The 132507-nt window shown below is 41.4% G+C and overlaps 2 protein-coding genes across 8 annotated transcripts in view; one reads left to right on the forward strand and one right to left on the reverse strand.

The window, feature by feature from the left end:
• Window positions 1-46854: 46854 nt before the first annotated feature.
• FBXL4 (F-box and leucine rich repeat protein 4) lies at window positions 46855-117448 on the forward strand. Of its 7 annotated transcripts, none has more exons than XR_010372258.1 (11): window positions 46855-46930; window positions 47751-47863; window positions 52877-53039; window positions 53832-54421; window positions 63539-63884; window positions 71468-71712; window positions 81690-81903; window positions 98154-98225; window positions 99445-99757; window positions 107795-108715; window positions 109103-117448. XR_010372258.1 is itself a non-coding variant. In XM_064447581.1 (11 exons), the coding sequence occupies exons 5-11, from the start codon at window positions 53913-53915 to the stop codon at window positions 107956-107958; spliced, it is 1863 nt and encodes a 620-aa protein (XP_064303651.1). In that variant the 5' UTR covers window positions 47061-47370; window positions 47751-47863; window positions 48204-48371; window positions 52877-53039; window positions 53832-53912; the 3' UTR covers window positions 107959-117448. The 7 variants fall into 7 exon arrangements, 4 of the variants coding, with proteins under 4 accessions (XP_064303648.1, XP_064303651.1, XP_064303649.1 ...); XR_010372257.1 differs by having other exon boundaries at window positions 107795-108078; window positions 108582-117448; XR_010372259.1 differs by having other exon boundaries at window positions 107795-108078.
• An 11928-nt stretch (window positions 117449-129376) lies between these two features.
• The window catches only part of POU3F2 (POU class 3 homeobox 2), a 4683-nt gene continuing 1552 nt past the window's right edge, over window positions 129377-132507 (reverse strand). Inside the window, exon 1 of the mRNA XM_064447588.1 lies at window positions 129377-132507. This exon is cut by the window's right edge and continues 1552 nt beyond it. The gene's annotated coding sequence lies outside the window, so the exon portion shown is untranslated.

Consider the following 132507-nt stretch of genomic DNA (forward strand, 5'->3'; position numbering starts at 1 on the left):
CTGTGTCCTACCAGTAAGTGAATGAGTGTATCTGCTGGCCACGTGGGTTGAAATGAAGCTTCTTCATTCATACTTCTTTTTCAGATCAGTGATTATGGTTTGGAAACTCTCTTTTGTTGTCAGATGCGGTCCTAATATCTATCTTACTAGCTGGTTTTCCTCTGCAAAGGTAGCAGCGAACATACTTAGATGGTATAAAATGGCATACCTGTCCTGACTTGAAAAGTAGTTGCTTTACACGAGCTGAAGATTTACTGAAGAACAGCTTCTCTGCCGGTTTGGGGGAGGCCGGATGGCTGATAACAACCAGAAAAAGAAATGTCATTACTCATTTTGCTCTCCATTTTATCAGCATAATAATGCTTGTACTGTTCAAGGCTTCTCTTTCAGTCCTTTGCTGTCAATACATTTCAAACCCAGCATCTAGTGGTACAAGCCAATTAAATCCCAAATTCACTTGTCAGAGCATTCCCTCTATGTGTCTGCCATGTTTGGGAGCCAAGTTCTTCAGTTTCTTGGTTTTAGTCCAAGAGGAAACATTAACAATAAATAACTATGAAGATCTGTATGCTGGGAATTAAAACAATATCTATTAAAGGCACTCCATGAAAATGATCTTGAAATGCATGATGTGAAATTTAAATAAAACCTGTAAGAACATTAAAGCTCCAAAGAAATAAATGGAATGACTGCTGAGAAAAACTGAAAATGAGGTGCCCAGTGTTTTTAAACTGTTCAGATTTTTGGCAACTTGCACACTAAGTAAATGCTTTGAATCAGAAAAATTCCAAACAACTTTCAATTGCCTTTAAGCATATTTTGGACTCAGTTCTCAGTGTGGACAAATGTCATGGAGGAGAAGAAATCTGGCTCAAAACGATGAAGTATGAGTATTGAAAAAAACTTAAATATGCACAATATGTGACTTTCTATTATATTTTTAACAACATTTCAAGGTTGGATACATAATTCATGGCATTTTGGATATCTTGAGAGAAAGCACAGTGTTGTAAAATTTCTGGATCAGCATCTCTTGGCTTGGGACCCATAGCTCTGAAAATTTTTCAGTTCCCTTAAAACTGTTCTGAATGCAAAAACTCCGGTGCTATGATCCAAAGCCCTCTGAAAAAAATTAAAATTTCCTTATTCCAAAATATGCTCTGAATCTGCCTGCATTGTGTAAGGCAAGGGATTCATTCCTTATGTGGCACAGGCTATTTAGAAATACAAGGCAACAAAGCAGCACGCATTTCAGTAGTTTCCTCCTTCAGAAAGGAGCAATCCTCTCCTTGCAGAAGGGACCACACTCTTTAGGGGGGTTATTTGTTGTTGGGTTTTTCATCTCAGCAGCAGTCACCACAACTGGCAGACACCTTCGGTTCGGCATCGTGCCAAGCCCTGTTTCTCAGGTGAGGTTTGGACAACTGCGTCCCGAAGCTGCGGGCAGGTTCGGTGCTGCACTCGCATGTGGCTAGTATGGCATTCATGGTGCTCATACCTCTACCTAAGGCTCCTTCTCGAAGCTTCTAGAAGGAAATAAATCTCAGTGCTAGTAAAAAAACCCCGTGGGTGTTTTTTTCCCTCCCTTGGGTGGTTTGAATGTGTTAGTTTTTGCTGTTGCAAATGAAACCTGAGTTGTACAATTGTATACAGCTCCCAGTCGCCACAGCGCTGAGGTCAATCCAAGCTAAAACAGGAGTTGCCTCTCCAGGCTCACCCGGCCAACAATCATCCTGAAGCCAACTGAAAACGAAGCCCCGCGCAAACACTTGAGCTGCAATTCCTTTCATCCATGCTGAAAGGCTTTCAGCGTGGTGTCAGCCGGCGTCTCCCAGATCCACCAGTGCCAGGCGGGTCTGCTGTTGTGCTGGGGTTGGCCGGCTTGCTGGGGCACTTCACCCCTCTCCCCTGCAGCCTCCAAAAGCGTGGCATCCTTGTGGCTGGGTCACCCGCCGCTCGCCTCCCCACAGGGGTCGCCAGGGTTGCTCTTCATCACGGTCTGCTCGACAGTTGTCTCTCAACTGGAGATACTCAGGGAAGCCCTTCAGCGTGAGACCTGGCCATAGGATAAAAGCCTCACGGTAAATAATAGCTGTTATTCTCAATCCTCTACACACAGAATTTAAGGCAGAAAAGAAAAGAAGAAAGGGAGAGCGAGTGCTGTGAAATTAAGTAGTGTACCACATGCTTAAGACTTTAAAAAAAATGCAGCTCAAAATGAAAATAAGGCCTAGGAAATGTCCTTACCCTCAGCAATGAAATATTCCTTTAATAACTATTGTCCCCTGCTATTCTTACAGCAGTTTCAGACCCTTGTGGTCTTGCTGTTTTTCATATATTGCCAGTGGATTATGGTGAAACGGGGTCAGTTGAGTCCACCCAGAGCCTGTTCCCTCCATGTAACACCAGAACCAAGTCAGGATTTTGGAGGACTTCTGGGCCACCACATCCTTCCCTTTGCGCTCCCTGTTCTCCCTGACAGACTGATTTACAGTTGGGCAATATTATAAACATCCACCCCAGAGGTTCTTTAATATGGACCGTGAGGGCAGCTGAAGGCCCCAGATCTACAGTTCCTCACAATGTGCCTTGCTTCTTCCTTGGATCATGATGATGAGTAACCACAACCTCCTCCAGTCCTGCACATCATCCCCTTACAAAGGAGGTCACCAAGAGAACAAGCCTGTCTGGGGCAAGAAGGAGACTGCCCGTACCAAGATGGCTTGTGTGACTGTCTTCTAAATAACCTTCTACCATACGTACTATTAGTGCTAGGGAGTGCCAAATTAAGAGCAATGTTAAACCTTTGCAAATGGTGACTAAATGATGGAGACAATAACAATGTAAATAACTTGGTAATTTAAATAGCTGGTTTATAAATAAACCAGAGTCAATATATATTCCTGCTGGTCTCTAAAGAAATTAGACCAGTAAATTCCTCTGAATCACAATAAGGAACATATTTTCAGCATTTAAAATAAATCTCAAAGCTGCATGATGAAGTACTTTTAATTATTGTAGAGTGGTACAGGCAGCAGCTTTATATATTATATCCTTCTAATCAATAACAAAAGAAGTGCTTTGCAGGAACTGATGCTGTACTTTTGCAAGAAAATAAGTTGTACTTCAAAAGAAAAAGTCGAATGCTAACCTTAATTTGTCCTTGCTAGTCATTTTGTTTGACATGTGTCTTAAAATTCAGTTGGTTACTTCATGAAGGATCACACTGCTTAGAAGAATGCAGTGTACCTTAAACTGAGTAAAAGTTTGGTGGGTTTTGTATTTTAGTTGTAGCTGATAAGGAAAAAAAATGTAGAAATACTTTTCTTTGAATTTATAAGCAACATGTATGAAAGCAGGGATAATTTCTCTAAACATTCTTTTTATTTTAAAAAAATAATGAAAGGAACTCTGCAAGGTGGGCACTTGAGAATGATATTTTATTTTAAAAGAAATGAAAAAATGCTCACAGTAGGCAAAATCCCCAAATGGAGCCTGTAGCTGTTGCATTCAGCGGGTAGCCTGGGTTGTTAGCATAATAGTACAACTCCAACAGTGATACTTGAAGCAAAACTTTATGCATTTTTAAAGAGAGCTAAAAAAAACCCAAACCCTGAATTTGATTCTCGCATTCTTGTTTTCAAACATGCCACTGGAAAAAATAAGCCAATATATAGTCTTAGTAACTAATGTTAGCAGCCCACACTTATCTCTGTACGACTCTGCAGCACAAACACTTGAGAGATATTGGTCCTGTCCAAGGTCATGGGGGATCCGTTTTTCAGAAAAACCACCTTGCTTCTAACTGGCTTCATATTTAGGAAACCACATCTGTCCTTCTGTGACCCTTTAGGACCCCTTAGGATCATTCTTTCATTTTGCAGTCATTCCTAAAACAAGCTTCGTACTCTTCCTTACCTGAGCAAGTGGTGATTACGCTCTCAGAAAGGAATTGCGTCCTCAGAAAACTGCTTAGTGGCTGAGATACTCACAGGAGCACTTAGTTAACGTTACTGCTGACCGCACTTGGGGGAACTGGACATACACTTGGGGCTGCTACCAGAGTTTGATCCAGACACATGGGAGGGTGGCTTATCTCCACACCTGGAGCTACAGTGTGAAACTGCGTTAGCTTTCCTTTTCTTAGTGATACGGGGTTTTTTTCTCAAGAGAGCCTACAGCTGCTTGTGGCCAGTAGCAGAGCCCACAGCCATGAGTGCTCGCTTAGGTCCTAATACTGGCATGTATTTTGGCCTGGAAATGGCCACTATTAGCTATTCATTGTGCCATTTCACACCTTGGGTCTCTCTCAACCTCCAGCTGCATTGTGGATTATCTGAAACCCATGGGAAATGGGCATCGGCTCAAGCTGGCTTCAAAGACATTTTTCCGTAGAATATTTCGGTACCTACTTTCTTTGTTTTGTCATATTTGGCACATCTGGCAGAATCGTTGCCCAGCTGACGTTTCAACGGCACCTCTGCCCCAAGGCACCCAGCAGACTTTGTGGAGAGTGTCCAGCTGCCCCCAGGGCAGCAGTTATTAGCGGTTCCTCGCCAGCACCAAGAAGCACCCAGACTGCGCTGCAGGAAGGATGGGGATGGGCATAATGAACTACACAATTTTAAACTGATCTCAGGGCTAACATTATCCTGGGAGGAAGTCCCTGATAATGTTAATGACCATAGTGATTCAGGAAAAAACCTCTCTATTAGATCTCATTCCAATGTAACATCTTCTCAACCCTGCACTGCATAGCAAATGGTGGTGAGGAGGTGTCCTCTGCCCAGCCTCTCTATTCCAACTCTGTCCCTGCTGCCCCTCTCCTCCCACAGTGCTCTGTGTGCCCTGGCACAGTCTTCCTGGGGATGGGAGAGGGGTCACCCATGGAAAAAGGGTAATAGGTAGCCCAAATGTTCATAACCTTGCTCTGAATTTTTCTCTGTCACCCACATCTATATTAAAATGCCCTGCCTGGATAGCTCTGCCAGTCAGGGGGGTATGATTTCTCATCAGAGGGACAGCATCAAGGCAGCATTTTCACCTACAGCTAGGGTTTTTGACTGTGGGAGGGAAGGGCACTTATTTCAGAAGACATGTAGGGATGTCCACAGGAGCACCTTCCCAGCCTGGTGCATCAGTCCTCGCTGTCTGGTAGAGAGGGATGCACTGCTTCCAAGCAAAAGAGAATTATCTCCTGAACAACTGTGCTTGCTGCAGCTCTCTTCCTTTGCCTACACAGCCAGCCAGCCAAACTCCTTGCAGAATGACTGGTTGGTTGACAAGAGTCACTGTGACCACAGTCCAAGGCAACATGTTTGCCATTCAAAGGAAGCTGTGGGTTAAAGTACAATTGACCTTCAAAACCCACCAGCACAGGCAGTGCTTCAGTGAAGTGAAATACAAGGTTAACTTATGAATGGGGCAACTCGTCATCAGCATTTTAATGAATAAACGATGTGCCCATTCATTATCTTTCCATTTCCAAGTGTAAATAAACAGCGCAGTGATAATTAACAGAAATTCTATCTTTATAGGAAAGTGGCACTTCAAAAATATCAAATTGTGCTCTTATCGTACATATCTACTGGGTTTCCATGAATATATCAATTTGGCAATTACCTTTGGAACTGTTTGCTAGAACGCAAAAGCAGGTTAGTGAAGAAGGGGAAAGTCATACAGCAATTAAAATTTGAGAACAAGCACAACGTCCTCCTGATTCAAAAATTCAGTGAGAGTAAACAGGGCAATGCAATCAGGAAGGAAACCCCTGCCTTAATCAGCAAAGGTGATTTCTCACATAACTCGAGACGCGGCTGAGCAAGCAGTGGTGAAACCTGCCTTCAGTCAGCCAAACGAATCTTTAACACACTGAACATCCGAAATTCCTGCCCAAGGAAGCGGAGCCTGGAGTCACACAACTATATCAGAAGGTCAGCTTTTTTTTAAAGCACAAAGAGAACCCCCAAATTTTCAAGCCTTCCTAGGAAATTACCCTGAAAAAAAAAAAAAGAACTGACCTTTACCAGGGCTGGGCTTTGCACCTCGCTGGGAGAGGTGTGAGCTGCTTCTTTCATCTCAATGAGATGCTAATTCCCATACTCTCTTTCTGCGGGGAAATGCCAGGTCCTGCTGGAGCAGGAGGCTGTGGGAGAGGGGCATCCTTGAGTGACTGGGAAAAAGGAGGAGGTGACTTTTTCTCTGAATTTTGATAAGTTGCAGCGCAGAAGGGAAGAGCTCAGGTCTCATCGGATCGTGACTGCCATCCTGGTCTTTAGTCTCTTGAAAACTAAGCAAGAGTAGATTCTTGGAACAAGATTTCAGAAGAAAATGGAGCATACAGAAAGTGGTGCTGGCTACCAGAAAGACAAGTACAGCTGCCTGTACTTTTTAGCCCGCGTTGAACCGGAGCTGTGTTTGGGCTAGAGCTCACCAGTGGTTCTGGATCTGGAGCTCCCCTGCGGTGGCCTCAGCTGCACTGGCGGAGGCTGTGGCAGCACAGACTTGGTTCAGCTGAGCCCACTGCATGGTGCCTAGCTAACTGGTTGGGTGTGACACCGAGACGTCACGCCCAGGTCCTTGGTTTGGTTGGTTCAGTATCTCCATCATCAATCCATCATCAAGTGGGGTGGTGGGGGATACCTACATAATGGGCTAGCAACACTGGGGCGTGGGTGCAACAGACATGTTGGACCAGAGGGTTAGGGCTAGAATTTAATATGTGTTGCTCCTTCACATTGCAAATTGGTGCCATGCCCTCCCTGGGGACACTGCTCCTTTATGGAGTGAAAAACCTGGACTTTCCCACTCCTGGATGAGCAGAGGTGCCCAAAGGATGAGGAATAGCACTGAGACAGGAAAGGGCGGAAGATGGATTTCTGGGTTTTGGGACATGCTGCATGGCTTACTTTGCTGTTTCAGCTGCAAACCCAAATTCTGACTCTGAGGCTCGGAGTGGTGAGCGCAGGGTCTCCCTCCTGCTTCGCGCTTATGTGCATAAACTGAGCAGCACCATGCTCCGGTCAGACAGCTACTACTGAGCACTCGCCCTTGTACAGCAGTTTTCCACCGGCCTGGGCAATGAGGAGATTATCTTGCCCACAGCAGGTGACAGTGTTGTTTCATGTCTCAGCCAGACGCGGTTGCTTAGCTATGCAGCTGCCATCCCCCAGCTTCCCACATCTCCATACAGTTCCTGAAGCCAAGACCACTCCAGCAAGGGAATGCACTGGGCCTAGAAAGGCAACTTCCTTTGATGAGGACCTTTCAAACCTCTTTGACCTGACCTCACTGACAAAAGAGCCCTTCAAAGAAGATGAACTGTTTCATGTGGCAGCAATTTCTCATGTCAATCAAAAAGATTTTTTTCTTACAGCAACAACTCTCTATCCTTTCCCCACAAAATTATTCATTTTAATACAGCTATCCTCCTCTCTACAGAGAACACCCTTGGGTAGCATCTTCCAGTGTCTCACAGACACACTCTTCAATTCACATTTCCATATTTTATTTTCTTTAAAAAGGGAGGAGAAAGGGAATGAATTGAACTTTCTTTGATTAAGATTCTCCTTTTGCATTTTTAAAACACACATCTTCTAAAGAGCAAATTCCTGCAAGAGATCTGGTGGTTTTCTGAATATCTTTTAAGAAATAGATGCTCAACTTCCTTTTTTTTTTTTTCTTTAAATGATAGAATGTTTGACCTGTTGGCCTCAAATTTTTAACTCAGTTTTCTGCCTTAAAATATTGCTGCAGCAGTATTTGAACTTTTGTGACATTGGGACATACAAGTCAAACAAATATTTCTGATGTTGAAGGAACTACTAAACTTCAATGTGGATCCATGACCTTGAACCGTATTTTAGCCAGGAAGCAAATAATATGGATGCACCACTCAGAGGAAACCATAAAAGCTACTTAAAATGGCCTACAATAGATTTTCAGCACATAAAATTGTCCTGCATTGAAAGTCCATTCTCCCACATTCTTCCCAGGTTCAGAGGGAGCCTCGGCCTCCTCAGTGACTCTGGTAACCTCTACATTTTTGGGAAGGAGAGGTTTCCTTCCCAATGATATAAAGCATCTGTCCTGATTCTTGTGCAGGAAATACAAAAGAAATGCTTGAGTGGGTTAGTTTAGATGAAAAGCCTTAATCTGTTTAGAGGTTTGGAACATCTCAAGAGCTTCAGCAAAGATGGATGGATGGTCAGGGAGTCAATGAGGTGGTCAAATATACACGCATGATTTAGTCATATTGTCATTGCTCCAGGACTTTCCTCACAGTTCCACGCTCCGCCATATGGCCATCATTACTGTGAACGTGTGATATGCCTAAGTGTTGAACATGTTCATAAACAAAACTGTATGTAATGCCTGCAGTTAGGGCTATATAGCCATTTCCACCTTTTCACCTGTTTCTAATTACGTTACTCTTTACCTCCTCCTTTGTAACTGTCAATGTTTTCTCGGTTCTGCAATTGCTTATTTATCCATTTATTTCAAAAATTAGTTGGCTTAGGCATTTCTTAAACTTTAAAAAAACCCAACACTTTTTAAAACAAGACCTAACTTGTCAAAACAAACAGAACCTGGACATTTTTGAGAAAGAGGATGTGTAGGAGAGCAAAATGTGCTTCCTGTCAGCTGGTGGAAATTAACTGTGATTTGAAAAAATAGTAAGAATTTTTTTAAAATGTCCTTTTTTTTTGCATGCTCTCTGCATTTAATAATGTGTTGTGATCACAGCCTAGCGGTTCTGTGGGAATGCCTCGTGTAGGAGTATGTAAATCACACTCCGCTTTTCTCAATGGTTATTGGATTTGCATGGAAAGCTTTCCACTAAGCTGCCAGAGAGATGCTTGTCACTGCCAGTGTCCAAGTTTTATGCCTATAAATCAGGAAATTTTACATTACATGAGGCAGAAAGTTCGATCTCTGGTTGTACCTCCTGAACAACCCCAGGTGCCCTGGTGCTAACAGATGTAGGTACATGGCAGAATAGGTTTATTCCTGTAATTTTGAAGAAATACAAAAAATTGCATGGGAATTCTCTTAGAAGATTATTAATGCAGCAAAATTAAAGGTTCAAAGGCAGGGAAAAAGCTGAACTTTAATTCTGGTCTCTGAAATAGGCTCTTAATTACACCATTCTGCAGGGCTGCACAGAATCCCAGGTCGCTGTGAACGCTGAAACCTGCTGATTATTTGTTGCACCATATCTGCCCCAGTTATGCCTGGATGCCATGGGATGAAAGAGTGAGAGTCTCCTCACTCTTTAACAAGTCACAGCTAAACCAAGGAATACTGCTATGAGCCAAGGCTTGGACTGAGCTGCACATGCAGCTGCAGTTTTTATAGAGAGCAGCATTACTTTTTTCCTTTTGTACCAATGGCTGAGGGAAACCGAGGCTGAGTTTTAGTTGTTGGTCTTTATTTATGTGGTCTTTATATGATAACATACCTAACCTAAACATTTCTTTAAAGGAAAAATGAGCATTTGAAAGAGGCTGTCCCTGAGACCTTTGCTCAGAGCTGTTTATTGTAGCTCTTCTTTGAAAAAGTAGATACAGGACAGGAATACTGATCCAGTTCTTCAGTTTTGCAAGGAAAAAAAAAAAGACTTAAACCTGTAGTGCCTGAGATTCCACCCATCCCATCCCTCATCATTTCTTTAATCCACTGATGATTGATGTAAACAAGTTTTACCGACTGCAGCTCTCAGATATGTGAGTTTATTTGAAACTGTGAAAAGCAGCATCTGCAAAGGAAAGACGGATCCAAGGAAATGCTGTGCTGGAGATTTCCTCGGGGAGGAGCTCAGTGGCAGGAGCCTGAGCCCAGCTGGGGTTTGGTTGCCAAGCAGGAGGTGCTCACTGGCCAGCTGGTCAGCACCCTCATCCCTGGGGACCAGCCGGGGTGCAGGCTGCTGCTCGGGCGGCATGGGGGATGGTGGAGAGATGACAGTGCTGGGGGAGGTGAAGGACAAGGGGAGGATGCTGTGGGAGGGTACCAAGGCGATAGGGAACACGATGAAGATTTGGGATGGTCTGGGGGGAGGAGGAGGAGGGGAATAGAAATATAGGACGGTTTCATAGTAAACTAGGCTTCGTTAATGATGCGGCTCTCAGAACTGCGTGTTTTCTAACTTGCAAAGAGTCTGTCAAGTGCTGCCTTTTTTTCCTCTATCAGACTTTTCTCCTCATTACTGTGTTCTTTTCTTTATTGCCATCCCATGCTGTGACTTTGATTCTCTGCTCTGAGTCACAACATACCCACTGCAACTTTATACTTTGAAATGCCTTTACATCAGCATTAATGTATTTTGGCATAATAATTGTATCCAGTTATTGACCACATAATCAATAGTGCGGAGTTAGTAGAACCTTTGCTGCCATTTAAATCAAATCATTAACCAGAGCAATAAAAACCTAAATGTATGGGTCTGTAAATGGTCCTAACAGTTGCTTTATATTAAAGGGAAAAAAGGAACTCAACTTTGGGGTTTTTTTCCTCCCAGTCATATATAAAGCTGCCAAATAAGATGATTTCATCCTTTTGTTCATCTCTCAAGCAACGCCAGGATTAGGCAAAAATTACCGCAAGTGTCAGGCGAGGCTCCCAGGAAGCTGCAGGCAGCAGCGGAGGGGACTGCAGGCCATGTCACGCCTGGATTGCACTGGCAGAGTGATCTGGGAGCTGCAGTCACACGTTACATCCTGCAGATGTTTCCGGAAGCCTTGTGCTCACTCTCAAAGCAAAAATCAAGTTGTCAAAGGCTATGTCTGTGCTGCTAAATAAAGCAGGGCTATGGAGTAAGCTTGACTGCTGGCCATCCAGGCTACTTAGCTATTAGCTGTTAGCTCACACCTTGGTGCAGTCTCGATACATGCCAGCTTCCCTCCCTCGGGGAGTGCCCGGACGCGGCTGGCCCGTGCGCTTGGCTGGCGCTGTCAGTGAGGGTGCACCGGGTCTGGCTCCCTGTGCCCTGCGGCGGCCAGGATGCTCGCTCCAACGCCCCGCCTGTCCCCATGCACAGAGCCTGGCGTCTCTGCTAGGAAAACATCACCGTCACGGCCTGCAGACCCTCGTGACTCGGTGCCAAATACAGCAATGACAAAACCAGAATGCCACATTTGCATCTAGTCCTGTAGGCGCATCCCACAGGGCCTGAGGGAGGGCCAGAGCCCAGTGCCATGCAGCTGGTAAGCCTGAACCTTTCTGAGCTGCAGAGCCAGAGAACAGCTCCCGGACCTGTTTAATTTAGCAGTACAGATACAGTTGCTGAGATTAGGAGTGCAGACATCTCAGGTGGAGAATACTTCTGCAAGGGCACCTGAACTGGTGCGAGGTGATGCAATGAGGCCTCTTACCCCATTTGCAAAGGTGTCTGAGCTTTACTATATTTTTTTCAGCTAGATCAGCCTTTCAGTATTGAATTTTGAGGTCTTAAATGAACGTGATTTTCAGACACTCTTAATGCTTAGCATTATGGAAACTAAGACCTTTTATAGACCCTTATGCCAGGCATCTAGAAACTGAGGAGCCTCAACTCATTGGTTACTGTTGAAACTCCTGGCCTGAATTTCTGGCTAGCTTGCTCCCTTCTCTTCCTATATGATACATCATTATGATATGTGAGAATTTCTTACCACTGTACTTTCTCCAAGAGTTCTTGCTCATTCCAGTGTAAAGGAGAATTACTCCCACTAATGGTAAAGGAGTTTCATCGACGTAAAGTTTCAGTACCAATGCACATGAAGTTAGAAGCAGACGGCCAGAGTTTCAGGGGTCGAGAAGAAATCACACTGCAGCTGGTACTCACCTCCCTGTACTCGCTGTCAAACTGACGGCAAGACAGCGCAATGTTGTCTTGCCCTCTTCACGGGGTGTATTGGCTATGACAGACATGCACACATCCTTAAAACACCTCCGTGCTTCTGAGACTACTTGTTTGTGTGGAGTGCTTTAGGAAGGCTGTGCTTATAAAAGGCTGATTAGAGATACTTGAGAAAAGAGAAGACAATGCACTGCTTTGGTCCATTTAAGTCTTCTTGCTATATAACAGAGACAAAATGGTTTCTGTTTACAAAAGCCAGCCTTGCAATGTGAGCACCCCACCCACCATTCAGGCTTTGTGGTCTCACCCTCTTAACTGAGATCTTGTCCTGATTATGGGCTTTCCCTCCTCCTCCCCTCCTTTCCCACCTCTAGGATCAGGTGAGCAAAAGTTACACCACAGCCCAGAAGGAAGGAAAAGAGGAGGAGAAGTTCTCAGAGATCAGCTGCATTGGTGGAGTTCATAGCTGCATCCCAGGCAGGGCAGCTCCCAAACCCCTCTCTCAGGTGTCTCTCTCACCTATTGTCTCTTGGCCTCTCACCCTGGGGCCTCACGAGTTTTTCAGGATTCATCTGGGGCTTTTATAGTCAAAGGGTCAAATCTATAACTCAGATGTTAGTTTAATGTACAATGTAAATGCAACCTGCAAGTACAACAACAAAGCTCAAAGTCTGGACCCTGACCTGAAATATTTCATACGTGTGTTTTTCAAACCATGAGTAGACCATTAGCGGTCCTCCCCTACTGGGTTCACAGATATTTTTGAAATCTGACTGCAGCATCTGCTGACAATGTTGTCTACATGTATGTAAGCTCTGTTTTTCATGCATATTCATGTAGTAGGTCATTTATACACAGCCTAAACAATAACAAACCAAGGATGGACCCCAACAGGACCAGGCTGAAAAGAAGATTTAGTGCTTCTAGTAACAATATTTTGTTGGCAATTTGACAGCTTTGACCTAAGCCAAGTGACAGCGTTAGGTGATACACAGTATGCTGACAACTTATTACATAAAGTATCATGGTTGGCTGTCAAAAGCTTTCTTGGAATCCAGAAATATAGCTCTGGCCAATTTTTATGGCAGTGAAAATGTGTTCAGTAATTTCTACCAAGGCAGTTGTTGAGTGGGGAGGCTGAAAGACAGGACTGATGGAGAGTTATTTGATGACAACAGCAACTTGTCCACCTGCAATTGGACAGGTTTATCCACATGGTTTTGTAACCTTCTTGGCAGTGACTCAGACATTATGATACAGTCTGGACAATTCCCCTTTTTCTCTGGGGAAAAACATAATCCCAGCAAAAATAACATGATACCTATTTTCTTTGTAATCTAAAAATGAATTAGGAAGGAGGAGCAGTGCATGGGAATAATAAATCAATGTCAGTTGGATTCTGCACCTCTGAAATACAGGGCACCTCATTTTATGCCTTGAAACTGTGAGGAGTCTGAGGACCAGTGGGCATTGCTCACCCTTTTATGGCCCTGGAAATCTTTAAGGGCATTAGCAGGGCCAAGGATTTGGCTCCACTGATCTCCTTTTCCAGTAATGATTTGGAAATACAAAATCACAGTTCTTCCTATTCTTGATCTGAAGCTTTGTTTGCAATAAAAAAGGGATGATTATTAGACTATGTCATGCATTTTTGTGAGGACAAGGATCAATATGACAGGAATGGTCACTTTTGGGCAGCAAAAGCCCTCAGTCCTGAGCAACCCTTCCTTTATCCCTGTAAGGGGAGGGGATCAGCACGTATCCAAGTAGCTGAAAGGACACGTAGTGCTTTCAGAGGGGCAGATAGCTGCACTGCAGAGTGTAAGTCAGCAGGCACATGACTCACATACTCATCAGCTGAGGTATCCTACCAGGTCTGTGCCGATCTGGGCTTCTTTTTCCTCTGGCTTTTGCTACAGTGGTTGCATTCTCTGAGTTACAGAGGCTCACATATATTTTTTAAATGCAAATCAAGTATAGCATAAGAGACACACACTCTTGTTTAGAAAGCTTAATCTTGTCTTGACCAACACAAAGAGCTATTGCTTTTGTGAGAACATTAACCTAGGAAGTTAATTTAAATTAGTGCAATTTAGGCTGGGGAAAAAACCAAGGAGGTTCCACTACCCAGGGATGCATCAATAGGCAGCTGGTCCCAGCTTTGGACCCTTGAGTTTGATAACTCTGCTTTGACCTCTCTTGCAGGATGCAGTGGGGAAGTAAAGCGACATGAGCCCTGACTTAAGCGAAGGCACTGCAGCTATCAGTGTCGGCCTTTCCTTTCTACTGCAATGCCAACCCATACCAGCATAGCTTTATAAAATGAACCGGTATGATGAGTGAAGCAACCGCAGGCAACAGTTTTTAACTGCCTGCACATGATCAGACACACAGACCCCTTCTTCTGGCATGTCTAGCACAGTCTTAATTAAGAAAGTCAGGAGCTGGAGTTGAAAATACGGTATCACATTTCCCATAATGTGCGAATGGATGGTTTCCTCCAGTCAGCGCCGACAAAAATCTTCCCTTCCTCCCAGTTCAAAGTAACTGTCGAATATACAGATGGGCCGTATCTACACCTTTCCCCTCACAGCGAAAAGTGCTTTAGATGATTAAGAATTTAAACTGTATTGTGAGCGAGAATCTTGGCGGTTTTAAGGAATAAGGGTTTCCTTAGAAACCGGGAAAAGTAGTTTAGGAGCAGACGTTTATGAGGGCGAATATGTACACCATCAATTAACACCTTGTTTCTTTCACAAGTTCAGTTATATTTACAACACTGCTATGAAGCAGTGAAAGCAGACAGTTTTGTATGTGCATCAGGGCTGTGAAAGATAGACTCTGCGCTACCAGACAAACAGGGATTCACACCATATGGCTGGTTCAGGAGTTTTGACCGATTTAGAGCAAACGCATAGTAATTTCCCACCGGGGCCGGGTTAGGATGAATATTAATACAGATCAGAAATGACAAACAGAGAAATGGACAAAGATTGTCCCCAGATTACACCCCCTCACCAGCCTGACACTAGTTTTTGAAGCTGTTTTCTTGGCAAAGTCAGCTGTTTGCACCTGACTTCCACAGTACTTTACTTACGTCGGGTCTCCGTAAAATCCCACTAAATGTTTCCAGCTCCAAGCAGCAGATCATCGCCTGCAATTTGGTATCCAGAAGAGTTCATAGGCTGAACATGTTTAAAAAGCAGACAAACAAGCCAAGAGCGCAACAGCTAACAATGTTGAGGAGGCTGTAGACACCGAGCCTGGCATTGACAAACACTGCTGTCATTCCTACCTTTAGTGCCGGTTTTATCCAGAGCCGGTTTTATATCAAATACCAGCACATTGCACATACACATCCTGAGAGGCTGCAGTACTAATACATTACAAATAACATAGCAGTTCAGCTGACAAGCAGAAGAGTAAACTATTGTTGACCCAGCTGGCATAAAATTAACCCTGGTTTTATCTTGCTTTCACTGAAGGAGATTTATTCCCCTTCTTTGAAAGAAGATAATTTAGAAGATAGTTTATAATTGCCTATGAGAGTCTCCTCAATTCAATTTCTGATCAGCTTGTGTAGTGGAAATAATTAATAATTAAGTTTGAGCCAAATTTGAGTCATTTGGGTGCTAAAATTGACATTTTGAGTCATAGTCCTCCACCCTTCTTGTTCCAGAGAAGCAGCACTGCATTCAGCTCCACGGAAAGCAAAGGTGCCGTCATTTAAAGCACTGTTCCTCAGCTTCTGGAAAAAAGCCCATTTGGAGATGACGGCTGAATGAGGTTGTATCCCAACAGCCGCATGGAGCCAATCTAAGTACTCACCACCTGCAGAAACACAACAGTGTAAGCCTCAGTTACGCTTAGGGTATGTTGTTCCTCCGTATGGACAGATTCTCTTTTCAGCTGACAAACTGTAACTGTGTGAGTGGAAATTTTTCATTCAGTGGCTTATTTCAGGATGGCTGAGCTGAAAGAATTCAATTAAAATGACTCAGCTAATTCTGAGGACAGGTTGTAGAATGACTGTTTTCCTATGTTAAAAAAAAAATTCATTTGAGGAACTCTCTCACACAAATGCTCTGAAGTGGTGCCTTCAAATTTGGCGGGATGCATGACTTTTCTATACAAGATTTGTTTTTTGTGGTTATTCTGAATATTCTCGCGCATAGGTCTTTTAAAATCTTCAATTAACACATGCCCTCTAATAGGCGAGTTTGGGGTTTTTTTAAATGAATTATTAAGCATGTTGACATGGGGATTTTTTGTGACTTCTTAATTTTATTTTTTATTAATCCTCTATTTGAATCTTGGGTACTGCTGAGCTAGAGTATTCATGTTGTATGTGTTTTACTTCCAAAGAGAATATATGAAGGAACATTAAGTTATGAATTCAAAACTTAGCCAGTACCAAGACAAGCTTAATTTTCCCTTGCCTACTCAACGTACATTAAAAATTGTGTGAAGACCAACTATCTCAGCAACTACGTGCAGTTTAATTTCCTCTCCCTTGTTCAGCATGCTTTATTTTCTCTATGGTGTTGTATTTTCTAAATGTTGTTCACATTTTGGCCCAAAGGTAAATTTTCTGATTTTCTCATGGCTTGCAAGATGCACCTCAGGAGTATATCTTCCTGTTCCAAACACAAACTGAATTTTTGCAACAGTACTGGCATCAGAGAGGACTGAAAGGACTACCACAGCCTGGAAACCATATCTTTTTTTGAGATCCACTGCATCATAAATACTCACTACTTTCACAGCAGAAGAGGCAGAAGTCATCCAGATGCTTGCCTTTTTTTTTTTTACACAAGCTTGTTTCAAAATCTTCTGGCTGATTGTAGCACCAGTCTCGTGGTAAAAAAATGCAGCCATGTAAGTAATGCTTACTGCAGACAACTACCAGGAGTTCAAATTCAGGGTTTTTCAAAGAATCTCAGCTGCTACATAACTTTAGAACCCACCTTTGAAAAAATCTCATTCAATGGTTGTGCAACAAGTAGACCCTTTATCCATTAACAGAAGAAGAAAACATAACAGACATCCATGTCATCAGAAAAAATGTCTGCACCAGCTTTAGATGACAAAATGAAAGGCAATTCTGAGAGACTTATATTTAGAATAACATGTGGGAGAGTAAAAAAAAAATGACCAGACTATGGTTTCTTTTGAGCTAGTGCAAAATTGTTCCTTAAGAATAAATGCTCATAAAGGACCTCATTCTGAATGGGACCTATGCAACTGCATCTTCTGACTCTTTGCAAACATAAGACCTCAGCTTGCAAAAAACACAGTGTTCTTCAAAATCTGAGCGGCCTATCACGGTCCAGCTGAGACAGACTTGGTGAACCGCAGGACTTGCTTTTCATCAGCGAGGCCGTTGTTCACCTCCTGAACGTTTCAATCAGCCCACTGGCAGATGCTCTCCCGTACATGCCTTCATGCTCAGCCCCGCCGTGGCTTCCAGCATTGTTTGGCAGCGCTGCGGCAGAAGCGAGACAAAGATAAATGGAAGTGCAAAAGCTATATTTACACAGCATTTAAACATACTGTATACTGGAGATTGAAGGGCTTGCTGATAGGTGACACTGCAGGTTTCAATAGAGAGCACATCTAGTAGAGCCCTTTTGCCTTCTTCAGGTCGTGCGGCTCCCATGACTTTACCTAAGGGTTGTTGTTTTGCTTGAAAAACAGGTTTTTTGCAGCTAAAATCCAGACAATAGTGAAGTTTGATCCCTGATCTCAGCAAAGCAAGAACACTGCTCTCCCAGACATATTCTTCAACTATTCAAAGATCATTCAAATCTAAATAGGAAATAAGTCAAGTATGAAAGGGAACATGTATGGAAAGCAGAGTTCCAGCAAAAAAGTTAATTCAAAAATATGATCATTTTGCTTCATAAGCTAAAAACACAAAGCAAGAATTACATTAATTTTTCATTGTTTGCCATTCAGACAACACTTCCATTTGGCGTACCTTTAGACATTAGTCTTAAACTCCATAGAGAGTTGATATTAAAGCTGGAAGAACGTGAAGCTGGAAGAACATGAAGCTGGAAGAAGTATGTGTAACAAAGCACACTTTCACTGTTCTCTGAAAACAGCCAGTTTTCAAATTCACATAACACTGACAAAACTGGGGTAAATTTATGACATTTTGAAGACTGTCAATCTATTTTTATCAGAGGATGACTTTGGAAATTTATGTTGAAGACTGGCATAAAGGAGATATCATGAGATATTACAAGATATGTCTTTAATGAACAATATTTTACTAGATACACATAAAGAAATCATCACACTTACCACGTGTCTCCTTTTAAGAAATCCCTTTTGATTCTGTTGTGAGCCACTGATGGAGAACACAGAGCATGAATGGCAGTAAATAAATTTTCTTTGTAAAAGGCTAATTTAACCGGGTCTTCTGGGCTGATGAATAGAACATTTATGGCACCAAGGCAGTCAAAATCTTGATGTTACTACTCCATGAGTGCAGGGGATGAAGGGCTGTTAATGACACCAGCATCTCTGTTAGACATTAAATATAGAAAGGGATGTGGGTCATGCATGTTCATTGTACAAGTAGTGCCTGAGCACCCTGAAGAGTTGTATCAGTTGTTCCACCACAGCAAATGAGATGGGATTCAGCTGCCTGGCTGTTACCTGCGGGCAGGTCTGTCGAGGTTTGTGGGAACTCTGGCCATCGTTGTGGGGTATTACTTTTTCTCAAAAACTGGTTCTGATCCTCGGAGGACGCAGTCTTGATGAGGCTGCATCCCTGGAGAGATGGGGGTGACTACAGAGAGGTATAGCTGCTCCCCTATCATTTGCTTGGGGTTACAGCCTGTTCAGCTCCTGCTATTCCTCCCTGCCTGTGGAACTGTGCCTGTCTTATTGTAGTGCAAAATAATTCAGCAGAAATAAAAGTAAAATACTTCAACCAGATGAAATTTAAATAGTATAAAATTGTGATTTGTGGAGCAAAACTGCTGAATGAGTAAAAAGAAAAAGAAGCATGAAAGATTTCTTATCAGTTTTTCCATTTCAAAAGGCTCGCCTGTGGACTGACCCATCCAGCATTCTTCAGGCTTTAATTAATTAAAAGCAGGGACAAAGTTAGGATTTTGGTGCAGGATAAATATTCCAGACTTGAAGAGATGTTGCTTTAATGACCTGGACACTATCCAGGAAGTATGCAAAGGCTAGCAGGCACTTCTGACAGCTAATATATCTGATAAAAAAGAGCATTCTGGCCAATTAAAGAACTGGGGTAGAAATAATGGTTTGTCACCAAGTGTGTAACTGAGGCCAATTGGTCCAGATTAACCAATGGGTTATCCTTTGTAAGTGAATTTAAAGGTCACGATGAGCTGTCTTGGTGGGTAAAAGATAAAAATGTTAAATTAATATGGTGGCAAAAGATTTTCAAATGTGAGACGTGGAGATAAAAATTAGATTTGCAAATCATGCAAAATCACCTGGAGTGGACTAAGCAAATTGCTCTTATGGCAGAAGGTCATTAAGAAAAAAGTGTGAATAAAAGTATGAATTTCCATCCACCGTAGAGCGCAAAAGCCTTCTTTAAGTATTCATAGGCAAAGGTTCTCCTGAAGGACTTTATTATACACTAACAGCTGAGAGCCTATACATCTGTATATGGGGAGAGGTAGGGCTGTTTTCACCTTCTGCAGTAAAACAACTGGTTATGATATTGATAGCTGACCTATGCAATACTACACGACCACGAAGAGATTTTCTCTAATCTAGCTGTAAATTTCCATCGTGCTGACTGTCCTGGGGACAAATCCTATCAAGGTGGATTTTTCCAACATGCTTTTCTCTACAACCTTCCATTGCACAGAGATGTAAAGTTTGACACTGACTCCGGACAAAGAAGATGGTCACAGACTTCAGGATCCCCACAAGACCTCTGGGGATCTCTAGGATGTCTTTGGTGTCCCTGTTTTGGCTATGGCAGCCTGTGACAGAGCAGTCACTAAGGTCACGTTGCCTGAGTATCCTGAGCTACAACAACATGCCTCAGGAGAGAGAACTGAACCCAAAAGTTTGCAGTCAGTGCTGCGAGGTGATACCTGTTCCTCCCAGGTATCTTGGAATCACTTGAACAATGACATCAGAGATATGGTGTAAATTTGGGGTTCTTGTGTGCAGGGACAGGATTTGGACTTGATGATCCTTGTGGGTCCCTTCCAACTCAGGACGTTCTATGACTCTGTGATTCTCCCAGCCATGCTCTTGGCCTTCTCCTTGCTCAGCCGTGCTCTCTGCCCACAGACTGATGTAGACGGATATGTGAGTGGCCACCAATGGGACAAAAGGATGTTTACACTGTAAATGACTGTCTGGCTTCCCAAATGCAAGACAGCCTATTTAGACACAGTGCAATATCTAGCTGAGAGCCAAGGCCTCTCCAAACTTGACTCTCCCCATGGGGGCAAGGTAAGATGGCCTGACCCCATGCCTACCCCATGCACGAGGAATGTGGAGGCAGCCTCATGGCTCTGCCTCTCACCTACCAGCACTGAGGACACCCATCAGACCACCGAACTAGATAGCTGCTGCTCGCCGTGGGCCAGCCGCTCCTCATGAGCACCTCTGCCCCATCCCTCTCCAGAAAGTCCTGTTGTGCTATTAACATTAGAGAGAGCCTGTCCACCACACACTTCTGATTTCATGTGCATCACAGCCAGCCACTGTATTCAAATGGCTCTGCTTGCTGCTACTTGAGAGATAAGATTCTCCAAATAAGGCAATAAATATCCACAGTAGCTGTTGCTTACTTTTATAAGCACCTGCAATATGGAGGCACCACATCATCACTGCAGTGCATAAAAATGTAGATGTTTACAACAGGCAAAGTCTAGCCAGCCCCGTAGGGAGGTCTTTTGGTGTTCACAGCCTCCCGCTGTGGCTGTGCTTAGCACCTCCTTCCCACCTACAGGGTGTCACCCCCACCCCTCAACCGGGAGGGGGAGGGGGGAGGGATGCCACTATCTTCTGTGTCCCTCTTTCAAGCAGGTGAATAGTTTGGGAGGGAGCCTGCCTGCCACCCACCCTGCCCAGTCTGCTGTGTGCATACTGCTGCTCTGGCAGGATTTGGGTGGCTTTGAAGCCACAGAAAACAGCAACAGCTCTGAGGGAGCTCAAGCGGTGTTAAAAAGCATAGAGCTCCATTCCTGTACTGAGATACTGGTGCCAGGCCATGAGATTTTGGGAATTCAGAAATGGGTTATTACAAGTACATAACCAGTGATCATAAACGGTATTTATTTTTCTTTATGTGAGTACCTAAAATACCCAAAACACACATAAAGCAGCTGTTTATTTCTCTGAGGAGCATTTAAAATGCATGTTCTTCCATGGATTACCCGTGTGAGTGAATGAACTTAAACCACTAAACAGCTGATTCTGAGCCAAGTTTTCAATGGATATTAAAAAAGATGTACACATACCTACGAAACCGTGCTTTGCCACATGAGGTAAATGCATGCAAATGAAGATATCCAAACACAATGGCCATAAAGCGTTGATGAAAGGTATTTTATTGACACTGAGGTAACCTTGTTGAATTGCAGATTTTGGCTTCATTTCCTTTTCTGTAACCAGTGCAAAAGCAAAGAAAGGATCTGATTTCCTGGAAGCAGGTTTGCTTTATCTGTTAATATATAGTCCCACCTTTCGCATTGGGTGAATATATTTTTATGTCCTTGGTTGGCATAATTTGGGACAAAAAGGTGAAAATACCTTGATTTTTCAGAGAGAAGCAGCTATTCTGAGGACTAATTCTAGGGAAGTATTCTGACATTTCTTTAAAGAAAGTGTAGAAACAAATCATGCCTAGTCAAAGCATTAGCAAATTGCCCTTCTAGTAGAAGGAATTACAATACCGAAACTTTTAGTACATGGTTTCCTATAGGCAGACTGCCTTATAGGGTTTTGTAGGAAGCAAGACAGTCAAGTTGAAGTTAGCTTGTACGTGAGATTCCTTGGGATGGGAACTTCAGAAATACTAAGCGGAGCATGAACTTAATTCCCATTTTTGAAAGCAACTGAGCGTAGGAAGACCAGGGTGCGTGGCCGTACATGCTGGTGATGGTGTAGAGAATCCTGACGGCTGGTCCAGCTCAGGCTGTGACAGCATCTGCTTGGGTCTGCCTCTGCCTGGTGCTGTCTGTCCAGCTGTGGCAGAGCTAGCCAGCTCTTCTGATACTTGCTGGTGAGGATGGTTTCAAGGTTGTGCTTATGTGGTGCCGTTTCAGGGCTTTCTACATCTTTCTTAGGTGCACTAAGGTCCCATTCATTCTCAGTTCAATGCAGGCTCCCCACTCCCTTACTCGCTTCTGAAGACTCACTTAGGAAGCTTCTGAAACTTTTACCTTAAGTCTCTGCTGACACCATGAGAAAGTGAGGGAGCAGATGCAAGTACTCATGTAAAATAAAAATGTATCTGTTTAATATTTGAAATTTCAGTGGATGTGCCATTCTGTTTAGAGACTGTCCATTCAAGTGCTAGAGTGAGAAGCATCTCATCTTAAACCCACAGCCAGCAAAATCTCCTTTTGAAATCACAGTATCTTTCACGAGAGGCAAAATGTGGGGAAATAAAGCTCAGCTGAACTTTTTCTCCACTCTTGGTAAGTGACATGTAAAATAATAATAAAAAAAAAAAAAAGAAAGAATCCCCCAACCAAACAACAAGCAGAGCCTTCTTGACCCAGCTGACTTCACTAGTTGGTGCCTTGTTTTCTTCCCTCTCCTTAGCTGTCATTGCATCTCGCCCCCTGCAAGCAGCTCAGTCTCATTAAAAGCAATGTGGTGAAACTAGCCACATCATTATGCTCACTTAGACGGAGTTCTTGTAGCCAGCACGTACCGTTCGTGGTAACTGCCACTTAGGATTTGTGAACCCCCTATTGGCACCTTCCTGGTGGTTTGTTGGAGGTTTTTTTGTGTGTGTGTGTCTTACTTTGAAATTTACATGTCTACAGAACAACTAAAATTCACAAGAACAAACTAATTAATGGATTCCAGTTTTGACAGCTACAAGAAGACAGATGAGAAAGTAACATGCTTCTGGCAGCGTGTTATCAATTGGGAGGCACCAGTGCATCGCCTCTATGTGGTACAGTGAGCTGGAACCGACACTGACAGATGACACAGCCCTTGACAGTGAAGCCTGTACGAGCTGACAGCTCCACTTGCACTCAGGCAGGTCCACGCTCGGCGCTGGAACTGAACCAGCTTGATGTGCAGAATATGTTTGCTTTTATCTCCCCCCCGGCTGTACAGTGGGCAGGCTGAACAGCACTGTCAGGTGGATCCCAGGACCTACCTTAGAAAGTTACAGCTGTAACAAATGCTAAAACCAGTAAAAATAAATTTAAACAATTAACAAGTATGTAATGATGCTTGTCTTCTGACCAGTGCTTTGCTCTCCCTTTCGGAAGCAGGGTGGCTCCCTGGTGGTGGGACCAAGGAAGCCTGGCTTCCTACAGAACAGTGGGTGTCTCTCTGTTGGATTCTCAGGTGTCTACTAAGAGGCTTGCTCTGAGATCCTCTGCCACAGCTGGGCACCCCGAGCCTCCCTCTGCTGCGTGGATTCGCCAGTGTCAAAGGGCTGAATGCACACGCCTGCCTTTCTTTCAGGTGGATCTCCCTTCTCTGGGCAGCTGCCTGCTTTCACAGAACTGCAGGTGTTTGTGCCTTTGGGCCTGCTACCCCTGTGTCAAATTTGGTCAAAACTGGCCAAACGTTTAAGTTCAGATGGCTCTGCGGGGTGGAGAGAGAGTGCAGATGCACATGCAAATGTAGAGTGTGACAACATAGACTTAATTTCCTTTGAAAACAAGAGTAATACAGAAAGGCAAGAGTTTCTTCACACTAGACTTTCAAGACATATATCTACAATCTTGAGATTAAATAGAGCCTGAGTGTAGAGGCGCTGGCAGCCTTATCTAATTCTTCCCTAAGGGGACAGGGATGCTAGAGGCACCTGTGTAACTGCTCCATGCATGGTGAATTACAACCCCGCAGCAAGTATCCTTTCACAGATTATTATGATAGATCTTTGTTCTAGTCCTCCTCTCTTAGCGTACATAGATGAGCTCAGAAAGAGACCATATGGTTTTAAAAGCAACAGAATACTGGAATCAATATTCTCTCATAGATTTAAGAGAATATTGTCTTAATGAAGAAACAGCCTGGTCAAATTAGTTTGAATCAGCCTAGATCTTCAAGAAGCTTCCTTTCCTTCATCTCTAATGCTGTAATTTTTTTCAGATCACATTACAGAGGAACTGAGAGCCTTATTAAGGGGAAAATCCAAGTTTTATGGCTCCAGCGAGGGGATTTATTGCAGCCAGCACATCTCTCTCCCTTGCTCCTTACAGCTCCATGTGGCCCCTCTGCCTGCCTCCCTCCTGTTCATTACAGTCTCCTTTGCCCCCCAGAGCAGCTGCCAGTGCTCCCTTGGCCTAACGCCGGGGTGACACAAGCAATAATACCGGCAGAAGCCAGAATGGCATTGGGCATACTTGTCCACATTCAGCAGCTGTCAACAGGAGCTATTTGAAAGATAGATGGGGGTTTCTATAGCTTTGTTTGTGCACATGTGCCCCAGAATACGGCGCTTAACTAGAAGGAACATAATTCCACTAGCTTCACTGGGACTATTTGTATCCTTAATATTATGCTCGTGTTTTAGGGACTTTGCTGAATCGGGACCTAAATTTGTGAAATCTGTATTGTGTGCACATTTGCTTGGATTTCTCTGTGCTGTGGCTACCCATACATGCTGTCGTTTCAGCTGCTCGAGAGCTTGGTAGTACTATGTAACAGGAGGCACTTTTCACACAGTCTGTTTTTGACTGTTTTAAAGTGTAAAAGGAGAAAAAAGTTCATTCAAAATTGGTCTATAGAAAGAAAATCAGGCAATTTTTTGAAGTGCTTTTCTCTGTGAAGCTCTATGAGGACAAAATGAAGGTTTTTTCCAGATATACATTTGCTTACTGTTACATACCTACATGATGTATAAATAATAAAACCTGCCAGAAGCCTTCAGAAAAGTTTAATGAGGATCAAGATTAACAGGCCTTCTCTTTATGTCAACAAGAACAAATTTGTATTCCTTTTCCCAGGTAGCCTTTGTGCATCACATCCCCTTTCCCCAGAAACCGAACAAAATCCACAACCTGTGTGGCTCAGGCGGACCATATCTTTGAGAAAAGCATGTAAGTATGGTCATTATTTGCCTTATGCTAATTTTTCGACACTCTTATTCCAACTTCACAGTCAAGGAACAGGGAGGCAAAGAGAAGCAATTGCCTAAGGCAACATTATGGTCCCATGTTGAGCCATGAAGCCCCTATTTCCTCTTTAGCAATGGCATCACTCACCCTGGAGAGTCACATTCTCATCTCGCTTGGTCCTTCCTTCTCCTGTTGAAGCAATCCGCCTGGGTAACAGCGTGACAGTTCGCAGGCACCAGCTCAGCCAAGGCAGCGCATTAGAGGGCAGCATTGCAGGCACTGCCTGTCTGAGTCGGGCTGGTCGTGCAGGGGTGAAAGGCTTTTTTTTTAACATTGCAGCAGCATTCTATAATTGTGTTTGGTCAGACGGTTATCACTAAGTTCTTGCTTTCAATATCTTACACCCACCTGAAAAGTTACCATTTAGAAAGAAATTCAAATATCTCTTCTTAGCCTAAACCAGTTTGGAATTAATAGAATATAGAAAACCAGTGATTTTCACCATAAAATTATTTTCCCAGGCAAAACCATTGTATTTCCTGCACTCAGATGTTTGACCACATATGTCGCATCAGATAATTTTTTAAAGGAAAAGCTTCTATAAAACATGAGCTAAGGATACGTGGACAGAGCTCTTTCTCTCTTCTTTCATACCGATGAAAACTAATTTTATATAAGCAAATAGAAAAACGTCACTGGCGTTCTTAATTTTTAGGTGTTAGAAAAAAAAACAAACCCTGGGGATAAAAATATCTTATGGATACTGCTCCTAATTTAAGAAAAGTCTTCCCAAGCACAGAACAAACATGCCGTGGGAGGTGCCCAGTGGCATTATAACTGAGTGCCCTGGATGGACTTCTGCAAAGGTCAATAGAAATAGCTATTTAGAAACCAGGCCCTCACTTCAGTCCCTCTAATATGAAATTGAGCAGTGAATTGACTACCCTTCATAATCCATCTTGCAGCAAGAATCTAGGGTGTTTGACTGTTCAGAGCTGAAGGTAGTGTCCTTCAGGTTTCTTTTTTTATTTTGGGGTTTTTGCTTCTATACTGGTTGTGAGAGTCACATCCTTACACACTTACAAAACAAAGCAGGATCACGGAACAGGCAATTTGTGAACTCTGCCTATCTAGGTTAGGAGCTGAATCCAAATTCAGACTAGATCCAGATGAAATATTTATGAGCATGCACAGATATATATTTACACAGAGAGACATGGACATAGACAAATTCAGATTATCTGTTTTCCTCTTCCATGACCAGATTGTTCCCGGATTCCTCGCTTAGATATATTTGAAATGGCTTGCATTCATACTCGTGGTGTTACACATATCTCTGTTCTTGCTGTGTTAGATGGATTTTACAATATCATACTGAAATTTTATAGACAGCGATAAAGTTGGATAGCAAACTTTCTTAAACAGAACGACGTTGTACTGTCTAACATGGCACAAGGCTATCCAAGATATTCTTTAACTTCTTTAAATATAACACTGAGCATGCAGTTCTTTTTGTTTGCCATTTTTTGAGCAAGTTATCTCCAAAAACCTCCATAATTTTTATCTGTAACCCAGGAATACTTGCAATATTTCTTTACAGCCTCGTTTATCAGAGAATCTGAAGTAGAGGAAGCTATGGTGAGCCAAATTTTCTGGTGGTATAAGTGGGGAAGCTCACTGACCTCATGAAGGCTCTGGCAATTTATACTAGTAGAGCCTGACTTTTCTAGTGCATCCACATTATGGTGATTAACAAAACATAATTAAAATGTCAGCTGAGTGCACACTGTGAAACTGTCAGCATGAAAAAAATGCATATTCCACACAACGAAAAACGAGCTTAAATTTTTTATTTACATTTTCACTCCATTGACTCCATCCTACATTCAGACAGGTAAATATAGTGTCTCTAACTGTTTCTTGTTTCTGTTTTGGAGCCATCCTCGGAAGAGAAATCCACTAAGAGCTGTGAAAAACAAAACAGTCTCTCTGGCTCAGAAAGCCCCTGAGGTGCAAATCTGTGATTGCTGGGAGAGTGTTTTGGGGAAACATGACTATGTGCTTTCTCTATTCTCATACTCTTCTCTAGCCACCTGCCCTCGGACACTGCTGGAAACAGGGTCTTGGGCTAGATGGACCTTATACTGGTTAAAGTCAAAGAGGCCGGGAGCAGACGTAAATCTTCACTGGTTTAAACTCTCAAAGTTGTTCTAGAAGTAGAAATGTTTTCTGATACTCAGAGTGCATTAGAGCGTGATAATGACATTTTGGTTTTTTCTAGAAGGCACTGGGTCTTTTCCTCAGAGGTACGTGTTTGTGTTTCTTTCTCAGAATTTACGAGTAATCAGACAAAACGTATTCAAAATATCCTACTCGGAATGTCCTCACAGTGTCCCTTGTCCCTGCCTCTTATATCTAGGAAGGACTAGCACTTTGGTTTTTGTCACAAAATCATACCTAGCATATGAAAAATGGGGTTCTATTCTGTGCATGCATTTTCTGCTGTAACTCTGGAACACAGAAATGGGGAGCTGAAAGTGGTGAGGGCAGCAAGGGGGAAAGAATTTTGCTCCTTTGAGAGCATCAAACACTAAGACAATAGAACTTTTTGGTGTTTTTTTTAATGGTGTTTTTTTTCACAGTAGATGAAGTAAGGAAGAGATTATCCAGTGGGTGAGTAACAGGGCTGAGATTCAGGAGGTGCCCTATCCCAGCAACTTCTTGCATGTCTATCGGAGTTTGTGCTCCTAAACGAATGAGGACCAAAGAAGATTTCACTCCAGGCCCCAGTTAAGTACCCTGCTAACTGCTTTCCCACCCATGGCTTTGATTTGGATCGCTGCAGACAACCCACGCAAAGACAAGGCACAGGCACTTTCCCTGTTGAATCTGCTCCCAGGTCTGTTTCTGAAAGGCAGTATGGAGGAGACCACATTAGGTCTGGCCTCTCCTGCCTGGCACAGTTCCCAGCACTATCTCACCCACTTTGCATCCTCACATCACTCTCCAGGACATGTTATGTGAAGTCCTCATTTTTGTAAAAACACTGCTCTAGTGGGTTGCAGCACACGTTTCATACTATTCCAGCAGTTCAAATTGAAGAAATACATGGAGGGAGTCAGGACTATATCTAAAATCTACAGAGGCACCGCTTGGCCCAGAAGAGGCCCAGGTGTTGTGTGGATGATTTGGAGAGAACTGAAAGGAGCATCTCTTTCTGCTTTCCTCCCTGAGAAATCTGAGTCAGCACCTGCCTTTAACATTGTTTTTTTCAGCAGTTAGATTAACAGCTGGAAACTCTAAGCACGACTACAAGCTTGGTAAATAATACAAGTGAAGCTAGAGCTAGCTTTTTGGTAAAGCAGTTCTGGTAGGAAAGAGCAAGAGTTTCCATTACTCTTCCTGAATGCGATGCCTTTTAAGGCCTGCTCATCGGAAATGTTCATAAGAATTCTGTTTCAAGACATTCTCAGGAATTTCCTTAATTAGCCATCCATGTTTACTGTACTTGTCCCTTATAATATGTGCAGTGTTATATTTGCTATCTGTAATCTCTTTGTTGATTTTGATTCTCCTGAAATGCATTTTTCCCTCCAATGAAAAGTACCAAAAGGGCTTTCATTCAAGAAAATATGCTTGGCATCTGAAAGTTTGGGATATGTGGGAGTCACATCCTTCTCATACAGTTTCCTTTAATACAGTGGGAGTTTAACTCCTTCTGTCTCCTGCAAAATGAAGTCAAACTTGCAGAGCTTGCAGCTCAGGGGGAGGGGAAGGTTTCAAGGGAAAGCCCAGCAGCTCCTGCTCCCCCGGGAGGGGGGCAGGTGGAAGGGACGAAGGGGCTTTACCTGTGCTCACAGTGCTGTGTCCTGGAAAGGCTCCTGCTACTGCACAGCAGCTAGTGCAGCTGTACATCAGCTGTAACTTCAGTAAAACAGCACCTGTAACTTTGGTGTTGGATAGGTAGGACTCCCTGGAAGCACATACCTTTCCGAGCCTGAGGACCTCTGCAGGCTTAATAGACTGCATTTTCAGTTGTTACAGATCACGTTTTTGTACTATTAAGGATCAGGCATAATATCTCCATGTGAAGCTTTTTACATAGCTCCCCTTTTATTTTCCACTACTGTTCTGACTCCAGAGTCAGGTTAAAAGCTCTAGAAGCTGGTGAGAAAGTACCAGGTGCTGGACTGGAAGGAAAATATACAATATTCTGATTTTGTCACCTTCTTAATTCTGATTGATCTGCAGGCCACAGGGGTTCCTCCACTCCCTGCTGACTGTAGCTGTTCTGCTTTGACAGCCTTGCACACTGGTTATGGTTTGTGCCACTATGCACACTTTGCACATTAAGTATGTTTTCTGCCACCCATGGGCCACCCACCATCTTCCTCTCTTGCCTACATTTGTTCATCTGAGGCTATATGGCACAGGCATAAGTGCAGTATAAATGTAGGAAATGTTAGGGCTGCAGCACCAGAGAGTGCTTCCCAGGTCCTGAGCTGGCTTAGTAGCCAACCAAGGTCTGGACTGCATGGAAGCAAGGGAGCTATGATGCTCTCCAGCAGGGCTCCTGAGGGCATCTTCCCTGCCGTACAGGCACAGCCATGGGGCTGATTTACTCTTTCTGCACCTGAGGAATTGCCAGAGATCATTACAGACATTTTACTCTGCAGGAGGAATACAAAAGAAGGCAGGCACCAGTATCTGGCTCACTCACAAAAAGATTTCAGGCCAAATGACTCACCTCTGTAGGAGTCAGACAAAGCTTTTCAGAGGACATGACTTAAAAGAGAATTCAGTAGCTGAGATTTATTTATTTTCAGGGTTTGTTGAGCTTTTTTTAGCTCTTAAACAGTAAATCTGCATACAGAAAGAACATAAGACTTCAGACTCATGAAGTTTGAGGACAGACTTCATAAATGGTCACTTGTTGTTGTGACTTATCCACAGAGGAAGAAAAAGCAGGTTTTTAGAATCTTATTGTTGCCCAGATCATAAGACCCTGATGCTTGTTTACATGAAGATGGCAAGCTGAGCGTCTGCTTCTGGTTATAAACACATCATTTGTGAAAGCATCCACCCTGAAAGAGAGAAGTTTGCTTCTTATGAGAACTGTCTCCTTTTTCCCTCGGTTCTTCAGCTGAAGCTTTGCAAAAGAGGTCAAGCAGACAGTGGTCTCACAAAACTGAGAGTCACCTAATGTACTTAGTGTATTCATAACTCTGACAGTTTCTAAATATACTGCTAGACAAGGACCAGAGTGTTCAGGAAAAGACTACACTGATAAAAACCTGAACATCCAGTGCAAATAGCCAGACACAGAGTAAGGCGTAATATAATGGACTACTTGGAGCATGACTCCAAAGTTGCATTATCTTGAAATTCTTCACATTCTGTGCAATAGTTTATACCTTAAGACCTTAAAGAATTTCCTGCAGCATCGACCATGTTTCACAACTTACTCTGGATGTCACTGAAAATTACCTGGTGTGTTTACCTAAATTGGGGATATTATCATATGTGGTAATTCTAATGAAACGTTTACTTTTGCCATAATAACTAGAAGTGATCGTACTACACAATGTTCAAGAAGAACTTCCCCAGTGAATTAAAAGGATAGGAAATTGCTTAACATATATTGATATTTTTTGCCTTTGAGAAGTCATATAACAGTTTTGTTTGGTGGTTTGTTCCATAGCACTTTGCATCTTCAGAACAACCCCTTTTAAATGGGACAGAGAATTATTTGATATCTGCTTGTGATATCGAGGCTGCATATCATTGCTGCTTCACTGAAATATGACTTGAAACAGTCTGACTTAAATTCTAAAAACAACAGTTCCAGACTGACAGTTTTCAGGGACTTTGCAAGTCCATTTTTAATTAACCAGTTTTGCTATGTTTAGTATAACTGCAAGCAAAATAACACATGTACAGAAAGCTTTTGTGTTTAGAGTTTTAAATCTACCAGTAGAAACTTTGCCAGAGCATTGGATTTTAAAAAAAAAAAAAGGTTGCATTTTTCTATTCTGTGAGTGTTAATTGGGATTTCCTTGTCACAATGAAGGGTAATACAGCAGGTGATCTAAAGCAACTTCTTATAACCCACCATAGCGGTACTTACAGATGGTACTTTCACTACTACTACAGGCGTATTTTACTCATTTCACTAGGTTTTCTCATTAATTCTATGTTTATCTGTTACAGAAGTGAAGAATAGTCATAAATAATGTAGGAAGCCTCCTAATTATATAGAAAAACATACATAGGAAATTAAGAAAATATTTTAACAATGGACTACAGCTGCATGTTACAATTACAGGGAATTGTAATGGTTTGATGAGCTAAATCTTATAGCTTGTCTATGCACAACAAGGTGAGCTGGAAAAATAAAATAAAACTTCTGTAAATGGTTCTTGTACTGGCACCATGTCTCATAGTCTACTACAAGGTAGAAATGGCAGCAGCAGAAGAGGGTGAGTGAGGAGATGTGAGGAAGGTGCTAGATGCCCAAGAAGCTGAGGTGTACACTAAATGGTCCTTTGCACACTACTCTCCTGCCAGCAGCAGTGTGCAGCATTAGGCAGACACCTATTCTCCCTACATCTAAAGACGACCCTGCTCAGGGTGGCCCAGTTTTGTTAGGGCTGGTATTTGCAGCATTTCTGAGCTTGCAGACCTGCAGAAGGATTCAAATCAATATTAAGATAGCTCTGTTTAGGGTTGCAGGCATGGGTTTTAGTGATATCTTGCTTGCACTAAGCCTCCAGTTGGTGGTCCAGAGGGGTGCAAGTTGCTCAGAACCCTGTGAAGATGCCTTAGATATCACAGAACATCTCAAATAACACCAAGTGCCTATATATAGGTAACTAAACTGAGACTTAGTTGTCTACATCAAGATTTCTACAGGTGATCAAGGTATCTAATCTTCCTTTGTAACATGTGGAGACCTACCCTTTACAGTCAATGGAGACCTGAGCTCATTCTCCATGTTCCATTGACAGTATTGACAGGGCCTCTACTTACTGAAACAAGAGCTTAGATACCTGCCTCCTATGTAGACATCTAAATATAAGTACCTATATCCAAGGCTGAATCCCACTCCAAATTTTGATTTAAATTCTGTTTTGTTTTATTCTCATTGAAACCAGACTTTTTTATTGCTGTCTAAATTGTGGTGATGTCTAAAATGTATGCAGCTTGAGATTAAATAACTCATTAATTAAGTAAACTTTAAAGTCTAGCTTGATGGTAGCAGAAACACCACATTCACCTGTAGCACGCTGGCACCATGGCAACAATATGGTGTGGTTTAACCCCAACTGGTGACAAAGCCCCACACAGCTGCTCGCTTACTCCCCTCTTGGTGGGATGGAGGAGAGAACTGGAAGAGTAAAAGCACGAAAACTCGTGGGTTGAGATAAAGACAGTTTAACAGGTAAAGCAAAGGCTGCACATGCAAGCAAAACAAAACAGGAATTCATTCACTCCTTCCCATGGGCAGGCAGGTGCTCAGCCATCTCCAGGAAACCAGGGCTCCATCACGTGTCATGGTTACTTGGAAAGACAAACATCACTCCGAACATCATGTCCCCCCTTCCTTCTTCTTCCCCCAGCTTTATATGCTGAGCATGACATCATTTGGTATGGAAGATCCCTCGGGTCAGTTGGGGTCAGCTGTCCCAGCCGTGTCCCCTCCCAGCTTCTTGTGCACCCCCAGCCTGCTCGCTGGTGGGGTGGGGTGAGAGGCAGAAAAGGCCTTGACTCCGTGCAAGGCCTGACTCTTGACTGCTCAGCAATAACAAAAGCATCCCTGTATTATCAACACTGTTTTCAGCACAAATCCAAAACATCACCCCATACTAACTACTATGAAGAAAATTAACTATCCCAGCCAAAACCAGCACACAATGTGATTAACTTACGACAGAAGACTGCAGAGAGCAAACTATGAATTAAAAGTTAGTGTGCAGGTTCTCCTCCTGCTGACATGTAAAACGGACTTCTCTGGAAAGCAGTATTACTTTTAACAGAGCTTTTACTGATCTTCATTGCAAGATAGCAAGCTCCTCTCAGTCTATCAGAATACAGGACTACCAGGAGGTGTGGAAAATGTTCTTCGCACTTGGTCATCTGTACATGGCTCTGGCCAATTCTGTTTGTTCCTTAGCTCTGTCAACACCAAATTGGATTAGAGATTTAAGAAAAATATATCTGTCAAAAGTGAATTATTAAGGCATTTCTTAATTTCCTTCTGATGTTGCACCTGAGAAGCCAAAAAGGAAAATGAGAAACAGTCTATTTCATCTAGGTACTAAGTACAGATTAGAGAAACAGCAGGAAGAAACAAAAAAAATACTGGTCTAGGCTGGATTTGAATGGTCCTGGCTGGGTGAAGAAGAAATGCCCGTGGACAAACTTGGAAAGCTCAAAGACAGTGTACAATGTATCTAAGTAACTATTCACTTGGATTCAGCTTGCAAAACTTGGTGCTTAAATAGGATATACAGTCCCAAATTCAGGTGTTGTAATGGGCAATTATCCTTGGGTGAATAAAAATGCGGCAGAATTTGTGCTTCCTATTGCAAATACCTAGGTATGAAAAGTTGGGTTCTAAATATTTGCCTTCCTGGCTCAGAACAATTATCAGACATTATATTTTAAGGAGTAGACTTTATAGCTTGCAAATACCAGTCATGGGTTTTAATGCATTTAATTTTACCGGCCTGACTTTCACATATTTTAAGAGCTCTCTACCTCTCCTTGGCAGCATAAGAAATTTATCTTGCCAGAGGGATATAAAGGGTCTGTAAATGAAAATCAGGGCTCAGTTATTCTATTTCTGAACATCAAGGTCTCAGGTATTAGGCTGTTTGAGATTATTGTTACCTACCCTACCTTAATGTGGAAGTGAAATCATGCAATGAAGAATGTGCTCGGATGAATGAAATATTCCCCCCTTCTGTTGCTGTGTTTTGTTTCCTTACAGGTAAGAGAAGCATAAAATGTGCAATTGAATCCTGTTTGGTTGATATTAAGATAATAATTTCACGTGTGTACCCATACAAACAATGCTGCAATGAAAACTGAACACATTGCTGCAGCCCATCAACACCCATAGCAAATAGCCCTACTCTAAATTAACTAATAAAACTTTTCTAATTACGCATGGTAGAAAGGGTAAAGGAGAGTGATAGCAGGAAATTCCTTTTGCCTCATGCTACCGGTTTGGAAATGCAGCGACATCATTCCTACTGCCAGGCACTAGAGGAGATCATAATAGGATATAATTGTTGCTTGCTCATTTGATTGAACTCCAAAACCATATCAAATAACACTTAATTATACACATAGAATATCATTACAGAAGAGAACTCAGAACTGAGAGCTCAGTGTAAGCAGAAGCATTTAATAATTATACAACTCCTGTAGATGCAAATGGATAACTTGCTGCTAATTAGTCTGGAATTTTATGCTCACAATATTCTAAGTAAATCTAGTGAAAATTAGTTGGGAGCCTGAACATACAGTTTTACTATAGCTCCATCTGGTACGTGCCCTCCGATTACCCAGCACGTTGGCTAGCTGTTTGAGGGACACGTTTGATATCTGGCCAAGTTTAAAGGTCTACTGGAGGTAAAACAATGCCCACCCTTTTACAAGGGGACCACTGTTGCTCAACAATAAAGCTCTCTGGCTTATTTGAATGTCAACAATTCAGAAAAGTTGATGTTTGGAGCCATCAAATAAAATGTTTTTGTGAAACAGTTTATTATTTCAGTGGTAATTATTTGAATCATTCATGGTAAAGGATGTTTGCTAATGAGAGCTTGGCTGCTGTAAATTCCAGGGAGACTGAATGCTCTTTGTGCTGACAAAAAGGCCCAAATCACTGGAGAGCAACTGACTGGACAAATCATTCATCTATGCAAATGCCAGCTGAAATGGTCAGATGCATTTATTACCCTCCTCATTATAGTAAACAAGGCAGAAATCGTGACTGGCAGTTATCAACTTGCCCTGAAGTGTGATTTGTTCTCCTACCACTATTTAAATGAGAGGAAGAAAGGCATGCCACCAGGGACTTTGTCGGTTTATAAAAGAGTAAATGTCACATAGCCCAGTGCTTAAAGACTTTTGATTGACAAATGTTTTATTTGACATATCAAACAATAATGGTTTTCATATCAAATAGTCCATATTTGTTAGCAGAAATTTAACCCCTGGAAGAGTGAGAAGTGATTTTTCAGAACGCTCTGAATCCAGATGGAAAGTTACAAGTAAAAAGAAACTCTCTAACTGGGTGGACTGGAAAGACTCACACAGTACTGTATTAATGGAGGCTTCAAATGAACTACTGTCTTAGTTGCTTCGAGAAAGCATCTCACATCAGGAAGGCTAATAGCATGTAACAGAAGGAAATAAAACAGTGTTTGTTTTTTTTTCTAAAGGAAATACAATAGCAGTTTGAGAGATCTAAACTATGTTCCTATGACATTTATGCTTGTATTAGGGCAGGATGTAGCCAAATTTGTTTGAGGAATGTATGGGTTTGATAACCAGAAATATTACTGAAAAAAAACCCCAAGCAAAAAAGAAGCAAAGAAGAACACAAATCAAAATTCTTATTTGTATTAGGAGCGTGCATTTGTTGCTACCTTTCATTTTAACAAGCACAGGCTTTTGTGTTGGTGATCTGTCATTATTGAATATGAACTATTATTATATAGGTGGGTCTAAGACCCTGTATAAATATTTACAAAATCATATGTCCTCTGGTATTAAACAAGAAAGAAATGACATGTAATTAAATGATGCTTCACATCATTTGCTGATGACGTCTTTTCACCTCTGTCAGTTGGTGCAAGAACCAGATGGAAAAAGCACGTATGCTCCATCCAAATGTGAACGTACACTTTGATTGTTAGAGCATGATCTCTTTCGGCTTTATAAAAGTGGGAGGACAATCTCTGAGTCAGATCCTTTAAAACTCTTCCATCCAGAACAGTAAACTGGGTCTCAAGAATGAGATGCTGAAGCTGAAGAAAAAGGGAAGATCATTAGGTATTGTAAGAGGAGAATAAAGGTCTTTGAGCATAACTTTTGGGAGGGCAGGGGGAACAATCCTACCTGCCTACATTTTCTAACCTATGCATTCTGTTGAACTGAGATTCTACAATCCAAGTAGCCTCGAAGAGAAATACTAAGTGGAAAAGGAGCTAGAAAAGCATTTTAGAAAGATGCTTTGGGTTATCTGGGAAATATAATGTGATTTTAATAATAATACAAACATGAATAATACTGCTTGTTAGCTAGCATGATAGAGGGAGGAATTAAAAACAAACAATGTCTATATAATGCTTTATGGCTTTTGTGAATCAAACATTAACTGATTCGTTTTCTCATTAGCCCTGTGAAGTAGCATCATTAATCCTCCTTCATGATGGGAGAGCATCTGCATACACGGATAGGTGACAGATATTTAAGGTCACTCAGCTGGCTGCAGCAGACCTAGGTGTTACTACCTAGAGCATCTGATTTCCAGTTGCGTGCATAGCTATTACTGTATGCTAGGACTATGTACAGAGACACTTCCTACATGCTGAAAAGGGATCACCACAGTGTTTACTTGTACCGCACGCCTCTGCTATCAACATTTAAAGGTCCCTGCCTTTTAAAATCATAAAAAAGTACTTGTCATTGTGGCTATCACTACTGTCTTTTAGAAACCAGAATTTTATATTCCAACCTGAAATAATGATTCTTAATTCCAGTATGTGGAGGCAGGTCGGCCTGGCACTTCAGAGGAATATCCTTGGCCAGTCAGGCTGTACTGCCTTGCATACAGAAGGAAAAATCCTCCACAGATATCCTGGAACCACAAGGACATCTGGCAAGATATATACCTTGCAGACAGAAGACTCAACCATTCTTCCTGATCACAAAATAATCCAACAGCAGCATTTGGTTTTGTGACATTATGCAAAGATATCAGAAGATAATTATTGCAAATACAGGAGGGAAAATATTCCCATTTTTTTCTAACATAGTGTCTATTATTAGATCTAAGTACCCCTTTGCATTCTGTTCCCAATGTAGTCTGCATACACATAAAAAAATAAAAAGTCATTTGTTACCAGCGTCCTCTTTATAGGCATTTTGAGACTACCCTTCTGTCTTGGGATGTGGCCAGCTCTTATTTATGGGAGTTCCCGCTTCTCCTCCCTCCTATGTCCCCATATTCCCCTTTTATCGTCCTCACGCTCCTAATTTCTTTCTCAGTCTCTCTGAAGCTGGTATGTTTAAATGCTCCCATCGGTCGACCATTCTGGCTGCCATCAATCTCCTTCAGACCTACCACGCCATTCCAAAGCCATTGCTTCTGCAGGTCTTGAGGGTGCTGTCACAAGAGGCTGATTTAACACAGTGGAAGCGGCAGGCAAATGGTTAGCTGCAGACACAGGACAGGTCAACGGAGCTTTGTAAAGGCTATAAATAGTGTTCTTGATTTTGAGGATTTTGGAGCTGAAGAAGAAAGGCAAGGTGCTAATGAAGCAGGGAGGAGCACCTGCTCTTCGATGACATTCCTGGCCTCCACTTTCTCCAATGGAGAAAAAGTTAAAGGAGTTGATTAATATAGTTCAGGAAGGTTTCAGGATTAATTTTCAGGAATGTGAAGTAATCAACATTTTCTCAAGCAGTTAGTATGCTCAGTCAATAACAATACCACCTTCAGGACTAACTATGTGCCCAGAATAAGTGATCATCAGGAAGCCAGGGACAGGACAATGCTCAGTCTAAAGGGTTATAATAATAGAAGAGGGAAAAATCTCACTAATAACTCCGAATACCTTTCATTAATGCATACTGGAAGCTAACAGCAGGCAGCAAAAAAAAAAACCTGTTTCATTTTGCCAGTTATTCCAAGCAACTTCATGTCCCCTGTGTGGAGGTGAGTGGGCTGTACGCACATAAGCAGCTTTCTGTGCACCTCAAGTCTCCTTAATCTGTGCAGGAGCTGCAGATGTCACTGCAGCTTCAGGCTTGGACTGATGATCCCTAGCTATGTCCTCCAAACAGTAAGGAAAGCTTTTGCTGCCAGGAAGCAGAGAAATCAATAGATTAAAAAAAAAAAACCAGATTCAAACCAAACATCACTCTTCTGGTGAAACTGCTGTATTTAAAAGCTAAGAATGAAATCGCTCTGCCATGAAAAACATATTCCAGTGATCTTAGCAACTTCACACTGTTACCTTGTTTTAGGATGATCTAATTAATTACAGTACCCGCAACTCACTGGCAAATCTCAGGCATGATATGCTGGAGGAAAAAGGTCCAGGAAGTACTGACCTACCTACGATCTTCCTTAAGTGACTTTATAATGGGATAATTCCAGCTACTTCAAAGGAGCTACCCTCACTCAGAAGTGTACGAATCAGTACAGAAGTATGCCAAATATTTTATATATATTTGCAGTCAAAACCTATTTAACAGCCATAATTGTGAAAAATCACTGGCAGATGTGCTGAATAGCCTGAAACTGAAGGGAGAATGGGACAAATAAAACAAACTCTGAAGGCATTTCTACATTAAAAAAAAAAGTTCCTTACACAGTCTGATCCATATCCGATACAAAGATATTAATACCGGTCTTTTTATTATTCAGAACTCTTTCAGCAACCGCATCCAAATTAACATAACCATCTATTTCCATGTGAGCAGGAATTCATGCTAATTGTACATTAATTCCCAGGATGAATAATTGAGGTATCAGATACAACCACTCAAAAACCTAAATCTTGTTCAGTGGTAAAGCAACAAGTTCTAAACCTTAAGTTAATAAAGAAAACTACACCTAGGTCTTCATTAACATACCTGGAATCAATCCACAGCTGATAAAATCACAGACCATGCAGGTTTAAGAGTGTGCGCCTCATTCATACTTAGCTCAGCCTGAACAAATCTGTGTCTTTAAAGTTTCGCAGCGCTGGTAATTTTACAGCTAGGAACCATCACCTCCCATTACGCTACAAGTCCTCTTTCCAAAGCAATAATGATGTGTGGATGTGGAAAAGGAATTATTTTAAAATGATGCCTAGTTTTTCTTGTTTGGGATCAGCTAGCATTTACTCCCTCTTCCCTGTATTTCTCCCTGGCAATGCTGCACTGAGAACTTACATGCCCATTACGATTCCTCTGTGTACTAGTATGACACTATGTTGTTTCACATTGCTGCCCATTCACCCTCTCTCTGTAAATATTACCTAGACCACAAACCCACTTCATCAACTATGGAAACCAGCAAGAAAATACAGCAATTTCAAAAGCTAAAACATGCAAAACAGAAGGGAGCTAGCTAAATAAACTGAGACCCAAGGGTTGGGGAACTACTTGTAACTAACAGCTTGCGTGTTTCTAACTAGCTGTAAGACGGAAATCCAGCATCCAGCTCACTAAGGTGGAATATTCTGGTGTAATTAGTAGACAAGAATAAAAAAACCCAGATTCTTGCGTTTTATATTCTGATCGTTTGAATGCCGACGTGGTATCCATGCATACTTCAGAAGTGACTTAGTCCAGTTGTTTCTATTGCTGCAGCAAATTAATTCCTAAACAAAGAATGCTTGGGTCAGACATCCGGCTGTGTTATTTTGTACTTGTACGGTATCCATACTTCAGGGACTTTCACAAATTAAGGAGAACAAGCGCGTTTCCTGTGATGGGGGCAGGGTGTATGTGGGGGTGCGTGGGGGGTTGGTGGGGGTGCGTGTGTATTACACACACGTGTATTACAAGCACGCATACCGTGTAACTTTTAGCTGTCGGAATAGCAGGGAAAGGAAGGTGGCTGTGAGCTTTTAGTCAGAAGCTGAAGCTCATTAATTCTTTCCTGAAACTGCTAAATGCTAATATACTAAATACTAAATGCCTATATATTTAGGGAAGCGACAGTCTCTTTTCTCACACATTATCTGATGGAAATAAAAAGCAGAAAGAACACAACTAGAAACTTCTCGCCAGTTTTACACACCCGCCCCAGCAGTATGAGCCCTCTTTCCCAACTCATTCTCCTGGTTTGCTCTATATTCTGGAAAAATACTTGAGTGACAAACTCAGCTGAATGACCTGAAGTTGTTTATCCTCAACTCTGGGAGGACTGAACTTCTGCTGATGAATAGACCTTACCTCTTTGAGAAGATAGGTTCGTTTTTTGTGCCCTTGCTTGCTGAAGAGGACTCATTAGGTTAACCAAGAGGTCATTAGGTCATTAACTGCCCAAGTTGTGGTAGATTTCCCATGACTTTTTAGGGCTTGTATACATTTAGAGCTCCCAGACTTTCCTTCACTGAAATTCAGGAATATTTTTTATGAAGAAGGCAACAAAATAAGATCCTGAATTATGATACATGTTCTGAACTGTTCCATCACAAAATAAACTTCGCAATGTGCTTTGTATATTTCCTCTCCCCGCACCCCCTTTTTTTTTTTTAAATAAAACACAGCAAGCAGTAAAGCCTCCTTAATTTTTTATGGGTAGATCTTCTTATACTGTCTTTTAATACATCACTTTTACTTTTTATACTTATATGATATCTTTAGCAGGGGAAAAAGGTACTAAATAAGCATATGGTTTTACTGTTGGCTTATTTACATGGCTGAAAGCAGCTTTCCTGCATGCAGTGGATGCAAACGCTATTTCTGAAAGAAAACTTTTGCACATCTGATCCATCATGTTGGTAGAAGCCTAAAACATCAGCTGCAAAGCACCACCAACTTCTCTATTCATTGCCATTGATAACAATGCTCACATCGATCTGATTGGAATAGCGATATGAACTTCACAGTACTTCCCCAAGTTCTCCAGGTTTCTAAACCTTGGGTGGAATCATCTTACTGTTTAGCATCTGTAACTCTTCAGCTCTGCTGAGCTCTGATTGAAGTGATCATGCCATTGTGAAATGTGGCAGCAGTGGATGAGCCACAGGCAGCTTTGTAGCCATGGAACACAACTGACCTATAAAAATACGTATGGTCAAATGAAGATATTATAAAAGGTTTAAAATTGTTATGTGATGCTTGATGAGAGGCTAACAATGTCTCATTGTGAGGCTACATTACATGTCTCTATTAAAATCAATATGGCTCAGATCTGCAAACACTGAAGTACTGCACTGCAGCTGTATCTGTTCCCTTGGTTTTTGTGTTAAAAAACCACACAGTGTGGACATTACACATGTCTATCTAAAACCTACCAGTCATCGGCTCCTTGCTGCCAGTCAGTTCATACAGCCGTTATGCAAGAAAATATGAAATGTCTGACACATTTCTGAAGAAAAAGTACTGGCATCATAAAGGAGATTTGAGCTGATTAACAATTACCACCAATCAATATCATAAACCTGATAAAACACAGAGTCCTGCTAATTATTAGAACTTTCCTTTCATCATGAAATTACGGTAAGACCTCGTTCAAGTATACCTTGCAGCTCTCTAGCTGTTATGAGGAAGGAATCAATTGCCCCTGTTCCTTGAGCGTACATGCCTGTGATACTCTTCTGCACTCCTAGCAGGCTGCGAGGAAAGCCTAGAGACTAGAAGCAGCCGACAGTGCACCAGAAGCACTTAGCTTTAGAAACTTGACATTCAGAAGGTTAAAGCAACGGGTCCGGTTTGAAGAAAGTAGGTGTTTTGCCAGAATTGCCTCTGGGAAAGTTTTTATGGCACAGACACCTAGAGCATTTACTTGTCTGCTGGAATAGAAGAATGGTGGTAGCCCAAGGGCTAAGGGAATTTCCTACTTACTCTTTCAGTTGTTATTCAGGTTTCAATGTTACTGTATATCTTGCTAAAATGTTATACAGGTTTTACATTCCCACTCTTAAATTTCAATCAAATGCAGTAACAAGCTGTGCGGTGTCAACACAGAAGCTTAATAAGATTGTATCTATCTCTGTCTCTTTAGATCCCTATATGAAGCCTATTGCTGGTTAAAATTAGCATATTATCCTTACTGGATCCTACTGCTGCCGACAAAGGGTTCTGATTTAAAGCTTGTCTGAAGACTCTTGCACAACAACCTCCTTGTATACAGTAGATTTTACTATCTCAGATTCCCTAATCCTTATTAAAAACCTCACGAAGACTTCAGTCAGCACACCCTTCCAGGCTTTAGGATTATTGCTCATGAGTATACTTCTGCAGAAAGATAAAAAGGAAAAAGGAAAGATTTTTAACTGTCATGTATCCAAGTAATACCGCATTTTGAGAAATTAGGAATTGCTCATTCTTTATGTGTTTTTTCTTAAAGCTTAAACACATACCATGCAGAGTGCTTCCATTGTAAGGGCAGTGCTTAGCCACTGGAATGCTGAAACTGTTATTTTTATATAATTTGATAATATATACTAGGTACCTCATAGAAGGAAGACATAGCAAGACATCGCCCTTGCCCCAGTGAGTCTATAATCTAAATTCTGTGTGATCTACCGAGAAACAGTGCCAAGCAGCAGAGAGACAGATGAAATACTGCAGCAGTTTAACTGTGTATAAAATTTAAGCACGTACTTGTACTCTGGTACATTCTTCTCTTCATTTTTTAATAAAAACACAGGAAAATAAAGATAAAATGCAACAAATATGATTAACTATGCAATATGGTGTATTCACAGAGCATAGCAGAGAGAGGATGCTACACAAAGTATTGTTACATGACAAAAAAAAACCCCACAGGGAATACAAAATTTCCTCTGGAAAAAAAAAAGAATTCAAGCTGACACAGAAACCAATGACTTGTTAGGCCTGGCTCACGGATACACCTACAAACATGTTTAAATTTACCCAGTGAGGAGTCTCATTGACTTGGTACACTTTCTTTTCCACTTCAAAGAATATATGTAATTTCACATATCAAAAAGCAGTAATGCCGGTCCAAGAGGCGGTGAGATGTTTCCCACGCTGGGTTAATATCCCGGGATGCAGAGGAAGCCAGAGAGAACAGCTCACACCAGTGGCAATGGTGTTATGCATAGGCACTCAGTGCTGCTTGGTGGTTAACACCTGGCTAAGTTGGTTGTATTAAAAATAACTCACTGATTAAAATGATTTCATTATTTTTAGGGTTCAGTTTAACACTTTAAAATACAAAGCCTTGCAAAGTGATAACAAAATTCAGGTGAGTTTCCTGCTGGGAGTGGGAGATGGTGACTTGCAAGCCAGGTAGTGTTTTGCATGATTTTTTATTTACAAAACGTTTTCTCAACCAATATGTTGGAAATAGCAACTCAGGCCTCTCTGTTTTTTGCAAATTTAAATAAAGGGTTACCCTGTTTTCAGGAGGAGCTGCCTCCTAACTTTTTTCCCAAGGCTCAGGTAAGCTTCATTGCTTAATAAGCAGGTTCTTCATTCTCACTAAAAATCCCTTTGCTGCATGTGCTTTTTCAAAGACCACCTTTTCTGGAAAAGTGGATCTGGATATCTTCTGGGAGTGCAGAACATTAAAGAACCTTGGAGTTCCAACCGCCAGGCACAACAGCTGACGTGGTGGGATCTTTACGTCCTCCTATGGAAAGCTTCCTTCTGGACATTTTTTATCACAATGGTGGCTTGTGGTGACAAGTGAAATAAAGGGTCTGACCATGGATCCAAGACTCAGCCACATGTCTTGGGAATCAAAGCAACTGAAATGTCACTAGCCATACTACTCCCGTACATGCCTATGATATAGACACAGCCATAACTTCATCACATTTAACCATGCCAGTGATATGGCCTTTCCATTCTCTATACCTAATTTTTAAATAACAATATTCCTACAGACTTCAGTAAGATTTCCCCCTAATGAGCAAGCCATAGTACTGCTTATTGTAATGAGCAAAAGCTGAAGGAGAAGGAGGATGCTGTTAAGGTATAAATTTGGTGATTACAAGGTTTGATTAACAGCCAGAAGATAAGTCTCACTGTTATTTTACAAGCGGAAGGTTTCCAGTATATTTCCTTTCAACACAGAGGACCGTTTCTGGAGCGTATTCTATGATTAGTTTTATTGCTGATGAGTACGTGGAAATATGTACAAAGTGTTTATGTGGCATAGCTCACTGGAAATTATGTCATCTCCATATGTGGACGACTGTTGAATAAAAACAGATCATCAGCTGATTTTTACAAAGGCTATGGAATGACAATTTGACAGTAATTTGGAGCACATCTTGAAGGCACATAGCTTGAATCTGAGACAGCAGCCTAGATAAAGAGGATACGATCACCCAATGTCCTCTGTCCCCTTCAATAAATAGAATCACAGAATCACAGGATCACAGAATCACAGGTTGGAAGGGACCTCAGGGATCATCTAGTCCAACCTTTCTAGGAAGAGCACAGTCTTGACAAGATGGCCCAGCACCCTGTCCAGACGACTCTTGGAAGTGTGCAAGTCAACCACTACCCTGGGGTGATTATTCCAATGGTTCACTGTCCTCACTGTGGAAGATTTCCCTCTGGTGTCCAAATAGAATCTTCCCAAGAGCAACTTGTGTCCATTCCCCCTTGTCCTCTCCATGTGACTCCTTGTAAAAAGGGAGTCTCCATCTTCTTTGTAGCTACCCCTTAAGTACTGGTACATGGTGATGAGACCCCCTCTGAGCCTCCTTTTCTCAAGGCTGAACAAACCCAGTTCTCCCAGCCTATCCTCATATGGCAGCTTCCCAGGCCTTTGGTCATCTTGGTGGCCCTTCTCTGGACCCCTTCCAGCCTGTTCACATCCTTTTTGTACAGCAGGCACCAGAACTGCACACAGTACTCCAGGTGTGGCCTGACAAGCGCTGAGTAGAGTGGGATAATGACTTCTTTACCTCTGCTGGTGATGCTCTTTTTGATGCAACCCAGCATCCTGTTGGCCTTGGCCGCAGCAGCACACTGTTCGCTTGTGTTGAGCTTTCTGTCCACCAGGACCCCCAGGTCTCTTTCCACAGAGCTGCTCCCCAGCCAGGTGGATCCCAGTCTGGGCTGCACTCCTGGATTATGTTTATGTTTTACAAAGCTAAATTTAAGTGATAATTCCAGCATTTGTGAGCTGGAGGGTGAGTGGACTGAGAGAAAAACTTTTCATATCCTTCTACCTTCTGCACTGACACAGAACTCAATCTCGGTACAGTCTTTAGATAAACATGGGATGGGAATGATTTGGTCAGACATAGACCTCTGCATAGATACTTGAACTAGTTGTCTGCTTTTTCTTTGTAGCCAGTAGACAGTCTTACATGAGTTAGATAAATTGTGCCTTCAAAGTGATCCCTTTCTCTTAATTTAATTCAGGAAGGGAGGATAGCATGATACGAACAAAAAACCAAAATGAAAGCAAAAAAAAAAAAAACCCACAGAAATTCAGCTTCCTGTCTAACCTATTTTCTGATTCATCCAATTTATTTGTAGTCTTATTTCCTTTTTTAAAATATATTTTTATGAATTCAAATTTTAAGGTGGCCACTGTCTGGGAAGGCGGGCATTGAGAGCACCTTCATAAGTACTCTGTAGCTAGCACCTGACCATAGGGTAGGAGTGAGGGAGTCAGGCCAAGTCATGCCGAGAGGCACAATACACCGCTGGCACTGGAACCTGAAGAGCCTACCTCTCTCTTCTGTGAAAGTAATGCCTTAAAAGTTGGGGTTTAAAATATTATTTTTAAAATATTGTGTATGGTACAGTGGGATCTTATGCATATAAAATACGTATGCACGTATGCGTGTGTATTTCTGTATGTGCACACACATGTGCGCGCAGGTACGTGAACCGCCTAGAAGGCGGTCACCCTGGCACGTGTGCTTGTGGAAAGCAGGGTTGTGTAGCGGCCTGTCTGCCACCACAGTCAGCAGCAGGGAAGCACTCTATCCTAAAGGTATAGATTTCTATATATGGGATTTATAGTAAATGTATAGAACTTATAGTAAAGCATTACACAAAAAGTACCGTGGATATCAAGTATTTTTAACCTTTTCTGGATTTTTAGAATTATTTTTTGACCAGAGTTGAAGTCAGCATCACTATTTTCTGCTGTAACTGAACGGCCCAGGTACCACCTCAGGGGGAGCATGGCCAGAGGCGTGAGGAGACGAGACGGACCGACAGCAATTTTGGCGATAGTCACAGGAGCTGGAATGGGGAGCGGCGGTTGAGAGGGAAAGCACAAGTGCTTGGGCATGCGTATCGAATTAGAGGATATGGAAGCAAGACGTGACACTTCCTTTGCAATACGCCGGTCGGGGGCCCAAGAGGCACTACAGTTCGCTGGAGCAAGTACTCATTAAGATCAATTAAAATCAGAACTGCCCTTATGACATGCCAGGGACTCAAGGCACCATGTTAAATGCATGATCCGGTTGGGCTGGGGCTGGGGCGAGACTTTTAAGCCGCCTGTTCAGAAGCTTTCGGAGAAACCAGGTTGCCAAGGGCCAGCGGGCTTCCAGGGGGCCCGGCCGTAGCCTTACGCGGCGGCGGAGATAGAACGGCACCAAGCGGGTCCGGCCGGAGCCACACACAGCAGCAAAACAATAACCCCCCGCCGCCTTCCGCTTGACTTTGCCAGCAAAATAAAGCGGGGGGGACCCTGACCGGCGCCGACCGCTCCCGCCGCTCCCCTCAGCCCTCACGGCCCGCCCCGCCCTGAGGCGCGGGCACGCGCAGCTGGAGCCCCGCCCCCGCGGCCCCGCCCCCGCCTCGCCTCTTCCTCCGCCGCCCCGCCCCCGCCGCTGTGTGGGGCTTCCGGCGGCGCTGGGCGCGGCGGTGGCGGCGGCGCGCGCGGCCTGGGCTGCTCCGCCCTCCGGACGGGGTAGGGTGGCGGCTTCGCGCGGGCGCGGGCACGGGCACGGGCACGGGCACGGGCGCGGGGGGTGGGGGGGGCGCGCTGCTCTACCGGGGCCCCGCCCCTCCCCTCCTCTCTCCTCCCCTCCCCTCCCCTCCCTCTCCTACCTCCCCTCCCTCCCGTCGGGACGCGGCCCTGCCGAGGCGGCTCCTCCGCGCCCCCGGCCCGGCAGCGCCGCCAGCCCGCCGCTTAGCGCGGCGCCGGGCCCGGGAGCAGCCTGGTGCGGGGCCGTTCCTGCGCGGCGGGCGCGGCCGGCCGCAGGTGTGTGCCCGCCTGGCCTCCCGCCTGCCTGGCCGGTGGAGGCGGGGATCGGGCCGCAGGGCCGGAGCCCCGGCGGGGTTGGTGGGGCCGCGTCGGGCCCCTCAGGGAGGGGAGCCGGGGAGCGGCGGCGGTCCCTCCTGCTTCAGGTGGGGGTGCCTCACCGGTGCCCGCCAGTGGGCCGCGGCCAGATCTGCCCCTGGGGAAGGGCCCTGTCGGCGAAGAGTGGGGCTGCCCGCGGGGTGAGGGGGCGGAGGGGCAGGCACCGGGGCAGGGCCGGTGCGGCTCGGGCATCCTCTCCCGTGCAGACCCCGGCCCGCTCCGGGGCCCGGGGCTCCCCGCCGGAGCCACCCGCTGCGGGGTCCCTGTTGTGCCTACCGGAGTTCTGCCTTACTACCCCAGTTGCCCAGTCACACCACAACAGAAGCAGGGGGGGAGCTTCAGGGGCAATATTTAGGGTTTTTTTTTTTTTAAGTGTGTACTTTGGGGAGCTTTGCTTCATGTGAATTGTTATTTATTATCGGTGCAGGCTGACACATGGACAGTGGGAGATAACTGCGTGGCCTGATAGCTGCTGTCAGTGCAGTGAGGAGGCAGGGGACCAGCAAGTAAATACTGAACAGGACACGACTGCATGGAGAGGTAGGACAACACTGTGAAGAGAAAAGCGAGGGGACAAGTGCACTTCAGTTGCTTGTTGAAAGTAGTTTTGAATGGGGTGGGGTTTTTGGCGTGGGGGTTTTTTTGACACGAGGAGAGTTTCGCTATAGCTGGGAGGGCAGTTGTTCATAATGAAGTGCTATAATGCTGGTAACTTTAGGCTTTGTTTAGAAAGAGTCATTTTTAAAAGGGACTGCCTGAATTATTTGCACATATCGAGGAACAATTTCTGTTCTACGTGAAGACATTCTCCAGAAGGCAGGGTGGTTATCTGGACAATGTAATAGATGCCTAAAGAACATTTGTCTCTGTTATACTGCAGTGCTAAACCACGCAATGAGTTCTGGTCCTAGCAGGAAGGAACAGTCAATCAGTGAAATCAGTGATCTGAAATTCTTGGATTTTGCATGTTTTGGTGCCCATGACAGCAACACAAGCAAGACTTTAAATAGAATTGTCATAATGTTTCTTCTTTCTTTTTTTTCAAACTGTAAGTTTATAAGTTGCAAGTATGTAAAATGGCTACGGTTTTAGTGTCAGAACTCATTACAGGAAGAAACACAGCAAGTGGGGCCCGAGTTTAAAGTATGCTGTAAGAGCTTATTAATTTTTAATTAATATTAGCTTCCAGTTTCAACAAGTTGAGTGTAGATGTTGGTATAATCTAGGTAATTAACGGGGAGAGATGCAAGCCTGTGGTAGAAATAGTCTGGTTTAGCCTGTAATGTAAGGTTCCAGGGTTCCCTCTGTGCAATAACATGCAGAGATGATTAAGAGTTTTCCCACTGACCATCTAAGATGCATATATTAAATTGTATTAATCTTCAGAAATAATACAGTCTATTGTTTTTGTCATTTATACATTCTTTGTAATTTGTTAGTGTTGCTGTTTCTTTTATAGTCAAATGAAAGACAACTCTGCGCAGCACTCACAAGTGTGAGATCAGGAAACTTGGTGTAAAGACAAATTATTACCTCTGTGGCTTAAAAAATCAAACCTGGTGTATACATGACTTGTATATACAACATTTGCTTCGCTTGAAATAGTATGAACTCTTGTCTAACACATGCATTGCCAGGGATGGCTCAGGGACGAAATATGCCATCTTTATTTTTTTCCTGGGTCTAATATCTGCTATTTGTTATGTTTTTACACACATCCTTCACTTTGCAGCCCCTCCGAATTTCCCACCTGTTCTCAGCAGTCTGGTTGGTGAATGCATATGTAACTGTGTCCTGTTTCTGGTCTCATGGGATGAAATTGTGAATACTGGGGAGTTGCATTTGCAAAAACAACCAAAATGAATAGGTGCAATAATCATTAACAGGAGGGATTGCTTGAAAGCTGGACAATAGATCTGTGTACGTAAACTCCCTGTAAAGAGGCAAAATAGACTGAAGAGATCTAGTGCTTTTGAATGGTTTAATGAGTGCCTGTTCCCATGAAATCTGTACAGAAACCATAAGACATTTTCCTTTATTGAGGTTTGTTGTGTTTGAAAGAAGGAAATAGTGAATTACAGTCTTAGGAGGCTTTCTGTAGGTATAGCATGAAGGGAATAAGGGATATTTGTAATAGGAAAAGGGAATTTGCCCATATAATTGAAATAGTTGTCAATTAAATAATGATCTGAATAGGAGAGATTGTAAATAATGGGATGGGCTCTGATGTATTTTGAAAGAAGGTAGCATCTCTCTCTCTTTGGAAAGTTTTATTCCAGGTCTAGTCCAATCTCATTGTCTGGAGTCCTGTCTGTCTTCTAAAACTAGAGGTAACATCTCCATGGCCCTTGGAGCTGGTCTGACTTGGGCCTCTTGCAGCCTTCCTGCCCCTTGAGCCAGTGCTGACGTCATGTTAACTGGCAACGGGTTGGTTCGGGATGATGAACAGACTGAAAACTACAGTTGCTTGCAGGGGTGGTTGGTGTCTGGCTGGATGAGCCCCAGGACTCACCTGGCTCCCCAGTGGTGCTGGCTAGAGAGCTGGTGGCTCTGTGGCTGTGAAGCAGAGAGGGATGGGTCTGTGTAGGGCCTGAGATAGGAGGGCAGAGTGCAGGCAGCCCCGAGATAGGCGGGCCACGGGGTCCGGTCTGGAAGTGCAAAACAGGCACGTAGGCATAGGGCAGCACCTCTTAATGTCACTGTGCATTCATAGCATATTGCTTTTTGTTTCTAACCAAACCATTAACGGCTCTGTGCTAGTCTGTGGTGACTGCTGAAGGTACCGGTATTTAATAGCGCCATTTCAGTCCGTTTAATGGTATCTTGACTGAAAAACATTATGCTATGAAAGAAACAATATAAAAGAAAAGAAGGCTGCTGCCTGGGAGAAGGAGAATAAGATACATTTAAAAGAAACCTTTATTAAGCTTTGGTTTGGCAGAATTATGCCTGTATGAGAGAAAATGAATAATATACAACAGGCCAAAGACACTGCTGGAGACTGGAAGGTATAGTTGCATAAGCCCAAATGGATCTCTTAAAAATAGTCAAGCAGTTTGGGGAAGGGGGGAGTTTTCCACATAAACTTTGCATGTACATGAACTACTCTGCTCCAGAGCTGTTTATCTCGATGCTTCGCATAGGCTTGAGTCTGCATTTTTATCTTTTTTTTGCGCAGTTAAATCCCTTTAATTGGGAATCAGCTTGACCTGTGGTAGTTCCTGAAAAAAAAAATCTTTATATCATCTGGCCCTACTGATCTGTATTTAATGTAATTCTTTCACTAGCTTATTATCCTTTAACCTCCAGAGCAGTTTTTCATTGGTCTTTTAACTCCACACTCTCCAAAAGAAGAGTTCCTATTTGTATTGTATGCTTATTTATCCTTCTTTTGTAATAGTTTTCTGTTTTCTCTTACTTGTTATAAACTACTGAATCCTACGTTGCTTTAACTCCACTTGTGTTGTTTAGACTGATACATTTTTATGAAAGCTGTCTGCTCTTCCCTGTTTCTTTCTGCTTGCTTTTGAGCTTGTTGACCAATGTCAGCCAAAATTGACAAAGTGGTGTCAGTGTCAAGTACATAAAATTTTTACAAGGTTTACAAAAATCATCAAGTTGGTAGAGGGGGAATGACCCAAATGAATGTTTCTGCTAATGGAAAACCGGCAGCATTATTTCAAGTTATCTGCTCTGTTAGACCTGACTTAAACTGGCCAGTTAGTTGATGTACAGCTTTGAACCACCCGGTGGTTATGCTACTCTTTGACAAGCTGGTAAGGAGCACAGCTGGGTTTTACAACAGCGCTACAAGACCTCTGGGCTGTTGCCAGAGGAAGCCTGGAGTTTGCAGTGCAGACGTGAAGTTATGTGGGATGTATTTGTGAGATAGGTGATTCACACCTGATCTTGAAGTACCCTGGCTGAATGATTCTTAAAACTGAGCTCTGTAAAGCTGTAATTTCCATGGAGCAGCCTTCAAACCATTTTAATTAGTGAAATTTTGGGTTAGAAGCTCATGTATATGTGGGTCTACACATGATTCCAGGGCTTGACAGCAGTAAGTTTGTTGAAGTTTAATGTCTGTTGGCGTATTCTGTAAATAGGTTTTTCTTTTTAAGAGGGAAGAATCCAGAAGGAGAATGCATTTGTAATCTTCACTTACATCTTGCAGCAGCTCCACGCTGAAAAGATAAAATAACAATTTTCAGTTGGTTTTTTTTAAGGAGGAGAGATTGGGGGTTGTGCTGCTTTTTCCCCAGTGCCTTTTCTAAAAGGTGGCTCAACAGGATGTTTGGGGGAAATGTGACATTATTGGGTTTTGGCATACCAGGAGAGCTTGAAGTGGATCCAGCATATCATCTTATGCATTCCCTTCTGCACAGAATGTCAGGAGTAATTCATGTTGTTGACAGCTATGTCAACATGTGAAACTGAATGAAGGACAGGAACTAAACAAAAAGCTAATAATAGAAGAGGCAAGAAAGTGAGAAGTGAACACTTCGTTAGTAAACTTTCTCACTGTCACAAGTAAGAGGGTCAAATAGTACAGCCTGTCCTTATCTGTTACCACAGGAGCCTTCTTGTTGGCAACGTTCAAGCGAAAGAGAGCTGTTTGTACATCTATGTGCGTTTTGCTAGTATGGGAAACAAGCAGTTTACCCAAAAAACAGGCGCAGTGAATTTGTATAGAGGCATAAAAAGTCACTTTGATTCGTCGCTACTTGTTTACTTATTTACCCTACTTTAAGGTTATGTTTCGAAAAACTCTGTAAAGTATGGTCTCACTTGTACCCATTGCAAACATTAAACATGTGGTTTGTCTGCCAGGCAACATGAGGCTTCATGTTAGTTGTTGTTTGATGTGTCTTCTGCAATAGAAGAGTCACCTCTGTTGGTTCAGTGATTACCACAGTATATATCTTGTGGTAGACTAACCAGCAATTCCAGTACAGGCTGCTGAAGAAACATTTATTCTATTTTGAGAGATGCTTACTCATCCCTGTTTTGGCCTCTTAACAGGTTACAGGCATTACTCCTTATTCTTTCCTAGTAAAGCTGATGAACAAGTTAATAGGAAGGCCAGTTTGTGGTACTGGAGGCTGTGAATTCTGGAGTGCTGTGTTACTGCCCAAGTGTGGTGTGTACTGCTAGCAGAAATCAGAGAATGTATTCCGTGTTTTGTTTTGTGTTGGTAAATCTAACAGTTTACATCACACAGGTATGGAGCGGCTGCTAAATATGGGACAAGCATATGTAAGAGGATCTTTATTAGTAGGCAATATGATACAGCCCCTCTGTGTCCTAAAGACAACATTCAGCTATAAAAATTTCTTCACCATTGTAAATAGGAAACTTTACTAAAGAGACTTAACCTTTAATTTAGCTTTTTCTAATTGTTAAACCTGCTTGTTTGTTGTTTTTACAATTATTAATTATTGGTATTATTGGTATGTTTTGTGTTGATTTTTAGGTGGCCTGGCAGTATGCAGATGTAGTATGGTTTGTGTTTAACTGAATTGTTACATAAATGAAAATATTTTCTTTTGTCAGAAGTAAAATGCTTTCTGTGGGGACTTCTGCTTCTGATGCCAGGACTCTTTTGAAGACTTACTCTGTCGCTTGGCTTAAAGGAAGATGATAAATTCTGAGCATCCTTCAAGAGGCTGGTGACCCTTCCATCATTGGTGAATGCTGTCATGGACAGCCTCAAAGGGTAAAGACAGTATTTTTGTGAGTCTGTTTCAAGCTGGTGCTCTGATATAGGAAGCAGTGTGTTAAGTTTTTGGTTTAGATTAACTGTCCAAAGCTCACTCTTTTCACTCTTAAAACCATTCACAAATTATGGGAACAAATTAGACGAAACAATTAGCTGGAGTAGCTGTCCAACTTTCTACGTGAGCTGTCTTTGAAGGGTGTGTATACTCTCCAGAGTATAATATAATATACGTATACTTGATCTAGTTTCACATGAACTAATTTGGGCATGGAGGAGTCTTACTGCAAAATGTAAGCAGTGAAATAACTTAGATTTTGTCAGGCTGTATACTGCTGCAGCCTGACTGGGTACCTGAGTACTTTGTTTAAAAGTCAGTGTTTAAAAACTGCACTACAGGTCATTTTAGCTGTACCTCTAGATACTCTTCTACAGTTGTTTACTCCAAGGGCCAGATTTCATTTCATACTTGATTACATTTCCATAAGTCAGTGCAAGATTTCTTTCTCTTAATAAATCCCTGAAAATAAAGCTCCGTCTAACCATTAGTCATCTTGTTGCTTGAGGGCTAGTTTTGGCTAATGTTTCTTTACAGTCTTCTCTTTTTTTTAAACTCAGTAAATGGGAAGCCACGCTTAGTAGCTTCCAACTAAATAATTGTCTTAAAATGAAATGGAACTAGTTTATTAATGTTTTAGTAGCAGTACATTTAAGAGGATATTAAAAAGAGTACAGTTCGCTTTCTAAGAATGGTTCATTGTCTCACTGTGTTTATTCATTGTGTTTTATCAGCTCTTTTCCAAAATACTACAAGCAGTTAATGCACCTTATAAAGGACTCCTGACCTTTCGCATCTTCCTAAGTCATATCTAGATGTCACCAGTGTTTCCCATGTTAACAGTTCTGAGCATGTTTTACTATATGTGCCTTCGGCGCCGAGCTAGGACAGCGACGAGAGGAGAAATGAACAGCCGGAGGGCTATTGAATCAAACACCCGAGCCTTACCTATCAATGTTGAAATAGTTCAGTATGCCAAAGAAGTGCTGGATTTCAGCTCTCACTATGGTAGTGAAAACAGCATGTCGTATACCATGTGGAATTTAGCAGGTATTCCAAATGTGTACCCTAGTTCTGGTGACTTTACTCAGACTGCTGTCTTTCGAACTTATGGGACCTGGTGGGATCGTTGCCCTAGCGCTCGGCTGCCATTCAAGAGGACGCCACCCACCTTCTGTAGCCAGGACTATGTGGAACTTGCTTTTGAGGAACCAGTTTATCCAACTGCAGTGCACATTTTGGAAACGTATCATCCTGGAGCTGTAGTCAGAATTTTGGCATGCTCTGCAAATCCTTACTCACAAAATCCACCAGCTGAAGTAAGGTAATTTTTTTTTTCCCCCTGCTTTATGCTTTCCTGCAAGATGTTAAATGCTACAAATAATGCTGTTTAGCAAACTTTGCTTCCTAGTATTTCTCTGTTTTGTATCTGACCCACTTTTCCTTTATTTCTGCCTGTTTTTAAAACTGTGGTGACATGTTTTTATAGCAACTTCAGAGATGCAGATTTTTTTGGTAGGAATTAATGCAGATCCTAATATCTAATTTAATTTGTGCAATGATGGTTTTTGTGTTGGAGTTTTTATGAGTAATAATTATTATGTAGGTGAATAACTTTTGAAATGGCAGTTCCAAGTTCTTCGCTTTCTCCAATAAGAAAAGCAAATTGTGTAGAAGAGGCTGAGGATTCACAGTTGCTGTGTCATCCTGCTTTAAGTAGCCATAAATTCTTCCTTCTCTCTGCATGCTTTAGGTTGTGTGTATAGTACATTCAGGTACTGTAATTGTTCATATGGAAATGAGGCTAAAAACAGGATCACAGAACAGTCGGACAAGGTGATGCCATTTGTCTGATCTCGGTTTTTGGTCTGATTAAAGCGTGCAAGCCGCACTTCATTCTTACGTTTGCATCAGAGATGGAAACATGCTGATTTGATCCTGTTGGTTTTCCTCATAGTAGGAACTCCTGATGAAATTCCAGTTGGGGGGCAGGAATATTGGGGACCTGGGGAATGGTAAGATAATAAAGAAAAACACTGTGTATGAGGTGTAAAGCTCTTAGTGAGGAGGTGAGGAAATAGAATTGGAAGGAGAAAGAGAACAGGGAAAAGCACATGGTGGTGAAAAACATTGGGAAGCACTATCAGTATGTGTAAAGAAAGTATTGCATATACATCAGAAAGAGATAAAATGATACCAAACCCATAAAGGAGGGGAGAACTGATAGAAGAAAGACTTAACAAAATGTATCCTGTAGAAAAAAATATGCCAACAAATACTGTATTCCTTTGAAATTCATGCTTTGGTTGTATAAGCAGTGTTAGCTTGGATGCTGGTTGTTTTTTCCCTGACATGCCTTTTACAGATACAGCTAAAAAGCATACTTCTAGGTCTAACTTAATATCCCATGCTTCCTAATACTAGGCCATTGATGTTTATACAAAAACCCTAGAAAATCAGGTGTCATGTTATATATTCAAAATTCCCAACCAATGTATTTCGTGTGATTCTATCATCTACTGTTGATTAGTGCAGTTGTTTGTTTTACAGCCAATATATACTAATGAGTGTGTGGTGTATAGCTCTAAAGTAAACATCCAAATTCAAGGAAGAGTGATAGGTCAAACTAATAATAATAGGCCACCTAATTTCAGAGGTAGAAGTGTGTTTGGCACTGTAATACAGAACTTATTTATAGGATGGTATGTGGTAAAGGCAACTCTTAAGACTTTTGAACTCAACCTAATGTGAAATGACTTTTGGCCAACTACTCTCTGAACTTTTAGTTTTACTTTTTTATTTTATGGTATAGATTTTACTACTTTGTTTTATGATGTATAAATTATTTCTGTAACTTGATAATACTGCATTGGAGTAATAGTAGGGTAGTGTGCTGCAGGGCAGTACAAGGATATAACTGAGTAATAAGCTGATGCTATTTTATAAAAACATCTGTTTAGGTTTTGGTTCTTCAAACAATACACTTTTTTAGTTTTGTGTAAAGATCAAGAAGTGTTGAAGGAAAGCTCAAGAAATGTTAACTGAAGGAGCTATTTAGTGAGGTGCACTAAAAAAAAGAAAATTGTTCAGAGATCTAAAAATAGATGGAAGTGAAAATACCAATATAAAACTTTTTGGGGTGTGCTTTATGACTCCTCTTGGGGAGTGGTCAGAGAGAGAGCTCAGACTTTTCCTCCTTCTTAAAAAATGGATGAAGTTTCTGTAGGATCCTGCTTTTTAATTTCTAGGCAGGAATATCTTCTGTCCTGCCTACCTAGGTTAATGATATTTTTGGATAGAAGGAAGTTATCTCGAGGAGCCTCAGAACCATTTGTCTGTGCTGCATCTTCAGTACTTGCCAGTCTTGATGCTAGAGAAGTGTTAGAGGGGCTTTTTTCTTTTGGCTTACTTTTCCTCAGCAGGGCTTGTTCAGAGCTGTGCATTTTGTTTGTCACTTCCTTTATTCTGAAAGAGACAAATGTGTCTTATGCATCATGTCTTGAAGGGAAGATGAAGGCACCCTTTCTCCACATGAGGTATGCAGTATTTTTTCTCTGTTCCATTTGCTCACCTTTATGAGGGGAATATAGAGAGTTGCAACAACACAGTCTCTTTTCTGCTTCAGTTCTTGGTCCCTTGTTTTCACTTCCAAAAGCTCTCTGAGATGTCAACAAGAATTATTTTTTTGAAGGTGGAATGCTGCAGATAATCTCAGGTGATTATGTATTTAACTGATATTTCAGACTTGAACTGCCATACTATTTTCGTCTGTTAAAAAAAGGCCACGTCCCAGTTACTCGAAGGGCACTTCGAACCTTGTTTTCCTCTTCTATTTTGATACTCAATTTTAAATCACCTTATTACCTAAAAACCTTAAAGTGCTGTTTTGTTGTATCTGCTGACTCTGGATCTGTTTCTTTCTGAACGCCAGTGTAAAAAGGGCATGTCATTAGAAAGGTTCCTTTTCACCAGTTCTTGCTCTGATATAAAAAGAAGGCCAAATTAATGGTGGAGTTAAAACTGTTGAGAGGAAAATGTCTGAGACTTGTTTAAATGTTACACTTAGTGGATTATACTAGTCCACCTGAGTAATTTTTTTGCTCTGTTTAGTACTTAAAACATCAGCTCATCCAAGACTTTGCTGTGTGCAAAAGCTTCTAACCTGGAAGAGGCTCTGTAAGGACTTGGTGTACCGCAGTCCTTGCTCAAGAGGACTTCATGTATTCTTGTAGAAGAATGGCTATACCCCACATAGTTAGCCGATGTGTTGCTGTGTTGCTCACTATGCTTCAGCTGCGTGAAAGAAACAACTTATGCAGGTGTTCAGGAAAAGGGTTTTAGTCATGTTACTCTGTTGGTGCATTGAATACTGCTATCAGTTACAGCTTTATGATGCTCTCAGATCAGCTTTATTCAGAGTAATTTTAGAGGTAGGATCAGCTCTTCATGGAATGGGAATAATAATTTATCTTTCAGAATTGAATGTAATTGCTCCTAAATAATTCGAATGCTGAAAACACAACAGTTAATTTGAAGTTTTTTCATTATAGTTTAACCAGCTTCCAGCAATTTGAGGATTCTGTCCTCTCATATATTTTGCTGCTTTAAACACAGAAGGCATTACCTCACTCTCCTCTGCATAAAAAGCATAAATGTCAGAAACCGCTGTCTTCACACGTGGAGACCTCTTCTGCTTTTCATTAGTGTCACTCACACCTTGACTGGTGGGAAGTGTTTGGTAATTTCTTAAACTATACTAACATACATTAGTATCCATGTACAAATTTGTTACATGAATTGCCTGAGTGCAGAAAACCCAAGCAAAAATTACTAATCTGAGATTAAGGGAATATTGTAGCACATAGTCTCAGTTTTTGTCACGAAGAAATCCATCCCTATTTTGTGTTGTGCTGTGATTATTACACTAGTGTAGACTTGAGATCGCGTACTGTATTGCACATTCTGTGAACATAGGGTTTGGTGACAACGATGAGTCCCTCTTCAGCCAGTGGAAGAAGCTGAGCTCCACACAGGTGTGATGGGGACACGGCACCTGACAATGGCATGAGCTGAACCCAACCAAGAGAATTTTTTTTGTTGTTTCTCATAGTGTATTAGGTTGATGGATAAGATCTGTTAGCTTCTGTGATGAGGAGAATGTTTTCTTTCCTGTTTCTTTTTCTTCCTCATTTATCCAGAAGGCTTACTCCTGGCGATTCCCTAATGGCTTCTTCAGTGTCAGCCCTTTTGAAACATTTTGATACTCCTAATAGTTAGCTGCTGTCAGACAGGAAGAGTTTCTGTGTGTTTAAATGGGAGCTTTCAAGTCAGAAATATTTTTTTTCAGAAGTTTTTCAACTTTTTCCTTTAAAAAAATAACTTTGCTTTTTAAATTTGGAATATAAAAGAAAAAATTGGTCCCTGATCATCTTCTCTCGTGGTCTTTTTTTAACTTAATTTGACAGTTTCTCTTATCTCATGTACATTATAGTGACACCACATATTCATGTGCTTTTATAAAAGCTCAAAACCAGAGATTCCTCACTAATCTGGGATGTGTGGCAGGGCTTGGGGTGATGTTTCATAGCATATGTCCTTACTGCTATGCGATGATTGCTTCTTTACTAGACTGGAGATTGTTTTGCGATTATTTTTTTTTCCTGTTTTACACAGAAAGTGTAATACTGATTAGGTTGTTTCTCACAGGTGAGATACCATGATCATTTGACTGGCTTGGGAGTACTTCCATTCTGCCTTGTGTGTTACTGCCATTTATTTCTATTTAATTTAATTTTTTTCATGTCATTTAGAATTTTGCTAGATGCTCTTTTGAGCAAAATTGCAAGTTTGATTTGTAGATGAAACAGTTAGGCTCAGTATTTCCTGGCTTAGATGTGTTTGCTGCATGTGAGGTTCATTTCTCTTAAGGTCTTGAAGAGCCTGTAGAGGTGGAAGCTGCTGCAACCAGAGGAGCAGGCTAAGGAAGACGGACAAACTAAAAGGCTTCCTCTCCTTCCATTAGGAAGGTGATTTTATTTAGGCAATACAATGCTAATCCAGGTGGGAATGATGCAGGTTTGTTTGCTGGCAGCTAGGATAGGGATCAAATGTTTGATGGGGAGGGAGGGCGGGGGAAAATCCCCCTCTTCTGATAAAGGGAGTGAAACCAGAAAGGCAGTGTACTGAATGTAAAATATTGTGGGTCTCTTGCTTGTAGAGATTGGCATTCAGATGGTTCTTTCACTCTACCTTTTGTTCCCTGTGAATCTCAGATGAGGGCACCCAAAACGCTGCTGATACCATCAACACATCAGAGTGTGATAAGGGACCTTCAGGGCTGTATCTCACCTATGTGTAACACACAACTTAAGTTCCAGCGATTTACATCCTTACTTATAAATTGTTTTGACATCTTCAGGGAAACAGCTTTTTCTTGTCCAGATGACTGTCACAGAAGAATGAGACATGGTCATTTTTGAGAAACCCATAAAAACCTCACATGGACAGGGCAGTTATTTGAAATATCTTTTGCTATTTTAAATGCCCTGAGCATTCTTGGAGTCCTGTCTGCTCTCTGGTATTTCAGAATTGAACTCTCAAAGTAGAAATGAAAATCTGCTGCGTATTTCCCCGTAGTAATTAGGCTGCTGTGAACTCTGCTTATCACACTGATCTGAATGGTTCTAAAATTGTTCTCATGATCAGTCTTCCCTGCCTTTTGTATTTACAAATGCACAGCTGTGGCCAGGGGTGCACTTTCCAGGTTATGTTGAACCTAGTATGCTGAAGCGTCCCCAGCATGTTAGCAGGCAGGAGGCATTTTCTTGTAAGTAGCCTACAGATTATTTACAGAGCACTTGGATAGGAGCAGGTGGGATGTGCTGTAATAACATGTCATGATTATAATTGTTGCAGAAGTTGCAATTTCAGCAAAGGCGTGGTCGTATTATTCTCTGAGTTTCCTAACGTTTTCCTTGTTGGTCTTTCTGAAACTTTCCCTTCTTTTGGCTTTTAACAGAGCTATAAGTTTCTTGGGACAGCGCAATTATTTTTTTGTGCTGCAATGCACGTAGTGCTTTATTCAGTTTCTACACCAATCTTAATTTTACAATGCAAGAAATCTCAGTAGATTGCAGGCAAAGTTTAATCTTGTCTCACTGGAGAGAAATCTGATTACTTTTCCTAGGAGCCACTTTTCCAAAGAATCTTTCTTATTACTTATTTTCTTCAGAAGTAACCAGGTCTACTCAAGCATCATCTTAGCCATTAAAAAGCTTTCCAACAGCACTAGGTCAACAAAAAACTAAACAAGCATTAAATATATACTCTCATTTGACACGAACTGTGCAAGTATATTTCTCAGCCTTAAAATCACTAGACTCTGTTTTCCTTCATGGTGAGGGAGGAGAATGGGAATTTTTTTTCTACTTTTTTTTTAAACACATAGGTGTATGGAGTCTTTAGTATCAGAAGTTCGAGCAGAATGAGTTCCTGGCTATCTTCGTGAGGTAGAGAGAAATCTAATGGGAAAACTGAGTCCATTAAAGCTGAACGGAAACACTTTATTTAAAAGACCTCATTTTCTTCAGTCACTAGAGAAAATAGTACAGATGTTACTGCCTCTCATTCAGACTTTGCATGGCAGTGTAAAGACTGAGGCTTCCTAGCACACTGCTGGTGAAACCACCTTATCAAAGTACTTTCATTGCAACATCTTTGATCAGCTGTTACTGAATATTTTCAAGACTTGAGGACAGTGTCCTACCTTCAGTCATCTAATTCTGCTTGATTTTTTGAGAGCTACCTAATGAATTCAAAAGTGGGGGGAGGAAATTTCCTTTGACTTATTTACTGGTGTTCATTGGAATTCAGTTTTTCTGACACATTTAAGTGTCAAAGTGCTGATCCTAGATGAAGAGACCACTTCCAGTTGCAGTAATGGGTGTATTGAGGGTATGCCTACACTCAGGAAGAATTTACCAGCCCTGACTCAGAGAAATTGCTATGGCCTGTTCTTGTGTGCGGTGCTGCCAAGGCAGAGAGGAACATCAAATCAACCTCATAGACTTGAGGTTTTCCAGTTAAACCAACAGCTAACTCCTTTAAAGCTAGATTGGTGGGCTGTTGGTGAAAAGAAAACAGTATGACAAGGACAGTGGAAAATAGTCACTGGTCTTGTTTTTCATCAGCACTTAGTATGTGATGTGGAATTTCACAAGATTGTAAAGTCATGTTACGTGTCTTTCCTTTTCTCTAGTTTACTACAAAGACTGGAAACTAGAGACACTACTTGCTGAGAGAGGTTATTGCTCTGCAATTTGATGAACCTAGACCTCAAGATGCATTATTTTTTCCAGAGCTCTGCTACTGCTAGATAATCCTCTCCAGGGCACCAAAGGAGAAGTCAATAACTGAGACACATTCTGTTAAAAGTTGATGGTCCAGTGTGTGCTGAATTAGTGAAAAAATAGTCTTGAGTTTCCCTAAGGGTAGTTTGAGTGGGTATATGAAAGTGTCTAAGCAAAATGTCATATGGTGATCTGGATGTGTTCAAGAAAGGTCATATGCATTGCCAACATTAAGTATTTGCTTAGGGAATCGACCTATGTGAGAGGGCATGACAGTGGGACTATATCTGTTACTTTCTGCCATGAACTGACATTCATTTCCTAAGTGAATGAAATCTTCTCTTAGTAATAAGTCTTTCTTATAAAAACTGTTAACCTTAAGGTAGAGTTGTTCACTCTCCTACACTGGTACTTTCTGATATGCCATGTAGTCACTAGTCCTGCGTGTTTGTTTTTAGTTCATTACTTCCCCTCCACCCCCCACTTTGACAGAAGGCTTCTGCAGGCCTCCCATTCTACTGCAAGGTGCTTGTGGAGTGCAGCATGATGTGGGGATAGGAAAGCTGATCTGTGCATACTTGAAAATGTCCATTGTGAAGTGGAAGTTTCAGCCAATACGGATTAATTTTCCTATCCTTGAAACAGTAGCCAATAATCAAGCTTCTAAGCCTTATTTTTACCATATGCTACGTTTTAGTCAAAGCCCTTACATATGTTTTACTTTCTGTCGTGATGGACAAAGCTTAAGCATTTGGTTCTGGAAAACAAAGCATCTTGATTTTTTTTTTTTTTTAATTAATTTTTTCCCCCTGTGGGTTCTGCAGTGCATGTCAGTGTTGAGCAATACTTGTATGCTCAGAGTGGTAGTACCTGGTAGGGAAAGCCAAGATGCTGAGGAACTAGGGAACAGTATTTCTTGAGACCCATGTGATCAGACAAGTAGCCTGAGAGAAATCCTTGAACCTGGGACTAGGGTGGTCAGAAAGAGGGGAGTAGATGTGGAAGTGACCTGGGTTATGCACGCAGGATGCAGAGATTGCTGGAAGTGTACAGTCAAAGGGAGTAGCAGCAGTGGCTGCTGGAGGCTTCCTTTAGGAATTAACTAGAAGGAGGAAAAGATGGGCATCAGTGACTGAAGGACCTCCCAAATCCATTCACTGGATGAGGGCCCACACAGATATAAAGAGGAGTTTTTTGTTTTCAGACATTTTGGCAAGTTTGGGAGCACTGAAGACCTAGTGAATATATGACTCGATTCTCCAGATTTTTCACCTGGCAGCAGGTTTCATTGTCATTTACTGGAGATTTGAGGTCTGCATATGAAAGTAAGGATGTATGTGTGGAGGTTCTGTGCATGCCCTGAACCTCCTTCTGTCATTGGACCAAAGAGGAGAAAGTCTTCAGTTCAGCAGTTTTGAAATTCTAACGGCTTTTTGCAAAGGACCCTTTAAAAAACTACTTGAAGATTCTATTTTCTGTGGTAATTTGACAGTGAATTACTTTTAAAAGGAATAGCTTGCTTACCTAGACAGTTAAACAAAGTAAAGTTTAGATTGATTATTTAATAATTTGCAATGCTGCTATTTGAAGAGGTTTGATGTTACAGAGTATGAGCTATGGGGTTTTTAAATTTTTTTGTGAAAACCTTTTATGGGAAATACGAGAGGTCAGCTGACTGTATATTTGGGTTACATGGCAAGACTGTTCCTTGCATATTTACACTAACACACCATCATTGTGAAGACATCTGTAATCCATTTGTTATGATTACCTTACCTGTGAGAGGTTAGAACAACTTGTGTATGTATAACAGTGCTCTAACATAAGTGTGTGACAATGCGTACGCAGCTTGTTTTGTTAGTTAGCAATGCAGACAAAACATGCTAAGGTCATGAATTAGTGTGCCCTGTTAAATTCATCCTTAGGATATTTATCAAATCTAGGGAAAACATAACTTTCATTGTCTCTTCAACCACGTTTCTCACTTGTTAAATACTTCCAACAGAGAAACACTCTTACTGTGTTCAGGAAATGCTTTAGTAACTTTGATTTTAATCCCTAAACTGTCTGTATGTGCGATTTTTCTTTCACAGATGGGAAATCCTTTGGTCCGAGGCACCTACAAAGGTGAATGGTCTTCAGGCTCGGCAATTCACACCTTGTATCAAACAGATAAACTTTCCCACAAATTTAATCCGCCTGGAAGTGAACAGCTCTCTTCTGGACTATTACACTGAACTGGATGCAGTAGTACTACATGGTGTGAAAGAGAGACCTGTGCTTTCACTTAAGACTTCGATGATTGATATGAATGATATTGATGAAGATGAGGATGAAGAAAAGTATGGCTGTGGAATGGACACCCTTAATAAACAGTTCAGCATTGTTACCCTCAGGGAATGGCCAACTAACGGATATTTTGATAAACTGCCTTATGAGGTAAGAAAAGCATGTTTATACTCAGTGTATTTGTCTGGATCATTAAGGGTGCAATGGTGCTTTTTAGGGTACTGGTCAAGATTGCTGCTTTTTCCAGTTAGGGTTCCTTGCATTCTTTTGTGCATCTCCTGCAGCTATTGTATAGTTATGCCTGAATGTATAAGTCTGTCTACTTCCATGGGTGGATGTCAGCAAGCCACTTTGCTGGTATTTGCATAGTTATTGCACTTTTATTTCTCAAGAATCTGTCCACTCATACATGGGTTTTACACCAGTTATTCTAGCCTTGAATTTCTAGCTCTTGAACTCAGAAGCTTCTGGGAGTTTTCCAGTACTTTTAGTCCTCATGCTTGATAAAGAAGATCTATAAAAGACATATGAAAAGATCGAATCAAGATCTGGAAGTGGAAATGGTTTGTAATAGGCTAAAACTTTCTTTTCCTGTTATCTCTCTTGCAAAAGCACAAAACTTTGTTCTTGAAGCTGCCGTAATATTTTCATATTACCATGAAATAAGAGTCTTCCATCCAGCTAAGTTTTGAATCATGGTGCAGGTAAAAAGTGTTATAGCTGGACTAATGTAATGCTGTCTTGTTTTGATGTTTGCTACTTTTTAGTCTATCATTAGCACAGAAAACAGTTCTGAGGAAACTGCTCCTTTCAGTTCCCCTGGTGGCGGGGCCGTTCCAAGTGTGCTCAGAGTCCATGTAGATAAATATTTTCTTTCCTGTAATTTCCAGTATAATGAGATTGTGAAGTATGATTGCTGAATATTGTGTGCAGGCCAAGAAATTCTCAGTGGGGTGTAGCTGTTTATGGAGGCTGGTATCCTAGTTAGAATAAGAATTGAGAGGTGAAATAAATGTCTTCACCTCTTCTGAAATAAACTAGGTTTGCACATAGTGGAAAGGAGCCTTTACTTGCCGGTCAGACCTCTGGACTTGAGCTGGGGCATGATTGTTCCTGCTCTTCAGTGTAGTGCAGTCTGGCAAAAGAAGCATTTGTTTACTATGGTAACTCATCAAATGCTTGGAGTGCTTGTGGCTTGAATCAGACTCACTTTTGAAAGTGAAGGGAGGATGGTGAGAGATGCTGTCACTGATTGCAGGGCAATTCCAGAAATAGGCGATCTAATCAAATAGTGGTTTGGTTTTGTCACATCTTTTGTCTCTGAGTACCCCGGTTTGGCATGTGAAGGCCATGGTTGGGTGACTGTGTGTCCTAGTAACCTGCAGAAGTTTGCTGTGCTTGTAAAGAGGAAACAGGAAGAAAATGTAACAACTGTCTCCATCTTTCTCCTCTGTATTTATCCTCTCTTTTAAGTCTTCTACTGTTAGAGGTTGGAGGGGAGGTTGTTGCCGCAGTGGAATAATAGACGAAGATACTGACTTGATCCTGAGTTAGCTGTAGTGGTGGTTCCCCCCCCCGCCCCGAGTCCATGTAATGTTTAATGTTTTACTGTTGCTGTTTTTGTGTCAGTACGAAAGTAAAAAAGTTCTTTGCATATGCAAAAGTGCAGTTGATTTCAGAATATCTTAAAATGTGTAACTGTTTGAAAGTTTGAAAACTGTGTTGGTTTTAGTCATTCAAAGAAATTAACTGTAGAGAAAATGATTTAAATCTAGGAAGTCTTGTCTGAAGAGGCTGGATAAATTGATTTGTAATATAGTAGGCTACCACAGAGATTGGTTAATTTCTTTGTTCCACATGATTATACATATTAAGATTATAATTTAGGAAGTATTTGTGTAGTCCTGTTGCTCCTATGAACTTCTGCCTTCATGTACTTTGTGCTTTTCTGCTTTCCTGGTTGTGTACCAGTTTCCTTTTTTATCCATTTTTTAACACCTTTGGTTTCATGAATGCATTTATATGATTTATCAATACCAAGCACACTTTTTTCTTCTGCTTTGATTTAAAGAAACTGAAAATATGAATGGAATATTTATCAGAAAACTACAAAAGACTATTTCTGGACTAGTCTTGTGCTAGCAGAAATCGTAGTCTCCTACTTTCTTGGTCCAGCTGGAAGGTTTGGGTATCGGAACAATAAAAATGTGGTACTTTGTAGTATGACAGTTTTTATTGCATCAGGTATGGGAATAGTGCTCTGCATGCTGTCCTCAAGACTGACAAATGTCAGATTTTCTGGGAAGTGTTCGAACCTTGTAATGATGAACTAAGGCAACCGCTGACTCCTTCCAGTTTTGATAAATTACGTGAAAAATATTATGTTTTTATATGTTCATGTTGACTGTGAACATGTAACTGTCCTAAGTCTTCATATATATGCCTATTTGAGCTGTTTCAGGCTTTTTTGTACTACCCTCCATAATTCACAAAATATGCACGCTGAATGGTCTTCTGTCCTAATCTTAAGGTAGGCAGCAGTTCCTCCAGCCTTTGTTTTGCCTTCATTGTGTCTATGAAACTTCCATAGACTATCCTTTCATGGACTGTGTTGTTTCTCAAAATGGCATTAGGAATGTCTTGCTGCAGTGTGATCTCCAAAAACATTGTAAGAGTCTAGATTGTTCCTGCCAACAAAAGAGAAAAATGCTCCTGGGGCACAGACTTTGTTAGAAGAAAGTGTGAAATCTTAGATGCACTAGGTGAGAGAATTTTCTTTCCCTGCTCATGGATGGTGTTAACCAGCCCTTAGTAGCTGTAAAGTACTTGTACTATCATCTGTTCTTCAGAATAACCTTAAAATTAAGGATTTTCTAGGAGATGCTTCATGTCCTTATTTTTCTTGCCAGTTACCTTTGACAAGTAGCAAGTGCTACTTGTAAAGTGGAAGGAGTAAGGCCTTAGTCTTAGTTGGCTTTGTAGGAATGCTTGAGACCTGAAGGCCTGTACAAGTTAAAAGTGTTTGAGAAAGGTGAGGAATACCTGCCACAGCATACCTGTAGTGCAGTTTGAGATTCACCGAGATGTGCCAGGTACCAAGAACCTAACTTTTGTTCACCAGAGAGGAGAGTCAGGAGAAATGCTGCATGCTGCAGTCCAAAAGATATTTTTATATAAATTTTGATATAAAAAGATATGAATGACATCTTTGTCATTACTTGAAGCCAGTTTTTCCAAAAGCTGCCTACAAGATTTATGAGCTGTTCATGTCTACTGGGGAAGCGAATTTCACCGCTAAATGTGGATTTGGCACCTATGTTCCAGGAAAGCGGGTCTTGAGTGTAAGATCTGCATCCCTTAAACGATACTTATTTAGAAGAATCAGAGCAATAAGCTGGATCATTTTTAAGTGTCATACACTTTTTTCCCTCAACAGTAAACTTCTTAAGGTTTTCGAGAACAAGCATTTGTAGGTTTTCAGATAATCAGCAAGATTTTATGCCTCTCTCTGGAAAGAGAAACTTGTGAGGGTCTTAAAAGCTGTCGTAACAGCTAATAACCATACGGCACCAGATTCTCTTCAGTTAATGGCCAATATACTGGCAGTTGCTGTAGCAGACTAGCCTCTGAGTGATGGTACATGGAGAAGATCTCTCTAGCTTTAGTCCTCCTGGAGTCTTGGTTATTTGATTGTGCAGTCTGTCAGTAAGATCCTTTTCTGCTCTTTGGATCAAGAAGAGGCTTAACCTTTACAGTTTTTCATTCCTGAGAGGATCAGAGCCTCTAGCCTGGTGATACATAGCCTGCTCTGCCAAAGCATGTTATGTGAGTGGAATAAAGAAAAGAGAGTGTTAAATGGTTGTGTTTTGTGGAACAGTTGCAAGATCCACTTTTCATGCGTTCACATGCATGCATGTGTATGCATTTGCTGGTGCAAGCTATAGGATCGTGGAACTAGGGACTGTGTTTTCTTAAACTCCGTTGAGGAATGTCAGAAGCCTTAGAATACAGTCTTCTTCCTGCCTTCTGTCTTTGCCTTTTTGTGCACATATCCTTCGTCCTTTATCTGAGCATGTCTTAGTATCAATTCTAATTAGAGTCTAAGCTGTGGCAGCTCTAGCTCCAGAATGAAAAAATTTTGCAAGTAATTCATTTGTATGTTTCTGAATGAGTGATTTGCATAGACCAATGTATTTTCATATTGGAGGGACTCACGTTGAAGAACTGAAAGAAAATTTGTACAAAGTTCTGATATTCTAGGTTTGACCAGCATCCAAGCATTATTTCCTGGCCAAATCAAATTCTGCGTTATTGTGTTCGAGCCACAGACAGTATTTTATTGGGTATTGCTTGCTGTTATTCAGCAAAAAAAAGTGGGAGAAACTTCTGGGTAGGTAAGTACTATTGGGAGCTACGCCATTGGTAAAGTTTTACCCCATGTATTGAAGAGTATGATGGAAATCCTGTCTGAGCTTATAAGTGAATGTTGCAGCGAGTAAGATGTGTGGTTTCTTTAAGATGCTGTATGTTTTAATTTATAATTAAAAATAAATGCATTTATGTAAAATGCTGCAGTTGGGGCCTGTGGTGGTAATAAAACACACAAGTTGGGTACGAATCAGGATCTTTTTTTATGCTTAAACAATATACAATGAATTTGTGTACTGTTGTTTGTTGAATTGTTGTGGAGACTTATGATTTGGAAACCTCCAGTTTTTGGAGGTTTTAACTGTAATGGGTGTTGATCTCACCACATCTCTAAAGCTGGCATGTACCATGTTTGCCCTGGAAATGGGAAAGTACTTGTGTACTTTTGGTCCATCATAGCTTAGAGAGGTGATCAGTGTTATATAAATTGTAGTTTTCTTCTCTATATTCCTCTGTATTGTTTTTTCCAATAATCTTTGTTTTTACTGATTGATTTATAAGAAAGTGGGAAGCTATAATTTGCCATAATTTTTCAAAAATGCAGAGTAAAAGCAGTTGTTTGTAAGAAACTGTTACGAAATTAATTTCCAAAGCAGATACTCAATTCTGCAGCATTCTTGGACTCACCATGAACACAGTATAACACAATACAGCACATCATGTCACATACTCATTATGGTATCAAGTTTTACTTTATGCTAGGATACACATACATAAAAAGCAGATTTCTGACAGACACCAGACTCCAGATTAACGGTGATTAACGGCTATTAGCCTGTAGGTTTGGAACCTGTTATCTTTGTTTAATCAAGAGCCAGAAAAGTAGTACTTTATATCTTAATGTCATAGTAGTGACATTTTATTATATCTTTTTCATTCTAGATACTATGAAGTAGCATAATTTCAGTAAAAAACTAAAGGAGGATTACTTTTTCTGATTAAGACATTCATGTGGTAAGAGATTTCGTCTCAGGTGTAGAAAGATTGCAATATCCTGCATGTTATAAAATACTGATTGAAGTCATCAGTTAGTGTAAAGGGACACTGGTGAGGCATTTATAGTTTCATTCACCATTATCTTCACTGCTCAGAAGCCACAATAACTTTTTTACCATTGAACAAAATTTGTGTTACCTTGTTTTTATCAGACATTATTATGCCACATCAATTGTAGATAGAAATTTAGCTAACTGTGCAGCCTTTGCTCAGCGCTCAGCTCTAGAAAACTTATGAAATTAGCATGGAAAAAATCTGAGGGAAAAGACATTCGTAAAATAGATATTTAGGTGGCTTAGAGTGTGAAAGAGCTGGAAGGCTGCAACATAGTTTGAAACTGTCTTTCAGAATATTGAAAATTATTTAAAGTAAAATGATGGCTTTAGAAAAATAGGTGTATGTTTAGGTATCTACTATTAGAATGACAAACAAAACTATGCTAAGCAACTTTTATGCTGACGTATGGGTCTGAGCCAAGCAAAAATCAAGTTATTAACTTGGGATTATATCTGTTAGTTCCTAATTAGTTTGTGCTCTCTCAGATATCAAAATGCCAACAAACTAAATGTTGATTGGGAACAAACCTTGTTGATTATAATGTACTAACTGCGGTTATTATATATCTATTTTTTATTTATATTGCTGTCACATTGAAATGTCTACACAGATCCTGTGCATCAAGCTGAGGTGAGAGTTCCAGGCACCTGCAGAGACAAAAATCCTGAGTTGTGTTTGTTAGGGGGAAGGTGGAGCAAGAAGGGAAAAGGAAAGGCCTGAAATTAAGCTTAAGAGAAACAGGAGTATATGCAAACACTGTATTTTGGCGTTGAAGTTAAATTTTTTGAAGAGTCGTAGATCATGTTTGAATCCAAATACTAAATCTGGAGCTGAGTAGGAAGTAACATTTTTAATTTTGCAGGAAGTTGGATTGTTTTCTTATCTCTTCCCTTCCAAAAATGAAGGGGGGAGGAGGGGAGGCGGAAGCTAGCTGCGTTAAACTGGTATGTTGGAAGTACAATCTGTTTGGCTCTCACAAAAAGCTTCATTTTCATTTCTATGTCAAGCATTTTATTCTGATTTTTGGCGGTTTTGTCTTAGGAATCCTTATAAGACATTAAAATGAAACATTATGGTCTTTTGAAAGGGCCACAGGACTCTCTCCAGTTTAAGCAGGTTTGTAGGCTGGGGTTTTTTTTTTATTTGCACTGATTCATTTCAGTGAGTTATTGCTTCCTACTCAGCTTGAAAACACTTTTAGTTTTCATTTTAGTCAATTTTAGTTACATAACTTGAGTGCAGGTACTTACAGCTGTTAAAGACAGCCCCTGTAAGGTAAATATTATTTTTTAGATTTCATTTTTCCAGTGCATTTTCTCCCAGTTTCTAAGCTAAAGGAGATTTTTTTGTTGTTGTTGAGTGTTTTATTTCCTAAAGGGAGTATTTATGTGTCTGTGTGTGTTGATTTTTCCTGTAGAAAGGAAAACAGAGCGTGATAGGAGAAAGGGGGATATTTCTTAATTTCTAAGCGTGAGATAAGCCATTACGAAAACATCTATAGTGCTGCTAGTCAGAAGGGCTGGTGATTATTCTGAAGCTGAGATGGTTCAGTCTGATAAAGGTAAAAAGGGGGTTTGCCTTTCAGATTTGGCTCTGGCATATGACAAAAATGCTCTGAGTATTACAGCAAAGAAGAGATTACTTTTAAATGAAGATCTGAATAAGCTGAATTTTTTTACTGAGTTCCATAGTCCAGCATGGATGGGTGACAATCTAAGGTAGAAGACAAAACACTGATATTTTATTTTTTTTTAAAGCAAGGTGCAGAGAAATAAATCTGAAGTCAGTTCAGGGTGTGGGGAAACTCTGGGACATGGTATGGTTTTTCCATGTACTCTGCAGATACGCTACCGTCTTAAAAAACAAATCCAGAGAAGAAAGAGGATGCCAATACAGTGTTCTGATCAATGGCAGTGAAGACGTTATGAAGGGAAATATGTAAACATAGTGTTTACATACATATCACTGTTTAAATTAGCATGGGTAAAGAAACTTCTAATTTGAAAGCTTCCTGTCACTTTCATATGCTGATCTGCTTTTTCCTTTCTTGTTTAATATGTTGTCAAATTGAGAAGGCAGTGCAGTCTTATTTAATAGTTAATCAATGATTTATTCGAGAAGTTACTTTTAAGTAAAAGGATTTACTTTTCTTTGAAGTTAGAACATCTTTTCTTATTCCTTTGCAGTGTTCCCTTAACATTTCAAGTGCTATTTGACCATCTGTGACTTTTTTTTTCTGTTTTTTAATATAGCTCATCCAGTTGATTTTGAGTCACCTTACAGTACCAGACCTGTGTAGACTAGCACAAACTTGTAAGCTACTATATCAGCATTGCTGTGATCCTCTACAATACATTCATCTCAGTTTACAACCGTACTGGGCAAGGATTAATGACACATCTCTGGAATACCTACAGTCTCGCTGCACTCTCATCCAGTGGCTGAATTTATCTTGGACTGGAAACAGGGGAGCCATCTCTGTTTCTGGGTTTAGCAGGTCAGTGCTAAATGTACAGAATTATTTTGACAAGCTCTGTTTGCAGAGCTGCTGCACAATAGTTTTACTAAGTATTTGAAACCTTAATAAAGGACAAGAAATGCCTTTGATTAACTATAAAGGGTGTGAATGTTATGATGTGGGTTTTTTTTTTAAAAAAAGCTAAACTGGTATGAGATGGTAGATACAGCAGCAGAAGTCTGTTTCAATATGTAGAGTCTGCATGTGCCAAACTGCCTGTGACTGAAAGGAAGAATCCAGGAGGAGCAGTGTTTTGGTTTCTCCTGGGCTTCTAAGAGACACCACTAGAACCAAGCTGTCAAAAGTCCGTCTTGTGAAGAAAATGTTTGTGGTTGTTCTTTGTACAGATGAGTCATCAGTAGGACTGTAGTAGAATGGCTGCAGTAATAAACTGATTACAGTGCATGCTTACAAGGTATGGGCCCTAAGTAATCACTGGAGTGCAATGTAAATGCAAATATTTTCATACAAATGATTTAAAACATTAGCCCTGTTGGGAAACAGGGGTTTGCATGTGCGCCTTCCACTGAGCTGAAAATATGACTGTGCTGCAGGTCATTAAAATAGCAAATTCGCAGGGCTTCTTCTCTGTATAACAGCCGTGTTCTCTGCTTTCTTAACATATAATTTCTTGCTTCTTTGCTCGTTTGCATTAGTTAAACAGCATCTATCAATGCATTTCATTTAAGCAAAAATTGCTGCTTCAACTAAGAGGTAATCAGCAATGGCAGGTGAAAGTAGGACTTGACTGATAAGAGGCAGAAATGTTTAATATATCTAAAAAAAAAATGTATTAACTCTCATTTGTTTCTGATTAAAAAGGTTAAATCAAGTATTCAAACATTTTCTTTCCTTTGGTGCCTGGGTGCCTTCCCTGGGGAAGTAAAATAATTTGAAGCACTACTTTGTCGAGATGAGAACGTCGCTTCCATTTTTCCGGACCATCCAGTACAATCCAACAGCCCTATGCTCTTTTGTGCTTGTTGGTAGAAAAAGGAGATAGACATCAGCTAGTTGTTGCATGGGGTACAAACATTTCTTCTAAATTTGGATTTCACATTAGATATATTATGCAGAGGATAAATATGCAAGCTTTAATTTAAAAGTCAACTCTGAAATCATGAAGTGCTTGCTTTCTGATGCTTAGCTATTAAAGCTTTCTTTTGAAAGCTTAAAGTATGTACATCTTCATGGCATTTTTTTAATTTCCTTTTTTTTGAGCATGCAGTGCTGCTAACAATTTTTGTAGTCTTGAAAGAAATGAATGTTCAGATTCAGAGAATTATAAAATTTGCAGTTCTAGCATTTCTGCTTCCAGTTAGTTGAAAATGGCTTCATTGCTAATGACTTGTTTTTTACTTCAGTGCTGAACTAATAGCAGTGCTTACGTGTAGCTAGCATTTCTAAAATAATAAATATTCATTGTTTGACTGTTAATAATCTGTGAATAAACATGGTCAATTTATATTCATTATTACGGGTGATATTTGTAAAAAGGATGAAAAGTGTTCTTGGACATTGATACAATTGTAGAGTTACCTGTATTTCTAGGAAAAAGTGTTTCTTGGAAGAAATACAAGCAGTCTGGAAATGGGAGATGCAGTTCAATCACAAATTTTTGGAACAAAGTTGTAAGCTAAATAATTTTCAGGTGTGACTTCTCAGAATTTTCACTTCCAAATCAAAAATTCTCCACTGTAACTAGGTCTGGTTTTGAAAGTTTTGTATTTTCCTAACAGAGAAATAATTTTGCGACTCTTCATTCTGTGGAAGTGTCTTTCTGAGTAGAATTTCCAAACACAAATTTTCCTTTTGACATTATTCATCAGCAGGTTTGTAAAATTTGCTGGCCTCCAGGAAAGGAAAATTTGCTGCTCATTTGCTATGGAAGTATCTGTTAATACAGGAGACTTATTAGAACAAACTTCCTTTTCAAAAGTGTTAACATAACTTTCTTCAAAAAAGTAGCTTCCTGGTAAGAGATACTGTTCCTCAAAGGAGAAATCTCTGAAGTAATGTTTTAGTTTTAACGACAGCCAGGGCAATAAGAAACCACGATCATGTGGGTATTGCAGCATCTAGGACATGTACTCATGAGCTCCCACAATTTTTCCTTTTGGACTTCTAGATGTTCCTCACCCAGCCTGACTTTTGGGAGATACGCAAAACAGTTTCCAAAGAATGGAGGTACTTTGACTTCCCTCTGAATTCTATTTCACATGTAAATTTTCTTTCTAATCTACTCTTCAGAATATGAGTCTTGCCGAGGAGGTTCTCAGTTGGCTGGGGAGCATGCATTGCTGCTTTTATCAGTTACTTGCTGATGTTAACTGTTACTAAAAATTTAATCAGGTTTTCAGACTGTACTTGTCCTTTGCGGAAACTAAATACTAAAGTATTTTTCTCTATATGTAACAGTAGAAGACATGTACCACATTTATTAGTGTAAAATCTTCTCTTGCTGCCTACTGCACTGATGTTTCTGAACCAGTTTGGTTTTTCTTCATCCTGCTCTCTTTGGCTCCCTCTCCAGTCTTGATATTCTCTAGTTCTTCCTGCAATGGAAAATTTTAAATAAGGCAATGAGGTGTGCCTATGGCATACAAAACTGCATATTTTATTTTGGATTTAATTGATGAAAAAGTCTCCTTGTAACTTGAGGTTGAGTTCGAATGAGCCTAAATAGCTTATTCCAGTTCTTCAAGTTTATAAGTTTTGTGATAGGTTGCTGCATAAGCGACCATGAAGCCAACTACTTGGAGGCATAGAGAGTTCTGCCTAGAAGTTGTAACAATTTGAAGGACTCTGTTATGCTGTTTTTAAAAGGCCAACTTATACTTGTCAATTCAAGGAAAACAAAAATTATTTGCTAAATGAAATTTGTAAATAACTTCACAAACACTACAAAGCGCTGCAGCATAGAAATGGCAAAACGCTGAAACCAAAATACCTTGTCCTCATAGATAACAGCATTTCGCTTTTACAGAGCCTGTGTTTTGTTTTCTTTATTTTTGCACTTTTCTCAGCATCTGGTGTTACAGTTGGCACATTTGAATTCAAAACTGGTAGAGTTAGTTTCATTCTTACAACTATATGCTTTGGGTTTTGATTTCTGGAAGTCAAGGCACATTTAAGTGCTACTTTTGCTTGAATTTTGTTTTGGCAAATATCTTTCAAAAATGTTTTCATCTGTGGCTTCTTACGACAATGTTAGAAGTAGCTTGTATAAATTTGTTGCTTTAAAAGGCTGATAGATGTGATTGTAAGAAGTAATTGAAAAAATATTTTCATGGAAAAATGTATTAAAGTAGAAAATTTTTAGAAAGAGTAATTTTAAGAAATGTGGCTGAAGCAAATACTGTATTGTCATGAGAAGATAGAATGCTTCAGGCATATGAACATCCCGAGGCAAAGCTGAAGGTATTTTAACTTATTGATAACACCTATTCCTTAGGGCTAAAAATGACTGTCATAAAGTTTTTATTTCAGCATATAATATAAACTAACTAAGCTTTATCATTTAGATTGAACTAAAAGTATATGGAAAAGTGAAAGACAAAGTAAATGAGTATCTGAGCAGTCTCACGTGTCTGGAATATGAAGTGACAGGGGATAAACAAAGATTTCATGGCAGGTGTTACATAAGCAGCACTGCATTTCTCCTGGCGTTAGAAGTACGGTGAATTCCTTCATGCCAGGGGAGTATCAGCATGGGAGGATAAGACCTATATAGGAAAAGTGAGGCAAGTTGACTGGAGGTATACTGAGTATCGAGATGCTGAATAAACGCTCTGAGGTTTAAACAGCTCACGGACGATGACAGTTCAAAAACTTGATTTCTGCATGCAGATTTCTTTGTAACACCGATTATGTCATTAGATAGGTTAAACTCTTTTGCTTTAAATATCTAAGGTATTAGCATTTTTATTTACTTTAACATTTTATACTGTGAAAATGAATTAATAATGTTTTATTTTCAGGCTAGTGGTGCAGTGTTTGCATGTCAAGCACGTCCAAGAATATTTCTTTAACAATACCGCGTTGTTAACATTTGAAGGCTTTAGTTGCTGTTTAATAGAGGAGTATTTTGACAGTGTTTAACTTGGTGAGGCTTTGCTAGAATCAGACTAGCGGGGGGAGTCAGAGAAATTACTGAAACATGCATCAAATACTCGGTCACAGAAAATAACAGTAATGTGTGTCTTGACAGGGGTTCTCAATTTAAGTCATGTGTGTAGTCTTATAAATTTCCACAGTTTTTAGTAAAACCTAGGATTGCTGTAACTGAGATAAAGTAATAATGTTTGGTTTGCATGTTTTCACTGAACTAGTTTAATGTGTGTTGAGAAAGCATGAGATCAGGTACTTAATATTCTGCTTACTTGCATGCAATGTTTTAAGGTTTGACAAAAAAAGTTTAATATATGCTAGAGTAGAAAATAACGTTGTAATAACTACAGTATCTTAGAGGAAGGGAAGGTGACTTCATTTTAAAAACAAAATAATGTTTCTCAGTCTGACTGTCGTGTGCATACTTGGATGCACCAAGACAACCGATATGTGTCCAAACCAATTTGTCCAACGTGTAGTCTCGCCATTCTGTGCCACCTCCTTCCTTCGTCTCCTAATCTGCATGTCCTGAGAAACTGCACGTACATATGTTCAAGGATCTTGATGACCTGCTAATCTAACTGCCACTAACACACACCATTCTACCGGCCCTTGTGCTGCTCTTCATTCTTTCTTGTGCTTCCACACCTGTGTGCACTCATTCATTCTCCAGTCATGCCATTCTTAACGCTTTTATTACAGTTACCTGTATTATATGCTACTGCTGTTGCATTTGTGTAACGCAACTTCTGAAAGGAAAAACGTCATTGTGAGTATAAACATATCTGGACACGACTTTAAGAAATATGTTAAAATGTAATTCCACAAGTCAAATCTCATTGTTTTTAAATTACATAGGAAAATTTGTCACAGTTCTTTTAGGTCCTCAGATCTCTGCTATAAGGCTGGCATAGCATGTTATGGTCCAGAGTCAATTAGGCACTTGAAATTTTTTATATTGATTGCACTGTCAGTGCAGAGACCATGATCCCAGAAGTTGGTGTCTGCTGATGAATGGAAGTATCAAAAGCTGCTATGCGCATACACAGTCACCACAATTTTGGAAACAACCTTGAGTAGAAAACAGTTCACTGATGAAAGGAGGAGGAATGTGCTTCAGTGTTTGGGGGGAGAAAACAGAAAAGCGCATGAAGTTTAAACTTGCATAGAACATTAGGCGTTGATTTTATTCAAATATATAAGCCTACTATGTAAAGTAAGTAAACTGTCTCCTTAATTATGAAGACTGAAGGAAAAATAGAAGATTTTAGAACAGTGGACAATAGAAGCTGCCAGGGATACAGGAATTGGAACTCTGGTATAGCCTTGGATTAAAAGCAAGACTGCAAGACAGGTTGGGATTATGAAGTCCTCTGCCAAGTCTGTGTGAGTAATAATATTGATAGAACTACAGCAAGAAAGAGGAGACGACCTCAAGATCTTAGAAGTGAAATGAGAAAGAGCAAAATCCAGGTATTTGGTTTTTGGGGCTGCTTTTTGGCATTATTCTTGTCTGGGGGCAGGCTCTGGAATGCAGGAGATGAGTAGGCAGAGAGAATGCGTAATTGATTTGAAGCAAACTGGAACAGTTGTTTTAATGAAACACTGGTTCTAGGAGGGTGATACCAAGGAGGGCTAGGCAAATGGGACAAGGTTGTATCTGTCAAGTAATGGAGGTAACATCCCTGATTTGGATGCTAGCATGAGGTAACGTTACAAGGGAAAGTGCTACAGGGGAAAAAAAACCATCCAGCCCTGTGTTGTTCATAAATGGAAGTTGCTCCCACCAACCCTGGACACCAAGTTCAGTGGTTTATATGTCAATGACTACAAAGCGAATATCTAAGTTTTTCACTGAAAATAGGTTTGGTAAAATCAGCATGACTGAAACCTGTTGGGATAATTGTACTAAAGGAATATAAAATTAGGTAGCTGTTTGTGTTTAGGATAGATGAGTAGATGAGAGAGAACTGGGCTGTGATCCATGCTTGTTGTAGAGTTTTCAGTAACTTTGAACCATGGGATATCATGTAAGTGAGGATCATTATGCTAACAGTGAAGTGTAGGTTTTAGATCCAGTGCAGTTCCATTAGAAACCATTGGAGCAAATGTGATGTGTTTGGTACCCTCATAAGCATATGTCTAAAAGTGTTTTGAGGATTTTATTTGGGAGGCCTCATGCAGCCGGTTCTGACGTGAAGGTTGCTACCTCTTGTACCTTGATATTTTAATTTTGGGTCTTCTTTGGCTCATTGGATATGCTTATGATACAGTCATGAACTACAAGATTGGAAGTTGTTAGTAGACTAAGTGACTCCATGATTGTGATGGGTTTAACATCAGCATGAGCGTCCTAACTGCTAATAGATATATTTGATGTTCCAGAAGGTTTTCACTAGAACTAACTTACTTCCCAAAAGGTGCAGCTGAAGGAGGGGAAAACGAGCAGCAGTTCTTGAGAACAGGCAGAAGGTGATGGAAAGTGAGATTGCTTTTGTATATCAAAAAAACCCCACCTAAATCAAACAAAAAGCAGCTACTACCCCCACCCCCCAAAAAAACCCTACAACATCAAAACCAACTAAACAAACAAAAACAAACAAAAAGGCAAAAAAACCCCACCTGAAATACTGCAGTCTAGAATGAGGATGAACTTAGAGGGAAAGGCCAATCCAGTGTCTAGCAAAATAAATGTACATGTTCACATTGTTCTAGGTTGTTTAGTCATATTTCATAACAAACATGAAGGGATGAAGAGGAATCACTTCAGAAATTATGTGTATAAAGTACAGACAATAAAAGCAAAACTAAAGGGATGGATGACTGCAGAAAGGAGGAGAGAGACTGGGGTGCCTTGGCCGTTCAGAGAGCTCTACAGTTCTGCCTGATGTTCTCTGCCCTGTGCTGGTTGGTGACTTTCTCCAGTTCTATCTCTGGTTTCTGTTCATCTCTACTTCATGCCTGTCGGCTTGTTCTTGTGCCCTGCTACATGTCCCTTACCCACCCCTTGCCTTTCTGTTCAATGTCTCCTAAATAACCTTTTCCAAAAAGGCAGCAAAGCTGCAAAGTGCAGTGCTCATTGCTATTGCTGTGTTTGCTCTGCCTGTGTGTTTCAAGTGTAATGAATTTAAATAAAATGTTATGAGGATAATAACTCTACAAGCTGGTGAGCCTGGAGTTGTTCTCCAAGTCTAGGGGGTTGAATAAGTATTTCGCCCACCCAGTAATGTTAACTGTTAATAGTCCTAGAAGGAGAAAAGCGATGATCTGTACCAACATTTATAACAGGCAAGCCCTGTTAAATTATATGGCAGTTAACCTAACATCCATTATTGTAATGGAGTAATTCATAAAATATTTATCTGTTAGCAAATTAAAAGCTAGAGGTATAATAACTGGCGATTGACACGGTTTTATGGAAAATACCACCGGTTAAACAAACCTGATAATTTGTTGATGAAAGAAGCTGTATGAATGTATTGTTAAAGCACTCATTAAAGAGAGGAAATGGCTAATTGGTAATCAGCAATGAATCCATATGTCTCTACTCTGATTTCCATCCTGCATTTCTCCATGGCAGTGTTGGAACTCTATTGCTAGCCTACAAGAACAATTGAATGTTTAAATACTTGTTGTTAATTGTCGTGTCATTTCAGCTCTGACAATGCCATAAGAAGGCTTACCAGTCTAGGTGATATCGCTGTATCCAGTATGAAAACAGCAAACAAATGCTTGGCGTTTGATTAAACTCTGATTTTACAAGCTAAACCAGATTCTAAAGAGCGACTGCAGAGTTAGACAAAATTAGCAGAAGAGTAGATTTTGAAGGCAGAACCCCTGTGGCTCTGGGGCGTAAATCTCCCGTTTCATGTCTGAGACCCTCTCTTTGCTTCTGTTTGCATAGGCTCATAGAAATGTTGGATGTTAGACCTCTGAAGGTCATCCACTCCAAGCTCCCACTTGAAGTGCCAGTGTTCCCAGTGCTAGATCAGGTCGGTCAAGATTTCAGGTGACTCTTGGAAACTTCCAGGGATGGAGATGCCACCCTGGAATCTCATTTCCCCTCCATATTGCATAAGATCTGCATAATCAGACTAAGGCCATGTAATGTCCAAGATGAAAGGAATAAAGAAAGGTGATGATGAATGGCAAGTATGACTTGAGTGAGTAACGAAAAAATAAGAAAAGGAAGAGGTTTGAAGACTTGGGTCTTGGAAGATGGACTTCAAGTCCTGTGCTTCTGTTAGTGTTATTGAGCAGTGCCTCCCTGAATGTGTTGGCTTTTAAGGTCAGCAGCTCTGTCTTCCTAAGTTTCAACAGGAGCAGTGTCTTGTGTAGGCTGGTACCTGTTTAATTGTAGCAATAGGAGTTTTTGTGCAAGCAGAATTGCCATGTCTCTGGTGTATCAGTTAAACCCAAAAAGTAATACTAATTTGCAGTGAAAGTGTCAGAACCTAAAGCTGCTTTGTCTGCATGCAGGTTTTTGTAGGACAGAACTGGTAATAGAGCAGATCAGAATATTTATTATGAGAAACTACTTCATGCTTTCTCACAAGGAGCTCCATTATTCTAGGAAGTAACAAGGGGAACTCACTGCTCCCTTTGGTTAGAAACTTAGGTTTTTCTCCTGGAGAAACATAACAAAATCATTGCAAATGTGTGGGGCTTTTTTCCCTGTTAAATATCAAACAAGCCTAGTGACTGATTCATATTTTGAAGGTTATCTTTGCAAAGAAAAGGGACATAAGCTTATGTGGACTAGATGATCCCTGAGGTCCCTTCCAACCTGTGATTCTGTGTTTTTAATTAAAGCTTGTATTAGATATAATAGAGCTTGAATTTCTGACACAAGATCTGTCAGAAGGTGCAATTCATGCACAGACCATCAAGGTTTCTAAATTTTGGATATTTTGTCTTCTCATATTTGTAATTATAGTGAAAGTCTTGTGAAATAGTCCTTCGGAATCTCTGTGTTCTAGAACAGCTGCCAAGTGTCAATTTTGAGTTGTTAATGAAGGGAATGAGATGTTTTTCTGAAAGTCTTAAAATACTTCTGAATATTTCATCCATTTAAAGGTGTTTGTTTAACCTCACTTTTACATTTACAGATTTTTCCGAGATAGAGAAATATGAAACTGTTGATAGAAACTTGCAGGCCATTGTCAAAACTGGCTTTGGGGACTGCTTAGAAGCATTTCAAACATTATCTGTGTTGTACTTTGCTCCGTTGTCTCAGGCTAAATGGCAAGAAGGAAGCATGTTCCAACTTTCTAAATTGCAACAGAGTTTTCAAGACTAATGTTAATTTAATAAAAAGCTCTCTTTGTAGTTCTCACCCCCAATGATTCTTCTGCAATTCGTTTTCAAGGTAGAATTGCTTTTTAAGGCTGCTTTTAGTTACATTAGCCTCCTTATGCCATGTATAGCATTACATAGCCTTCGGTGTTTCTTAAAAAGTATGTGTACAAAGGAATATTTGACTAAAACTTTGTTTGATATCTAGGTTATATACAGTATCAAGGTAATATTGATGAAACAGCCTTGACTCTCAGACTACCTTTTGGTTTTTGAATATTGCTCTCTAACTCAAAACCTAATTAGTTTGGTCTCTTCTGGATTTGTACAGATTTGAATCAGAAGTAAATTTCTTTGGAGTGGTTATGATTGATTAACTTCAACCTAGTAATGTTTTCTGTTAGTTAGCAGAGGTGACAGAAGAGCTGTGGTCTGCAAGCTTTTCATTGTTGAAAATAACTGTTTCCTGGTTTACATGCTTAAAGTTTTGACAGAATTCAGACTCTCACTTGAAAGCCCGTTTATTTTTCACCTAAAATGTGTTTTTACAGGTTTCTGAAAGTTTGTGGCTCTGAACTGGTACGTCTTGAGTTGTCTTGTGGCCATTTCCTGAATGAAACATGCTTGGAGGTTATTACTGAAATGTGTCCAAATCTTCAGGAATTAAATCTCTCATCGTGTGATAAAATACCACCTCAGGCTTTCAACCACATAGCCAAAATGGGCAGCCTAAAGCGTCTCATTCTCTACCGAACAAAAGTGGAGGTAGGAACAAGTATTTTTAACCTTTGCAGTAAATACTTTCAATCCTGGTAAAGCTGTATTTTTTTTCATTAATGAAGAAATAAATTAGGATTTTGCATGTAAATTCAAAAGTAAATTGAGAAAATTCAAGGATGGTTTCAAAAACCATAGGGTTTTAAAAAAAATATTTCAAAATAGCTTCTGGTTTTAACAAAAATAAATAAAAAGCCTGAATGTTATAACTTGTGTGGAAGACTGGTGATTTTTTCACCAGCTGTTTTAAGCAATGTAGTGAAATCACAAATATGAAAGCTTTTCTCTTATTTTGAAGCGTACTCCAGACAGACTGTATTTGGCAATATAATTGGGAAATTACTCTGTTTAGTAACTTACTGTAATTATTAACATTATCTCCTTTAGAATGACTTACTAATCACTAGATCCCTACTGTCTTTGTATATTAGCAGCATTTGAGACATGGAACATAAATTTTTTTAAAAATACTTTTCATTTACAGTGTAAAAATTACTACTTTATGCAATTACTCAAGTGCCCGAATCAGGATTGTTATTGTTTGCTGCAATGTATTTCCTATGTAAGATGGAATGGTTTTGCCTGCTACAGTTGAGAAGGCTGCTGTGGTTCACTACATTTTACAAACATTGTATCCTAGTAAATTCAGCAATTAAAATCAGAAGCAGTTCCATTACTTCTCACTAGCTCCATTACTCGTGTATTACAACCTTTTTACTCTCTTTTACATGGAAGCTCTCATAGTTGTGCCTCTCTTGTTGCGAAAGCTGCTTAGTAGAGCTCCAAAAAGGGGGAAGAAATATGTCTCCAGGTTTTTCTAGCTTTTAGTTCTAGATTAAACATTTTAAGAAGAGTTTGCCTCCTGTGTGTTATTTATGCTTTTGGTATGCAGAAGTGAGGTTATGACACTGGATTGTGTGGGATGTTAAGCTGTAGTGTAATAGAAGCCGGAACAATAGGTTTGGCCTGCTAGATGTCTAAGGGGCATCTGAAGTTTTAGTACCTTATTTCATTTGTAAGCAGTTTACATCAGATACACGTGTTACAAAGTTAGTTGCATCTCATTGTCCTTTTTTTGGCAAATCATACATGCATTTATGTCCAAGGTCTAGGTAGCTGGATGTAATGGTGATTTGGTAATGCAAGGTAGTTAGATTAAAGGGTAGGTTACCTGGCATGATTGGCATTTGCTGTGGGGTGTGCAGGCAGTCATCATGAAGCCAGTGCCCCTCAGTAGCTTGTTACTTTGCGGTAGTTCCTCTGTGTATTGAAGCAATTAATATTTTTTTTCAAACTAAAAAATAATTTGGTGAGCCTTGCTTTGAAATGCCTTTTGTATACAGCTTTGTATAGACATATGCCTTGGGCATATCTGTTTTGTTTGTATCTCACTGGACTTTCTGTAAATATCGTATAAATTTCCCTACCTCACTTTGAGCATGGGCTCTGTACTTCATAAGGCTTTTTAAGATCCAAAAAAGATCATTGTATCACAGGTAAAGATTATATAATTTTATTTTTTTCCCCTGTTGATTAATCGTAATCTGCTTGATTTTACTCAGGTAACTTCTAAACTTTGAGACTTTGTGTTTGTGATAGTGTAGCATCTGAAAATGATTGGTAACTGTTATTTCTCAGCTATCACTTTTCTGAACAGAATTTGAAATTAGATTGAATGTAGGTGGAAAAGATTTCCTGACTTTGAAGCCCTTAAATTATGAAGATTCATTTCTGCCTTTCATCTGTATGGACATGCATCTGCTCAGAGCTGACAAGAACATTCATTCATAATCAAGTTTACTTAAGGTTGTGCTTCCATTTTATATATAAGTATAAACAAAAGGCACTGTTCCTAATGAACCATGGAAGAGAAATTTCTAGAAATTTAAATAGGTAAATTGGAGAGGATGCTTTTGTGTTCCTTGTTAATATGAAGCCACTTAGCAATATACATTGTGCATTACAGGTGGAAAAGTAGAAAGGAAAGAATTAAGATTAGAGGATTAGAAATACAGAAGTCACATGCTTGTAGAAATAACATTACCTTTCTTGCCATTAGCTTCTCTTAATGCAAATCTTTGTTTTTCTGTATAAAATAGGCTGCTGTTCCTTCTGTACTCTTTAGCTGGTACGGAGATGTTAAGTAGTAACCAATGTCTAGGTGCAAAAAAAGCAGGACAGATAAATTCATCAAGCATGCTCTGAGGTGATTTAGTCTTCTCTAAAACTTACCAAAGAACTGTGATATAGTAGTGTTCTTGATTTTTTTGTGAAATTTCTGCTACTATTGGTTCTTCATTGTTGGAGCTTCTAAGGAGCACAAAAGGGAGCAAAGTTAATGTTTAATCAAGAGCTTGGTGTTGTATTGTTGCCAACGGGACCTGCTTAGAGAAAAGAATCTGAGGCCATGAATCCACTAAGGAAAACCACCAACTTGATAGCAAGTATGTAGTTATTAAGCGAAAGTAAGAAAGACAGTGAGAAGAACAGAGCTGAGGTGTGTGTCAGTCATCTGTAAAGGTTCTGTTTCAAAATAAGAAACCCAAAGAAGAATCTGTTTGTTGCATTTAGGCCACTGTTCTCCTAAATCAATCAGTGGTTTGCTTTTTTAAATAAACCAAAGAACAAACGAAATAAAGCACCAAGTCTCTTGATCTAAATTTTCTTCTCGCATCATATTCTAAAATGGTAAAGGTACGAGTCCTACCATAATTATCAATGTGTTGTCATTGTGACAGAAGGATGGCATCCCTGTTCATCTTGTGTTAACCTCCTTGATGTGAAAATGGGTGATATGTTTCTGATATTACTGGGGATTTTGAAGTAATTACCAAAATGTGAAGAGGGAATGCATATGCAGAGAACAATTAGGTAAAAAGTTTACCAAAATGAGTTCTCCAGTGGGCTATCATAATTTTCCTTGTGTGTATCTTACTGCACAGTTAGAGGGAGTCGCTGGAATTGAAGCATAGTAAAATTAGATCAAATGAGGAGGGGGGCTACCTTTTATGCCTGTAAGCAGTCTGGTGAATTTATTGTTATGTCTGACCACTTAAGTTGAATTATTTAAGGAAAGTGGTTATGTTTTTTAAAAAAGTCAACACTAAAGAGAACAAGAGCAGCAAAATAGGACTTAATGCTCTAATTGACTTTTAAAGGAGGGCCCCCCTCTGCAAGTTATTTGTGATGCCAGTGTTAAGGGGGTCATTTTCTACTCCACGGTTGTCAATCTCTGTTGAAAATGCAGTGTTGTATTAGAGAACATCTGGGTAAATAGTACAACTTGTTCTTTTCGTTGTGAATTTGGGCGTGTGATTAAGTAACATAGGATATGGGATGAAGTTTTTTCCATCCTTCTTGTCAGCGTGTTGATAAAGCTGTTTGTGCTTTTGCCTGATGCTTTACAAAGTACAGCATTAACATTTTAATAAAACAAATGAGATTTTGATTAAACACAAACTCCCATGTACCTGCCCAGGTGTAGAATCTCTCTACTCAGGCTACATCTTGCAGTACTCTTTCCTTTTATTTTTTGGGTTGTTTTTCCATGCCAAAAAAAGAGGAATTGCTTTTAAGATTTAAAGTATTTGTCGTACCTGTCTGTTTATATGATTATTATGGCACTAATGGATGAATTCTGAGAAAACACTCTGCAGAAAATTAACCACTGTTAGGTACAGAAAAACATATTTTGAAGAAAACAAGCTTAATAAAACTGACAACATATGTAATCATCTGAGCAATTGTTATGACACTTCCTTGTTATTTTACCTGTTTTCTTTGTATAGGTTTTGTATTTGAAAAATATTCCCGTTGTCTCTGTAATCAAAGCTCCAAAGTGTACATTTTTAGTGTAATGGGCAATTCTGGTGTTCTGCTACTTACTATCTCTGGCACTAAAAGCACTGCATTGCTGTTTTAGAAGATAGCTGTACCATCTGGAGGAGTTTATGGTCTTTGGTCCTAACTCTTCTGATTCTTAAGGCCATATATAATGTTATTTCCTTGACTTATTGAGTGCAAGTTTCTGTAAACAAAGTCTGTTTCAAACCTCTGAAAGGGAAGCTTCCAACACACTGAAATTATTCCAGCCTCTCTGTTACAAGGAGGAAGGTCCCGTGACTTTCAGTAACTTGTTCCAGGCCAAACAATGGAAAAAAAAATGTCCTGCATCACTGTATTCCTCCCTGCTAAATGCAGCTCATTTTTGCAGTGCTTTAAGTTGATTTTTAAAGGGTTTTTGATTCTGTATATGCTTGAAATAATCTGTAACTTGCTTTGAGAAGCTAATCCAAACATTTTATAAATGTAATTTCTGCTAGCTCAAGACCACTATTATACTTGTGAGATTTTTGTGGTGGTTTTGGTATTTGCTGATACATGAATCCTTAAGGCTTATTCATTGAGAGTGTATTCACAGCATAATTTAAGCACTTGTTGGAATTGATACATTTAAAGAATATGATGAACAATGAAGGTATTATTGTATACAGTAATTGGCAGTGCATGTCTTTGATTTGAGTATGAATATTATCTTGATTTAATACTTATCATGAGTTATTCCATCCAGATAAATAATGCAGCCAAAACTGTATTTTAAAGAAGCCAAAGCCACTATTACAGTAGAGAACTGGACAGTCTCCCTCCTTACTGCTGGGTGTAAATTTTACTGTGAGATTATATATTTCATGTTGCTTGATATTCTGAATTCTTTATAATGTGTGAAGAAAACGTTTTTAAAGTTTGTATTACAATTATAATTGAAATACAAAATGAACTAAGTTTAAATTCAGTTACAATGGACAAAGGACTTTGTTTTGTACACATTTTAAGGCAAATTTATAAATTATATCTCTGATATCTTTGACCAAGAACAAATTTGGAACTTGAGCAGCTGTAAGAGAAGACACTGGAAATTTTAGATACCAAGAAGAGGCATAAGAATCTTAGCAGTAAATGTAACAGTCCTTGTTTTCTTATGCCATGATCAATGAAGCAGTTAATGCTGCCATAAAATCATCCAGTAGAGTTTTCAGAAATAACCTGTTATGGGTTATGATATACTTCTGAGAGCTATTGTCTGAGGTTTTTCAGCTTGGACAAAACTCCATGGGCTTGGGTACAGATCTTTAGGATTAAGAGTTGCAAACAAATGGGAGGGGCGGGGAGAAGTGAAATCCTTTAGCTAGAAAGTAGGTTCTTGGAAGGAGGTTGAGCCAGTGACAAGTAATCATGCAATACATGGCCTTAATGGTGCCTTCTGATCCCTTGTCAGGCTCATAGGGCTGAATTTGGTCATTTCAGTCTGTAATGTGAAGAGTGAGGGGGAAGAACGAAGGTGTAAAACAGATTTGCAGCCATAAGGGAGGGCATAATTTGACCAAATGAAGCAAAACCAAAATACAGTAATTGAGTTAACTACAGAGACGACTAATTTTATTGAATTAATTCAGTAATTGCTGTGTTGCTGTGTCCCAGTCCCTGCTGTGTCCCTGGCACTGCCAAGCAGCTGTAGAGAACAAAAAGGTGCCCCTTGCAAATTACACTGCGCCTATTTGTGAGGAGGCAAGTGTTTTGACTCTTGAAAGGCTACATCTGCACTCAGTAATGAGGTTCGTTCCATCTTCATTTCCATGTATTCTCGTTCTCCTCTTACTTGCTGCTCATACAGTGTTCATACTGCATCTGTTCTGAAACCTTGTGTCATAAAGTTTTGGAGGCAAAAGTTTTATCACTGTCCAGTTCTTCATCTCAAAAATGGTCCAATAATCCAAGTACATTGTGGGGAGGCAGGAAGGAGGGGGAAGCTGACTTTTAACAAATATATTCCAGTTTTCACCCTTTCCATCATGTTTCTTTCCATGTTTTATCTTCCAAGGTGGTAGCTGGATGGATGCTTGAGGAGAACAGACTTCCCGTTCTAATGCCAGGTTATAGAAAAATGGTTTTGCTGCCATACTTATTTTGAGTCTATAAATGATAATTGTCTACATTAATGTCTCTCTCCATAAGGCATCACTTAAGTACATATGTGATTGTGGTAATAAAGGGGGTGAGGAGGCGAGAATTATCCCCTTCTGCAAACATCAATTGAGAAGATACAAAAGGGACTGGCTCCTCTCTCTGACAGCTTTGTTCAGTCTGGTTGGCGAGCCCAGCTGAGCTGGAGCCAGGTGGGCTGGGCTAAACAGTCTCCAGAAGTCCCTTCCAGCACTCAGCTCTTCTGTGATTCTGTGACTTGGGGCTGATGGCATTAGACAAGGGCTTAACCCATGAGCTTTGTTCTGATCTGTGACCAGGACAACAGCCAGCTGTCAAATGCACTGTTTCTGTATGCTATGCTTCTCCCATCAGTAACATTTGTGTAATAGCAACTTTCTCATTTCGTAGCTGTGGTTTGAGGATAGATATACAGAAGACTTTTTGAGATAATCTATGTATAGTACTATATAGGGTGCTTCATACAGAGGTGCATATAAGGACTTGAAATACTGTACCTTGAATACATGCTTTTCTAAGTTGCAGGAAGTTTAGTTACAAAGCTTAGCCTTTTTCTGCTGGGAAAATTGAGAATAGGATTGCTAAAAAAGCCTGTTTAAGAGGTATAAGCATTTCTGTGAACTAAATGATTGGAGGCTTTCAGTGGTCATCTCTGGCACTACATGGATATCTTGCTCTTCCTAAAGGCCAGAAAAACTGCCTTGTAAAGGATGAAGTGACCTCTTCTACTTATTTCCTCATTAAATGGCACCGGTTAGCTCAGGGAACTGAAGGACTTAAGCATAAAACAAATTCGGACACCATTTAGTTCTAATTTGGCATATGATTCTCACCATTTTCAGTAACTGGCATTTTCTGTAACATTTCATGTAACGCAGAACTAACATACAGACAAGTGAAAATAGATGAAATCAAAAGAACGATTTGAATAGCTTTGTAGACCTCTAGATCCAATTTTACTTTCCAGAAACAATATATGATGCATTTTGTGTGTTATTGAATGTTCATGTACTATCCTAAGACATGTTCTTTCTGTCAAAAATCAGATACTGAGGATAAGTATTTATCCTTAGAACTCAAAATCTTAGTAGTCTGAAAATGAGTGCTTTCTGTGAAGCCAAGAGGCGTGAATACTTCCTGAAAACTAAAGGTAGCACTGTATAAGTATCTAAAATCTGTTTTGTGTTCTTTTTTAACTGGTTGAACCTATGACTCTCATGTGATTATAAGCACACATCTCATCTCTCTAAACCTCTCAAATTACCTTTTATCTTTAACATAGTTGTTTCAGAATATCATAGTACAAACAAGGACATAACTGAAATTGTCTTGATGCCTTAAAATACTGTTTGAGGGAAGACCAGACACACATTTTACAGTTTCTTTGCTGGGGTAGATTTAGATAAGAACTGTATTTTACCATTACTATACCTTTTGTTTCTGCATTATTGATATATTACAATTCTTCTTTCTGTGAGAAGAATTTATTTTTGGGACTATTGCAGGTTGGTTTTTAGATGCCGAGATACAATACCTTGAAATTCATGAAGTAGGTTTTTTTTATTTTTTATGGTCAAAACTGATTTGCCCTGTTGAACCTTTCAAACTGAATGGTTTAATAGAAGTGTACAGGATTCTGGCTTTGCATCTGATGTGGGGTTTTTTGCTGTATTAGAATAGAAGATGCCAAGTAATTTCTGACATAGTTCTTTCACAGACTGCGCCAAAAAAAACCCCACACCCAAAAAGTTGATTTTGGGCTTTCTTCTTGTGCTATATAATACCAAAGGGAGGAAAAAAGTAGCAGTCTGAATTTTTATAGATTTTTAATTACTTTTGACAATCTTAACAAGATTACCTTTTACATTTGCATGAGGTGATTGTAATTACAAATACTTGTAGCAGTAGCAGCACTCAGATTGAAATAAAATTGTCTGCTTTCATCTGAGGTTTTGCCTGTTTGGGTGGTTGGGCTTTTTTACCCCAGGTAGTTCTACTATGGTAAAACTTTTTGGTGTGGTGACTGTGAAACAGAACTTCACTGGCTTAACATAAAGACTGTGGTAAATAGTAATTGTATATATTCAAATACGTGGTGGAAAACACCAATGAATTCTGCAGTATTTTTCCTATTAGAAGCCAAAATTAGAGGGAAGAACTTTCTCTCGGTTGCTGAGCTGTGTTGTTGGGGTGGGGTGGGGGGAGAGGATTGGTTGGGTTTGTGTTTTTTTTTTTCAAGGAGTCTTACTAGAACATCTTTTCATCCAGTTTTTACATATGGAAATCATCATTCCAAAGATACCTTAGTCACATATAGTAGCAGCTGCAGTCTAAAAGAAATTAATCCAGTGATGTGCTGCCATCAAGATTCCTTGTCTCGGCTTTACACAGGGACATGTAGCAGTTACTATTCACTAAGTATTTCTGGAAACCCTAACACAGAATTAACGTTTAGTGTCTCAATTATTCTCCCTGAAATTAGAAGCAGTTTTGTTCACTTTCTGAAATATTTTAGTAAAAGTTGTATATGTCAGTTTGTAATAAAGGGAGGGGAAGCTGCCGTATGGAGGAGGACAGTTCAGGATGTTTCCTTCAGCTGGCCTTTTGAGGAAGGGCTCTCTCTCCAGAGGCTGGGCAGTGGACCACGGCAGCCTTTTTCTGTCTGAAAGGTTCATGTTGAGAGATGTGGAGCTTGGCAGGAAAACTTCTGCCAGCTGTTGTGTGGGAGTGCCTGCCCCAAGGGAGGTGAACGGGCTTCAGGAAAGCTTGCTTTCCGGGTGGTGGGGCCGTGCCCAGCTACAGCAGTGCTCTGCTGTCTGTCGCTTCTCGGGCCGTTGCTTGAGCTCTGCTGCCAGTCACCTGGTATTTTGCTCTGCTAGTCGAATTTCCCTGGTTTTCCATCCTTCATTTTTGACTGGTTTGTCTGACTTTGAGAAATCTTGAGGAGGATAGTGATAATGATGGAAGTGTAACTGCCTCAAAAGAGGCAGTGAAGGTGTTCCCCTTAGGAGGAGGTTTCTGTCAGGTGTTCAGTCTTGCAGATGAAGCAGCTGAATTTGGCTGGTGATAAAGCACTATTTCTTGTAAGAATTCAGAGTGCGTGCATGTATGTAGGGACTTAACGCACACCACTGAAATGCCCAGAGACCACATATGGCATGGATGGTGTTTTAAAGCCAGTTTAAAAGCCATCGCATCTCTCAGGTGATGATCACATCATATGTGTGACCTCTCTGTATTAAACCAGCATCTATTTCTTAGGTCTGTGCATGTCCCCCCTCTATTATGTTAATTCTTATGGGGGGAAAACTACTTTGCTGCTCACAGAATCACGAACCGTTGCTCTCTTCAGAAACACGTCCTTGGTGAAAAGCCGGATATGGCTGTTGTCCTTTAGTAAGACCTCTCCTACTTAACATTTGAACTATTGATGTGAAATTGGGAAGGGGATAAACCTGTAGTCACTAGTCTGCCCTTCCAAAAAGTTTGGCCTTGATTCCGGTAGTCAGGCCATTCTGTAAAAACCGCCAAGACACCCTTTTGATTCAGATTACTTGATTCCAATAAATAAGCTGTGTGAGACTGTTATCTCAATGTCAAGTAGTACCTTGCACGTGATTTCTCTTCTTGATTTGCCAAGAGCTTGTTTGTAGTTTTCTTAAAGCAAGTGCTGGTTTCCTTCCTCTCTGCTTTCCTATCAACTTGATAGTCAGCTTTTCATCATGGGATCCTTCATGCGTGTATGTTCAACATTAAGAGGTTTGGTTTTACTTGTGATAACTTGGTGGATATTTTTTACTATTTTAAGGAAGGAATTCTTAACCAGTTTGGCATGTTAACTTGCTTATTTCTGTATCATCTTCATTTTGTGACTGCATGCAGAAAGACATGATTCGGACTTCTCATGTCTTTTATATATGCGGTATGAATCACTTCAACAGAATAATTATAGTCTGTGACATGTTGGAGGCCTTGCGTTACCTATAAGGGGAATTCCCAAAGTAATTTCGTACACAGTAATGTGTGTGCAGGACAAGGCAGTTGTACAGGAAGGGGGTTTGTCTCTGCAGTGTTAGAAGTAGCGCTCATGATGTGTGTGTCGAAGTTTGAAATGTTTTGATCTAATCTGTTCCCACAATTGTGTGTTTGGCTGAGTCAGCTGGTCCCAACCTCCCTTGCTGTAAATGTAAACCTTTTGGGAACAAAAGGGAAGCTCCTGCCTAGATCGTGAACTGAGGAAGCTTTCTGTGCAGTTCTGAGAATATTCTGAGAATATCCTCTGCTTGAAGGATCAGCTTCTAAGAATATGGATGTGACTGATGGGCTGAGAGAGACATGGAAGATTTCATTGGTCTGGCCTCAGTCTGTAGTTCTCCAGTTCTCCTTTCCCTCTGCTTCTCAGGTTCCAAGAATTTTAAGGAATTAATTCAAAAGTCATTGACTCTGACTTTTATTAGGAAGACAGAATACTTAGAGTACCCTGCAGAGTTACCTCCTTGTTACCACATCTACCCCTCCTCATTCAGGCAAGGTTGACTCTTGTGTCTTGGGTTTTCACTCAGATTATTAGTTGTTACTAAATGGAATAATATTGTCAGGTGTTCTGTCAGATAAATAGGCTCCCTAAAATGTAACAGCATAGTATCAAATGCATACTGACCGTTTGTCCTATAGTACTTGTCTAATTACTGTATTGACTCTTAGCTAAATGTTTTGAGAAATGTAAATTTGATTTGTACGCAAACAGCATGTGATAGCTGGTGATTAGGTACTGGATATTCGGGGTTTCACAATTCTTTACTAGCTGGCTGATCAAATCTTTTGATGCTTTTCCTGTTTGTCTCTTGAAAAAGTAATTGTTTGTGGAATAGGCTTTTCTAAATGTGTTATCCAGGACAATTGGTTAATATAGTCCCAATGACCCTGATTCTAACTTAAAAGCAAATATTTTTTACAATATTTTAACATAGATCTGTAGAGTAAGATGAAAATGCTACCTAGAAACATGGGTAAATACTGTGATAGAATCTGTTATTAAATATAACAACCTCATAAATTTATATGCAAAGGCAACTCACTGCAAAGGCTCTGCAAGATGCATTTTTTGATGGAGAGGTAAGTAACAGAAATATGAAAAAGAAATTGTGGTCTTTGATATTGTGGAAAAATGCGCTATTCTTGTTGTAGTGGGCTTGCAAATGTAGGCATGTTATCTGATATCTGCCTGCAGCTAACATTATATAAGTATTTGAATATAAGTGGAGAAGACGGGTTGAGGGGGATAGGGCAGGGAGGGCTAGAGATGATGATGTCATCTGGAAATGATAAGAAAAAAAAAACCCAACTTTGTCATCTCACACAATACAACAGGGTCGGGTATTAAAGGATTTTTTTTTTCTACCCCTAACTTAATTTTTTTTATGTTAAAACCCCCAAAATTTAAGTCCTGCATAATTCAATTTTTTCTTGACAAAGAGGTTAACTAGAGAATTAGTAGCTCTGATTAAAAACATAGCAAGCAAGGGAAAACATATTTAAGGAAGGCAGGAAGCAGTCTTTAATGAGACTTTTTAAGATTACTTTCAGTGTTCACTTCATTGTAAAATTTGAAGAAAAAATTGCAGGAGAATAAGAGTCTTTTAAAAGATTTAGGCTCTCAAGTTGTTTCACTGAGGGGCTGGAAGAATTCCCAACTTCTGTCAGACACAGTTCTTCTGAGAAGGGGAAAAAACAGCCCGTTGTTTGTTCCCAGCATAAAAAGTAACAATTTAAAAGTAGTTTTAAAGATTTCTCTATAAAAAGAAAGTTTATAAAAAGGTGCAGACTGTTTCTTCCCTATCCCAACCCTGAAAGTAAAACTTTGTTGTTTGTCTTCCTTTAATATTCCAGAGGCACACTGTGGTGAACTTATTTTCATGCCTTTTATTACAGCGCAGCCATTACATGGTAGCCATATTATAGTGCATCATTTGTATTTTTTTAAAACCTCTTGTTTTGGTTGGTTTGTAGTTTTGTGTGGTTTTTTGGTTTGTTTTTTTTTAATCTCTGGCTACTTGACAGTGAAACTGCAATGAGTAGATGGTCAGATATTCAAAGTGCATCTTCCACAGGTGAGCCACATCTGCCACAAACAGAAAGGTTTTCTGTTTAAATGGATTTTGAGCTCAGGCTATCTGTTGGATGCTTTCCTTATCGTACTAACATCAGAAAAGATTTGCACTTCCTGCTGGATCATGAATGCAAAAAAAAATCAAGATTCAGTCTTGCCAAGTGTATTACTCTGGCACCAGTATTTGGTTTCTCCACTGATGTGTTGTCTGTTCAAACCAGCAACACTCTTGCAACATCCAAGTCAAAACTTAAGTGTGATATCTGAGGTCTTAACAAAGGCAGGTAGGATACAGGTTACTTCAGTATCAGCTATATAGTTGAAGCATACACAACATATAAATGTCTTCCAGGCTGGTCTGTGTTACGGAGTGGAGGACTTCCATGTTTGGACAGACCTCTCACCTCTCTCATGTGGAGTAAGTTAGGATTTCAAGCGGTAGTCTCATCTCTTGTCCAAGGCAGGATCAACTTTATTGATGTCCTTTCTGACAGATGTTTGTCTGATCTGTTCATAAAGACTTCAGAGGCTTTTCAGGCAGTCTGCTTCCGTTTTCTGAGGTTTAGGACTAACTGCCATGGCCTAAAATATTTCTGTAACCTGCTCTGTAAGGTTGTGTTTAGCAGCAGTATCATATCCTTCTCATCAGTTTGATGTCAGAGTCTCCTCTCTTAAAGCAACTCCTGCACTGTGTGTTTTCTTCATCTGAAAAGACCTTTTCCTGGGAATGGAGGATAGAGCAGACTATTGTATTTGGTCCCTTCTGACTCTTCCTGTTGTCTGTGCCGTCTTATAAAAATTATTTGTTTAATAGGTTTTGTTTTGGCTTGGATGGCAGGAGACATTTAGATCACTGAAGCCATGCCATACATTACTCCGCAAAGAAAAAGTATTTCTTACCTTGTTTCCAGAGTGGAGCTTTTTGTTTTGTTTTGGTGTTTTGTTTTTTGGGCTTGTTTTTCTGTTTGTTCGTTTTTTAAATCATCCACTCTTTTCTCAGCCTGTGTAAAGGGGAGCTGGTATGAAGCCAAACCTTACCTTTGGTTCAGGGAAAACTCAAATTTCCAAACTGTATATGTTTTGGCTACTAGGCTCAAGAATGGCATTACATGAGGCTTTCATTTGTCTGTCTCCGCTTGGCTGAGAAAGTGAAATTAGACTCTTTCCAAGCTAAAGCTCACTGATCCAGAGTTTAGGTGGCCTCTTAGCTCCTCTTGTAAAGCACTCTAACATCAGAAGTTTGGCCTGTGCTACAGCTTCAGGGTCGGGTGATTGCCTTGCTCTTCTCCTTTGCTTAAATAGGACTGCTATCACTCATCCAGTATTACAAGTCAGAGAGATGAATTGTACAGACAGATGGCTTGAAACAGACAGGTTATTACAATGATAGTCCTTCTACATGTAGTGCATATGGATTCTGTGAGCTGCCGTTCTCTCCTGCTATTTTCATGTCCTTTGCCACCTGGATTCTCAATTGACTGAGGCACAACTAGGCACGCACAACGGGTTTTTTCTTCATTCTTGACATATGCAAACCCCACCTCAGTTACAGAAGAACAGACACTACTTCTGAAAGAAATCTGATTTGTTGTGTGTAGGCATATATGCACCCCAGAAGAGGAGTTAATATAGGCAGTATAATTAATGTGAAGTAAGTAGTTGTTTACTCTTGGGCTTGACTTGGCATGATTTGTGACAGTGTGACATGGTGTTCTACCAGGCTCCCTTCTATTACCCCCGTTCCTAGTGCTTTTTTTTTTTATTGTTTGGAGTTTTAAAATAATTGTTTAAAAGAATACTTTAGGTTTTATAGATTGTGAAAAGACCATTGAAAATGCGGACTCGGTGCATATCAATACAGGAAGCAACGCCTCATATTAGAGAGGGACTAAAAAAAGGTATACATAAATTCCTGTTCAAGTTAACAGAAGTAGCTCAGTTACCTAATCAAGATAATTATGAATATTAGTCTTCCTACCTATTTTACCCCTCTCTGAAGAAGAGGAAGTATGAAATTGATCTCACATCCTATGAGCTGGTCAGAATGACCGTTCACTTTTGCACCATTTATGTCAATTAAGGAAAGATATTGCTGCTTCACATCCTTTCAGGCCAGTGTTTAAATTCCAGTCTGGAAACCATTTCTAAAAACTGTAGTAGAATGCATCAAGGTATTTGACTTTCCTGTGGAGTCACCTGAATACCTGCAGAAACCCTGTTTAGAACTGTGTGTGCAGTCAGAAACTGACTTATTTAGCTCTGACATTTAAGGTTTGTTTGGGGATTTTGCTTGTAATTTGGCACCTGAGTAGGTTCTAAAGCTCATAGCTTTCACCGAGTTAAATAGTAAAGACTCTGTCTCATTCTCTTGGAGTTACTTGTTTATTCAGGTGTAATGATCCAAATGAAACATTTGCTTAATAAGTATGTTATTTAAAACATATTGGGTATTTACACATTTCCTAGCTTTAAAGTGTTCTTAAGTGTTACCTCTTTAATAATGACTTTTTTAATGCCTTTGTTTAATGCCTTAGCTACGTTTTTCTTTAAAAACATGAATGAAAGTAAAGCAAGCAAGCAGTCAGTGGCTTTGTAAGATCCCTGCAAAGATATATGTGAGGAAGGCTTACTCAGGGTGTCTGCATTTAGGCTGCCTTTTGGGAAATCAAATCTTAGAAGACCAAGCCAGAAGCTGAGGTTCCATACATGTCAAGTGTTGGGTGTTTCTAATGGCTCCCTGGAGGCGCCTATATTAGGTGTCTGAAATGGCCACCATCAGTACCCCAGACTATGTCCCTGTTCTGTGTCTGCCAGCCTTTCAGTGCAAGGGATCAGATATGTCTTCACAGTGGTATGACAGAACATCATGTTCCTGCCACGTTTCATTAGAATATAACAAACTGAGGAAGCTAAGTAAAGCATTTTACTATAAACTACCTGAAAACATGTAAATTTATATTTAAAAAAATATATATGTGTATAAATTATACTACCTAATTATATATATGTATAAATTATATATATACATATATATACATTATATATATATTATGTATAAATTATACTATTTGTATACTACATACAAATACTGTTGACTAATGTTCTTCTAGGAATTCTGCTTATTAGTAGTAGATTATTTTGTCCCTTATATATTGCTTGGATTTTTTTTGTTAGAAACTAGTGTATATCCTGTAGACATCCAAAGATTTGTATTGTTAATATACTGTGAAACTTACTCCTGTTTTCAAGCTCATACATTACAAAGTCCTAACAAAGCGGTGGATCTTTTAAGATTGATTCACAGCTATTTGATGTGAATCCCAGGCTATGTTCTTTTTTGCACTGTCTGTATTTCCAACTGCAAAACAAAATATGGCTACAGACAATGCAGAAGAGGTCTTTTCTCTGTCTTAGAAACACAAATAAAAACACGTGATTTTTCCCTTGTCGTGGAACAGAACAGCCGTATACTTTAGATTTTGTAAGATGCATCTGATGTTGCAGTCCAATTTCAGGCCGAGCAACGTGCAGTACTTTCTGAAAAGAATGGCCATGTTAAATGGCAGGAACATGACTGTAAAATACACGTTATATCTGTTTCAGTATGCATGCAAATAGTGACAGGTGCTCAATGGTTGTCAGCATCCTTGTCAGCACGGAGACTCCTTTGACATTAAAGTCACCAGTTCGGTCCTGATGCTGCGCAGCTCTATTGGCAGTTCCATCAGGCTGCCGCTGATCAGCGAATGTCAGAGCCTCCGCTGTTGCTCTGGTATGTCGCCAGCCCTCTGTGTTTCCGGGCTGGCCTTGCCTGTTATTTGAACTTGCCACACTTCAGCAGCAGCTTTCCTATGGGAAATGAGCGGATAGGTCATGGGTGTGTAGGTATCTTCAGGTCAATGCAAAACCACATCCAAAGTGACTTGCATAAAGGTTTGTAACGATTACTGTTGCTTTAAGCCAGTCAATGGGTAGAGTACCCAGGGACTCATTAAGTGGCATTTGTGGTGTCTGTAACAGAGTTTTGAGCTGTATTTCAGGAAATGTGGTGACAGCCTTTAATGTCTAATTGACCTCTTCTCTTTGTTTCCCTTCTCATGTTTCCTTCTGATGTGTTCCCCCATGGCAGCAAACAGCCCTGCTCAGTATTCTGAACTTCTGCTCGGAGCTGCAGCACCTCAGCCTGGGCAGCTGCGTCATGGTGAGTACTTACACCATGGTGGGGGGGTGCGTGCGTGTGTGTGTGGGTGCGTGCACGCTTGCTTTGGAACTAGACCTGGATTTCTGTTTCACAAAGATATGCTAAATGCTAAGTTGACATTACACTATACTCTCTTGAAAGGTCCAAGATGAATGCAGCTTAGTCATATACATAAGGTTTACATACTAGTTTAGTAGGCCTAAAACATAGCTTGTAGGCTTTCTCATAGTTCTTCAGCCTCTTCCTAAATTTTGGGCATTCTTTATATGCATAATCACTTTTTCTTTTCAAAACTAATCAAGACTTATTTATTTTTATTCAGACCAAATCATCATTCCTAGAAGACTAACATTTGTGTCGGCCCTACAGTAATAACCATGAGGGAAATATTTTCAGCAAAAGCCATTTGACTTGTAGACCTGCTGAGAGTACTCACAGATTTAAAGAAAGAGAATAGGATTCCTGCAGGGCACTCACCAGAGCTGGCATGTGCATGCCAGAGCTGTATGTAGTGGGTTTCTGGCTTGCTGCTGTGCCTGGTGGTAGACACACCAGATCTTTCATCAGGGAGACCTAGCTGACCTTCCTTGTCGTTCAGGAAGCAAGTGACAAGGCAGAATTGGCTCAGCCTTCCGTGTTTTGACTCATGGGCAGAAGAGGAAGGCAGAGTGACTACGTTTTTCCAACAGCCCAGGTCTTCTACAGTTTTTGCTAGTGGATTTCATTCCTTCTGCCTGTTTCAGTCCCTTTGGCTTGCCAAGGGTAACTAATAAGGCTTCCATAAGGAGATGCAGCAGCTGATCAACCTAGAATGGAAATAAGCATATTCTTCAGTCTGTATGTGCTTATGGTGGCAGTGCCTATGGTAATAAAAACAGGTTTAATCATCTTTTGAAGGAAAAACAACTGTGCAATAAAAGGAAGGGGGTTTTCAAAGAAAATGAGCTTTTCACTGCATTTTCACTCATCTTTAGAATTAAGCGACCTGAAAAACACCTATGTCTGGAGGTTGACGGGAAATTTATTTTATTTTGCGTTTTGGGGTTTTTTTTTTGTAAAAGTAGACCTGACGGTACTCTACAATGAATAATTTTCAGAGCTCTTTAGAAATGACAAATGCTCAAGACAGATCTGTAGGTGTGTTAGCAAGCAAATCTTGAAACACCTATGTATGTCTGGAAAGATGGTATACATGACAAAGTGTTTGCTTTCCTTGCAGATTGAAGACTATGATCTTATAGCAAGCATGATGGGAGCAAAATGCAAAAAACTTCGCAGTCTGGATTTGTGGAGATGTAAAAACATAACTGAAAGCGGAATAGCAGAATTGGCTTCAGGCTGCCAGCTTTTGGAAGAACTCGATCTTGGCTGGTGCCCTACATTACAGAGCAGTACAGGCTGTTTCACGAACCTTGCACGTAAACTCCCGAACTTGCAAAAGCTCTTTCTTACGGCCAACAGGTCTGTGTGTGACACAGACATTGAGGAGCTTGCTGCTAACTGTACGCACTTACGGCAGCTGGATATATTGGGTAAGAAAATGTAGAACTACTGGTATATTTCGTACTGTGTCTCAAAAGCTTTGCAGTTAAAAAGGAGTCCTTAAGACAAAACTATTTCTAGACATATTTTTAAATAAATATTTCTTAAAATTAAGGTTTAGCATATGAAAAAAACAGAGGGAAGGTTTACTCACTGCAGTGAGTTTCTAGCTTAGAATCCAGTGGATTTATGCCAACCATGTAACTTGACTGCTTAGTATGAATTGCTTAAACTGAGATTTAGTGTCAGATTTTTCCAATAACTTTTCGTTTCATGACCTTTTTTTTTTTAACTGAAATCTTTCTTTTGACTTTCAGAAGATCCAATTCCTTCTCCTTTCTGCCTTTGTTTGTTGTTTTATTTCTGTGAAGTGTGACAAAGTATATTTATAGTGTGAGTCTGGGATCAATAAACAGATTTCTGCTTTTGTGCAATACAGATACACCAAATAATATTGAGTTTCTTTGTAACTTTTACCAGGAAGTGAATTTGACTCATGAAAGTGGAAAAGGTAATTAACAGCAAAGCTTAAAATGGACTTTCTACTAAGGTGGGAAGGAAGTGACATGGGGCAAAAAGCATAGCAAATCTTAAATTTCTAATCTTCTGCAGCTTCTGTAGCTAAAATTATTTTTAGAAATCTCAATTAGAAATCTCAAGTAAATATACTTTGGACTCTTGAGTAAGGACTTTGAAAATGCAGGTTTTCATGATACTGAATTTATTCTTTTTATGGTGAAATATGAGCTTTTCTTTTTAAAATAGCGTAGAACAGCAGTGATATTTGTGATATCAAGGTGAGAGAAATTTCATGCTTTTACTGACTTGTTTTCACAGGGTCAGTTGGAAGAGGAAGATTTAAATTGAAGGGAAGAAAGTAGCAGCACTGCATATTTTTAATATTTTAATAATTTTAATTAAAATCTTCTGTTTAGGTTGAGAGACGCTGGAAAGAACTGAGAGCCCTCAACTTGAATAATATTCCAAGCAAGTTTAAGGCTCTCAGCGTTTCCCATTACAAAAAAAAGTATCGTTTAGTGTCAGGCTGTCACTCCAGTATAGCTAGTACACTATTCTACCATGAAATATGGTTTTACTCATCTCTTACTGAGAAAGTTGCTTTCTCACCAACATGGGAAAGGAGGATGAAGAGATAAAAACTGATCTCCACCTAGTAAAAATTTTAGACGCTTGATGTATATGTCCACAGGAGGTGTTGTGTTCTGCATGTCCCTAAGGAAGTCTGTTTTGTAGCTAGATTATCAAGGGCACATTTGTCTATTCAGACATGAAAAATTTTGAAACAGCATAGTGAATGAAGTCTTTCATAAACACACATGTTCTCCTCACCACCCACTTCCATGCATTTCTGTTACAGTGGCATTGTGTCTGCCCACAAAGTGCTCTGACCTTTTCACTACACCAGAGGCTGTCCAATGAATAGTTTGGCTGTGTTAAGCCTATGGATAGTCTGCTACTTCTGCTGCCTCTCTGCTGGCAGTGAAGGTTTGTTGCCACACTTCTCCTTTAGTGTTTGAATTCACATTTGAATTCAGTTTAACATCTTATCAATGTTTTTGTGGAAAAATAATGTGTGAACATGGAAAAGGAATTTGTTCTGTTCCCTGGGTGCTTACCAGCATTCCTGAGTCACGTGGATTTGTACCCAACCTTTCCCAGTGAGATTGCATGTTTGGTTCAGGTAGATGCTCTCCAGAGGATATCCAGTTGAATTACCTGCCAGATGTTACCAAAAACCTTAATATCAACCTCCTAGATCTTGCTTTCTTCCTTCAGAGGAATACTTAATGGGTGGGGGGGAAGGTTGTCTTCTGCTGTAAACGAGTCAGTACAAGGTGACATGATATACGTGAAGGAGCTACCCAGCTTTTTTGGCAACAGCAAGGAAACTGTGTTCATTTCTTTGACTATGGGAACCATTACAGTCTGTGGTTAAAAGAAAGAGTTGTCAGGTAGAACCACATCGGGTCATCTGGAGGTGGAGTTGCCAGGCGTTCCCATGTAAGTACCGAAGTTGCTGTTGTCTGAACTAAAGAGCTAGTCTCTCACAGTGCAGGAGTACCAGGAAAGTCATAAATCTCTGTATCTCTGTATGTGCTTTAACTTTTGGTGGCAGATGTAGGGCTATCCTGTTACTATAAGCTATATAAATGCTTAATATGTTTTTGTCCTTTTGAAGAAGTCTGGCAACAGGTCTGAAGCTGTTAGAGGCCTGAGGTCAGTTCTCAGCTTTGCAAGAATAACCTTGAACAGTGGGTCTTCTCTATGATGTGAATGAAGGAGGGGTATTCTCATTATATCCTTTGTCATCTCCCAAGTACAGAAATGTCTGGCTTGTACATGCATTGTGAAGGGTGTAGAAGTATTGCTGCTAGGTTAGCAGTGCATGCTGTAAGGGAACTTCTTTCGCTTCAACAAAGCTGTGTAAAAGCTTGAGGTTTTTTGATATATACAGGCACTTACCTAAGTAGGGATCAGAATGTCTTACCTTGCACTGCAGTCACCAGCATTGACAATACTATACTGGTTTCTCTCTGCAGTTGAAAGAACTTAGGAACTTGTCAGGGGAAACTTGTTTCAGTTATAGATTGTTTATCACCACAATTGCCTCAGGACTGGAGGAGTCTAAACCTCTGAAGGAAATCTTGTTGAACTGTGTGTCATTCATTTAAGTGTTACAAAATAGATGTTATGTATACCCTGGATGCTGTTTTCAGGTGGTAGGTCCTGCAGCTTGCTACCTGTCTGTCCTTTCCTTAGTCTCTCCATTATTGTTTGGTAGTACCCTTGTTACAGAATCAGAAGACTCCGTAGAAAATGAAAATAGCCAGTTTTCAAGGGCTCTATAAAATTATTGGCCCAAGTAAAGCATTGTTTGATGGGTGGCTGTGTTTATGGGGTGTAAAACATACTTCAGAAAGTAAATTTCTGTTAAAAAATAAATCATGAGTTAGATCCATATCTGCTCTATCATAATACAGTTTGGAAGAGGAAGCATGATGTAAGTGTATCACTGAGTACATGAGGGTGTGCTTCTTGAAGTTTGAGTTCTGAGCTTTCTTTTACCCGTCACATACTGAGCTGCCTGCTTACAAATATCATTTTCTTCTCTGCCCACATCCTTTCCACTGACTGACATGGTGGATTTCCACCTTGCAGTAGAATGATCCAGCTGTGATCATCTGACGGTTTTGTAGTGATGGAGTACATCATCCAGTGCAATCAGAAGTTAGGTGGAAACCTCTAGATCTGTAGTTAAAAACTAGCGTTCAAACTGATCAGTGTTGAGCAATATGACGAGTCAGATGGCAACCTGAATTGGCAATGCCAAAAGCTTTTCTTGCATGTCGTATCAGCTGCTTAGTTGTGTTGCTGTGGGGCTACCAGCTGCTGTCAAGGACGAAGAATAAGTCATCTTAACCTCGCTCCCCAGAAGTCCTGACTGCCTCTGTCCTGCACAAAGAGTAATGAAAAGTAGACAGCCTTGTTACTGCAAAATTCATGTATTCCTATCTACATACCAACACCTCCCACACCTTCCTGAGCAACAGAAAACCCAACGGCCCCCTTGGCAGCTGTCAGAGTTTTCAGCTTTATCTTGAGAGCATCAACATGTAGTTAGTCAATTCAAACATGAAAATGTGTAGCATGTTAAAATTTAGAATTTCAGTTGTGTGCAATAGATTGAATACATTGTAAAGAATAAAAGGCTAGTCTGGCTGGTCTAGGGGAGGAAAGGAAAAGTAAAAACACTTTAGGGAATTGTGCTAGTTATTTTCAGGGTCTCTATTCTTAAATATTATTCGGTGTGTAGTAGTATCTCCTGCCCTAGAAATTGGGGCACTGGCAATATTTATAGCCATCTTACGCAGGTCTCCTGAACAGCTCTAGAATTTGAAAACTTGGATGTATGATAGATTTAAATGAAATAATTTACAGCTAATAAAAATAATTGTTCTAGCAAAGAAATAATTACTCAGAAATGCTGTTTACAAATGTGATACCAGAGAATTTTTTCAGGGAATAAACTGAACAACAAAATTAAATAGTGTATTTTAATATACTGGTTATGTATGTATTCTGAGAAATGGCCCATTAGTCCACGTAGGAAAAGTTTTAGTAACAAAGTCTCCAAACTCTAGAAAAATGCACTATATACGTAATTAGCAGGATATGCTGTCAGTCTTCCAAAGGCAAATGTGCTGTTTTACACTTCCGAAATGCTTTTGAATGTGCTTTTAAGATATATGACTAATTGTACATTGTGTAAATAAAAGTAAGGTTGTGGATGATGTTTGCTTATCTCCTGGTGTGAATAACCAAACCCCAACTAGATTACTGGCTTTTTTAGCTTTTAGAAAAAGATATTTATTAACATAAAATTATTTGTCTGAGGAGGTAAAAAGAAACAGGTGCGGTAAATCATGTAATTTAGGATGGCCTATTTAGTTACGAATCCATTAAAAAAATCTTAGTTTTAGATGAAATGGTAGGAGAACTGTCGAAGTTCAGGTAGGAAGGAATGAAGAACATCCTACACAAAAAAAATGTGTGGCTAGGCATCTAGATCTAGCATTTTTGTAGAAACATATATTTGGATCTTGAAGCTTAAAAGCTGTGATGTGTAAAACGAGACTGGTTTTAAATGAAGGTGCTGGTGCAGTAGCAATTTTAAGGCTTGGTGGAAAAAAGATGAGTAGCATAATGTGGCATTTCTGGAGTTTCGGTTGGAATGGTAGAGCAGATCCTGCTGGTGAGACAGTGGTACTATGGCAAAAATATGGTCAAGTAAAGTAAAGCATATTATGGAATTTCTGTGTATGGCTACAGGGACTGTTACATCCACCACTAGATGATTGCGGTGACAGTGATCATATGATAAGGGAGTTAAAAATCACAATAATAATTACAAGGTTTGATTACCTTTGCGTGGATGAGGTAAAACTGGGGGGCATGATAGCAAAGACTGTTTTCAGGTGATGTTAAATGATGCCTCAATGTAACTAATCTGAGAGCCTACCATAGAAGAAGCAAAGACCACACTCGGGTACCCACTTGCTTACAAAGAAGAATACAGGAGACTACTGAAAACAGAGGCATCTTGCTGGAAATGAATCCTGTTCATAGAAGAAAGATAGGAAAATGAACTCTAGAAAGTGAAACAAAATCACAGCAAGGCAGAATGAGATGTTAAGGAACCATTGGCTATAAAGGTAAATGCTAAAATTGTGTTTCGGATTTGTTAGAAGAAGTTTACAGGAGAGTTACTGAGGTTGGTAGGCAGCTGCAGAATTAAAGGATTGCTCAGATATGAGAAGACCAGTGCAGGAGAACTGTGGTCTGTCCATCAATGTTCATGGCAAGGGGGGATGAAGCAGGCTGCTACCTCAGAGCTATTCTTTCCAGGAGATTAGCCTGGAAAGCTGCCTCAAATTGGAATGCCAATACAGAAAGCTTTTGAATAAATCAATACATTGAACAATAATAAATTATTAGGGCTAAATGGTATTTTTGCAGCAGTTCTAAATGAGCTCAGATACAGGACTGTGGAAATCTTATTTCTGGTGTGTGATTTGTCACTTAAATCAGCCTCAGCACTAGGGAGGGAAGAGTTACAAACATGGCAAAATCTTCTGTAAAGGGTGCACATTAGAAGCTGTAAAACAGTAAAATTGTCTATTGCTGTGTGTAAACCAGTTGCAACCATAAGCAAGTCAGTCAGTCAGTAGACATGAAGGCCATTATGGTATTTTGAAGGAGAGCTGGGTCCCCGTGAGGATAGTTACACCTCTCCAATCTTTTAGAATTCCTTGGAGTTCTTGGTGGAGGTGGGCACTGATCCAGTCCATAGGGGATTGCATTTTTGAAAGCTTTAGCCAACATTATTCTGCATTTCTGACTTAGCTGTCTTCTCCTGGATTGTAATGAGTGTTTCAGAGACAGCAGAGGAAAGGAATATATCATCTCTTTCTACAGTGAAGTTATGTTACTACTGTGATCAACCATGGGTCTCTACTGATCTGTTTATAAGTACTCCAGTCGAAGGGGTGAATAATGCTGTACCAGAGGGTAAAGCACAGATATTGAGGGTAGAAAAACCTTAAGCTGAAGAACTTGATGCTGAAAAACTGCAGAATGATCTTACAAGACTTAGTAAACAGATGATAAAGCAGGAGGAAAACTTCTATCAAGTGCCAAGTAATCACATGAGGCAAAATAACATTAACTAAGCATATGGGGGGTGGCTTTACATTAGTTACTGTTTTGTAGGAGAGTGATCCTGTAGACAGTTTCTTTAAAACATCAGCTCGTTGCTCAGCATCATTCTAACAGACAAACAGAAAGTTAGGATTTCTTAGGAAGTGGAGAAACACCATAAGATCTCATTATAGTTACTGACTTTGTGCTCAGTTCAGTGTATAGTTCTGGTCATCCAATTTCAAAAGTACTAAATTAGTGCAGAAACAAGACAACAGGGGTCATCTGAGACACAAAAGTCTGGAAAACAGACAGTCTTGAGGGAACAGAAGAGATGTCCGTAGATAGGATTATGAACGAGGTAGAAAGAGTGAATTGGCAATGATCTCCCACATCTTCTTTATGATTCATTGCCCCCTAACTATTGCAATTAATAGGCAGTGGGTTTAAGGCTGTGTTTTGTTGTTTGTTTTGTTTTTTTTTTTAACATTATGTAGTTAAACTGTAGAACTCATGTCAAGGGGTCATAAGTATAAAGAAGTTCAGAAAAGTAGTAATATTCATGACAGGTGTCTTCAGAAATCCCTAAACTGGTAAGTTTTGGCAGTTGAGAAGATCCACCAGTGAAAACCTGCTTTAAAAATCTGCCCTTTTTTTTTTTTTTTTTGTAAGCATTATTGGCCCTGGCCATAGACAAGGTTCTGGACTAGATTACTTTTTGGGGTGCAGTTCAACTCCAGACAGAGCTGTCTAAGTTGAAGTGTCTACCAGCAGGTGTCTGCAGTCATGTTGGATGTATAAACTGTTTTAAGAGCCGGGAAAGCTGGATGAGCAATTTAGCCCACTGTAGACATCCAGGCTTTGTTCACTTGCCCAGAGTAACCTGCCTGGCTTCCAGACATTCCAGTCAGGTGTGGATCACCTCCTGTGGGTCAGTGTCCTGTCTGCCAGCTCTGCAGATGTCCTACACTGGTGTAAGGAAGCCGAAGGGGCACTAGGCGCTTCCGGCAACTGAATCATGCCTCAGTGCCCAGTCAGCTGAATCGCGCGCTGAGCACCGTTGTCTGTACTGACCAGATTTCCAAAAGCTATAATGGGTGTGTGGATGCATGCTTACAAACACCTGTTTATTTGATTCCTGACTCAATCCAATGCTTGACCTGAGCCTGTGTGACACTTAGGAGTTCAGTCACAGCGGTCATGTTTTCAGCAGGGTAAATAATATGTTTTCTATTACAGTTAGTGTGTGTGTGTATATATATATATATATATATATATGATTGGTAGCCTCTTGAACAGCTGCCCCTGCATGTGCATAATGCCCATGCTCTAGAGTATGGTATCTAGAAGCCTTGCTGATTTGTTTGGAATTGGAGTAGCCCATAATAGCTCATGTGCTGTGCCAGTCATTGCAGTCAGCAGGAGAGCCATGAGAGCATGAGTGTAGCCTACTGTGTTGCTTGTTGCCAAAGCCCATCATCTGGTCACTGGGAGGTCTTGTAGCTGTGGGTACTCAGGGTCAGCTTCTGTAGTGAGAAATTCCCCTTGAAGTTGTAAAGTTGCCTCCCAGTAGAAAATGATGGAGTCACTTAAACAATTGGGTTAGGAGAGTACAATGGGCTTCTTAAAGGCAAAAACTCTGCATTTTACCCCTAAGCAGCTTTTGATTTTAAATCTCATTGAAATAATCTAAATAAAAATCGTGTTATATTAGCATTTTTTTCATGACACGGTACTAACAGCTTTAAAAAAAAAAAAAAGACTGTTCTCTATAACCTTACAGTTTGTTTCTTTTTGTTTTTGAACAGGGACGAGGATGGTAAGCCCTGCATCTTTAAGAAAATTGCTGGAGTCTTGTAAAGATCTTTCTTTACTCGATGTGTCCTTCTGTTCACAGATTGATAATAGAGTTGTCCTAGAACTGAATGCCAACTTTCCTAATGTGTTCATAAAAAAGAGTTTCACCCAGTGACTCACCACATATGCTGCTGTGGAATTCATTTGACAGAGTTGTTTCCTGTGAATTTGTGCAGACTTTTTTAAGAAGAATATAAATCCCCTACAAAATAGTGGAAAGTATCTACACAAATGGGTAAAATATATTTAAATATATTATGCATTTCTTAAAGAGTTGATATTGTACGTAAGAATTGTTTTACTGTGTTAATTGGTGGCACTGCATGTTTTTAAATACCAGCCATATGTGTGACTTTGATGAGAAGAAAATAATGTCTTCTTAAATGTCCCTTCAGAGGGTGTTACACACAAACTATGTTAATATCCTGTGTTAATAGGTGAAAGCAGAAGTTCAGTATTTAGCAGTAAGAAAGATGGGTGCTTCCTTTTTATGTGTATGTTTGTGTGTGTGTGTGTATATATAAAAATGTATATAGATGTATTTGTATATACATACACACATACTGCAGCATTCTAGTGTGGCCTGTAGCATAAGATGTTATGATCTGGCCTGTAATGAGTTGTTTTGAAAACCTGTTAATGCTTGTATAAGAATGGATTGAAAAGACATTTTGTCTTCACTGTTTTGGTAGCAAATCATATCTGACACTTTTTTCTCCCTTCCTGCACCTGAATTAGATGTAGTGATGTTTTACAGTCCAGCCTAAGCGGCACAACAGATAAATGCAAGAATCTTCCACCTCAACTTAGAGCAGAAACGAAAGAGAAAATTGCCAGCTGCTTCTTGGTATTGGATAGAAAGTTTGAGCCAGGTACTTAGTGTTGTAACTGGTAATGTGTAGAAAACTCCAGAGCAATTTTCTTTTCAAATTTCTGTCCATGGTCAAGACTTGATTTGTGATACATCTGGTTATCATGCAAAGTCCCATACAAAACAGAACTTAGAATAATGCATCAGCCACTGTCCCTTACACTGGCATCAAATCTACTGTCAAGTGTAAAAACACATTTTGTTCAGTAAAACAGCAATGAAAATATAGTGAGTTTGAAACAAGGGCAATACAATTTGGTAATTTAATAATCACCAAATCTTAGTATTGGATTTGTTTTGGTTTGGGGTTTTTTGTTTGTTTTTTTTTTTTTTCCAAGAGGTGATTGCTCAATGTACTATTGCACTCTCTCTCTTTAACACTGTTTAGCCTCTGGAGAAGGAAAATGGTGTCGATGGACAAATTCTAGAGGTTTCCTCCTTTTGCACTTCCTTGGATGAAGTTTTTATCTTTTTTTTCCATGAATACCACTGCTAATGTTGCTATGTACAGCTTGAGTTCAGAATTTTACCTTTGTAGCCATGTTGACGAAAATGGACCATGAAATATAGCCTGTCATGTGATATTGGCTCCACTATCCTTGTATTGATGGCACTTACTACCTTCTGGAATAAGAAGGAAAATATGTCTGGCAGAAGTACATTATTGCACCGAAGATTACTGGCAAAGAATACTTCAGTTTATGCAGTAAATAACCAACCGCTACTAGAGGACTGCTACAAATCATTAAAGATGTGACGATCTTTACGACTCCTGAAAGAACGCTTTGAACTCTTTGTGCTGGTGCCAATACTTCATAAACCGTGTCATGAAACAGCTACAGAACATTTATCTGATTTTATAAAAAGACCTTTTCCTTCAGATTTTTAAATTTTACAGAATCTTTGGGGAATTCCAGATCCAAAGAAGGGCATGTGCAGTTGGCTTTTTTATTTTTTTCTTCCACACAGATGGCACTATGGGATTTCCAACTAGATTATGCCATTCCATTATTTTTATTTCCAGAAAACTGGACATTGTCAGAGATATTGAGATTGATTTACCTTTTTTTTCCTTCCCCACTGACAGGTGTCAGCTTGGGTGTGAATCTGTGTGAGACCTCATTTCTTTCAATCAGGTTTAGGTTGATTTATTTTTCTGGGAACTTTTCATGTTTTTTTTAATCTACAAGTAATATTTTTCATTGTAATTGATTATTAAACATTATTGTCCTAGTTGTAGGAGAACACAGGTTCAGATAATGGGAGTTTACAAAGAACAGTATTTCAGAACAAATGTTTTTGTTGTGAAATTTCACTTCTCAGGGTGCATCTGTGTTTATATCCTTTTTTCTTAGAGAACCTCCATTGTTTTTCACTGTAAATAGAATGGGATGTGGATGAAGTGATAGCCATTGTGCCTTCAAACCAGTAAACTTGGTAAATAATATGGTTTCATTTCTACAGCATTAGTGAATCAAATAAGTGTTTTTGTAATCATGTATGTGTAAAGGATTTCATTCTCCATTGCTTTTTAGGTAGTATAAAGGAGGTTTAAATTGATGTTTTGTTCTTACTAAAGGACTTCTTATGTTGTGCCTTCAGTTTGAAATTGGTTTGGCCAGGAATTCTCTGTTGTCACTTGAAAGAGAAATTGAAGTCTACTTTTTATTTGGACTGTTTAAAATTTAGCAGTTGCTAACACATAATTCAAATAGCTGAGAAATAATTGGGAAAGACTTCCATCTGTAGTTGTAGACTTTAACCTTCAGTCAGTGGGTAAGAAGCTCTTTTAGCTATGGCTTTATACCTCCAAGAAGTCTTCCAGCAAAGAGGGGATAGACCAGACTTGATATTTCTCATATTTCCAGGATAAAGAAAACAACATGCTTTCAGACCTTCCTTATACATCGCAAAGAAGCAAGAATAGATCACTGTCTTCTTAGTTCTGTTATTTTAAAGTTGTGTGTGTATATCTATTTATACATCTATATGTAAAGATTATATATATACACACGTTTGTGTGTATATATGAAAATTCTTTGTGTGTAATACCTATACATATATGTATAAATCTCAAAGTTTTTCATGTAGAAATTTGTGAAGTGAATGTAATAGCAAAAGGTGTTTCATAGCAGTTCTGTTTTCAACTGTTGTTTTACTGTCCCTGGAGACTGAGTCCCTCTCCACTCGTGCAGCAGGAAAACCATGGGCAGGAGGTGTGCTGGATTTCCTGTGTTGCTTTGCCGAAGTGCCTTTTGGTTTGTCTACACGTGAAAGGTGTTACAGGGTATGGTAGAGCGTGAACGCGAAGTCCGATAACTACTGTGGACTGTCTCCTTGTGAAGCAGTCATATAGAGGGAAATTGTTCTAGTTTCATTTAGTCCAAAATTAATAATGTTAGTTCCTCAGTCAAAGGAATTGAATTATTCTGGAATTGGGTTGTCATCTCCAACACTGGACCGTCCCTCAGTCATGTTATCTGAATTCTGCTTTTAAGGATATTCCATTTTTTTTAATCTTGTCTGTCTTTCTGAAGCATTGCAAAAGATGTGCTTTGGCAACAGATGTTAAAAAAAAATACTGCTAACATGACCAAAAAAAAGGCTTGCTCTGGAGTGCTCCTGTTTTTAAACTAAAGGGGTGCTTCCATACTATCTGTACGAAATTGTTGTGGGATGGTGTGTGGGTAGGTATGTCATTCTTTTGGTAATTTTAAATATTAATATGATAATTTTACCATTTAAAGCATCTTCCCAACTCTTGAAGGCTTCAATTCAAGAGTGTACTTGTATTCATAACCCTGAGCTGTCTGGCTAGATAGCTCTATGGAAATGGATGGTGTTTCTGTTGTTTAAATTACGCAGTTGATTAAGTCCTGCTCACTAAAGTACTTATATGGAAGAACAGTTCTGCATAGGAGTTTGGACCTTATAATCCCCATGTATTCGGAGGCCCAAATTTCAGACAAAAAAAAAAAAAAGACTGATTCTTTCCCTGGGGCTCTCATGCCAACTTTTCCAGATACAAGATGTCCAGTAATCACAGTACACAGTGAGTAGAATTCATCTCACTGAATGTTAGCACTCTGAAAGTTAGACACCTCATTTAAGGCAGGAATCTGGGGACCTCTAGAGACCTATTAATCTCCTCCTAAGATAGATATTTAAGGAAAGTAAAATGAATAATTTTCCGAGGACTGGAAGCTGTGATTTAGCTCAGGTTAGATACTTTGCTTTAGAATACTAAACTGAGCTTCATGCTATACAGCGTTGTACTGCCTGTCTTGGAATAGCAAAAAACAAGACTGGAACATCCATCCACAAACCTCAAAATCCTCTAAAATCCTTCCAGAAAGAAGCAAATTAAAGAGATGCTGACAACTTGAAAAACTGGTGTTTTAAATGCCAGGTTCTGCTTATGCCCCGGAGTCCCTTGCCAATGAATGCCTGTGGTATGTCTGGGATGTTGGGGTTTTTTTTGGTGGAAATGCATCCCCTTTCCCTGTTTTAAAATCTCATGTACCTAACTAGCTATGTGTGTATAGTTCTGTAAATGCATGAAATTAATGGGAATATGTAATTAATGTATTGCAGATATTTTGATAATCTTTCATATACCTATAATCAAGACTCTGACTAGTTCCACTGCTCTCTTGTCATCAGAAATGTTACCCACTGTGCATTTGCAAGAAATGTGTGTTTAGTCCTGGTTCTTACTGTGTGTACTTACTGCATCTTATGGGATATGTTTCCCACATCACACCTGCAGGACTACTAAATTTACAAAAACTAGATGAAATGTAGCATTTTATTACATGGAGTATGGGGGTGACTTAATACACTGATTTACATGTTCATTAGCCCAAGAAAGGGCTGTTTATTAAATATTACCAGGCATGGGACAGGTTGTGAGAACTGACGTGAGGAGGGGCTGGGGCATGAGTCTTGTGCGTTACAGATCCTTGTGATCTTCAAAGAAGGGCCTCGGCAAGAGGTGGCTCTTTTTAAGAAGATTCAGCCTCAGTAATAGCGGACTTTGGTGGGATTTTCCTTTTTAGCTAATGGACTAAGTACTGTTATTTTAGTTTGAGTAGCTCTAGTTTCTCCCTGTCTTGTTTTCGTTTAAGAATGATAAATAGCCCAGTTAGGACAGACATCCTAAATTGAAGAGGATCCTTTGTGAGGAATGAAGTTTTTCTCTTGCATGTTTTGTTCCCCTTTTCTAAAAGCAAACAAATAAAAAACCCTCAACTATTTGAAAGCTCTCTCTTTTTCCTTGGACACTGAAGAAATGCAAATGTCAAGAAAGTTGAGAAAAGAAACAAAGGAGTCTTATCCAGATTTATCTGGGAACTCATGAAAGGGTAGCCAGAGCTATTTATAGACGTGAAGAAAGTAAGTGCATTGTTCTAGATCAGCTGTTATATTTCCCAGAAATTTAGTTTCCCATTTAATTTCGCATGCTCATACTTCTAAGTCAAGGTTTAGCATTTAGATGCTCTTAACACTGACCTTCTATACACATGCTTGTGCAGTGATTCCTCATGTCTCTGTTTCATTTTTAAGAGCTACGTAAAAATACTTTTTCTTCACCTACTGCTGCCCAGCTGCATTTTTTGTTAAATGATTTTGTGCATGCGCGCACAGACGTTTGTAAGACTTAATTGCTGAGGATTTTTGCAGTTGGTCATTTTCTGAGGACAAATCAACTGCAGTTTTGGGGTAAAAATGGTAAAAAGGCTCTGGATAAGACAAGACTCAGGGGAAATCATATCAATGTATAGGAATGCCTGACGGAGGTGGGGAATGAAGAAGAATCTGACTGCCTCCTCTTAGTGATGCCCACGGACAGGACGAGAGGCAGTGGGCACAAACTGAATCACAGGAGACTGAACACAAGAAGGCAGTTTTTTATGGTGAGGGTGACCAAGAGAGTCTGTGGAGTCTCCATTCTTGGAGATACTCAAAAGCTGTCTGGATGTGGTCCTGGGTAACCAGATTGAGGTGGCCCTGCTTGAGCGAGGGGCTGGACCAGATGACCTCCAGGGGTCCCTTTCAACCTCAACCTCGCTGTGCTTCTGTGATCTGAGACTTGCCATTTGGTTGTTCTGTTTGTCACAGTGTACTGATTGCTGAAGATGGTTGGGTGGGGAAAAAGAAATAATACCTGTCTGAAGGAAATTACAATGTCGAGAACAGTCACAGGATTCTTACTCATTTGTTTGTTTCTGTTTTTGTTGTTTTTTTTTTAAGGGAAGTAATTTTTCTTGGTTTAGGTTAGTAGGGAAATCGAAGTGTAACTTATTAAAATAAAATTTTGGTACTGTATTTGACATACAGTTTTGCAATGTACGACACACACGACCAGTTTACAGGCGTATTATTGTCACTCTGAAGTCTGAGTGTTAGACCAAGAACTAAGGTAAATATCTCTGTTCTTGCGTACTGGCAATAGTTTCTGTTTAGAAATGGAGTTGTCTATAGTACATTAGGGACAGTTTAGTTTGCATATTTTTTAGTATTAGTTTACATAGATCTTCTAATAAATTGGGATTACCATGGCTTAGGTGCCTGTTGTTTCTGCCTGCTCTGTTGGAAACTGAGTATAGTGGTTAGCTGTTCTTATTGTCAAAACACAAAAATTTGAACTCAAATGAAAAAAAGGACTAGGTGTATGAAACACTGAGCTGTCTGAGCATTTTAGGGTGATAGTGTATAATTGTGAATTACCATCATTTTGTGCATTTATTTACCATTACACCATTGTCAAGAGCTGTTGGGTAGTGCAGTCCTCTGCCCACCACCAGGAGATGGGTTCTCTCTATCAGACTTTGGTCTCTTTAGATTTATTTTCTTCAGGGCAGTGCCACAGGTTTCTGCACGTATACAGTCTTCTGAAACTAATAGAGGCAAATTAAAAATAACTGGTTGTGACTTGGAAACTAATGGCTAGTCTATGCTCAGGATTACTTTGGAAGAGTTTCTGGAAGTGAATTAAAATAACCAGGAAGCGGTGTGTTTGCACTTTCTGATTTAAATTTCATATACAGACAAGTCCTAATTACCAGCTGTCCCTTGAGCCACCTTGGCAAAATCAATGTGATGGTCTCGTTCTAGTTCTTCCTAGTGAGCATAAAGCCACTGCAGCGCTTGAGCATCTTGTGGCGTTTTGCATTCATCTCCTTACCAGGCAGATATTGGAGTCGGGGTGTGTCGAGACTGGCCTGATCCCTGCAAGTGAGGTTTGTGAAGTGCCTGGGGAAATCTGCTCACATTTATTCCGATGTGCAGATGAGAAGGAATGGCATCTTCAGGCCTCCAAATATAAATGCCTGAACCCAGCACATGGATTTAAAATAATAGGTGTCTCTCTGCAAACACACCACACACACCCCCCAAATAACCAGCAACAAAATACTTGTACTGTGTTGATGAATTAATAGTATGTTCCCTTTTCTGCTGCAACAGTAGGAGTCCGACTAGGGTTACAACAAACTCCTACTGTGTTAACTTTTAAAGGGACTAATTTCTATAAAAGGTGGAAGAGCAGCAATAGAGGGAGCAGTTCCAGACTCCATCTGTAAATAGCTCTGCTGTGCATGCTATGCCAATAAGCTCCAGAAGCAAGTTATGCCTGTTTTTTTAATATCGAGAAGGACAAAAGGGATAATTGCCTCTAAGCACATTTTCTATACCTGGAGGATATTTGTATCATCTAATTTTAAATATCTAGGATAGGTACTAAAGTTAGGAAGCTGGTCTCCTAGAGTCCCTTCACTCTGGAGAGGCAGCTTCCTCCACTCGGTAATTCAGAGCAGGAGACCATTCTTAAATTGAGGTCTTGAATTGACCTCTGGAGAAGCTGAGGGACCACGTTGACCACGTAAAACTTCTATTGGAAACTAGTTTCCTGAGCTACGCGTGCAATCCTAGCATGTGTGGATTTGGAATAGGATGCTCCCTATTAGTCCCCTAGCTCTCTTGCTTCCATCAAAAGCCACCAGTTTCTTTGTTCTGTTGGTTGAACTGTATCTGATCACTCCCTACAAAATGTCTAAAACTAGAAAACCTTTTGTTTTCTAGTAGTTGAGTGTTTAAAGCTTTTTGCTTTTTTTGGTGGTTGTTATTTTTTTGGTTTTGGGGGTTTTCTTGGTTTTTGTCACCCTCCCAAGTCAGATATTAAAGCCAGCAGATGGAAGAGGGCATTTAACTTCAGTGAAATTGTAGGTGGGAGGACATTGCTTGTGCAAATGTTTTAATTCAAATTAGCATAAATGAGGACAGCCACTCTTGCTTGTGTTCCAAGGCTCCTTAGCTTTTAGATAGTTCACCTCTGTACTGTTGTTGCAAAAGTGTCCAAACCGAGGTTGTTTACTTTCACCTTATAATGGTGGTTCAAGCCCTAAAGTATAAAATGCTACTGTGAACAGATGAGAACATGCAAGTCCTAACCAGCTTCAATAAGATTCCTAAGTAAGGTCCTTTGAGCAACAGATGTTAGACGGTTTAGGTTGGAAAGGCTAATAAGAGTATATTTAAAGCATGGTGAAGGCAGTGGTTAGCTGTCCTGGTTTCGGCTGGGATAGAGTTAATTTTCTTCACTGTGGCTGGTACAGTGCTGTGTTTTGGATTTAGTATGAGAATACTGTTGATCACACAGTGATAAACACAGCACTCTACCAGCTACCAGAAAGAAAATTAACTCTATCCCAGCCGAAACCAGGACATCAGCAAAACCAGGAGTGGGGGTAGTTCATGAATGTTGTTTTCATTAGTTTCCTGATACTAAGCTACGTGGACCCACAAAGCTCAAACATCCACTACATTGCACCACTGCAGTCCGATATATAGTCAGTATTCCAAGAGTTGCGCCTGTACGTGCAATATTAGATTCCAGATTTGTTCTCTGTGCTGTCATTCGGGCAGTCATACATTCAGCATTAACCCCTTCTGTTGTTTTGTGCTCCTCGTAGTATACTAGCAGCGTTTACCTTAGCATCTTCTGTATATTTGTTTTCAAATATCCCACTCTGAGGTTTGTGCATTTTATTATATTTATGCAGGTACTTGATTACATTTCAAAGCAAAGACCAGTCGTAAATGGCAGGTATGTTATTAGTGTGTTACTTCTCTTCAGATTCGACTACTGCATCTTCTCTCTCTGTGTAAACCCAAAGGTCTCTGTGCATGTGCAGACACAGCTCAGGCACGGATACCTGGCTGCTCCTCCTTTAAATACCTTTGACTCGTACCACTCAGTATGTTTTTGTGGTATAAGGTAAGGGTTTACTTGAACATGCGTAAAACAGAGATGCTAGGCCTATATTTATAAGTGATTGACTTTGTAATGGAGAAATCATCTAATGCCTTATACAGCTAACTCAAAGGTAGGGGGTTTTTTAATCTTCACAAGTTAATTACATATTTACACACCAATTATTTCTATTTAGTAAATGAAGCCTGGTTTATTCTGACACGTTGAGTCATATAAAATGTTGTAGTACTGTGTTGTACAGGTTTTTTTGTCTTACTGCCAGTATAAAGAGGTTGAAATTAATGTCCTCACTGAGTTGTCAGTGTCTGCTAATTCAGAGATGACGGAAGTGTGTTCAGATGTATTCAACCTATAATATTTATCTTGCTTTGCACTTAATTTGTTTCCCTTTGACTGTGTTGAAAAATACCAAGTGTACATAAAATAATGAATAAATAAAACAAAAATAAATTGTCTACATTCATTGACCTTTTGTGCATTCATTTTACAAAACTGAAATAAAACACAAAACATGATGCATTCAGAGGAATAGTTTGGGCATATTTTTATCACTGTTTATCTTGAAATAAGTTACCCTGGGTGTTTTTAGATACAAATTTGTAGGCTTTTTTTTTTAAAGAAAAGTGGGGTATTTTTTAATATTTAGCTTACTGTAGCCCTATGAAAGCACATGGAACAAAGTACGTAACACAAAATAAATGATTTGTTTCCTGAAAAGGTTTGTGATCTAGGTACAGAGCAAGAGACAACAGATGGATATAGACAGACGGGATATAAAGCGGAATATGGAGATTACAATGTACCAAGAAAAAAACCCGTTGAATTTCTTTCAAGAATAATGCCTTACTCTAGTGCAAATCATGTTACCATAACGTAGTCCTTAATCCCTTTAATTATATTGGTAGCGAGATAGTTGTGTTTAAATGTTGTGGAACTTAAGTAATAGAGTAAACTCTAAATTTAGCAGAGATGTTATCGAGTTCTGCAGCTTTGAAAATGGGAACCAGAAGGGAACAGGTGGTCAGTTGGACACGACTTGCCCGAGTGCTGAGTAACTGCTTTGCTATGCTTTGTGCTCCTGTTTTCATTAATTACCTGAGAAGTTTGTTTATTGTTTCAGAGATATTTACCAAATCTGTATTGGCCTGGTCAGTGCCCATCGCCTTCTAGGTAGAGTGAGTGTTAGAGTCACCTGATACCATTAATGGTTCAAGACAACACTCCTACTAAAACAAAGCTTTGAGTTGTCTTCTCGCATCTCTAAGGGAATGTTTGTTAAGACTTTTAGTCTCCAGCACCTACTGAAATGTTCACCTTTTGTATCACAACTTTGCCTCAGGTCAGTGTCCTTTCAAACTTGCTAAAACTGTCTTCTAGGACCAACTTAGAGCTGCCGGTGCTTCTGATTATTGAGAAGCATAAGGAGGAGACTGGACCTGGCTTCTGTGCGTCTTGGACAAAATGCAGGTGACTCTTGACACGTGCTAAGTACAGTTTCAGGCTTCGTTTCTGACTGCCCTGTTTCTGACAGGTACCTGTTCTGCGGTGCTGTTTTTGCAGTATTGGGAATTCACATACGTAGCTGAAAATTGTCGGGTGTCTCCGTCCCTCTGTGTGGCACTTCTGATCGTGCAGACGGCTTAAAAAAACCCCACATAGATAAAAGCAGATTTCAGGATATTTCAGGGTTTCCAGATTCTAATGCTTGAGAGCCTGCAATACATTTTGTTACACTATTACTTGGCAGGAGCGCATTACTATTCGGGGAAGTGAAAGCAGTTACGCGTTCTCAGTACCCGCAGATTTACATGTCATCAGTCCAGAGGGATGGAGGAAAGATTCATGTTCTGTGAAGACTTTCAAAAACGTGAACTTGTCTCTGTTACTTTAAGATGCAATCGGCAGTCTTTATTGAATTTAAGCAGAACACTGCAGATCTGATACCATGCACGCTGCAATTGTTTTTTCACTGGTAATATCAAATGTCATCATATACAATGCAGGCATTTATTATTACGAACAGATCTTAACATAACGCTTTCCCTCAGTTTCGAAGAGCTAGAAATAAAAATGCCCTGATGCAGTGACCAGGGAGTTCAAAACTGCCAGATATCTTTAGGAGTTAAAATAAGTGCAGCAGCATTTTTGTAACAAGGTCATGTCCATCCCTTTGGATGCAAATGCGCAAAGAATTTAAGTTCAAACTGCAGGCCAGGAGGTCTCCAAGTGCAGTTGGAGCCCAGTGATAGAGTCTGCGTTAGTTCTTTGTAGAAAGGATAAATAGTGCTTGTTAACTGGCTACAAGCTCAGGACTCAAACAAAGGTCCTCACAGGCAAAAAAAAATTAAAAAAAAAAAGATAATAGACAAGAAACATTCTACATTTTAAAACTATACTGATTGTGACAGAAAGATGTGATTGGCAGTACACTTAGGTTATTTTTTCTAGTAGTGCTATCCAGTAGTAAAAGTAGTGATTTGGGCAGCTGTTCCTTCAGCACAGGAGGCCTCTTACAGGAGGATCAAGAGCACCTTGTCTAAATCAGTCGTTTTAACAGTTGCCTAAAATTATCAAAAAGCAGCTCAGAGCTAATGAAAACCAGAATGGGAATTAAAAAGTTGCGTTACGTCTCAGAAAGTGTGACTGATGCAAGCAATTCTCATTCTTGCTTCAAGATGCCGCTGAAGATGGTTGGGTCTGGTGTCTGCTATCGCGTTCCAACACCTGTTCCCAGGATGCTGCGGCTGGGAGCAGCTGTTCCCTTGCAGTGACTACAGTAAAATGTCAGAGTGCGAAACTGCTTAATTGAGCATTTTGAAAATACGTAGAGCGAGTGCGCGTTGGGATGAACTTCAGAGAACTTGCTCTGCGGCGTCTCTGTTTAGAGAAATCTTTACTGCGCTTTTGCAGTCACTTCGGCTTAGTAATTGCGAAGGGTTTGTGTGCAAAATTATCTGACCATCACAGGGGGAGTTCACAGAAGGTGATGACACGCTGTTTTCAGCATTTGTATATATTTTTTTCCATACAATGTATTGATAGACTTGATGGGACGCTTTGCAGGAACTTCCATTCCTCCAGCAGACATCTTTATGGTCTGCAACCACTCCCTAGTGTTGAACGTAAGATACTCGTCTTTTTTAAGTGATGGAGAAGGGGAAAAAAGTGGTGGGTAGGTCCAGAGAGCCTTAAAGTGGGCACCGTGGGCTGTGTCGTCGTCAGTGCTGTGCCTGCCGATTGACCTGGGGACGAGTTACTAAACTTGTAATTCACTTCCCACCTGTGTGTGGTCAGGTAATATTTACTGTACCTTGTACTAATGAGGTTCATGGAGAACTTATGTTATGCAAGAGTAAATTGTTATCTTTGAATTGGCCAAGAGAAAGGGTTTGTAAGAGCAAAATACAGCAGGTACCAATCAAACCTAGAGATCTACACTACCGCTCTAATTTTTATATATACTTTTAAATAATTCAGTCTCTTCAGGGAATGACAGCAGCTTTCAAGTTAAAGTATTGATCCATGGGTGTTCTGCTGCTCTCCAAAAGGCACAGAGGCTTTTACATCTGTGCCTCCATTGCTTACAGTGGCAGATCCCCGGAAAGGCGGCATGGATCGAGATTAATGATCTCCAGCTAATGATCAGGTGCTATCTGTCACCTGATAGCAAAGAATTTGGTTGCGAGGGGATGACCCACCTTTTCACATTTTCCTAAATATACAGGCCTTCGGCAGTTTTTACGTCGTTCAGTTGGCAGGAACGGTACCAGAGGTCAGGTTCATAGAGCTGCCATATTCAACTGTGGAGGAGTTTAGTGCCATGAGTCAGTAGATGGATCACTCTTGTGCATGCAGTTGCTCTGTGGCATGTATCATACCCTACTTTCAGTGTTACCACAGTGTATCATCTAAAATTGTTGAATGCAATTTTATTAATAAAGAGATTTTTTTCCTTACAATGCTGTAAGAGAATAAGTGAAAATGTATGGAAGAGAATAAGTGAAGATAGGCTTCCCAGCATATCTTTTTTCTCAGAACAACACTGTCTCCTTATAAAAACACGGTTTGCCAGAAGTCTTCTACAGATGTTGAGTTTAAATCTGCAAGAGTGAGAGAACTCCAGCTCCTTTGTGCATCTTTCTGTTTGCCGGGAGGTTAGTACCTGTCGTGGCCCCGCTCGCACAGAACAGCAGGATCTGTCCAGGGAAGGCAGAGAGGCCGTTCCCTCTGGTCAAGAAATATCAATGCTATATTTTGTCTTAAAACTAACGAAATGAGAAAATGGGCCGTATTCACTCAGGATACTCTTCTGTGTTGGGTAACAAGTTGGGATTGTGGCATTTTGATGAGGCTGTTGCTCATGTTTTACAGCACTCACCGCTGTCACGGCTGCTGCCTCTAAGGGCTCCTGCAAACTCCACAGCGCATCCTTCTTACCCCAGACCCCCAGGACACTGCTGAGTTTGGTCTTAAATAGAAAGCATTTGGGGCATCTAAATGACAGGGCTGTAACCGCCTGTGGCTGTGTTTAGGCTGTGTGTTTAGGACTAGCAGGTGCTGAACACCTACTGCAGCTGACCTTATTTGACCTGGCAAGTGTTAGGTCCAAGTCTGGTGCTGGGGCACCACTAGGTTCTAGGAAACCTGGGGCTCAGGCCAAGGGGAACTGAAGCTGAGGCTTAGCTGCTGGGTTACATGGCGGTGCTCTGGGTGAGCCGCCTCCTGCCCTTTCATGGGAGACGTAGAGCCAGGAGTGCAAGAGTCACGGTGCTGGGCCAGGCGGGGAAGAGGGAGATTGATTTCAGCCTTGTAGGTAGGGCCCTTGTGCAGGAGAGAAGTGAAATCTAACCTGCCCCTATAGATGTGTAGCTCTGAACAGATACGCAGCAGCCTGGCCCCTGCTGTGGGTGGGCCTGTATTTCTGAATGGTCGGCTGCAGAGATGGCAGCACCGAAGCCGAATGGAGTGCCTGCCCCTCTGCAGGTGCTCTGAAACACCTCCCTCCCTTAGTCGGCCACAGAAGGTGTGTGGGCAGGCTGGGCTCTCCATCCTTTTTCTCGCCCGATTCGAAGGGCCAGACATTGATAATTTTAAAAAGGGACTGCTTAAGTTAAGGGCCTAGGTTCTACCCAAAATTAAAACTGTCTGCCTTGGGATACAATTTATACACCGAGGGTGTTCAGCAAAATTAGTATGCAAAATATCAATGTTATCCAGCCACACAGACCCATTCACAAATAAATCCATCCTTACTTATCTGCCGGTTTAGGAAGGGTCCCTGAAACAAAGCCGGCTTTTCCCTTTAGAGGCTGAAGCTTTGTTGTGGCTTTCTGGCTACTGCGAAGAGAGCTACCTCCACAGCTAGGGCTGACACGGGCTTGGTCTGCAGTGGAAGGTGCAGCCGCTGCTTACCTTCCCTGTTCCAGCCGTGTGCACAGCATCTTATTTCTGTTATCTGAATAGGCCCACAAGTAACGTTCAGCTGGAAAACTGGTTGTTTTCTCCGATGCCTGCTTAGTGCTACACGATTGACTGTCTGTAGTGTGATTAGTTTTACGCAGAAGGCTCATTCCTTCCTACAACTTAATCTTTCTTGGTTTTTCTTTTGTTTTGTTTTGTTTTCTTTCAGCTCAATTTGCTTGTTGAGTTAGCAAGAGACTCTGAGATCGTGATATGTCACTTATCTGTTTCCAGTGCACTACAGTCTGCTGCAGCAGAATGTCTGAATGGCTTGGGTTCTTGATATTCACAATATTTTAATGTTTTCCGCACCTACTTGCGCAGCGTGGCAAGCGGTAGTTACAAAACCGGGAGCACTGAAATAAACGCAAGACGTAAACTCGTATGGTCTTCCTAGCCAGTGCTGCTGATGGGGTCTGGGTCCCGTAAAGAGTCGAACCCCTGACAGCTGTCAGGCGGTTTGGGGAGGGTGTTGCAGTTGTGCTGTGAGGCTGTTGTGGTGTTGGGTGGAAAGCGAGATCACCCAGCCAGCACCAAATGGCCCCGCAGGAGACCAGGGCTTCCTCTGGCTCTCTGTTGCTGGGAAACGGAGGTTTCACCCAAACGGGTGAGGTTTAGGGGTTGCTTTGGGGTTTTTTGGAGGCCTTTGGTCATGGTCTGGCATCTGGGATGATTCAACTTCAGCAAGAACAGAAGCTGTTTGGTGAAACGGTGAGATTTGGGACACACACCCCCCACGCACACCTAGAAGAAGGGATCCGGGTGGGGAAGGTGCTGGCGGAGGTCCCTGCAGTGGGACGCGGGCCGGGGGATGCGTGGCGGGGTGCGGGAAACCTGACCTCGCAGCAAACTTGGGGACAGAGCAGCAGGAAGGACACCGTGCCCGCGCAGCGCCGTCGGAAGAGCCGAGCCCCACAGGTCTCCCCGTCCACGGGTGGCGGGGCGGAGCGAGGACAACAAGCCTACTCACAACTGACTTTCCCCCTCCCCACGCACACACACGCAGAGGCAGCGTGGGCTCCAGCGACCTCTCCGCCGGGTGGCCCGGAGCTCTGCCCCGTCGTTCTTAAGTCCAAGGAGGGAGAAAGATCCCGGAGAGGAGAGGGGGATGCTCCCCTGCCCTTCCCGGGGGAGTCCCCGCGGCGGCGGCGGCGGCCGCTGGGGGGAGCCCACGCTCCACGCGTGGCCCCGGCTCCGGCTCCGGTCCCCGGGACCGGGGCCGGAGCCGGAGCCGGAGCCGGGGCCGGTGGCATCCTCCCCGGGCCGAAGCGCTGCTGGTGCTGAGGCCGGTCCACGGAGCTGGGCGAGACGAAACTCTGCGGGAAGGAGAAATAAAACACACACCCCGCCAACATTCCCCCCCTTCCCCCCCCCCCCCCCAAAGCCCACCGCTGTCCCCGTCTCCCCCCTTCCCCACCTCGATCCTGGGGGAAACTCGGTCCCCGGCCACGCCAGGTTTGTCGGGGGCGAGGGGAAGCCGCCTCGCCCCTTCGTGCGTCTTGCGGGATTTCTCCTTGCAGAGGCAATTGGCAAAGGTTAGGAAGGCGTCTTTAGATCCCCTATAATCCCAGTTTAAATATTAAAAGTATAAGCAGCCTAGGCCCAGTATTTACCTATGTAACTCCATAGATTTCCCTCCAGACCTGGACTTCTAGGAATTTACGGGACGGTTTGCGTTTCTTTTTTTCCCTTTTTTTTTTTATATATATATATATAAAAAAATATTTTTTTCCCTCTCCACCCCTTCGTATTTATTTAACAAACTAGCGGGAAGGGGGGGGGGGAGACACCAACAATAAAAGCAGTGTTTTTACGACGGAGAAGTAGCCAGTCTCCCTGCCTGTAACGTGAGAGGAAGGCGAGATTCCCTCCCCGCCGCCTGCTTTGTCACCGGCCGGGTTTAAGTGGCCGACACATCAACATAAAAGGCGAAACCGCACACACGCACGTACACACACAAATCCCAAAACTCGACACAAAACCTCTATCGGCTCGATAAGTAAAGACGGGTATTCTGATAACGAAATAACCCCCGTGCTGCGGCGGGGTGTGGGCTCCGCTCCGTATCGCCGCCGCGCTTAAACGGCAACAGCCACCGAAAAGGAAGAAAAAAAAATCCCCTAAGAAAGTGTTTAAGACAAAAATAAGTCTCAAACGGGATTAAGGTTTTAATTACAATTCCCTATCGAAGTAACGTGTTTGATGAACGGATCTTATCAATTAATAGTAACCTCAATTTAAAACTTACGAAATAGATTCGCATCAAATATACCTCAGCCTCCTTTTATTTATTTTTTTTTTAGGACAAAAAAAGGTAAATGCTACAACCGTAAAGAACCAAAGCACTAGTGGAAGAAACTGTAAAGGAAAAAAGTGCTGCTTTTGCTAGAAATAATTATTTGCGAAAGCTCGGGAGCGGGGGAAAGTGCCTATCTGAGGGGTGGTCTATAAAAAATTGAAGCTCTTTTAAAAAGCGAAAATAGACGGATGTTTCTACCCGCCAACGGCATCATTTCCTCATATTTTTGGCCCGCGCTATATTAAAGAGAAAAACAAGGTAATTGTTTCATGCATCAACAGTTTTCCATGAAATAAGAGTTAAAAGAAGTAATAGAACTAATCACTGTCTCCTCAAATCAAGTAGAAAACATTTCAATGCACTAATTAGAGTAATTAGAATAATAAGACTGCCTATATGTGGTAAGACAATGTGTACAAACAACTTTATTTAATGTATACTGGTAATCAGCGATGCGTGCGTGCTTGAATGCTTAGTGCAATAAAATTCACCCCCGTCCGCCCAAACAATCAAATACAAATTAGTTTAATGATTGTGCCTGCTTGAACGTCTTAGAAATCCACAGGCAGAGGGAAATAAATAGCACCATCCTTGTTTGTACGTCTCCCCTACTGACCAAGGAGCTGATGCCTCCATGGACTTGGCAATGAATGACTGCAGACATGAATGAATCAAGGAGGGAAAGGGAATTAATGAATGAGTCAGGCCGGCTAAAAACAAGTCCTAACTTTTAGACGAGCGCCTCTGCAGCTCCCGGGACGAGAGGGGACGGGACGGGGAAGAGGAGGGGGAGAACGGGCTCGCCACCACTTTGGCGAGCTGCCTCTGCCCGGGTTTCTCTGCCGGGCTTTACCGCCCTGCCAGGAGGAGGGGAAGAAACGCCAACTTCTGACCGCCCTGCTCCCTTTTTGACCCTCAAAACCGGCGCCGGTGCGGCCCTGCCCGGGACACACGGGGCGGTTCGGTTCAGCCCGCCCGGGCCGAGCTCTGCGGGGCCAGCGGCGGAGCCGCAGCCGAGACAGGCAGCTGGAGCCCGGGGCCGCCTCCCCGCCCCGGCGGCTCCCCGGGGCAGCGTCCCGGGAGCAGCGGGGTCCTACAGGCCGGCCCCCCGCGCCCCTCGCCCCGGGGAGGCAGCGGCTCTGCCCCGGCGGGGACGGATCCTGTGCACGGACGGGGCCGGGAGGGCACCGGCAGAACTCGCCCCGTCCCCAGGGCGAAGGGGTCCGGCGCCCCCGCTCCCCGCCGTCCGCCCCCTCGGGGGAAGGGCGCAGCGCCCGCCGCCCCTCCCGCCGGCACCGGCGAGGGGTTTCCGCCGCTCCCCCGGCGCTGGCCTCGCCCCATCCCTCTCCCTCGCCAGCCGACGGAGGGCAGGATCCCACCCCCGCGCCCCCCGGGCCGGGGGACGAGGGGGCTGCGAAGGGAGGGGGCTCTGCGCCGGCCCGGGCCGCCTCCCCGGTCCCGGGGGCGTTGCGTGAAACCCCGGCACCCCCGGGACAACCTGCGCGAGTTTCGGAGGTATTCACATCGACTTTGCGGGGAGGGCTTTGCCGTTCGAGGAAAAAGACCTGCAGCCTGGGTCAGGCCACGGGCTGAGGCCGGGTGCGGCGTGGAAACCCACACGCCGCGGCTCGGACTCGCCTGCCGAAAAGCCCTACAAACCAAGCACTTGTTTGTTTTGTAATCTAGTGGGAAGTCGGGTGTGGGAAAGAGTTCCTGCCTTCTATTTTACCATTCCTGCTAAAGCACGCTTTGCTTCTGCTCTAAATAATTTCCCCCGGAGAAGGACCCGCTCCTGCCCTGAGCACCCGGCCGAGCCTGGGCGACACTCGCCTTCTTCGGAGCATCTTCCCACATCCCCGACGACAACCCGGCCGTGCCCCGAGCACAAACTACCGACTTAGCGCCCGCAACTCTGAAAATTTGGGTTGTTTTCTTTTTTTTTTTTTTCTTTTCCATCTCGAGATTAAAGCCGGAGCAGCAGCCCAGCCCCCCGCCCCTTCCGAAACACAAAATAAATAGATAATCCCCGAGCCACATTTTCCAAGACAGACCACAACGCCCAGCCTCCCTTTTCGAGGCAGCAAAAGGCCGCCGCTGCCCTATCCACCCACCGGGAAGCCACGGACATCTTGCTCCCCACCTCGTCTGGCTCCCACTCCCCTGCCCCGCAAGGCGCTGCTCGGGCCCTGACCGGGGGAACACCCCGTCTAGGCGACCCTCCCTACAGCTCTATCTAAGCCCAGAGGTTTATTTAAGCCGGCCTAAACTCAGTGCCTCTCTCCCCCCCGCCGCCGAGCCCCATCGCCCACCGGGGGCCGTCGCCTCCCCTCCCCGGGCGGGTCCCCGGAGAAACCCCGCGGCACCGACGGCGGCGGAACAAAGAGCCATCAAAACCCATCAACAAGGCGGCGAGAAACGACTCCGGGGCCCGGGACCGCCCCGGCGGGCAGGGGCAGGCGGCCGGGGGACAGGGTCGACGGGGTTCCCCCAGCGGAGGGGCCGGAGGAAGAGGAGGGGCGGCCCCATGCTGGGTGGGGGGGCATGAGGCCGGGAAGGCGGAGGCAGCCCGTCCGTCCCGTCGTGCCCCCGCGGCCGGGAACCGGGCACTGGAGGTCTCGGTGGGCAGGGGGGAGAACCCCGAGCTCCCGTCAGCAAAACCCGAGGGGGAGAGAAAGATACAGACACGACGGGACGGAACCGGGGGCGACCGGCGCCTCTGCCCCCGCCGGGAGTCCCGCACAATGCCCGGCCCGGGGGCATCACCTGGCGAGGCACCACCCCGGCCTGGCCCGCAGCCTGGGGGCTCTGCCGGATTGATCCTCCTTTCCCCGCGTCCCTGTTTCCAAGCCCCGGACCCCTTTTGCCCCTCTTCGGGAGAGCTGGCGCGGCTGGGCGGCCCCTCCCGTCGGCGAAAGGGGGGGCCCCCGGGCCGGGGAACCCCAACCGCTGCCTCCCACCCCCGCGGAGCCGGGGGGACGGGGGAAGGCAAGCAGGACTCGAGGGCTTCGGGACACCGAGTCTCCCTCCCGCCTTCCAGTTTCGACCTCCGTCAGAGGGAGCGAGCCGAGGAAGCAGGGCTTTTGTTGTTGTCATCGGATTTGCGACAGAGCGTCCCTGCTGGGAACGAGGGTGGGGAGCTCAGGGAGCTGCCGCGCACCCCGACCCCCACCTGCACAAGGTGCGTCCTACGGCTGCTCCTTTCCCGCCCCCCTTTTTCTCCCAAAAGAGAGAAGGAGACAGGGAAAAGGACTCCCCCACACACCGCCGGCCGGCCTCCCCGCCACCAGGACGAGAGCCGTGGCTCCCACCTGGCCAGCCTCTCGCTTGGGCAGAGAGCCCCGGGGGCGCGGCCCGGCCCCCAGCAGCGGCTCCCGGCGGCCATCCCCGCGGCGCCGGGCCTGCCCCGCCGGGCAGGGCGCCCTCCGGCCGAGTCGCCTCCCGTCCGCCCGAGGCGGGAGGGCTGGCCGAGGGCAGGGCCCTGTCCTTCAAAGGCGACATATTCCCCCGGCGCCCACCCGAGTGTCCTGCAGAGGGCAGAGGCTGCTCGCTTTCCGCCGCCGGCTCCGCGGGCTATTGACCGAGGAGTTTTAAATCCATACCCGGCTTCAACATTTTACCCGTCAGCACGTCTGCGGTCACAAAACACTTCTTCTTTCTGTCACTTCTCTTCGAAACTATTGATAAGATCATTTAGCTGAATCTGTTCGGGATGAGTGTAATATTGACTAGGAGTTAGAAAAGATGATTAAATCTAATAAGCCTAGAAACTACGGTGAAGGAAGGAGGGGGGGGGAAGGAGGAGGGAAGAGCAGGGGATGGCGCTTGGGGGACCGAGCCAGCCAAAAACGACGCGAACGCACCGCCTGCGCCAGCGCACCTCGGGTGGGGGGTCTCACGCCAGCGTCCCCGGCCCCGCGGGGCGCCCCAGGCAGGGACCCCTCCGGGCACGACCCGCCGGCATCATTACAGAGACGGAGCCGCCGAGGTCTAACGGGAAAGGCCGGGCCCCGCCGGCTCGGCCCGGCGGTGCTGCCGGGGCCCGGGGAGCCCCCGCCCGCCCCCGGGGGTGCGCAGCCCCGCCGGGCGGCCGGAGCCGTCCTCCCGCTTTTAAACAGTACTCCCCATTATTAAGCCCCGCCTTTTTGCTTTCCTCTCTCTCTCTCTCTCTCTCTCTCTCTCTCTTTTTTTTTAAGGAATCAGACCTGAAATTACCCAAAGGGAACAAGAGGAGAGGCTCTCCTCCCCCGCGCCTTCCGCCAGAGCACGCAACTCACTCGGGGAGCAGATCTCCCCAGCGGCACCCGAGGCAGGACACCCCTACCCGCGCAGAAATCAAGGCTCCAAAACACACCGCTGCGGTTCATCTGCGGAGGGACGCAGTGACCACCGCTCCTGAGGCTCTCCTTCAAGACCCTGGAAGTTATGAACGTGGAACCTCTCGTTAAAGGCATCAAATTTATTCCAAAAATTTCCATGAAATATAAAGGAATGGCGGTGCTTTTTACACAGAACTCAGCTCAGTATAAGTACTGGGGTGTTCTCCCTCCAAATCTTAAGAACTATGCAAATCTGTGCTATTTTAAAAAATAAAATAAAGATATTTCAATAATTAGAACAAACTATGAAGGTATTGTGCATTTCTGTTTTATGTAGATAATAAAATATTACTTTAACATAAATATATAAGGATCTCTGCGTTTTTATTTTTCCCCACAAGCACATCCAAATGTACCAAAACAAAGTATTTTTAAAGAGACTGAACAAAAAAAAAAATACATCCCATATAGATTTTGTTCACCTACTCATTTAAAGCTACAGAAAAACAGTTTCCATAACCTGTTTGCTTTAAAAGAAATAAATATACATTGAGGCAGGCCACTTAAAAATGATATGAAAATATTTCCCTGGGTAGCATTTAAAAAAAAAAAAAGAAAAATAGACAAAGAAAACATTGAAACTATTTCTGCATTTCAAAGGACAAATATTAAACATATATACATAGTGGTAAGGTTTGTGTGGTAACTTTTTTTTTTTTAAAGTAAACCTATTTGGAGTTTGGAGTTTGAGGCTTTTCTCAAACACCCTCTCGACTCCGTTTTCTGACCTTACGCACGTATTAATAAGTGTCTGAAAGTTCATTTCCTCCCTTTACCACTGGATCTGCCCTGATCTGATTCACTTCACTAGGCGCTAGTCCTCAACACTTTAAATAACAAGCAGCTCAATACATCAAAAAAAAAAAAAAAGGGAAAAAAAAAAAGAAAAGCAAAGAGAAAAGCTTGGTGCCCGTATCTTTGTACCAATTGTTGGAAAACTAGGAAAAAGGCTAATGCATGTGCCTCTTAGAAATCATCATCTGTCTTACCAAGAAGAAAGAAAGAAAGAGAGAAAGAAAGAAAGGGAGAAAGAAAGAAGGGAAGAAAACCCAATGTCACAGGCGCTTTAAAAGACAATGAGAAACATACTCTAAAGCCTTAGCTACTGAATGCAATATTTATAGGAGAGTTCTGCGAGAGAGAGAATGCTTCACTGGGTTGTTTTTTTTTTCTCCATAATTGTCCAACACTCAACTAAGTAAACTTTTAGATTATAAAAATGCTTTGTCTCTATAGCACCCGTTTGTGCTGACTAAATGATCCCTTTATGAATTTATAACTATCATAGCTTAAAGTTCCTCTAATGTATATGCATAGCTGTGTGTGTGCATGAGTACACAAACACACGCACGCAGACACACGCACATACATGCGCTGCTCCGAGGTCCCGCTCCTCTGCTTCCCTTTAGGGCTTTTTGTTTTGCCTTTTTTTTTTTTTCCCTTTTATTTCTTTTTTTCTGGGTTTTTCTCTTTTTTTTTTTTTTTTTTAAGTTAACCGTTTCCCATCGAGATAATGTCATGAAATGCGCTTTAAAACCATAAATGAAGCAGGGGGGGGGGGGGGAAGACGGATTGAAAAATGGCAATTTTTTGTTTCCCACTTCATTTCATTCCCCAGTGAAAGACACAAGGCTGCCCAAGTTAAAACTGGTCCTTTCCTTCCATAAATTATACCGCAATCTGACCAAAGGACATGGGGGAGGGGGGGCTAGATACGGATAGAAAAAAAAATAATAAATACGACAAATAAAAGTGAAAATAAAAACCGCACACGGTCTCTGCGGAGAGGAGGGGGCAGCAGGGGTTTACACGCAGGTGTAAGACCCGGGCAACCCCCCCCCCCGGCCCAGCAACTCCTCGGGCTCTCCCTGGCCCTGCCTCGGTGCCAAACCGCTCAAGGAAGGAAAGTTTTGGGGGTGACACGGGCAGGGGCTGCCCGGGCAGTGGGACCCGGGGTACCAAAGGCACGCACGGGGAGCCTCGGGGGGGGGAGGAGGGGAGGGAAGGGGGGGGGGGATGCTGGAGGGGTGTGTGAAGGTAAATAATTCCCTTTCTCTCTCAAGGAAGTGCCACTTTCTCCGGGAAAACTCTGGAAACGTGCTATTTCATCTCCGCCTTTCCCACGCCGGGCCTTCCTCGCCCGCGCTGGCACAAGCTGCAAGGGCTGCATATAATTTTTTTGTCCTCCCCCTCTGGCTGCGCCTCGGCCCCCGGCCACACTGCCTGAAAATGAAGTTTACTTTGTCGATTTGCATTATTCTCCCTTCTCCAAACTCGACTCTTGCCATTGAAGGCGTATATTAAGCAATTACGAGAGTCACGCCTCTGGAGAATGGAAGCTGGCGGTGCATATATATGTGTATATAGAGAGATTATATATATATATGTGTATGCATGTACATACGCATGCATATGTATACATACATACAGATATACGCATTCATTTTTTGCTACGGTAAAAGGAGAAAATAAGCGTTACACATATTTAAGAAGACTTGTTTATAACAAAAGTTCACATATACACATAAAGCAAAGGCTAAAACACAGTAACATATTGTAGACCGGTCACTGGTTGACTAACGCTCACCGTGGAAAATGCAAGTCATTTGCAAAATTAAGGTCGGAAAGGAAGGGAAAAAAAAAAAAAAGAAAAAAAAGAATTTGTTTATGTAAACTTCGATTTTCTTGCAGTGCAAATTGGTACGGTTAAATACTGTCTACATCAAAAGGGATAGCTTTTCCTTTCTCTTCTTTTTTTTTTTTTTTTTCATATATTCCTACAGGGGATCCACAGAAAATAAACACAGCAGCATGTGCCAACACCGAGCGACATTCCACAATGCAATCTGCCTTTGTGTGGCAGGAGGGGGCTGCGGAGGGGACCCGAGGTGGCTGCGCCCCCCCCTCCCCTCCCGCCCCCTCCCTGGCCGGGCAGCGCCGTATTTTTTTCGCCAGCGAGCAAGGGACTTTTCTGCGAACTGCTTCGCCCCGCGCCTGCCCGTGCCGGTGCCGGTGCCGGTGCCGGTGCCGGTGCCGGTGCCTGCCCTGCCCGTGCCGCTGCCTGCCTGCCTGCCTGCCTGTGCGCGGTACTCACTCCGCTCCGGTGCACGGGCACTCGCCTGGGAAAGGTCAAAATACAGCATCGCTCCTGCTACCGTCTAAGGGACAGTCCGGTGCAGACGCTTTGTCTGTCTGTCTGTCTGCTGTGATTCGCGCTCGCCCTCTCGCTCGCGCGCTTTTTGATTTGTTTTCTTTTTTGTTTTTTTTTTTCCTTTTTTTTTGCGCGTTTTTTGTTTTTTGTTTTTTTGTCTTTTTTTTAAAGAGAGGAGAAAATAATAATTAAAAAAGAAAAACAAGAAAAAAAAAAAGAAAAAAAAGGAGGA

This window comes from Phalacrocorax carbo, chromosome 3, assembly GCF_963921805.1.
Source record: "Phalacrocorax carbo chromosome 3, bPhaCar2.1, whole genome shotgun sequence".
Taxonomy (NCBI): Eukaryota; Metazoa; Chordata; class Aves; order Suliformes; family Phalacrocoracidae; genus Phalacrocorax; species Phalacrocorax carbo.

What these genes read in the sequence shown, in the direction of transcription:
- FBXL4 (XM_064447578.1), top strand. Translation starts at nt 53,913, where the DNA reads ATGTCACCAGTGTTTCCCATGTTAACAGTTCTGAGCATGTTTTACTAT. An exon ending in TTGATAAACTGCCTTATGAG is followed by an intron (nt 63,885 to 71,467) that starts GTAAGAAAAGCA and finishes TTTTTAATATAG; the next exon opens with CTCATCCAGTTGATTTTGAG. An exon ending in TCTACCGAACAAAAGTGGAG is followed by an intron (nt 81,904 to 98,153) that starts GTAGGAACAAGT and finishes CCCCCATGGCAG; the next exon opens with CAAACAGCCCTGCTCAGTAT.